Here is a 143196-nt window from a genome sequence, read left to right on the forward strand (position 1 = left end):
GTGACTCGGTTTCCTCGCCCGTACAGTGGTGCTAATTGTGGGATCTGCCTGGGAGGATTAGAAGGGTGCCTGGCGCATGGTGAGCCCCTGATTAGTGGTAGCTTTCCTTTTTTTAAATATACTTTTATGGATGTCAGAGAGGAAGGGAGAGGGAGAGAGATGGAAACATCAATGATGAGAGGGAATCATTGATCGGCCGCTTCCTGCACACCCCCCACTGGGGATCGTGCCCTCAACCCGGGCCTGTGCCCTGACCGGGAACCCAAACCCTGGCCTCCTGGTTCATAGATCGATGCTCAAGCCCTGAGCCACGCCGGCTGGGCTAGTGTAGCCTTTCTAAGTGATGACCCGCCTTCGGGAAATGGTGCCCTGCACCCAATCACCTCAGGAAGTCACGTGATGGGGTGCCTGACGCAGGAAGCGTGAAGTTCGTCAGCGGGTTGTACATTTTGCCTTCCTTCTGCCAGGCTGCGTGCTTTCTGTCTGACAATTGCCAGTCTTTGTTATGCATTTTATCTCGTAATTTTAACATTTATTGGTGCAATTATTCAATGTTTACTTTATATGAAACATATGGATCAAATTTTGATCATTTCTTACCGCAATTAATTCAACTGTTGGGCCCTTTTGTGCTGCCTGTTTTAATTTAAGTGCTATTGCATGAGCCTCTGTTGGCACCCTGACACAGCAGTACAATTTGGATAACGTTCCATGGTCAAGCGCGTTTGGGAGAACCACCTGAGGCCACACTTTAGCTTGTACATGTCCTCCCGGAGCAGGACCGCTGGGCACACTCAGGTCCGGCACCGGCCAGCCTGGCCCTTCCTCCTGTAGGCTCTCCATGATGGCAATTTGATCCACAGAAGCTGTGGGCGTTATTACCATGGGCGACAGTTCTGCTCCCCACACCAGCTTGAAAACAGGGCCTGTGCGTTTGCCATTCATTCCTTCCCTATTGATTTCCTGAGCCCCTCCCCTGTGCAGGCACCATGTGGGCATTGGTGGCATGAGCTCTACCTTCTGTGCTCCAGGACGGAGCCGACCAGTACGGCAGCCATGAGCCACGTGTGGCTGCTGAGCTCTTTGAACGTTGCTCGTCCGACGTGAGGGGGGTGCGTGCTCTAAACGCACTCCCAGATTCAACGATGTAGTGCGAATAGAATGTAAATATCTTTTAAATTTCTATTATGTGTCAGAAATATATAGTAACATCATTTAAATAATCACTATTGGCTACCTGTTAAAATACGAATATTTTAGATATATTAAAGAAAATTCATCATTAGAATTAATTTCACCTGCTCCTCTTTTCCTTTTTTTAGTGTGGCTCTTAAAGACTATTAAATCACATCTGGGAAGCCCAATCTGTCTCTGTTGGAAAGTGCTGGTCTGGAAGGTCCACAGACGTGCAATCGGTTAGTTATCACACAAAAACGGGATTGCTGCAATTTCCCAGACCCCCCAGAACTGAAGCCTGACATGGAGAAGTCCCCTCCAAAGGCAGGATGGGGAGGTCAGCTAAGGCTCCAGCTGTGTGGGGAGGCTCCAGGCCCTGCATGAAGATCGGGGCAGGATGCTGGCGTCGGCATCCAGGGAACATGTTAGGATCCCATGATCACGTGGGAATGGATGTGGCAGCCTTCGCTGTGTAACAGACAACTACAGAACCACAGAGGCACGGAACCATAGCCTTTGTTTTTCCCTTCGACCTCGAAAGACGGGCCGGGATCCAGCGGCTCTAGGCTGGGGTTGGCTTCTCCCTGCGGATTCGGCCCACGTCGACACCAACAGCATTCACTTCGGGGCCCAGGCTCTCAGGGGAGCAATGGCCTGGGAGGGGCTCTCACAGGACGCTGCAGGCGCAAGACGCAAAGCCAGTGTGAAAGCGCTTTTCCACCCTCGGCGGTCTCATGAGCCAACATCCCGTGAGCATGGCTAAGGCCAAGTTCAGCAGCAGAGGCACATTCTGCCCGTGTCTACAGCAGGACGGAGCGAGCCACAATGGCCAAGCCCTGCACGTAACTGCGCACGCTCTGTCTTCCCCTCACCTGCCGCCGGATGCAGATGAGATAGAGGGGGTGGGGAGGTGAGCCAGACGGAATGGCTGCCTGGAGCAGGGTGCCCCACAAGCCCTGTTGGGCTGCGTTGTGTGTAGAATACACCTTATTGTGGGAAGCTACTGAGTTTGGGAGTTTGTAACAGTTTGTCTACTCTGACCGGAACACACCCCTGCTGCTAGGGCCGGGTCCCCTGCAGACAAGTGAACTGAATTAGACAAGGTCTGTGGGAGGGCCAGGGCCAGGGGGAGGCGGGCTCATGTGGCTCAGTGCCCCGCTCCTGCCCACTCGGGTCAGGCACTGGCCTGCTAAGCGCAGGCCCCCAGGCACCAGCGAGGCAGGGCATCTGCTAAGGAGGTTCGAAGTGGGAAGGCTGGAGGGGCAGGACCGGGAGGTTGGGAATCCCAGCACGAGGCCTTGATTGGGGTCCCGGACCCTCAGGAGCCAGAGGGAGAAGCTGACCCAGAAGGGAGAGCAAGGGCAAAGGGTGGAGGCCAAGGTCAGGAGCTGAGCATGGATGGGGTGCCGGATAGGAGCCCGAGAAGGTGTCAGGGCTGTGAGTGGAAACCAACCCCATGGGAGGTCCTGCTCACTGCTGGTGAGGGGGGGTGTGAGATAGGAGGGTGTGCCAGGCTGTCCTAACAAGGCTGGACTTGCCATCCACCCATTCATTCATTCATTCACTCATTCATGTATTCATTCCACACACATTTCCTCAGCCCCCACTGTGAGCCCGGCCCTGAGCACACAAGACACCTGGGTTCCGGGTGCCTCCCTTCCACGGGGAGGCTCACAGGCCGATGGACCTGCACTGACAGAGTGTGCCCCGTGCCCTGACCGAGGAGGCGCGAGGAGCCCGGGGTCCTGAGCGCATCTTCCAGGACCGAGGCGGGTGGCAGTGATCACAGCACAGCGGCCTCCTGAAGCACAGCCTCCCGCACCCCCAGATGGCTCTGAGGGTGCCCCCCGGCCACAGCACCGCACTGTGGCCATGGGCCAGTGACTGCCTCCTTTGTCCCTCCTCCTGGGGAAGGACCACGTCCTGACCTGGCCCCTTTGCGCTCGGGGCCAGCAGGCTCTTGGTGGATATTAACTGCAATGATACCCACTTGTTTTAGCGGCCTCTGCCTCGGTGCCCACTGGTAGCTGGAGGAGACACACACATGTGCACATGTGCGGGTGCGCACACACACACACACACACATGCACACACACACACAGCCCATGGGGTCTGGCAGATGCAATTAGCCTCTGGGTCCCTCAGAATTAGATGCAGGTGGCTAATTGTCCATGCCAGGAGGCAACTGTGGCCCAATTCGTCATGTCTCTTTCCCCACTCGGGGCTAACCATGGGTGTGGGATCTGACGGGGGAAGAATGGGACCCAGTGTCTCCCTTAGCCCTGGCTATGATGGGCAGCATTGGGGAGGGCTGAGGGGACAGGCAAGGGGGAGGGGGCAGCTCTTCCTCTTCCCCTCCCCCGCCCCATCTACACCCTGGAGCTGGTGCATCCCAGCCTGTCAGGGATGCCAACCCCTTGCTTTCATGCAGCTTGTTCGCGGTTTTCAAAGCCCCTTTGCACACATCATTGCCTCCCACAGCCACGCCCCGGGAGGAGGCTGGTTATGACATCCCATTTGACAGATGAGAAAATGGAGGGCCCCTGGCAGTTGGCAGAGCCGATGTGAGAGCCCAGGCCTGGGATGCCGAGCGCTCTCGCCACGCTGCCTTTTGTCCGTCCTCACCTTCCTCTCCTGTGGGGGCAGAGGGATGGCTCCCCAGGGGCCAGGCAGCAGGTTAGGGCAGAGCAGGCCAGAAAATTCCGGTATAACATTTGCCTCAGTAAATTTTAAACAACTGCTTGTTTAAGCCTGGAAGATCTTCCCTGTCTGAGACCTTTTCAAGGAGGCACGGGGGATATGGAGATGGAGCAGGCACCGTCTCTGCTTCTTGGGAGCTTATGGTCCAGAAGAGAGCATGAGGCATGCATATAACATGCATAAAACATGCATATAACATGCATACAACAACAGCCATCAGACCAGGGAGAGCGTGATGGGGCTATGACACTCCCCTAATTCGTCCCCTGATCTGCAGAGTGATTTCGGTTGCTTCTCGTTGCCTCTGGGCCTCAGTTTCCCTGGCTCAGTGGGATGTTGAACCTCAGTGAGGTCTCAGGTCCTGTCCAGCTCTCCCAACTGATACCCAACAGTGCAGTGGCATCAAGGAGGAAGTGGCGACTTCTGGTAAGGGAGGAGACATGGGGGGAGCAGAAGTTGGGGGAGGGGTGTACCAAGAAGGGCATATGATGTGGGCTTGACAGGTAGGATTTCAACAGGGAAGAGGTCAGAGGTCAGAGCAGGCCTGCATCCTAATCCAGGCTCTGCTCACACTTGCTGTTGGTTGCATTGAATGGAAACCCAGCTCTGAGGGCACTGAAGGGTATTGGCACATGGAGGTAGCCAGTGCCTAAGAATGGCCTCCCAAGGAGTCATGCCCCTCGGTTATTCATGCCTTGAATAGGCTCCTCCCCTTGAACCTGGATTGACCTCCAAACTCCCTTATAACCAATGCAAGGGGCAGAAATGACGCTGCCTGGCTTGGGAGGCAGAAGGGTTGCGGCTTCCAGCTTCTTCTCTTGGAGCACTCGCTCCAGGGAAAGCCAGACACTGCGGGATGGGGCCTCCATACTATGAGGAAGTACGAGTGAGCCGTGTGGGCGGCTGCATGGGGAGAGGTGCCCGGCCAGCCCCGCGCTGGTCCAGCTGCACCAACCTAGCCAGCAGTCACGCTAGTGAAGATGCCATCTTGCCCAGGAAGGGTGGGTGACATCGGAATACAACGGCATGCAAGACCCCAAGTGAGAACCTCCCTGCTGAGCCCATCGACCCACAGAACCATGAAGATAACGAATTCCTGGCTTAAGCCACTAGGTTTTGAGATGGTTTGTGATGCAGCAATAAAGAACTAGGGTCTGTATGGGATTCAGAGGTCCAGGGAGGCCTGGTTTCAGGGATGGCTGGATCCCGGGGCTCCAATATGTGGCTGGGGCTTGTTTTCCTCTCCTTGTCCTTGCTGTTTGCTGTGCCAGCTGTTTCCTGACCACCTCTCTCCCCTGATCTTCCCCTGCACTTCCCCACTCATTTCCCTCCTGCTCCCAGCAATACCAGGAGACAGACCTGCACTTCCTCAGCATTACAACAAAATTCCTAAAAACACCTCTTATTGGCCTAGGGCAGCCGTGGGCAAACTACGGCCCATTTGAAATGAATAAAACTAAAAAAAAAAAAAGACCGTACCCTTTTATGTAATGATGTTTACTTTGAATTTATATTAGTTCACACAAACACTCCATCCATGCTTTTGTTCTGGCCCTCCGGTCCAGTTTAAGAATCCATTGTGGCCCTCGAGTCAAAAAGTTTGCCCACCCCTGGCCTAGGGCCATGGTCGGCAAACCACGGCTCGAGCCACATGCGGCTCTTTGGCCCCTTGAGTGTGGCTCTTCGATAAAATACCACGTGCGGGCGCGCACGTACAGTGCGATTGAAACTTCGTGGCCCATGCACAGAAGTCGGTATTTTGTGGAAGAGCCACACTCAAGGGGCCAAAGAGCCGCATGTGGCTCGCGAGCCGAGGTTTGCCGAGATGCAGTTTGCCGACCACTGGTGTAGGGACATGATCAGAATGCAGCTGGAGGGGAGGGCCGGGAGGGAACATTCTCTACACCCAGGAGTGGGAATACGTGACATGAGAGGGGTGACTTCCTGTCCAAACCATGGCCCGAGCATGGTGGACGACACTTCCTAACAGGATAGTCAAGGGGGAGATTACCAAAGAAGGGAAAATGGGCCCTGGATAGACACACACAGATGTCCGTTCCCGGGACCTTACGTAAGGAAGTTACCTTTCCTAAATTTTGGCTTCCTCTTATTTTAGAAAAGTCAGGAAATCATCTTGTCCTGCCCAATAGATTGTGAGGCTCGGCTTGAGAAGGTCCCAGCAGGAAGCCCAGGAAAGCCGGCCATAGTATCTACCTGAGTGAGGTGACTGTCGACCCACTGACAGCGTAAAACCGAGCAGAGTGGGGCCAGCTGTGGCTCCCCCAAACCCAGATCCGCCCATAGTGAGGGAAGGAACCCACACGCAAGGTTTCCAGGTCAGCAGGAAGAAGGGGTGTCCCACGTGCCCCACCCTGCCGGAGACCTTTATCCTCCTTCCCTCGCCGTGCCTTTCTGTGCATTAGCAGAGGTTGGATCACCTGTGGGTTCCCTGAAATCCAGGCCTCCGCTCAAGCAAGGGGCAAGGCAGGTACCTGTGCTGGAAGCAGGAGGCTTGCCTTTGAACACTGCACAGGAGGCCCAATCTGGGATGACACACTTTACCTGAGGGCATATATATTATGTTCTGTCTGGCCATTGCTCTTTTTTTTTAAAAAAAAATTATTTTTTACAGAGAGGAAGGGAGAGGGATAGAGTTAGAAACATCAATGACAAAGAAACATCGATTAGCTGCCTCCTTGAACACCCCCTACTGGAGATGTGCCTGCAACCAAGGTACATGCCCTTGACCAGAATCGAACCTGGGACCCTTCAGTCCTCAGGCCGACACTCTATCCACTGAGCCAAACTGGTTAGGGCTGGCCATTGCTCTTAAAAGGCCCTGCCATATCAAAAGAAAGAACCTTTTACATAAGTCAAGGGCACAGGGCAAAAGCACAAGGCAATAGGAAAAAAGTCTTAATGCTAGAAGTCAGGAAACCATCCTTTCCAATATGAAAGCAACTCACTTCTTGAGCTTCTAATTCTTAAAATCTGGTGTTCATTAAAATGGTATGCACCTATCCATCCGCCCACCTGGCAATCCATCCATCCATCAATCCACTTGGACATCCATCCATCTACCCATCCACTTATCCACCTGGACATCCAACCATTCATCCATCCATCCAGCCATCCAGCCATCCATCCATCCACTTGGACATCCATCCATCTATGTACCCATCCACCCATGCACCTGGACATCCAACCATTCATCCATCTGTCCATCCATCCATCCATCCATCCATCCATCCATCCATCCATCCACCTGACCATCCATCCATCCACTTGGACATCCATCCACCCACCCACCCACCCACCCATCCACCTGATCATCCATTCATCAACTGGACATCCATCCAGTCATCCATCCAGTCATCCATCCAGTCATCCATCCACCCACCCACCCATCCATCCATCCACCTGGAGATCCATCCATATGTCCATCTAACCATTCATATACCTGGCCATCCATTCATTCATCTTTCCACCTGGAGATCCATCTATCTGTCCATCCAGTCATCCATACACCTGGCCAGCCACCCATTGTTCCACTTGCATAATCAACTATCCACCTTGTTACAGCCAAAGTAACCTCAGTCAGAGAAAAGCTCCCTTGCCTGGGAGAGGCCTAGAGAGAAACTCTCAGAGCATGGAAATGGTTAAAATAAATAAAAATAAAATCGGAGCTGGCTGTGGCGCTTATTCTTAATGACACACAGGAAACGATAAACCAGCCATGCTACATAATTGACCACTGAGGATTTTTCGTTCTCCGTCAGTTTGAGATGTACCGAATCCAATATCATATCAGTGATTTGATTTGTTAATAATCAAATTGCAAATACCTTTTCATTTGGCTTCAAAAAGCAAACAGCCATTCAGAATAATTTTTATGGGCCTTGGAATGTAATATAAACTTAAAATATTGTGTTTGCAAGTCCCATTGGCATGACCGTATTATAATTTATATTGCCCTATTTTGATGTACAGTGGCATAATGAAACTTTAAAAAATATATTCCGCAAAGCTGCATCTAAGCCTAAGACGGCAGCACAGATTAATGTAGAACATCATGGGGATTCTTTGAATATTTTCTTAAGGAGATTTCTAGAGAATGGCTGTTCTACTCACCAAAATTTTAACTTAAAATTGCAACGTCTTTCAGAGTTTTTCCTCTTGTCGCTTTTCTAGACCTCCTGTCTGACACTCCTCCTCCCGCCTCTCTCCCCTCCCTCCCATGCATCCTCACCTCTGCCCTATTTCTTTCGGTTTTCTGAACATATTGTGTGTGTATGTTTCTGTGTTCCGTTTTCTGTTTGCCCTGTCTGTAAAGCTCCTCCTCTCTTCTCTGCTTGGGGAATATCTCTTAGACATTCTTCAACTCCTGGCCAAAATGCCATCCCTGCTGACACTCCAGAAGTTACTATCGCCATTCTCCCGTGGCAGTGCAAAGGGGACTCTGTATGGCACTTGTCACAATGTGTGATTGTTATTCCTTTATGCACGCCAGACTCTGAGTTCCTTGAAAGCCTGACTGTGATATGTTCAGTTCTAAAGCCCCTGTGTCAACCACTACGCCTGGTACATAGTACTTGCTCAGTAAGGGTTTGTGCAATGGCGCTGTGGATGGATGGGTAGGTGGATGGAAGGCAGGATGGGTGTGTGGGTAGATGGGTGGGTGGGTGGATAGACTGTAGGAGGATAATGCTCTCTCTGACCCTGGAGGCCTTCAAACACAGGCTGGGTTGTCAGGCGAATGAATCTGTAAGGCATTGTGCTATGACGGTAGGACAGCTGTGATGTCCCTAGGCAATAGGAATTTTTCAGCTCTGTTATGATCTTACAGGAGCACCATCGTGTGTGTGGCCTATCGTTGACGGAGATGTCAGTATGTGGTGCATAGTCAAGCCAATTATTGAAATCTCTTATTATTTGTAGCACTTTTCCAGTAGGAAAGCAGATAATAATAGCCTACCCATAATGCAAATTTAAATTTCTTCCTAATATTTATTCTCTTATTTTCACCTAATTGCTTTGGGTAGGACATCCAGTGAGATGCTGAGTAATAAAGAAGATAGCAGGTATTCTTTTCCTGCTCCAGACTTTAATGAGACCATTTTGATGATTCCTCACTGGAAATTGGTTGTGGTGATTTCTGGTAACTATAATATCAGTGTGCTAATTAGGACATAGGCTGAATGGTACGGCAAAGATACTCCAAAATGCAATGGCTTGGGTAACATAGAAGCGAATTTCTCGTTTACGTAAGAATTCACAGTGATAGCCCAGGGTAAGCAGTCCAAAGCTGGGCCTGCCTTTCTCCACCAACCCACTCTACTCTTGCATATTCCAGCCAGCAGGAAGGGGGAAAGGGATGTCCTAGGGTAAACAGCTTCCTCTTTAGAGCAATGACCAGGCAATGGTAGGTATCATTTCTGCTCGTATCCCATTGGCTTAAACATAATCACCTGATCACAACCAACTGCAAGGAAGGCTGGGAAATGTAGTATCTGGCTCAGTGGCCAGACTGCCAGGAAAAGCTGGGGTTAGCTACAATTGAAAAAAAGGGGAGAGAATATATCATGGGGACTGAAAGCATATGTGCATTTCTAGGATTTGACTACCTGGATCAAGTTGCACTATTCCCTTAACAGACTGTTAATCATGTTTTATTTAGGATTTGCTTCTGTATTTATAAATGAAATGGACCTGTAGTTTTTATGTGTGCACCTGTCTTGTTTTTATTATTAGGGCCATGTCAACCTGAAAGGATGAGCCAGGAAGCTGCCTGCCTTTTTCCATGCTCTAGAAAAGTTGATATATTATGAAACTATCTTTGTTTTTGAAGACTTGGGAGAATTTGTTCTTAAAACCATCTGGCATGGTGATTTCTTAGAGACAGATCTTTAGCTCCTTTGGAAGAAACAGCTAATGGTCCACAATATCTGCTCTCTCCTTTTTCTAAGAAAAGAGGAGCCTTGATTTGTAGCTGGGCATACATGCCTGCAATGCGAAGTTTCCCTAGCTTCTCTCGTGGCTAGATATGACCGAGTTCCAAAGTTCAGGCTGGAAAGAGTTCAGAATTCAGGTGGCAAGGCAGGGATGTTTGTGTGCCACTTCTGGCACATGCTTTTACATGTGAGTGTCCCCCTTCTTCCCTCCATGTGCTGGCAGGAAAGGGGGCCCAGAGGGGAGTCCGCTGGCAGCAAGCGGGGATGGTGGGTCAACAGAGCAGATGGAGCCCGAGTCCTCAGGGCTGTGAGGCCGCCACGCTAGCTTCTGAACAGTTGTGCAGAGGAAACGTTGACTTCTGTTTTGTTTAAGCCACTTATTGTGGGTTCTTTTTTTATTTTTATTTTTTTTTTATTGCTTAAAGTAATACAAAGGGTATTACATATGTGTCCATTTCCCCCCCCCCCCCCCTGCCCTAGACAGTCCCCTAGCCTCCCCTATCCCCCGGTGTCTTATGTCCATTGGTTATGCTTATATGCATGCATACAAGTCCTTTGGTTGATCTCTTACCCCCCTACCTCCTGTCCCCCAACCCTCCCCGGCCTTCCCGCTGCAGTTTGACAATCTGTTTGAGGCAGCTCTGCCTCTGTATCTATTATTGTTCAAAAGTTTATAATGGTCTCTATTATCCATGAATGAGTGAGATCATGTGGTATTTTTCCTTCATTGACTGGCTTATTTCACTTAGCATAATGCTCTCCAAAAGTTTATATATATATATTTTTATTGATTTCAGAGAGGAGGGGGGAGGGAGAGAGAGATAGAAACATTTGTGATGACAGAGAATCATTGATCGGCTGCCTCCTACACTTCACACTGGCGATCGAGCCCGCAACCTGGGCATGTGCCCTTGACCGGGAATCAAACCACTGTCTCCTGGTTCATAGGTTGATGCTCAACCACTGAACCACGCCGGCCGGGGTACTGTGGGTTCTTGCTACACCCACAGACTCCACATCTAATTAATATAAGCTGCCATTTTAATGAATTACATTTTGAAAAACTCCTCTGTCTGTAGTTCTGCCTCTTTCCCATTTCTATTATTTATTTGTTCTCCCCGAGGCGCCTGTATGAAATGATGTAAGACAACTCTTTCAGCCTAAACAGGTCAGCCTTGACTGACCAGGAGTGGAGGGGCAGTCAGAGACGAAGGTTCTGGTTAATTCAGTGATCTGCCTGACTGGGCCCATCAGTCAGTCCAGGTTTTCATCACGAACTGCGAGGCTTCCACAGTAGGACTGCATGGCCTCCCAGGCCAGAGGCCACAAGCGCGAGGCCAAGGGATTGGGTACCAGAGGCGGTTTGCAGGTGCCCTGCCTCGCTGAGAAGGGTGTGATTCCCAGGGCGGGCGTTCAATGCCGTGCAAAGCCGTTTGAGGTTGTAGCCACTTCCAAGTCACAGTGCTGACTCACCTGAGCCTCCGTCCTACAGCCCGGGGGACTTGCTTTTGAGCTAGTTCATGTCCACTTTTGTTAGTCAGACATGCCCAACACTGTCCGTATTAAGGGATGCTTCTAGAAACAAGGTTTGAGTAAGTACATGTTTCTCCTGAAAGAACAGAATCCTGTATGCAAAACCCCACATCATTCATTGAACAGTTAGCCTGGGATCTGTCTGGGGCATAGGCTCACCGCTGGGAATAAAAGCTCAGCTCTACCTCCACACGAAAAGACAAAAAGTTGTGGGTGATGGCGAGGGTGGTCGTGGCCGACCTGCCTGGGAAAGTGGGAAGTCCAAATTCCGTCGTTTCTCCTTTTGAGAGCAATGGACGGGAATACACTGGTGGACAGCAAGGGACGAAGGAGGCAAATGAGGAACACGCACACACAAGAGCCATTCACAACAGGCGTCCATGTCACACTATGTCTACGCACAACGCCCCGGCTTGGAGCATGCATCTTGAATGTGTGACTCGATGAGGAGAACAGCTAGGAGGCTTGGATCATTGAAAAGCCCCCATTACGGTTCCAACCAGTGGGGCTCTCCAGCCTCTGCTGAGTGACAGGCCAGACAGTCGCCCGGCACCCAGTCACAACAGGGGAGGGAGATCCACCCGCCCCTCCTGCTCCCTCCGAACAAAAGCCCCCAAGGCGCTGTCAGGTCCCATTCGGAAACACAATATCAGTCTTGCCTTATCCATATTATTGATGGGGTGTGGGTATTCGACTGTAATTATGTCAAAAATGAAATATTTCAAAATGTGATTGGCAGGCTGATTACAGGAATGCGTGGGACTAACCCAGCGCTTGCCTGTGCGCCGAAAGGAAGCCTGTCGGTGGCAATTACTCTATTTTCTTTCAAGTTTGCCAAGATTTCTCTTGTTTTCCATTGTGTCTTTGTAAAATAACCCGCCTGGCACCTGTGGGGGCGCCCTTCCTGTTCTTCCCCAGGGGAGCCCGTGGATTGGGGTTGGGGGCAGAAATGAAAGGAATCTTTGACTCCTGTGAGCTTTGCCAGCCTCAGGAAGTAGCTAGAACTAAGGACAAAGACTGTCCAAACTCTCTCTCTCTCTCTCTCTCTCTCTCTCTCTCTCTCTCTCTCTCTCTGTCTTACTCTCTGTCTGGGGCTCTCCTGGGTCCGTCTGTCTCTCTTTCGTCATCTCTTTGCCCCATCTCTTCAATTCCAAATCCTTGAAGGAAGGGACTCATTGGCTCCGTTTGGACCCCGTGCCCAATTGGCTGCCATTTTGTATGATGCCAACTCCTCCCCCAGCACCTCTGACCCATGGCATAGGCCACAGATGGGTAGACCTGGTGGGTAGGTCCATGGCCAGATGTGAAGGAGCAGGTGTTCAAGCTGTCTCCATGCCCCAGGAATGGGCTGGGCTGGGGTTCAATTTTGCTCTCATTTCAATTCAGTGGACATTTTCAGAGAACCTACAGGGCGCCAGGCTCTGATCTGGACCCTGCTGGGCGTAGAGTCCAAGAAACGACATCCCCTGTCTGCTCCCTGGGCTCCTAGGGAGCGGCCAGGGCACAGGAGGGCCTCGCTGACCTTCTCCGGCCGCTCTTCCGCTCACTAGAACCCCTCGTGGAGAAGGATTCTCATCTTGAGATGGGCCACGTGTTGAATGGAGAGCCCTCCAGGGACCCGTGGCGGCCGGCGGCACTCAGCACAGGAGGAGCGTGTCCCCCACGGCCCTGGAAGTCACCCAGACCTACAGCCACTCTCAGAGCCTCCCGGGCCCAGGGCTGTCGGGAGCCTCTTTCCTGCCTTTACTGTGAACCCAGCGCAATGATCAGTAGGAGCTTTTCCCCCCCCAGAAGGCCCCCGAGTGTGAGGAAGGACCAGGTCGTATTGGTCTGGGTCTGAGGCCCAGCACATGTATGTTAGACCCGTGGTCGGCAAACCGCGGCTCGCGAGCCACATGCGGCTCTTTGGCCCCTTGAGTGTGGCTCTTCCACAATATACCATGTGCGGGCGCGCACGTACAGTGCGATTGAAACTTCGTACGTAGCCCATGCGCAGAAGTCGGTATTTTATGGAAGAGCCGGTATTTTGTGGAAGAGCCACACTTAAGGGGCCAAAGAGCTGCATGTGGCTTGCGAGCCAAGGTTTGCCAAGCCACAGTTTGCCAGCCACTGTGTTAGGCAAATGACCCCGTGTGTTTTCCTGGGGCCACTAACTCAGGACTGTGTTCTTTCCCAGCTCTGGGGTGCAGGTCAGAGGTCAAGGTGTCACAGGGCCCGCACCCTCTGAAAGCCCCGGGAAGGTCTGTCCCAGCATGCCTCCCGGCTGCTGGTCGTTCCTCAGCTGTGACAGCCTCGCCCCGCTCTTCGCGTGCCTGTGCCCAGGCGTCCCTCTCTATTTATTTATTTAGTTAGTTAATCCTCACCCGAGGATATTTTTCCATTGGTGGTTAGAGAGGGTGGGCGGGAGACGGAGAGACAGAGAGAAACATCGATGTGAAAGAGACGCATCAATTGGCTGCCTCCTGCACGCATTCCGACCAGGACCGGGGAGCCTGCAACCAAGGTATGTGTCCTTGACCAGAATCCAACCCGGGACCCTTCAGTCCGCGGGCAGATGCTCTATTCACTGAGCCAAACCAGCCAGGGCCCAGATGTCCCTCTTTTATAAGGACACTGGTCACACTGGATCAGGGGTCCACCCCACTCCAGTATGACCTCCCTTGACAAGTGACACCTACGATGATCCTATTACTAAAAAGGCCACCTTTCGGGGTACAGTGGGAGTTAGGACTTTAACACATGAATTTCGGGGACACACAACTAAACTCCTCTCACCCCTTCGGCTGGTCTCCTGGCTCCTTCCCCAGAGCGTGCAGTCACTGCCTCTCTGTGGCCTCACAATACCCCTGAGACAGAAGCAGCGCTGCTGCTGCAGACTCCCAGCTGCACAGAGCTGGCATGTGAGCGGGTCTCCGCTCCAGCGCAGGCCGGGCCTCCCAGTGGCCTCGCCAGCGCACTCCGGGGCCTCCCGGAATGTCCTTGTCTCCCCTGCAGCATGGCCTCCCCGCCCCAAGGCGTGTGTCAGCCCGAACCCTCGACTCCGGAGACCCAGGTAAGGCTGAGCTTTGCCTTGGGCTGTTCTGGGTGGAGGGTGAGCCGTGGGTGGAGGGGAACGGCTTCGAATCACCCCACATGCCTTCGAATCACCCCACACGCCTTCGAATCACCCCACACGCCTTCCTGGGGGGAAGGGTTTGCTGGCGAGGGAGCGCCGTCTCGGATGTGGCCCAGGAACACGAGCAGTGGTGGTAGCGATGGCTTTGCAGTGGGAACGAAACACCGACTGACATGGCGCTATTGCTTGGCGCCTGGAATGGCGTTAGATTCTTGTTCGTTAATGAAACCCACCCACTAATGATGTTCCCCATACTTAGGCCGTGTTCTTTCCCACAGGGGCCCTGGGCCCTATGTTGTCAGGACTGTGGCTGGGACGTGACACACGCTGGGGCAGGAGACGGGGTGGGAATGAATGATGCAATCGATGTGCCTAAGAAGTGTGTGTGCATGTGTGTGTGTGCGTGTGCGTGGTATGTGCACGTGTGCGTGTGTGTGTGCGTCCGCGTGCACCCTCGTGCACTACTTCTTATCTTCACGGGACATTTGTTACTAGAGTTGATGCTTTGAGATTGTCCACTGTTCTGTTCATGTCTTGCTGTGTCCAAAACCCCTTAGTGACGTATGGCAGCAGCATTTAACTCCGTGCACGGTTTTGCGGGGTGGGCATGGGGCAGAGGAAGCTTGGATGGTTTGACCTGGAGGTGGCCGAGCAGCCCAGCCGCGGCTGCGTTGCAGGGGCCTGGGTCCGGCTGCTGGCCCTGGTCCTCGCTTCTTCCCCACGCTGTTTGCCGAGCTGGATTGTGCATGATGGCGTTTGTATTCACGTGTCTGATGACTGGGCCAGGCGACTGAACAGCTGGGGCCGTGGGGTCTGGCTCTCCGTACACACTCCCCGCGTGGCCAGCTCGGGCTTCCGCACAGCGAGGTGCTCCGGGGGACCTGGGCAGGTGGCTCCCCTCCGGAGGCCGGGTTCCAAGGCTGGGCGGCAACTCCAGTGTCCCTTCTCCCCATGCTATTGGCCAAGCCGTCAAGAGGCAAGTCCTGGACCCGAGTGGGGGGTGGGGGGAGAGAAGGGAGTGCCACCTCTTGATCAAGAGTTTGACAATGTGCTGCCATCTTTAACCTTTATGGCTCATTCAAAGCCTCCTCACAGGAAGTGCGGATACCACACTTCCCACACTGATTTCATCGGGGAACTCTGGCGGGGCCGTTGGGAAACGTTATGTTTTATTTTACTTGTCATTGCTGCTCTGCCCACTACCCTTTTCAGGGGACACGCCTGCTCTTAGCCCCCGATGACTAGGCAGACAGGGGGCCAAATAGCCTTGCTCCTTAGCTATTGGCAAAGGGCGGGCCAATGACCAAGAGGGGCCAATCATACCCTCTCCTCCGTAGCAGGTGACTGAGCTGGAAGGTCCCAGGGAACTGAGGTGGAGGCAGGGGTGGTCCACCCACAGCACGAGTGACCAGGACCACTCGGTGGCATTTTCAGTGGCAAATGGCCTTCACAGTGAGGAGGAGGAGGTTAGAGAGGTGAATGGCTGGCCCGGGGTAGAACGAGAGTCAGTGGGCTGAGCTGTAAGTGGGGTTCTACCCACGACCCCACTTCCCTCAGTGGGACCTGAATAGGTGAAGTGACCGAACCGAGGGTCGCACTGCAGTAATGAGGGGTCAGAATTCAGCCCCATTTCTGGTGGCTCGGCTGTCTTTCTGCCTTAAAAATACAGCCAACTCTTTCGTTTTGATTTTAATATATTTTTATTGATTTCAGAGAGGAAGAGAGAGGGAGAGAGAATAATATCGATGTGAGAGGCCTCCTCCCGCACGAGCCCTGACCAGGGCCAGGGATCGGGCCTGCAACTTCCTTGATGGGAATCGAACCCGGGACCCTTCAGTCCGCAGGCTGACACTCTATCCACTGAGCCAAACTGGCTAGGGCCTGGCTGTCTTTCTTGAGCAAAGTGCCTTGCAGCCCAGCCAGGATGGTTTTGGTCTCTGCCAATGGGCACAGGGGAAGCGCAGGCCTGTGAAATGTGTCTGACTCGCTGGCTGGAGGTCCAGCCTGGCCCCGGGGTTTGCCGCTGTGCCGGCTGCTCCCAGAGCAGCCTTCTGGGGAAAAGGATCAATGGCGGAGTGGGTAGATCCAGCAAGGCTTCTGCAGTAAAAGCTTTTTATGCCTCTTGTTCAAAGCATTTAAGTGCCTTTTAGATCACAGATTGAACCATCGACATTCTAAAGTGGAACCTTTTAATGCCAAAATACACTTCCAGAGTGAAATTCCATTATGGGGAAAAGCATTTCACGGCACCGGGCTAGATAATAATTCTCGCACGTGTAATAGGATGTATGAAATGTTTGATGATAAATAGAGTTTCTCAGCATTGTAATAAGGCGACTGATACTGCAAGGTGTGTGTGTGTGCGTGTGTGTGTGTGTGTGTGTGTGTATTGTATACACATAACAAGTTCCATCTTATTCTGGACACCAGTCTCTTTATCTGTAAATAGTGGGAATTGAACTTGATGGGCTCTGAAGTGCTTTCTGCTGTCAGATTATATGAAAAGGCTATTTTTCCACTCTGGGTTTCCATTTCCTCATCTTTAAAATGAGGGCTTTTGAATCAACCAGGGAATGTTTAGTTGCAAGTGAGAACTGAAAGTGACTTAAGCAAAAGGAAAGAGGGGAATGGGGAAGGAAGGACTATCATGTCTCGTGTAACTAAAAATTTCAGAAGCGTTCCGGGTTCAGGTAAGGGTGCACCCAGGGGCTCGGCAGTGTTACCGCCTCTTGATATCGTGGTCAGCCAGGCTCCCCCTTCATGCTTCCCGCCCTTTGGCCCAGGTTCCCATTTTCATGGCTCAGCAACTCCAGCATAAGAACGTTGTTCTCCCAGAACTTTTCACAAAAGCCCCCGGATTGAATCCCATTGGCTCCGATCAGATGACAAGCCTCTCCCTGAACCAATCACCATTTTCAGGGTGCAAACCACACCGATTGGCCAGGCCTGGGTCACATGCCCCTTCTAGGGCAGAGGTGGGAGTAGGGTGAGCCCAGCCAACTGTAGAGTGAAAGTTGGGGGACGGTTCCCATGGAAAAGTGGGAGCTGCTGATAGAGGAGGGGGAAGGGTGCGGGCAGAGGAAGCCACAGGGATCCTTTGGGTTTGAACGGGCTCTAGCTGGCCCTGCGGCTGCCCAAACGGCAGGAGTTTCTGAATAATAAATGCTTAGAGCTACAGGCACTTTTCAGATTATAAAGTACAACTCTTTTTTTTTTTTTTTTTGCTTCAAAAGTTAAAGGAGCCCTGGACAGGTGTGGTCCAGTGGTTAGAGTATCGTCCCATGTACTGAAGGGTCTAGGGTTCAATTCCAGTCAGGGCACATACCCAGGTTTCCGGTTCGATCCCTGGTCTGGGCGTGTTTGTGAGGCAACCAATCGATGTTTCTCACATCGATGTTTTATCTTACATTGAGGTTTCTCTCTCTAGAGTCAGTGAAGAAACATTCCCTCCGGTGAAGATTTAAAAAGGAAAAGTGAAAGGAGGCTGAGGTTCAGAGGGGGAAGGGACTTACTCAAGGTCACTTGAGTCTTTCGTGGCAGGCCTACTGCCAAAGCTTGGCCTCTTTCCCTCCGCCCCTGAACTCTCTTCTTAGAACTGCGCAGAGAGGGAGGCCTCCTGGGAGGGACTGACGCAGGGGAGCCCCTTGGCCGTGCCTGACGAATTAGCGGGGACCTTGCTATTTCGACTTGCTTCTGCTGACAGCAGCCCTTTGCACAGCCAGTTTGGGATAGTTCAGGTTGGCTGATGCCTTCCAAGTTTCCCTCTGCAGATTTCTGATTAGATGCACCCGATTTGCTGTGCACTCTTGGCCAAGTCACTTAACCTCTCTGGGCATCAGTTTCTCAATTTGTAAATCTGCCCTCGTATCAAAGCTCCCCTTTATTGCCTCTCTCCCCACCGGCACCCCCCTGTGCCCCGCCCCCTCCCCCCCATCCCTTATGTCGAGAAGAAGGTGATCTAATACCCAGGTCTATGAAGTGGGTTTCCTTGGAAACCTCAGGAAGCATCGTCTGTATTTCAACAAATGAGTCTAAAGAACACAGTGTGGGCTCTCCAACAGCGGGAGTGTTTCCGGCATGTGGGACGGCCTGGGCTCCCACCTGGGTCAGCCTCGACTCCTCCCCGCGTGTGACCTTGTGCAGCCGATGCCATCTTTTCATGTCCTTCTCTGGAGAGCGGGGACCTGGCAGGAAGGCGGGGCTTGGGCCAGCGCGGGCTCCAGGTTAAGAAGGCCATGCAGCAGCAGGAGACATGCCGGGCAACACCTGGGAACAGTGCGAGGTTGGCAGCGCGGCCTCCTCTTTTAGTTCCATTAAAGGGGACTATGGCAGCCACACGGGCCATGGCTGCTGGTACGTTGTGTCTCCGAAAAGATATGACCAAGGCCTAGGCCCTGCACCTGGGACCGTGACCTTCTTTGGAAATAAGGTCTCTTCGTAGGTGGAATCAAGTTAAGGATTTTGAGATGAGACCCTTCTGGATGTAGGGTGGGCCTTAAATCCGGTAATGGGTGCCCTTAAAAAAGGCAAGAGGGGGAGATACTTTTTTTTTTTTTTGAGAGAGAGAGAGAGAGTGGAAGGGAGAGAGAGAGAGACTGAGAAACATCGATGTGAGAGAGGCATACTAGCATTTATTGGTTGCCTCCCACACATGCCCCAACCAGGGCCCAGGATCGAACCTACAAACCCAACCAAGGCCAGGGATCGAGCCTGCAACTGGGTTATGTGCCCTTGACCAGAATGGAACCCGGAACCCTTCAGCCTGAGGGTTGTTGCTCTATCCACGGAGCCAAACCGGTTAGGGCGAGAGAAGGAGATCGATGCACGCAGGAAGGAGGCCCGGTGGAGGGGGAGGTGGAGGTGGAGGCGGAGGCTGGAGAGAGGCAGCCACAAGCTGGACCCCAGGAGCTGGGAGAGGCCGGGAAGGATCCCCCTGGAGCCTCTGCAGGGAGCGAGACCTGCTGACACTCTGATCTCGGACTCTGGCCTTCAGATCTGTGAGAGAAGACATTTCTGTGCTTTTAAGTCACCACGTTCGCCGTAATTTGTCCTGGCAGCCACGGGAAACTAAAACAGCTGCCAGCCCACGTTTATGATAAAGCAGAAACTCTGTAAGTTCCGTAGTGTGGACGCCAACTGCCTTTCTGACTACAAAAAGGTCTTATCTCTGTCTCCCTCTCCCCCTCGTTCCCCTCCTCCCCATTCGTTCTCAGCGTGAGCCCTATCTTTCTGTCCGGTCTGATTACCCGTGGAAATGTTCCCTACTGAGCTGATTCATCAAAATACTGAGTCATTCTCCTTGCACTTAGAAATTCCTGTTCCCGCTTAAAAATAGTAACAGCCCTAGCCCGTTTGGCTCAGTGGATAGAGCGTCGGCCTGCGGACCGAAGGGTCCCGGGTTCAATTCTGATCAAGGGTACGTGCCTCGGTTGCAAGCTCCTCCCCAGCTTGGGCCCTGGTGGGCCTTGGACATGTGCAGGAAGCAACCAATCGATGTGTTTCTCTCACGTCGATGTTTCTCTCTGTCTTTCCTTCTCTCTAAAAATCAATGGAAAAATATCCTTGAGTGAGGATTAAAAAAAAAAAAAATCAGTAACAGATACACACAAATAAACCCAGCCACAAACCAGAGTGCTTATTGGTGATTTAATTCACCAGTAAGTGAATCCAGGTCATAAAGTGTGGGTGGGGGGGGGGGGGTGGAGGTGAAATTGTATGGCAGGACTGCATGTTTAATCATGTCTTTACTAATAAAAATGTATTAATGTATCATTATACATGCATAGGCTTTGGTGAGTTAGCCATCCCAAACCATTCATTTCTTTATTCAACAAATGTTATTGGACTGTGTGCCCGCCCCGGGTCAAGCCCCCGCTGTTATGGATCTTCCGTGCAGGAGGCCGGCAGCTGAATGGGCGATGACACTGGATGTTGAACTGGGGGATGAGCGCTTTAAACAGGGAAAGGCGGTGCGGAGAGAGCTGCGTGGATGCGATGGCGGAGAGCATGGGCTCTGGGGCCAGAGCCCTTAGGGCTGGTCCCAGGCCTGCCGCTCACTAGCTGTGCACCTAAGACCCGCTCCTGCTATGGGCGTGCCTCAGTTTCCCAGTTCCCTAGGCCTTGGACATAGGCTTTCCTCCTAAGTCTTGGTCTTTTGGGGGGTCTCAGGGGGCAGCCCACAATGTTGATGAAGCTCCGCTAGGTTGGTAGGGCTCAGGCTCCAACCCTGTCTCCCCTGCGGGGGGGGCGAGGGGGACGGGGGGGGGGGAGGGGGGACGAGGTGGGCAGCTGCGAGCTCCGCCTGCCCCTTTGGCCCTCCTGCTGTCAGGTCTTGGGCTGCTTGAGGTCTTGCTCACGCAGGTGCAACTCATTCATCGGCCACGGCTTTCAGGGGTCTTCGATGGAGGTGTTAGGGCTGCCCCTGTCGCCCCCTTTCTGGGGTCCCACCTCCCCAAGTTCCAATCGCTCTGGCTGTTCACACTCATCCTGTGGATCCTCAGGCTGAGATTGCAACGTTCTGCTTGAGTCCGAGCCCCCGTGCGGCACGTGGTCCCAGGAGCGGCCTCAGCGGGACAGCCAGAAGGATGTGGGTCTCCCTCAGGGCGGCTCCTTCTTAGGGCCAAGCCCCCTGGGTCCCTGCCCGCCCGCGGCTGCTGTCCGGCGGGAGGTTAGTATGATGTGAGCTACTCCGCCGTCACCACGGACACCCCGCTTCTTTTCTGAATCCACACTCGCTCCTTGGGGGAGTTTGTCTGTTCTCCTGGGTGATCCGTTCTCGTTTCTCACAAGCCAACCCTACGCAGCGGTCCCCACATTTTCCTCCCCGCCCCCCGCAATGTGTAGATGTGAACATAAGGGCAGAGAACAGGGCCTGGAAGACTCAGAGGTTGGAACCGAGATGAAGTGCCCGCGGAAGGCCCTGCAGAAGAGCTTTCAGAGGAGGGAAGGAAGGCGGGCAGCGCGGTCACAGGGCCCAGAGGGAGGGTGCTGGGAGGGAAGGGAATGGGCAACGGGGGTGAAGAGGCCGGCAGGGTAAGAGCAGTGGTCATGCCCGGCTGGCATGGCTCAGTGATTGAGCATCGACCTAGGAACCAGGAGGTCACGGTTCAATTCCCGGTCAGGGTACATGCTCGGGTTGCGGGCTCGATCCCCAGTGTGGGGCGAGCAGGAGGCAGCCGATCCATGATTCCTTCTCATCATTGACGTTCCTATCTCTCTCTTCCTCTCCCTTCCTCTCTGCAATCAATTTTTTGAAAAACAGCAGTGGTCACTGGAATCAGTAGCACGTGGTCCCTGCGGGCAGGGCAAGCATGCTCTCGGTGGCCTGAGGAAGGCAGATGGCACAGTGGAGAGGTCGAAGAGAGGGTTGAAGAGGAACTGAAGAAGCAAAGGCGTAGACGGAGACAAGGAGGTGAGGCAGGGGCCTCAGCTAGAGAAGGTGCCAGCCACGAGATGGGGGAGCTCCTCCCAGTTTCTCAAGAGCACAAGCTGCTGTCATACTCCGCGCCTCCGCGGGTGCCTTTCCCCGCCGGGAACGCCCTTCCCACCCTTGTCTGCTTGGCTCGCGTCCTTTCACCTTCAGAGCTCCACTCGGGGCCCAGCCTTGCCCGCCAGCCCGTTAGGTGAGGCCGCTCTCCCCCTTTTAGCTCCTTCATCTCCTCCGACGTCCCTCTGTCACAGCTCATGGGGTTTAGGGAACTAACACTTCATCTCCTTCCCTTTGAGTTTTGAAATAAATCGAAATACAGACATAGAATCAAGTAGATGAATATCCACATGCCAGCTTGATCATCGCTAGAGCTGGATCGGGGACTGTGGCTTGCCCTGTGGCCCAATGGGCTTCCTTAGACTGCGGTCCCAGATCTGGACTTGACTCCCCTGAGCAAGTCACCTACAGCCAGGTGCAGGGGGGCTCTGCCCACACCTGTGAGTCAGGAGGCAGGACTGTCCCAGCTTTCTTACCCTGGGAGGCAGAAACAGGTGAGAGGGGGGGGGCGGGGAGAGAAAGGCACTGGCCCCATTCTGAGTTCTGTTTCCCAGTGCTCCAATCAGACAAGCCACTTATTCGGGAGGAGTGGGTGGGGGAAGAGCTGGAATTCATGTCTAATAACCCTCCCCGGGGCGTGGAAAGGACTTTTCCCATGGGAACTTGAGGGTGGAGACCGCCATCCTCTCCCGTAACTCAGCCAGCCATCTCTGTCCTGTAATGGTCGCTTTGGCTTTGTGTCCACCTGCCCCAGCAGAGCGTGGCCTCCGGAGAGACGGCAATCCTGGCAGGTTCATCCCCACCCTGAGAACCCAGCACCGCGCCTGGGGCAAATGGGTGCTCAGCAAACCATTGTTCAGCAGCAAACGGATAAACTCCAAGTCACACCAGGGGGTACGTCGAAGGGCGGTGCCACGTGTCCCAACTCCTCTTACAGCTGCTCGGCAGATGCGAAGACAGCCGAGGCCTTATCGCAGAGGCCAGTGAGAGCCGGGAGAAAGAATGATCGGGTTCACAAATCGGCCTTCGGTTTACATTTAATTCCCGAAGACACACGGTACCTCCGTTCAGTCGCGCCTCACGCCACCGTCGCAGGTGTTCGCTTATCGAAACATTGGCTGAGCTCAGCTCCCTGGTGTGAGGTGCAAGCCCTGAGGAATCCCAACGCGCAGGCAGACTGCAGCCCGGGCTTCTTTTATTAATGGTCACTGAGGTTCTGCCAGCAAGCCTCACCTGTGAGGGGCCACCCACGTGGCCTGTTTGCCCGAATTGGGCATGATTTACCAACTTGCTGATTATTCATTCATTCTCTCTCAAGGTGTTAGACAGAGAGAGCCAGGCAGAAAAAGACAGGGGGTGGGGCCGGGGATGTCCACTTGTCGAGTGTCACAGGCAGGCGGCGTTGTCATGGCTCCGGGCCAGACAGCCCTGGGCAGGAAGCCTGTCCTGTCGCGGACTGGCCGTGAGCGCAGGTGCAGACCTGTTCCTCATCCTTAGGTCATGACCACGCCTGCCTGTCAGGGCTGATGGTGAGGGTGACACAAGTCAGTCGCCTCGCAAGGCCTCCATTCACAGAAGGGCCACACATTTGCATTCCCATCCCCTTTGCTGCTTTCTAGGAATTCTGTCCATCCAGTTAACATGTGAAGCCCTAGCTGGTTTGGCTGAGTGGATAGAGCGTTGGCCTGCAGACTGAAGGGTCCCGGGTTCGATTCCCAGTCAGGGCATATGCCCGGTTGCGAGCTCACTCCCTAGTGGGGGTATGCAGGAGGCAGCCGATCCATGATTCTCTCTCATCATTGATGTTTCTCTCTCTCTCTCTCTCTCTCTCCGTCCCCCTTCCTCTTTGAAATCAATCAATCCATCAATCAATAAAATTTAAAACCAATAACATGTTAAGGCACATTTGCGCCAACGTCTCTCCCTCGGTTCACACTTGTGGCCTCATGGGAGGTGCCTTCTGAACTGAGTGACAGAAGAAAGGGCCCGGGCCTGGTGCCCAGCCAGGTGGCAGCGAAATGCTGGTGCCCAGCAGAGATGGGTGGAGAGGAGCGCCCAGCTCTCTGCAGGGTGGGGGCAGACTCGGGGCCTAGAGCCATCCCGCTCGGTGGCTCCACACTCTGGTCACCATGTGTGTTCCCGTGCTGGGGCTGCCACAGCAAAACACCACGGACTGGGCGGCTTAGTGTGCAGATATTCCCTTTCTCTGAACGTCCAAGGTCGAGGCGTTGGAAGACTGGTTTCTTCCGAGGCCCGCCTTCCTGCATCCTCATCCGTCTTCCCTCTGCGTGCGTCTGTGTCCTAGTGTCCTTTTGGCGGGAGGACGCCAGCCCCACTGGGTTCAGGTCCACCCCACAGCCTCGTTCTGACGTAATCCCCTCCGTGATGACCCTGTCTGCAATACAGTCACATTCTGAGACACTGGGAGTCACGACTTCAACACATGAACTTTGAACTTGGTGTGGTGGGGACACAATTCAGCCCATGGCTCCTGGGAGCAGAGCAAGGAGCCCAGAGCCTGGGGGACAAGGTGGGTCCCGTACGGGGCTCGATCACCACCACTGCCTGGGGTTGGGGGGGAGGGGCAGGATGCACACAGGGCCTCTCAGACACACCTGGGCGCCTTCCCCCTTTGCTTCCTCTTCCTTCTCCCTCCCTGTCTCAGATGGAGTGCAGTCCTCTGGAACTTCTGCTTTTCCTTCCAGACCTTGGCTTTCCATGCTCAGAAGCCCAGGTTTCTGAGTCACAAATCTTCTGTGAATTATATTCCTACTGCCCTGACTTGCAAAGGCATATTTTAAAGTTTGAAAACGGAGACTTTCCATCCTTGCTCTCTGCTTCACACCCTTGGGGCACCCCTCCTCTGAGGCTTAGAGCTGGAGTCGTCTTTGTGGCCTGAACTGGGGAGAAGCTCCAGGCCACAGAGAAATTGATGGGGAGAAGGAGAGGGGTATACAGTACTTTACAAGCAAAACATGGCCCCTGCACACTGTCTCCTCAGCCTCTGCCTCACTGCGCCTGAGCGCAACACTGGTCTCAGTGACCAGATCCCAGGTTTCTGAAGATCAGGGTCCGTGTGCAACTTTCCGTTGTTTAATCCCATATTCCTGTTGACATAGAGGCGGAGCATAATCGCTGGAATAGTACAGCTGAGTTCAATCCCTGCTCCACCACGTGTTAGCTTATGACTTTGGGCAGGTTGCCGAAGTTCTCCGAGACTCAATGTCCTCTCCTGTAACATGGGCTAACAATGGTGCATACCTCGAGGAAATGCTGGGAAAACCAAGTGAGATACTAGATAGAAAGTGGTTCCCACTGTGCCTGGCACATGGTAACTGATGAAATATGTCTATTATTATTATTATTATCTCCTATAATAATAAAAGTGTAATATGCTAATTAGACCAGACGTCCTTCCAGAGAACCTTCCAGACAACTTTCTGGACGAAGCAGGGGCTGCGAGGGAAGCCCGGGTCCTGGGTGCCAGAGGGAAGCTGGTGCTGGCAGCTGGGGGAAGGAAGGCCTACTCTTGCACGAATTTTGTGCATTGGGCATCTAGGCTACATAATAAAAGGCTAATATGCAAATTGACCAAACAGTGGAATGACTGGTTGCTATGATGTATACTGACCACCAGGGGGCAGACGCTCAACACAAGAGCTGCCTCTGGTGGTCAGTGTGCTCCCACAGGGCTCACTGCTGGTCAGCACAGCAGTAGTGGCGGGAGCCCCTCCCACCTCCATGGCAGCACTAAGGATGTCTGACTGACAGCTTAGGCCTGCTTCCTGCTTAGACCGGGCTAAGGGAACCCCCTCCCACCCAAGTGCATGAATTTCATGCACCAGGCCTCTAGTTTAAAAATATTTTTCCTATAGATTGATAGGCGATGAGTTTCGTTAAAGCAGGTGGTGGTGATGGGGATGATGTGTGAAAAAAAGGAAAAATGCGTTTTCCATGCGGTGACTATATTTGGCAACAAGTCTCTCCGATTCTCTTGTGATGAAAGGATTTTGTTTTGCTCAGAGCCCCTTTGAGTCTCACAATAATGCTTATATATAGTGCCTTTTGTCCCGGCGTCTTGGAGCAGCCCCGGAATCAAAACATAACAAGAGTTGGATGGTGGCAAAAATAACAGCAACAATTTGCTTTTGTTTTTGGAAAAGCTTGCCTTCCTTTCCTCATTTGCAACTTGGCAGCTGCATGTGAACACGTACGTGTATTTGACCCGAGTCTGTGGCTGCCGCTGACAGTGAATGATGACAGCTGTCTGCAGCTTGGCTCCTGGAGCCCGAGTGACGTGAGGGGTGGGCCTCAGGGTGTTTAGAGGGAGGGACATGGGTTAGGGGCGAGCAGAAGCGGGAGGAGGAAACAACCACCCCAGGTGTCTACTCGGGGCCAAGAACTCTTCCCATGCGGTTGCATTGAATCCCCAAATATACAAACTCGACCAGCTGAGGAGGGAGGCTCAGAGAGGCTGATCGTTTCTGTAAAGTTGCACAGCAATGAAGTGGCAGATGGAGGTTTCAGCCTCAGGTCAGTCTCATTCGTAAAACCCAAGCTCCCGTCCCATTGCCACCCGTGTGGAGGGGGAGGAGGAGGGAAGGTCTAGGCCCCTGGGAGTTTGGGAGTCGGAGCCATTGCACAATGTGGGGTGTGGGGCGCACAGGAGAGGTGGCCCAGAGAGAAGTTCTCACGCAGCAAGCGCCAGGTGTCCTGGAATTTCATCAGATCTGAGTCCGTCATTGTAAGAGGCCCCCTTATCTTATGTGTTATTAATAAAGAAGAAATCAAAACACTGCTAATTCCAGCCGGCATTGATTGCAAGACATCTCTGAATTTTAGAGACATTAACATGTGAAAAGCTTGCGTGTTAGGATTGCTGAGAGATGCCATTTATCAGGGACAGTGCCTCTTCGGTGTTGGTGAGTTGAACACAGGACACAAGAACCGTTCTAGGGGTGTTGAGCACCGAGGGATTTAATACTATTACAGGGAATCAAATACTCACAACATGGCCACAGGGCTGGGCTGGGCTGGGCTGGGCTGGCGGGGAGCCGCCGGGGCACTGCAGAACCTCCTTGCTAAGGAAGCCACCAGCTGTGCCACCACGAGAAAGGGCAAGAAAGCCCGGCTGCGTGGCTCAGTGGTTGAGCATCCGCCTATGAACCACCTATGAACAGTTCGATTCCCGGTCAGGGCACATGCCCGGGGTGCAGGGCTCAGGCCCCAGTGTGGGGCGTGCAGGAGGCAGCCAATCAATGATTCTCTCTCATCATTGATGTTTCTCTCCCTCTCCCTCTCCCTCTCCCTCTCCCTCTCCCTCTCCCTCTCCCTCTCCCTCTCCCTCTCCCTCTCCCTCTCCCTCTCCCTCTCCCTCTCCCTCTCCCTTCCTCTCTAAAATCAATAAAAATATTTTAAAAATATTTAAAAATAAAGAAAGAAAAAGGACGAGAAGGAGGAGGCTGCCACTGGGACTAGCGAGTGTAGGGACACGGTGGGAGTTCCAGTGAACTGTGCAGAGGGAGGGAACACAGACCATCGATCTCACTCTGACACCAATCGTGAGTTTGGGGGAGGCCCCTGAGCCCCCCTCAGTTTTGATCGTTCACGAGAAAGACTCACAGAACTCACTGAAAGCTGTCACACACATGGGTGTGGTTTCTCGTGGGGAAAGGACACAGCTTAAAACGGGCCACGAGCAGACGCGGCGGAGGCCCGGGGAGTCCAGGCGCGGAGCCTCCGTTGTCCCCTCCCCGTGGAGTTTCGGCGGCATCGGGCTCCCAGCACCCACATGTGCCATACGCGGGAGGAGTGCCAGCCGGCACCTAAGCCTCGGGGTCCCGAGTGTTTCCTGGGGCTTCGTCACCAGGGTGTGACCGAGTGCCAGGGGGCCGACCTCAGCCTCTAGGCCCTGCCGGGGCTGACTGCTGCTGCGCGACGCCAAGCGCCCAGCACAGCTGGCACGACCAGCCCCTGCCCCGCATCCTATCGGGGACTGGAGGCTCCCAGGCCAAAAGATACTCCGATTAGGGTGGCATTCCGAGGTCTGAGGGATCACCTCCGAGAAGCTGAGGACGAAGGCCGGAGCGGTTTGGAGCGAGGTTAAATTCTGTCCTACACAAACCCCCAACTGTCCCTGCGCCCAGGGACCAGGGCGCCGCCACTGCCACCAACACAGCTGGCTTCTGGCGCTCAGAAGGCGGACGCCAGGCCCGGGAAGGCAGCCGCAGGAACGTCCCACGGCTGCCTGACCATGACCCCTCGTCCTGCCCTTCACATCTCCCTGGAGGACCTAACAGACGGAACCCAATTTGCATCCAGAGCCTTAAGCACGAGGGTGTGGGTGTCTGGGAACTGCCGGGCTTAGCCCCGTGGCCTCACTGGAGGGAGAGCGGGCGGGTAGGGTGTGTGCTGCGTGTCAGTGCCATCTGCCAATCCTCTTGACCAGTGGGAGGGAGCCGCCCATCCACAGGCAGCTCACATCCCCTCGGCTCGGACCGCCTCCAGCACCCGAGTCTGTGGGGCGACCCAGTCACTCTTGGAGGTGCACACACTACAGGTTCCCCTCCCATTCAGCTCTCAGAACTCGGGAAGACACATAACCACGGCCCCTGGAGCACCAGCTCGGGAGACGTACACACGCCGAAGGAGGAATGAACGGCGGGGCTCTGCGCGGAGAGTCGCAACGTAGACTTAAACCCAGACTATCGCTTACCCGCTGTGTGACCTTGAGCCAGGCGCTTCCCTTCTCTGAGCTTCGCTTCCCGATCGCTGCAGTGGGGAGGGGACACTATCAAGCTTCAAGGGTCATTGGGAAGATTTCTTGAAATGTTGTTTGTACACTCTTAGCGCAATTCCTGGAAAATGCTACATAAAACGTAAAAAAATAGAAGCTGTCATCGTCACCATCAATGTCATCATTATCAGGATGAAGGAAAGGAGGAGGAGGAAACGTTAACCTCCCATCTAAATGTTTCCTAAAACATTAAACCCCATTCATCCACCTCTGACCTCAGAATAATCTATAATCATCAATGATTAGGGCGTTCAATCTGAAAGAACCTATTGCTAGGACGGTGGGAGCCACTGGATTCGTTCAGCAGGTCAGCAGGTCCGAGTCCCCGTGTCTGTGAAGCCGGGCAGGACCCCATGCCCACTCCCCCGCATCCTCACTGCACAGAGCTGTGCCCACAGCTAGCTCTTACCTCCTTGCCTTTTCCAGCGTCCGCAGCTGCGGCTGGTATCAGGGTGACACGGAGTCAGCCCGCTCTGCTGGTCCCTGCAGTGTGACCTTGAGCACGTCAGTCCATTTCTCAGGGGCTGTGTCTCACTGGGACACTGAGGCCCTCAGGGTTACGTGAGATGGTTTTCCCAACACGCAGTAGGTGCTCAAGAAAAAAGCGTCGTTATAGCATCGGAGGGCACGCCTGGCTCTCCTGCTGGACTGTGAATCTGTTAAGGACACTGTGCCTGGCACACGGTAGATGCTCAAAAATGCTTCCCGAAATGGAAACAAGGGCGCTGGACACTTGGGATGAGATGAGGCATCCAAAGGGGATGGAGGAGCGGGAACCAGGGCAGGGTCCTCAGAAGACCCCTGGAACGTTCTGCTCCTCATCCCCCTCCCTCTCCCCTCCTCCCAGGAGCTCGTATTTTCCTGGGTCGTTGTTCGGTTGCCAGCACTGAGTAATGAGGCCCTGGCAGCTTTGTTCCAGGAAGATCAAAGTTCTTCTCGCATATTGTCTCGCCTACCTCCCGCCGCCTGGGCAGGCAGAGAACTGGTTGGGTCAGGATGATTGCTCCCATTCTACAGATGAAAGCAACAAGGCCAAGGGCTCGTGGACTGACTCCCGGTGGAGCCAGCATCCGCTGGGCAGCCTGCCAGGGCAGTGTTGTTTGCTAGTGGCTCTCACGTTTGTTTGAACTTCACAGACTTAGTTTCTGCCATGGTCCAGTCTATACCAACCTCGTCTCCCTTTCCCAAACTTCCCTGTACTATTGAGACCTTTCTGTGCCTCTGTGATAGGGTTATGAGGGTCGGAGGGGCTTCTGGAAATAAGGGCAAGTCAATACTGATCACATGTGTAGACTTAGCTGGTCTGCCCTTGCTCGGCGGCTGGAAACCTTTATTCCTTGGGTTGAACCCACTCATGGGTCACCCTGTTTTATCCACGATGATCTGCTGGCCAGGAAACCCATGACCTGACTATGCCAGTATTTCCAAATCTCTATCACAGCACTGAAATTATTATTATTTTTAATATATATTGTTATTGATTTCAGAGAGAAAGGGAGAGGGAGAGAGATAGAAACATCCATGATGAGAGAGAATCATGGATCGGCTGCCTCCTGCACGCCCCACACTGGGGACTGAGCCCGCAACCTGGGCATGTGCCCTGACTGGGAATCGAACCATGACCTCCTGGTTCATAGGGGGATGCTCAACCACTGAGCCATGCCGGCCAGGCTGAAATTATTTCTTTATAAGAAGTTTCCTCATTTACTGAACCTGTGCATAAAGGGGCAGTACAAACAAGACTTGGAAGTAGATTCAGGGGCCTGGGATCATTGAAACCCTTTGAGATTTTTTTCTCTTTAAGACTTGAGGTATTATATGCAAAAAAGCACAGTACCTAACACATATTAGGGCCTCCTTACAGTAAACGTTAGGTTAACCAGAATCCCAGAGTCCACAGCAGTTAGCCCAATCCCTGGCCCATAGTAGGCGCTCAGTGAGCCTTTGGGTGGAATGTAGAGGTGGTTTTGAATACATGGCAGGACTATATTCATGAACTTGCCCTTCCTAGTTCCATTCTGAACGTCTAAGGCCCAGCCACAGCAAGTTCTCACTGGTCAACCTTCTGCACGACACTGATCTTGACACCAAGCTATCAACTCATCAAAATTCACTGAGGCTCTCCCATGTCCCCGAGCTGTACCCTCACAGCTTGCACTGGTGTCCTGCCGTGCTCTGCACTCTAAGACACGTGTGGGTGGTGCTGGAGGTGTTGGCAGCTGCCTTGGAACCTGGGTGCATTTAGGCAGCGTTTAACAGTGAGTCATCCGACTGAGGGTGAGGGAGCTGTGAGCTCCAGATGAAATACATTCCCCTCTCACCTTGGAATACTTCATGCACTGCTGCTGATTTAATTGTGCTGTGAGGCCAGCCAACTGGCAACCCAGTGTGGAAGCTAGGACAGTTTTCTGCCCGTGTGTGGTGAGGTTAAGGGAACATGGTCACATGTGCCAGATAACTTCTGTTCCAAGGCTTCTGAGCATGTGTGTGTGAGTGTGCATGTGTGTGTGAGTGTGCATGTGTGTGTGAGTGTGCATGTGTGTTTGAGTGTGCATGTGGGCCCGCATATGTGTACGGTGGAATGTCCTCCTCTCAATGGATTCTGGTCACAGAGTCTTGCTGGGCAAGTCCACGCCGATCAGATGTGCGAATCTCAAGTCCCCTTTGCCGACAGATGTTCATCAAGGGCTCACCTTGTGCATGTGTTTCCGTCAGGGTCTCAACAGGAAGCAGATGACACATTTGAAAGAGGGTGATTTCAGGAGGTTTATGTGCAGTGAGATTACTCGCAAAGGTGTGGGGGTGGAAACCGCAGGAATGGAACAGGAACAGGAACTGGAGTGTCAGCAGCAGCCTGTGGTTTTTTGTCTGAAGATCTGAGGTACCAATGGAGGGCGGGGCTGTCGGTGCAAGCCCCAGGGAGGGCCAGGAGCAGAGGCCTTCAGCCAAGGGACCCAGCCAAGTGGAGGCGACCTTCCCGAGGACCCAGGGGACTATCTCCCCCCAGGAGCCTCTCTCTTTCTGTCCAATCCTCTGGAGGGGGGTGGGTCCCCACTGGCCGAATCCAACAGAAGCCAGGGGTCATCGGAACCTTGCAGAGGTTTGTCCAGCTCACCTCCTGGGGCGGAGGGCAGGCTGGAGAAGTGTCTGGAGCAGGTGAGGGGATCTGGAGGGGCAAATGTACGACATCATGCACAATGCTGCACTGTGCAATGGACAGCGTGTTTCAGGTTCTGTGGGGACTGAGCTCACATAATTTTGGAGGTCTTCTTTAAGAAAAGCATACAAAAATATCTTACATGGCAAATACAAAAGCTAACCATCCAATTAACCAAACCACCCCAACAACATCTAACCACATTGTTAAGGCTTAGAAGGACCCAGTGCCTTAGAAGGACCTGTATCAATGAGGCTCTGGGCTTTGTGCTTCATTAGCTTCATTGTACACCTCCCTCTGCCTATGGCTTTGGTGGTTTTGACCTATACAGAGTCCCAGTCCACAATCAGCTTACAGTCTTATGATGGAGCAGGCTTAGATGACTGATTCGAAGTACAAAGCTAATCGTGGCATAAGAGAATTACAGATACAATACTAGAAAAGTTTAGGTGCACACGGAGGCTTTGAAAGACAGGTAGCATTTAGACACATGGCAATGGCTGGGCAGAATAATATAATACTATCTGCTACTGGTCACCTACTATGTACGAAGCACTGTCTATAGATTATTTTATTCAATCCTAACAGAAACAGGAAACTGAGACTCCTAAGGGTTAAGTAGCTTTAGGTGACAAAGCTACAGAGTGGAAGAGCTAGGATCTGAACCACTGGCTCCGCTGTTTGCTTCCAGAGGCAGGCCCTTGTACACTGAAGCAAGCGGCTGTGGCACAAGCACCCCCGAAAGGTGCACCAGAGGTGGGAAAGCTCCAGTTCCAACAGGCAGAGGAGACACTCGGCCCATGGAAACATAGGACTGCTTTTACCTCTAACCCTTTATCAACACTTATTGAATGAATCAAAGCCACCGCGAATATTGGCAATCCTTATTTCGGTTCCTAAGGCACTGAGCAGGACTGACTCAAAGCTTGTAAACTACATTTCCCAGAAACCCATGGGGGCAGATGGACTGAGATCCAGCTCCGGCTGTGAAAGACTCCATTTCCCAGCATGCAGTGGGAACGCGGGCCCACGGTTTCCAGCATCAGCGGAGGCCGCGGGGCCAGCGCAGACTCCGCCCCACTCCGCGACGTCCCCGCTCGCCCCGCCTCCCCCGCTCGGCGCCGAGCCAATAGGAAGGTCCCATACTGCAGAGTGCGCCGGGGCTGGCGCCGCAGCGGAGTTGCGAGTAGTCGAAAGCGGCGGGAAGTTCATACTGGGAAGGAGGAGACGTTTCTGCGGCTCGGGGTAGGGGTGCTGCGGCCGGCGCGGTCCGAGTTCGGGGCGACGAGGCGGGGTCACGCAGGGGGCTGCCGGGGGCTGGGCAGGCGCGGGGTGGCCGTGACCTCGGGCGGCGCCGGGGGCTGCGGGCGGCGCGACGCGGGAAACCCCTTCAGCCTGGTCTCCCTCAGGCCCCGCGGCGGCCCGGGCTCCCTGCACTGGCCCGGCCGGCCCCCGCCCTGGCCCCCAGGCTTAGTTGCACGTTCTGGACGGCGTGTTGGCGCGGCCGGGCCGGACCTGAGAGATGGGGTCCGTGCCCGTCCGGCCCGACGAGGTCCCTGTGCTGTCTCGGAGCTGACATTCTGGAGGGTAAACGGGATAGACGCAAACCCGGTCCTTTGCAGGCGCCGAAAAGCTCCTTTAAAGCGAGGGCAGGCGATGGTGCGGCCCGGGCGACGGGGGGAGGTGGGGCAGCCCGGGGGCCGTGACGCTGGGCTGGAGACCTGAGCCGGGACCAGGAGTCCGGGCCCTGAGGACAGCGTCCGCCCCTCGCCTGCCCGCCTGCCCCTGACTGCTGCGAGCTCGCCCTGCAGGGCCGCTGCCAGGCCCTGGAGCCCCGGATGTGTGTGTGGATGTGTGTGTGGGTGGTTCTCGAGGGGTTTGCGTAACCCTCGGGCAGCTCTCCGGCCTCTGTCTCCCGAGCCGGCGGGGGCACCCTTTACGGTGTTCAAGGGCGACAGGCAGTGTTTCCTACCGTCGGAATAGGTTCTGGCCCTGGTCTCAAAGCTCCTAGGACCTAGGTGACCTAGTTAATTAGCTCCGACAAACAGCACCCGAGTTGCTGGGGAGGGGGAGAGAAGGAAGGAGGGAGGGGGAGGGGGGCGGCGGAGGGACACTGGGTTCCTGTTGAGGCCACCCATTTTTCTGACTTCTCCTTCAAGCCAACCATTTTTGTCTGACTGTACTCCCCTCCCCACCTGCCTTGTTTGGGGGAACAGCTTGGAAAGACAGACCAGTTTTGCTGGGGCGGGGGGTGCTTTTAGGGAGCCGCCGCGGAAGAGCATCTCTCATTATTTCCCTTTCTCCTTTTTAAAAACTTGGACTTGCCCATCTGTTGAGTCTGGAATGTGTAAGCGTAAAAAAAAAATAAATAGCTTGTAGAGCAGCACTCGTTAAGAGTTCTGAAAACAGGCGCCTTCCTTTTATGACATGCGGAGCACGGTCGTTTTGGGGGAGGATTCAGCCTACCATTTTCAAGCGGTTTCAGAGGGAAGCAAGGGTTCTTTGTAGGATCCTTTTGTGCAGATTGTGCCTGTGCTGTTTGGCCGGGAGGAACTGGAATTAAATTTCTGGGTAGATGAGGTTGTGTTCACCTGCTGCCTAAGAAGGGGATGTCCCCGACGCGGTCAGTCGTGGCTGGCGCTGCCCAGGCTCCTGCTGCCCAGGCTCCCACAGATGGCATCCTCTCTGCAGCTCAGCGTTGCTGACCACATTGCATCAATACGGGAAGCAACTCGAATTTCCTAACAGTAAACCTGTGCTAAGCATTACTGTCAATTTAGTGCTGGTGTCTAGTACTAGTCATACCATGTGTATAGTGTAATGGCTTCTTACGTTCAGTGCTGCAAAAATGAAGAGAGGGTATTGGTTAAACACATGAGATAATGGAGTAATGTGTCAAGCAGAGAACCTGGCATAGAGTAAGGTAGTAAGTGCCCAGGAAACGGTTATGGTTATATGAAAAGCTTATGCTCGGTTTTATTCCTGGGTGCAAGTGTATATTTTAAAAATAACAGTAATGCATCCAAAATGTTGACAGCTCCTAAAATTAAATTTCTTGAAGAGGCCAGCTTGTATTTTTTTTTAAAAGAACTAATGTGAAATAATAATATATAAGTGAATGTCCCAGATGTCTAGAAAAGAGAAAAGCTTTTTATTTCGACAACTATATTTTTTTCCTTAAAGCCATCCCTACTAAGATATAATTTACTATGAATAGAATTTTGACTTTAAGAATAAAACTTATTGAAAGTGAGGCAGAGCTTTACAGTGTACCTTATATCAAATGAAGGATGACTCCTGAATTTATTCAAAAGTTCAAATGATGATACCTCCATATATCAGGTGGTAAACTTAATAGGAATTAAATTGTGTGTGTGTGTGTGTGTGTGTGTGTGTGTGTGTGTGTGTGTGGCTTTCAGGAAAATTAATCTGGATGGGTTTTGAGATTGGATTGGTAACTGAAGAGGACTGGAAAATATTGTTCAAACTGGTCAGATATTTTACTTGCTGAGGTTATTCTTCAGAGTGAGTGGAAATGGACTCATTTGCTCACCAAATATCACGTGCCTACTGTGTCAGGAATTGCTAGGTGCAGTCTATTCTTGCTATTGTAGTGTTTTGTCAAAGCAAGTATTCTTTGTTTTAAATAAATAGACGTCATTCTTTTTTGCTTAAGTTATTTAGCATTCAGCCCACAAGAAGTCAATAAATGTGTAGGACACACTTGAAAAACTACACTATTGATAAAGTATAGCAACTATGGACTTTTTAATAAGGATGTAAGATTAATCTAGAAAGGTGATAGGATCCCAACAAAGCACCTAGCTAGGTGGTGTAACAAAGATGTGTTTTGATGTTTTGAAGTGACTTCATGCACTTTCCCAGTTACTCCTGTCCATCTCTCCCAATGTTGTTGTGAATCTTTGCACTCAAACATAAGCACGTCCTATTCTTGTTCTGGGTGACATGGGCAACACTCTAAAAAAACACCTCTCTAGAGAGAGATGAGGTGTGCCTTTCTCCCTAATAGGAGTTAGAGTTTTTTTTTTTTTTATATTTTATTAATTTTTTACAGAGAGGAAGAGAGAGAGATAGAGAGTTAGAAACATCGATGAGAGAGAAACATCGATCAGCTGCTTCCTGCACATCCCCCACTGGGGAAGTGCCCACAACCCAGGTACATGCCCTTGACTGGAATCGAATCCGGGACCTTTCAGTCCGCAGGCCTACGCTCTATCCACTGAGCCAAACCGGTTTCGGCGGAGTTAGAGTTTTAATACTCACCAATAAACAAATGCTAATGACAAACGACTTTGGTAATATTCTTCAGTAAACTTACTAAGAGTTTTACTAGCCACAGCATCAGCGTTGTCAGCTGGGAAAAATGCACTGTGAGTCATATTATTTATGTAGTCTTCATGTAAGTACTTGGGTTTTGATGATTCTTTGCAGTAACTCCCATCTGTCCATGGGTCTTTGGCCCATAGGAAGGGAACCAGTACTCTAGGATTGGAAAATTAAGACACTGCACATTCGCAAATATTTAGGATGAATATTAAACCCATACTAAAATTCTTATCAGTAAGCCATGTACATTAAGTGGAAAGATACACTAGATGGAAGTCATATAATTGCAAGGTTATTACTTTGAGATTTGGGAGTGTTCTGTCATATACTTTCAAGGCAAATTATACATTATTGGAAGGAAACATTTATCTTGTGGAGCTCAATATCTGGAACAATGTAGTTGGTCCCACAGGGACTAAATGAGAACTGGAAAGTTACTAGGAACGAGGGTGGCACCATCCCACTCTGTTATAATTTCTTCCCGTGTACTTATTTTATTTTCTCGTTGCAGACTGGCGGGCTTGCTGCTGTTTGCATGTGGGGTAGATAAGTTTGCTCTAGACCTATCTCCTGGTTTCAAGAACCCAAAAGATACCCTCTTATCGATCTAATTGACAGTTATGTCTAAAATTTAAAAAAAAATCATGAAGGTAGAAATCTAAGATAACTCTAGCTTTATTTCAGGTTAATTACTTTTCTCAAATTGTTTTTCCAAGTGACAGCTAAACAAATGTCATTGTTTGATGGTACTATGTATAAATGCATTGTGACCACATTTCACAGTGCTAAGGGTTAGAGACTGCTATTAGACTTTTAGTCTTCATAGACTGTCTGGAAGACATAGGTGTATGCTTAACTTATTAAGAAACTACCAGACTTTCCCAGAGTAGTTGTACCATTTTACAGTCCTATTATCACTGTATGAGACACAAGGTTTTCTTGAATCTTTGTCAGCATTTGGTGTTGGCGATGTTTTTTGTTAACCATTATAACAGGTGTGTTGTGGTAGCTCATCATGGCTTGAATTTTATTTCCTTAATGGCTAATGATGTTGAATATCTCTTCATGTGCTTATTTGCCATCAATATCTTATGTGGTGACTTGTCTATTCATATCTTTTGCCTGTTTTGTATCTGGATTGTTTGTTTCCGTATTGTTGCATTTAGAGCGTCCTTCATGTTTCTGAATACAAGGCCTTTGCCAGATGTATGATTTGTAAATATATTCTCATAGTCTATGGCTTTTCTTCATTCTTTTACAGTGTCTTTTGCAGCACAAAAGTATATGTGGATTGTGTTGTTGGTGTCGTGCATGTCTCAGAGCTCTTTGCCTAACCCTAATGATGGATACTGAGGACTCTGCTGAACTTTCAAACTCCTTCATATTAATTCTACTTTTAGTAAGTTGTACATGTGGGAAGAAAGGAAGTTTTTTTTTTTTTTTTTTTTTTTTGGCTTGTTGACGTGGGTGACATTTCTTATCAGGCCTAATACGGGTCGAAGAGGTGAGCAACTGAAAACAGGTTGATAAATTGCTCCAAAGAGGAAATGTTAATGGAATCACTCTTATTTATGCTGGCAAAGAGGAGACTTGGGGGTTATTTAATCAGTGTGTTCTGATACTGGCGATGAAGAACTATGCAGAGAATGATGATGGCCAGCTGTTCCTCAGAACCACTGAGGACTGAGTAAGGACAAATGGCTCAAACAGCGCCCTCAGTTTCAGTCTTAGGGAGGCATTTGCAGGCACTGGGGCGTTAGACACTTCATCCAGCGATCCAAACAGTCTCCAAAGGCAGAGAGGGAACCTAGCTGTAGGTTAGGAGCATTACAGCAGGGGATGTGACAGGCGACAGCCTCAGTTCTAATCCATGGTGACTGAAAAGACTCAGTTTCTTATTCTTAGCACCCATGTCACTGCTTGATTCTTTCCCCAAACAAATTATACTCTTTTTCTATTTATCTGTGGGAATTTCATTTGGTTTCTGCTTTCTTTTGTGTATTTAAACGACTGTTGTGGATATAGATTAGACTTCTGTTATTTAAAAAATAGAACTTATTTAATGTCAGACAGACTACTAAATATCGGTACATTTCTACTTTTAATGTAGAGCATGGAAAAGTGTATTATTCCATTTAAAAATTAATGATGACTTGTTGAGCAAAGGATTTTATTGCATAAGAGATTACTGCGACATGTATTTTCTGTTTGATTTAATTTTCCTTCATCTGATTCTTTTCTACCAGTCTAGATCTTTTTTCCACTGAAATGTTAAGATTGACCAAGAATATTTCACTTATGATTGTAACCCTTCAGTATTACCACAGAGAATTTTTTTTTTCCTGTAGAAGAGCAGGCTCTTACAGTGCAATGCAGGCTGCCCATTTAAAACTATCATTGCTTGGCACCTATGCCCTAGTGACAGTTTGACCAACATGTGAGCAGGCACAGTGCCATCCTGACAGATGGGCGTGAGTGTAGGCAGCCAAGAAACCATGTATCTGCATCTCGTGTATTTGTTAAGGGCAGGATTCCCAGTCGGGGCTGTTCAAACGTCTGTCCATCCTGAGCTTTTACGCCTGTGGATACAGGGATGTCATCATTAATCTCAGCTTCTGACTGAGAGTCCATGGTGTATAAGAGCTTCGTGGCTCTCACAGAAGTAGGCAGTTGGGGACAGTCATGATAATTTCTCTCTCCTTCATCTCAGGACTACTTCAAATAATCTTCTCCCCTTTCTCCTAGCCAACTAGGTTTGCCGTGAGTACAGACCTGTTCAGACATTGTCCCCCTACGTCTAGAACATGTGTGGCTTTGTTTGTTGTCTAGAGTGCACAGCTTTGTCAGTCATTTAATATTTATGGTTTGGACAGTGATGTATATAATTGGAGTTAGGCAGCTCTGAGTTCAGATATTGACTGATATGTGACATTAGGGCAACCTAATTTTACCATCAAATCAAGGCAAAACAATACCTGTTTCATAGGGTAGTTGTGAGAATTAACTGAAGTATGTACACTAGTCACTTGATATAATGTCTGGCCCACAGTCAGTGTTCAATAAATGTTTATCATCATCACTTTAACATCCCTGTTTTTCTCTGGAGAGTTACCTGAAACATAATCTTTTAAAAAAATATGTTTTTATTGATTTCAAAGAGAGGAAGAGAGAGGGAGAGGGAGAGGGAGAGTGAGAGTGAGAGAGAGTGAGAGTTAGAAACATCAGTGATGAGAGAGAATCATTGATCCACTGCCTCCTGCACACCCCCCTACTGGGAATTGAGCCTGCAATCTGGGCATGTGTCCTGACCGGGAATTGAACTGGTGACCTCCTGGTGTATGGGATGATGCTCAACCAACTGAGCAACACTGCTTGGGCCAGGGAATCTTTTTCAAAAAACCCATTTTCCATCATTCTTGAAATCCACACATTAGATATTCTCACATGATCTCGTCTGCAATGGAATATCTCCAATGACAGGGAACTCCACCTCTGGAGTTTTTCAGCCATGGACTAGTGACATTTTAGACACCGTGTCAGTGGAGACAGAACTTCCACTTGAAACTTGCTTTGTTTCTTTACAACTTTTGAGTCCTCTGTGGACTGTTTAGTGTTCAGATATTGCTACTGAAAAGGTTATCATGGGGTTGATGATCGTACATGACCAGAGGAAGGTCATGTCAGTGTCTAGAGGCAGAGCTTCCCTTGAGGGGAGGAGGAGAGGACTTTTAAGAAATGCCAGGCGAGCACAGTCTCTCTGTATTGGGTGAAGTCACAGCAATTGGAGATGAGCTCCTGCATTTTCACTCTGGGCCCTTGTAATTGAGACACCGAGCTTAAACTGGACATTGCATGTGTAGGGGCTTAAATTGGTGGTATAATTTCATCAGTGCATTTGCTTTCTCTTCTGTTTTGGGAATAAGACTCACCTCTTATCACCAGCTGTTGTTGCTTTAAAGGTGGCTCTGCCCTGGTTGCAGATTCTGCATGAGGCCTGGGCTTTTCACAGCATGTTGGCTGGGACCCCAGAGGAAGCTTCCTGAGATGAGAGTGACGTATTCTCAGAAGTCACTTCACATCACTCCCACTAGACTCTCTTGGTTGGAATAGACACAAGCCTGCCTGGTTTCAAGGGTAGGAAGCATAGACCTCATGTCTTCATGGGAGGTGTGTCAAAAAAGTTCTGGCCATTAAAAAAATCACCACAAATTATATGCCACAATGTATTTATCCATTCTGTTGTAGTGAATGAATAGTTTCTAATTTGTAGCACTTATGAATAATGCTGCTGGAATCATTCTTGTTCATATCTTTGGGTTCACGTGTGTTCATTTTAGTATCTAAGAGTACAATTGCTGGCCTGTATGTGTATCTTTAGCTTTAATAGAGAGATACTGCCAGTTTTCCAGAGTGGTCATACCAGCTATGACCAGCAAAGTGTCCGAGTCCCAGCTCTTCTGCATCCGTGCCTCCACTTGGTACTGTTGGTTAAACCTTAAATATTTTACAACTTTTCATTCTGTGATTGTGTGGAAGATCTCAGTGTGGCTTTAATTGGGATTTTGCTGATAACTAGTGATTTGTGCATCTTTTCATATACTGGTTAGCCATTTGGATATCCTGTGTTATGAAGTGCTTGTCAAATCTTCCCTCCCCCCTTTAAAAAATCCTCACCCAATGACATGCTTTAATTGATTTTAGAGTGAGAGGAAGTGGCGGGGAGAGAGAAACACCCATTGGCTGCCTCTGTACGCACAGAATGGACCATATGCACCCCCCCCCAGGGATGGAACCCACAACCTAGGCATGTGCCCTGACTGGAAATCAACCCACGACTTTTTGGTCCGTAGATGATGCCCAGCCAGCTGAGCCGCACCCACACAGGCCACGGCTTCCCATTTGCTAACAAATTGGGTTATCTCTTTCCTTATTGAAATGTTGGTTTTTTTATACATATGTATAATAGGTCTCTTTATTTTATACTAGAGGCCCTGTGCACAAAATTCATGCATGGGTAGGGTCCCTAGTGGCTACTGGCTGCCGGCTAGGCACTCCCTCCCTTCCCCTGGCCGGCCCCGCCCCCTGGTCGAACTCCCAGACAACTCCCAGTCGAGGGGACAATTTGCATACTATGCTTTTATTATATAGGATAGATACAAATGTTTTACCACATGGTTCTTCCCTTGCACTTTTTCATTTAACTATATCTTGGAGGCCATTCCGTATGCATATAAGGGACCTGGAATATCTTGTGCTAGAAAGCAAGGAAAATACCTGAGACTGTTGGGATCATGTACAAGGACACAGTGGCCAACTTGAAGGACTTCTGTTGCCTAGTGCAAAGGAAGAGAGAAAGGAGCAGCCCTGGTGTTCAGACGCTGGCATGGCCATGATAGACCATGTTGTTCTCCAGTTGAGTGTAAACAGCCTCAGCTACTGCAAACAAGGTTCCTCCGAGTGCATGATAAAGTGAGACCAAGCTCGAGTAAAACCAAGGTCGCTGGGCCACCCACCAGATACTTGGCTAAAATGAGTGACTGCTGCTTCCTTACCAATTACAGCTTCATCTTCCTTCTAGTGTCCCTCCCCTTAGAAAAGGTTTCTTGAGATACCCAAACATAAAATAACCCCCCTTTCTGACAGCATCCAACTTAGAGAAAGCCCTCCTTCCCTAGATCCTCCCCACATTACCCAGCTGGCCCAAATTCTATAGTCGATTCTCTTACTGAGCTGTACCACTGGTCCTTATGGTGTTTGTTCTCCTAAATTGTGTAAGTACAGATGTGTTCTCGGTGGTCTTTGGTTGAAGGGCTTTGCCACCAGAGATAGGACAATTTGAGCAACAACAACAAATTACAGGGGAACAGATTAAGTGACAATATAGGGACACAGCAAAATTCAAAATGTAGGAAATTTTACAGAACAGATGACTAGGGGAGGAAAAAAAATAAGAGAGATGGGTGGCATTTGTTGATTTAAAAGATTCAAAGTGCCCAGTCGGCATGGCTCGGGTTGAGGGTTGACCTATGAACCAGGAGGTTATGGTTCAATTCCCGGTCAGGGCTCATGCCTGGGTTGCTGGCTCCATCCCCAGTGTGGGGCATGCAGGAGGCAGCTGATCAATGATTCTCTCATCATTGATGTTTCTATTTCTCCCTCTTTCATCCTTTCTGAAATCAATAAAAATATTTTAAAAATATATTTAAAAAAATAGAAAGATTCAAAGGCACATCAGCCAGATGCAGTGACTAAAAATCAACTATAAGAAGACATTTTTTGAGACAATTAAGATTTGAACATATTTTATTAGATATTAAGGAATTATTATTAATTTTGTTAGGGGTGACAGTAATATATGGTGGTTACATTTTTTAAAAGTACCTGTTAGAAGTGTTTACATACATATGAAATGATGTGATATCTGGGGTTTGGTGGTAGGCTGGGGTTTACAGAAGAAACAGATGGCCATGTGTTGATTGCTAATTGTTGAAACTAGGTGATGCGTACATGGGAGTTTATTATATCATTTATTATATATTTAAAAACTCCTCTAATAAGAATTTTTTAAAAGCAATTTGTATTTCTTTTTCTGTGAGTTTCATTTTTCTTTTATCTTTTTCCTCATAATGAAGGATTTTTAAGTAGTAAGAAAATTAGCCTCTTGTCATATTTTGTAGATTTTTTTTATTTTATTTTTGAGTTTGTTCATAGTATTTTTTATCTGGAGAATTTTTATTTTGTCAAATTTAGCAATTTTCCTAATGTCTTGAGTGTTTTATTTTGTGTGTTGCTTAGAAAAACCTTGTCTCAGATTCTGAAAAGTTTTTATGTTTTCATCAAGGATTTTTTAATGACTGCAGTACACTTCTGATAATACTTTGGTTACTTGGTAATCCTAATTTCCTTTTAAGTAGTTAGAAATATTCTCCCTTTGAGCCTGCTGTAAGAATATATAAGGAGAAACGTTTCTCAGTAGTTATCTCATATAGACTTAATAGTGAACACCAAGGGAAATAATTGCAAAAAAAGTTTGGTAGGTAATTTTGCCCCCAAATGGGAGAACTAATGGGAAATCTATCATTTACAAAACTGTCAAACTATGCTAAATGTTATGTAAGAATATTAACAATATAGTGCACAATTTGTAATTTTAGGAAGTGTTTGCTCTACATAAAGAAGCGCCACTTCCCTTTGAATTCTGCATGTGTCTCTGTCTGTCTGTCTCTCTCTTTCTTTTGTAGATGCGTTTTATTTCTTCTTTCGCAGTGTATAGCTTCCTCCAAAACATCAACCATCAGGGTATCTGATGAGAAAAGAGTGAGGATTGCAGTAATTTTTTAGGATGCAGGTTGGTTGGTCCCCCAGAATCTGTAAGAAGAAGAAATGTTTGAGTGTTTTCACAATCTCAAGTCAAAGGATAATGTGGTGATGATCTCGTCTTGGTTAGGTAATGCTTTCAGACGCAGGTAGGCTGCTCTCCTGAGCCTGTGGGAAAACATGATTAACTGCACAGAGAGTGGGGGAAGGGCGTTTTAATGAGGCTTTTCCACATCACGGAGGGAGTGCACGATGGCTCAGGAGCTGCCTGCTGAAGTCCACTTCGTTAGACTGCTCCCCTCTTGCCGTACATGTATGATCCCTCTTGCCGTACATGTATGATGCTTTGCATAGGCAGAGCAGGAAATTCCTAGTTTTTAAAATCGGAGGGGGGGGGGGGTGGAGGGGAGCCGGGGCGGGGGGCAGGGATCAATGAAGCAGTGTCTGCTTCATTGTTGGTTCCTGGAGACTTGTTAGGACTCCAGGGATGGATCAGCCACTCAGTGCATCAAAACTCAGAAAGAGAAGTGAACGGACCCTTCCATTTGGGGAAGTGGTGGCAGTGAGCAACCTGGGCTTGTGTTTGAAATGGTGCCACAGTCCGTGTTCTCCCTTAGAAACTAATTCTGCGGTTAGTGATCCTCTTTCAGATATCACTTAAAGGAATGAGAGTTGAGGATGTATATTTGATACTGTATTTTAAAATTTTATTCACTATACCAAAAATTTAATGTAACATTAATCACTTTCCTAATACAAGTGAAAATAATCATGGCTACGAAGAAATGTTTCTTCTCTGAAGATACTTCCTTTTTCAGAGTTAGAAGTGAGTGTCTTCACCTAGTTCCTTCCCTCTTAGGTGTGAAAATAACTCATGTGGCAGTTGCTACAAAAATTGTGTCATAGTTTGAGTTTAGCTTAATGTTTTTCCAGAATAAATTTATGGATTTATGGGGTCTTATTTCAGGAGGTTCACTTCTATATTCTTATGGTTTGTTGTGTTACTCTTATTTTAAAGTTACTCAAGGTATCATAAAACATGAATGTCTTTCATACTTTTATTCATTGGCATGGTTCTCGGAGTGAAACCAGAGGTCTGGTTGGATGCCCCTAACAGGAACTCACAGTTCATCTTCCAGTGTCTCAGGTTTTATGTTAAACTAGAGGCCCGGTGCACGAATTTGTGCATGGGTGGGATCCCTTGGCGTGGCCTGCAGAGATTGGGCCCCAGGCCCCCAGTCCCACAGTCCCTCAGCCCCGCAGCCCTGCCTGACACCCTGCCTTGGCCTGGTGCCGCCCCCTTACCTGCTCCACCATCCCACCTGTGGGCACGATCCATCAGGGCCACGCTCCCCACCCGGCTGCTTCTGTGTCTGGGAGCTAGGTGGCGACCCTGGACCCCACCACCATTGTTGGTTGCACCTGCCTTGACCTGGTGCTGCCTGCTCACCTACTCCACCATCCCAACACAGTCGTGCTCTCACTGGGGCCCATAGGGGCCCATAGGGGCCAGCGGTGCCTCCACTGCCGCCTGCTGCCAGTGCCTCATTGCCGATGCCTGCCATGTTCTGCTCTGCTCCCTGGTGGTCAGCACATGTCATAGCGAGTGGTCGAACTTCCGGTCTCCCTGTCGAATGACTGCCTGAGGGGACAATTTGCATATTAGGCTTTTATTATGTAGGAGGATGGTGTTGGTAATAAGTATATTTTTTATTCTTGTGGCTATCCTTATTGTTCTGTCTCAACTGTAGGATTTGTGTGGACAGAATTAAGTAAATATGTGAAGACCCTTTATATTATTGGGAAGTGGCTATGATTCAGTATTTTATTTTTCAGATGATCTCTTAGCACTAATCAAATGCATTGATTAACTTCTGATTAGCTGGCTCATTTGTAAGAGAATTGTCTTTAGATGTATTGCTTTCAAATTGTTCCAGATGTAATTTAGCAAAATTGGTGCTGAGGTTCTTTGTTGACTGATTGTCTCCTGTTTGATTTTATTCTTTAACTTACTGTAGTTTGGCAGGAAGCCATTTACACCAAACTATGTAATTACTTCTTAATCCCAGATAAGTTTGAAATACAAATGAGGATTTGGGCTTGGGCTGCAGTAGGATGAGAAAAGGGCAATTTTTTTTTTTTAACTTCTCTTGTGTCACTCATTCACTAATTTATATATTTTCCCAACTTCTAAAATGAACTGGAGGTGGCTTTTATTAAAATTATCTAATCCAGTAGAGTTGTAGGTAATAGAGCCGTTATTTTGGAGTGAAGGACTTAATGAAGAAAGGCAGATGCACCAGAACCTAGATCAGTGGTCCAGTCCGCGCCTCAGCCCCTGTGCAGCACTGAAGCATCCAGACACGGGCCCTTGGGGAGTAGGGCCTTATTTCACGTTCCGCTGGGGATTATGATGGACAGCCATGGCCGAGAAGCACTGCCGCAGATGATGGGTAGGCACGTAAGAGAGTTTATTCGTTTGCTCTGCACTTTGTGGCACTGATTGAAAAAGAGAAAAGAGGAGTTTCATAGCTCTTAATATCTTAAAAATTTACATCACTGGAAGAGGCACTTTTTCCCCACCATGAAACTAACAGAGTTTGATGTTGTAGATGTCTGCAACTGCTCACTGTCTTTAACAAATAGTTTTATCAAGGACTCGGAAACATCCTTTACCTGAAGGGCTTTTTATCGATTCTTGTGTGAGGTTGACAGTGTAATATGAAATCATAACTGTGTGATGGCGTTTCTGTATGAAGCTAGTGCAGCTTCCTGAGTCCAAATGTTGCATTTCATTCATGTTTGTATTTCCAGCCCCTCACACAGTTTTGGCACATATTTCAGAGGTGTTTTATACATGCTTTTGGAATAAAAGAGTTTAAATGTTTAGTTTCCTGGTGAACTACATTGCCATAAAGATAGAGCTGAGGAAATCTAGAGTAAAAATGATTAGCATGTTTCCTGGACCATCTGTCACTAATATCAATTGTTTCTACTTGGCACTGAAGACTTGTTGTTTGTTTGTTTGTTTTTTTTTTGGTGGGGTGGGGGGAGCGTAGCTTGTGTAAAGTTAAAAGAATAAAAGAAAAGCTCGTAAGTTTATTCTGTAACTCTCTGTTTAGTGGTTAAAAGGAGTGGCTATATCCAAAGTTACACTTCAGGTACTCAAAGAAAAAAAAGTAACTTTTTGCTGTTTATTTTTACACAGTTTTTGAATTTCTACCAAGTGCAATGTATTGTAAGATAGTTCTCTTTTCAGGTAGCTTATAAATTTATAGGGTACATTTTATCAAATGCAATAAGAAGTAAGAACACTGCTGAAACCAGAGGTCCTATCTGACTGAGAAAGAGAGATATTTGGGTGCGGAAAAGATTTCAGTAAATGTAGACGTTGGAGGGCAAGAAATAGCTTTATACTCTGAAGAGTGGAGATAAGACTATGTTGGTACCATGTTAACCGAATGGCGAATAGTCCAATGGTGCAAAAGTGTCCTTGAATCAGTGTGGCTACATAGTTTAAAGGCATCAGAGAAGCTTATGACTTTCAAGAAAACTTCATGAAAATCTATGACCCACTCAGAGGAACTTATGTGCATACCTATCGTAGGGAAAATGCATGACTAGACATCCAGTGTGTAATAAGCTTTATACGGCATTGCCATCTTCCAGTTTGGTTGTGAGGATTTCATAGAGCTCATTAAGTGTCAGTAGAATTGTTTGAATCATTCAAACATTTATCTTCAGCAGAGATTAAAAAAGAAATTGTTTCAAATTTGAATCCAGGACTTGAAAAATGCCAGTTGTCTAAATACAGTACCGTATTGTGATAAATATAGCTATGGAATATTTTAAAAATCTCTTCACAAAACTTTATTTTAATATTCATAGCAGAATATTTTTGGAAATGTTATCTGAAAAAGAACCATTTTATTATCAGAGCTGACTATTAATTAGGGTATTGTTTCGGATATAAAAGTTGATCTGCCACTGAATTTCTATTTGAATATGTATAGTTCCAAGCTTGCTTTGTGTATTTAATAACTTTACCACCATAATTACTCTGTTTACAATTAGATTTTGGTGAATATGCTAATATGGACTATACCAGTGAGTGGTTCCAGCAAAGGGCGGTATTGATTTGCATTTGGATGTGCTTTTCACTTGCATTTGAATTTCATTTCAGTGGGAAAAGAGGTGGTCGGATTATGTAGTGGATTATATGTGATGGTAAACTTTTTCTTTGCAACATTTCTGTTGAATTGGCTATCATAATAGTGGATTTTTTTTGCTCCAAGTGGGCAGAAATTATGCGGAAAGATTTAATTTGGTTGAGGTTTGTGCTCTCCGATGTATTGTTTAATAGAAATCTTAAAGCAGGTCATTGGTTCATTATTAGAAGAAGCCTATAATGTACTAATGCAGTTGTTTAATTCAAATTAATATTTTTAAAAAAATATATTTTATTGATTTTTTTACAGAGAGGAAGGGAGAGGGATAGAGAGCTAGAAACATCGATGAGAAAGAAACATCGATCAGCTGCCTCCTGCACACCCCCTACTGGGGATGTGCCCACAACCAAGGTACATGCCCTTGACTGGAATCGAACCTGGGACCTTTCAGTCCACAGGCCAACGCTCTATCCACTGAGCCAAACCAGTTATGGCTCAAATTAATATTTTAAGCTCTTTAGAGAATTCACTGACTTACTGAAGCAAATGCTATGGTTCTGTTATATATCATAGTTTTTGAGCAGGAACTTTGGTTTTAAATAATTCTACTTTCTTCTTTTCACAAATCACCTGAAAAGGGATAAGTAGATTGAGAAACACAGATTTCCTGTTCTCGAAAACTAGGAGACTTCTGTCACCCTGAACCAGAAACAGAAAATAAGAGGGGCTGCCAAATACAGTGAAGGTCAGAGAGGGGCATGGGAGGCTGATGCAAAGGGACATTAGGGCTGAGACGCAGATCTCAGACAAAGCTGGCAGAGTAGTGTTGTCCAAAGTCAGTGGCACAACTTGAGTGGCCTCGCCAATCACCTGAAAGAAGAGGAATGAATGGGTGTTGGCAGGAGAGGGGCTGGAGGGGCTGGTGTGATGAAAATGTTCTCGGAGTCCTGATCCCAGGTAGTTGTTGCTCAGGTGTATATACATGTGTAAAATTTACCAGTCTTGTACACACTTTCAGTTTATTGCCTCTCAACTGCAAATTCACCTTTCTTTGCTCTGTTTGGGATACTTGCGTTAGATACTATAAACATTTTTTCTTTCTTTTCCAGCAGTGTTAGGTTTTGTCACTAGAGGATGAGGGAGGGACACTTGCAAGGCATAGTGAGAAAGGGACTTCCCTTTAACATTCCTTGCAGTGCTGTTTTGGTGGTAATGTACTCCTTGAGTTTTTTTTTTTTTTTTGGTCTGGGAAGCTCATTATTTTGCCTTCAATTTTAAATGATAGCCTTGCTGGATAGAGTAGTCCTGGATTCAGGTCCTTGCTTTTCATTACTTTGAATACTTCATGCCTGTCCCTTCTGGCCTGAAGTGTTTCTATTCAGAAATCAGCTGACAGTCTCATGGGAAGTCCCTGTGGATAACGTTCTGTCTCTCTGTTGCTGCCTTTCTTTGTCTTTAATGTTTGCCGTTTTAATTATGAAGTGTCTTAGTTTGGGTCTCTTTGGGTTCATCTTGATTGGGACTCTCGGTGCTTCCTGAACTTGTGTGACTTTTTCAACTTCACCAGGTTAGGAAAGTTTTGTCATTATTTTTTAAAACAGGTTCTTCATTTCTTGCTCACTTTCTTCTTTCTGGTTCCCTATGATGCAGATGTTGTTATGTGTCATGTTGTCCCAAAGTTTCCTTAAGGTATCCTCATTATTTTCAAGTGTTTTTGCTGTTCTAATTGTTCCCCCCACCCCTTGTCTTCTAAATTACTGATTTGAAACTCTGCTTCATCCAGTCTACTTTTAATTCCTTCCAGTATATTCTTGACTAGAAGCCTTGTGCACAAAATTCGTGCAAGAGTAGGCCTTCCTTCCCCCAGCTGCCAGTACCGGCTTCCCTCTGGCAGCCGGGACCCAGGCTTCCCTCGCAGCCCTGGCTTCGTCCAGAAGGTTGTCTGGAAGGACATTCGGTCTAATTAACATATTATGTTTTTATTATTATAGATGTTATGGTATTCTTCAATATTCTTATTCATGGTTTCTATTTCCTTGTACATGCTGTTGTGTTCCTAAGTTTCTTGTAATTCTTACTCCGTTCCAAACCATAATTTTGAACTCGTTATCTGATAAATTGCTTGCCTCCATTTCATTTAGCTCTTTTTCTGGCGATTCCTCCTGAGTTTCATTTGGGGCCTGTTTCTTTGTTTCCCTATTTTGGGTGCCTCTTTCTGTTTGCTTCTGTGTATTAGATAGCTCTGCTATGATTCCTATTCTTCGTTTGGTGGCCTTATGTAGTAGGTGCCCTGTGGGCCCAGTGCTGCAGTCTTCTTGATCTCCAGAGCCGGATGCTCTAGGAATGTCCCTTGTGTGGGTTATGCGGACCCTCCTGTTGTAATTGGGTCTTGATTGCTGTTGGCCTGTTCATGTGTCGGATTGACCCTCAGGGTGGCTGACCGTGAGGCTCAACCTTGACCACGTCGAATAAGTTGTTGTACAGGTGCCAACAGAACAAAACAAGACAAAGTAAAACGAAAAACAAAACAAAAAATGATCACCATCACCACCAACAACAAAAAGAATAAGGAAAAGAAAGAAAGAAATAATAAAAGACAAAAGAAAAAAGAATAAAAGAAGAAAAAAATATGAAAGGAAAGAAGAAGAAAAAAGATTAGGAAAAGAAAACCAAGAAAAAAAGTATAAAAACAGAAAAAAGAAAGGAAATAGGATTAGAAAGGGAAGAGAAATACGAAATATTAACAAAAAAAGAAGGGAAAAAAAGAAAACAATAGCAAAAAAGAATTTTAACAATAAAAGTAAAAAAATAAAAAGAAAAGAAAAAAGTGAAGCTTGTTGAATCCTGTTCCGATGCTGTTGAAAGTTGCCATTTGGTTTAAAGGTTCCTGGCCTCCCGGCTACCTGTCTGCACCTATAAGTTACCCACAGTATGTGGCTGCCTCTGCTCAGCTTGCTGCACTGGGAAAAACCTCAATGACTTCTTCACATTCATGTGGAATGGACCAAATTGTCAGGGAGGTTTTCACCGAGGCAGCAAGTTAGTTTCAAATACTCATTAATAAATATATTTTTCTTCTTTTTTGTTTGCAGAGAAGCTGGTAATTTAGGACCTACATTGAACAACTTCATATGAACTTTGTACTTAGTTTACTTGCACTGGTATAAGGTCTTGAACACTGTGGGTCTCTTGAAGGGGGCGGGTGGCTGGATAATCTGGAAAAAGGTGGAATCCTACTTTATATCTTAAAGCAGTGGTTCTCAACCTTCCTAATGCCGCGACCTTTTAATGCAGTTCCTCATGTTCTGGAAATAAAATTCATAAAATTATTTTCGTTGCTACTTCATAACTGTAATGTTGCTACTGTTGTGAATCGTGATGTAAATATCTGATATGCAGGATGTATTTTCGTTGTTACAAATTGAACATAATTAAAGCATAGTGATTAATCACAAAACCAATATGTAATTATATATGTGTTTTCCGATGGTCTTAGGAGACCCCTGTGAAAGGGTCGTTCGACCCACAAAGGGGTCGCGACCCACAGGTTGAGAACCACTATCTTAAACTCTTGTAAGTGTAGACAGATCAGAATTTTACCAGCAAAATATCCTATCTAATCCTATCTAATAAAAGAGAAAAATGGTAATTGGCGTACGACGATACCCTTTTCATTGGCTAATCAGGGCTATATGCAAATTAACTGCCAACTAAGATTGGCAGTTAACTGCCAACAAGATGGCGGCTAATTTGCATATGTAGGCACAATGCAGGGAGGCGAAAGGGAAAGCAGGAAGAAGCCCCCTGCCACTGACAGTGATCAGAAACCCAGGGGGGAGCTAAGAGCTGGGGGGCAGGGCAAAGGCGGCCCTGGGGCCGCCTTTGCCCTGCCCCCCAGCCATGATCGGAGAATCAGGTGCCTTTTCCGCCCTGGCCAGTGATAGCAGGAAGTAGGGGTGGAGCCAGCGATGGGAGCTGGGCATGGTCGAAGCTGGCAGTCCCAGGAGCTAGGGGTCCCTTGCCTGGGCCTAAAGCGAAGCCCACGATCGCGGGGCCGCTACAGCTGCGGGTCCCCACTGCCCGAGCCGGACGCCTAGGCCAGAGGCATTAGGCCTGGGCAGGGGCGGAGCCTGCAACCGCGGGGAGCTGGGGGTCCCCTGCCCAGGCCTGACACCTCTGCCGGAGGCCTCAGGCCTGGTCAAGGGGCTGATCCGGTGATTGGTGATCAGAGGGTGATGAGGGTCAACTCCTCTGGCCGAGGCACCAGGCCTGGGCGGGGGGCTGAGCCGGGGATTGGGGGGATATGATGGTCCCCTTGCCCAGGCCTGAAGCCTGGGTCAGAGGCCTCAGGCTTGGGCGGGAGGTGGAGCAAGCGATCAGAGGGAGATGGGGGTCCCCTGCCCAGGCATGATTCCTGGGCCAGAGGCCTCAGGCCTGGGCGGGGGCCAGAGCCAGTGATTGGGGGGAGATGGGGGTCCCCTGTCCAAGCCTGACACCTCTGGTGGAGGCGTCAGGCCTGGGCAAGGGGCCGATCCTGCGATTGGAGGGTGATGGGGGTCAACGCCTGAGGGCTCCCAGTATGTGAGAGGGGGCAGACTGGGCTGAGGGACACTCCCCCCCCCCCCCACACACACACCCAGTGCATGAATTTCGTGCACCGGGCCCCTAATGAAACTATAAGACAACTAAAAGAAAACATGGGAGATACTTGAAAAAAGTAATTTGACTGGGTGAGGTCTAAGGATGATGTATAATCCAAAAGCTCAAAATTAGCAATATCGAAAGACAATTAATTTGGGAAGGATATTTGCAATACAGAGTGGTAATTTTAAAAATATATTGAAAACAAAATGCTACCCGTAGTTCACAGGAAATGAATTACAGCTTTTACTTGGGGGTGGTGTGGGGGTGGGAGGGTGTTTTCTTTCTTCCTTTTTTTGTTTGTGTGATTGGACAAGCTCATGGAATATGAAAAGATTTCTAGTTTTGATCCCTTGATGATTGTTAATTATAAGAACAGTAATTTTTTAATGTTATAGCCATAAACTACCAATACAGAAAACCTTATCAAACAAATATAGACTTAATGAATTATAAGGTACTTTTATAATTACCACCCACATCAAGAAATAGAACTTTGCCAGCTATGTCCCTCATCCTACTCACAACTTTCTTATGCTTTTCCAGTGTAACTTCTATCTTTTATGGTAGTCGTTTCCTTTTCTTTATAGTCTTATCACTCAAATGTGTATCCCTAAACACTGTAGCTTAGATTTGCCTGATTTAATTTTGTTTTGCATGTTATTTTTAAGCCTTTTAAAATGTAGGGTTTTTTTTTTTCCTGCATCTCTTCTCTTTTTCCTTTAGTGAAGAAATGGGATTCTGTGTATTGTAAGATTTCCACAGTTAGGGTTGTGCAGATTGCTTTTCTGTGTTACAGTTTATCATGTTATTCTGTTCTCTTCATAGCTTGTGAATTGGTAGGCTTGATCAGATTCAGGGTTTATTTTTTATTTATTTTTAATTTATTTTTTGGCAAGATTGCTTCATGGGTAGCGTTGTGTTCTTTTATCAGGAGGCATATAATGCCTGGATATCTTATATTTTGATGCTTGTGGCTGTCAAGGCTCAATGTGTAGATCCATTAATTCATTAGGAGGGAGGAATGGTGTTAACTTAAACCATTCTTGGTCATTTATTAGCAGAAATTTTTCTGTAAAAAGAAATTTCTCATCTTCTGTGGGTTACCCAGTGGTACAATTTATATTTATCACTTTTCAAAATTGAGTGGTTTTCCATTATCCTTTAGAGGTGACCGCTTAGGGTTTCTTACTGTTATAAACTCCTGGATTTACCCATTTTATATGTCTTCAGCCATTGTGTTATCTTTACTGACGCAGATTGGCCCATCTTTGGTCAGTGGGAACATCTTTCCAGCTGACTCCTTAGACGTATTTGACGTAGCGCTAGTAGTTTTTGATAGCTTCCTTGACGTCTAGAAACTACAGGTGTTCTAAGTCTATCTTGTGCATGTACAGCTTCAGACCTGGAGTCAGTCCTTTCTTCAGTCTGGTTTCTTTGAATAAGAATTGGTATTCCAAGAATACAATTTATGTACCAGGGATGCTCATTGCTACTGGGTTTGTTTCCAAGCTTTTTTGTGAATGGGGTTAGGAAATACAAAGGGGTGTGTATGGTTTTTGTAAAAGATAAGATACCTTCTGAATTAAGAATATTTCCAAATACACAGCATTTCAACCTTACTTTTTGGTCTTTCATCTGTATTCTTTCTTCCATTTTTGAATCCTGATTTTTAAGGATCCAAAGGGATGATAGAATTCAAATATCACATAATTACTCATTTGCATTATTCCACATTTGTGCATACAATAGCCTTAGTTAACAAAAGCAAGTATCACCACAATATGATTACTGGATAATTACTTTTTTGCATATGTTCTCTTGATTTTTCATAGTTGTACTATATCTGAATTGTCAGACATATAGTCATTATGTATTCTATTCGTTCCTTTATTGCCTTTGTTGGTTCTACAAGTAAATATCTATTTACTGCTCACTGTCAGTTCTTACGTTAGTCATTTTGGATATGTGATGCTTGTTCTCTAGTAAGTTCTGACTCCCTTTTTCCATTTTGATAACACTTTGAAGTCTTTATAGTTGAAATTTAACTGAGTATAAAATCTTTGGCTTATGTTTTCTATCTTCAAGTCTTAAATACGTTACTTTTTTTCCCCCTGGCATAAAGTGTTGCTGTCAGTGATGACAATCTGATTTTATTTTTCACATAAAATATCCTTTTTTTTGGCCTGGGTGCTCAGAGAATATTTTCCTTTACTATTAAATTCAGTAATGTTATTAAGTTGTGTTTTAGTGTTGGTTATCCTGGATTGAATTTTGTTAAGTGTGTGGTGTGACCTTTCATTTTGATCTTTATTTTTTTTTAAGTACAGAAAAATCGTTCCCTTTCCCCTTGTGTTAATTGTCTTGTGTTTTCAATCTCTGTACTGTGCTCTTACCACATTGGTATTGACCTTTATAAACTTACTGCATTATGATAAAGTGTGCATACTAATTGGATGCACCTTTCCCCTCAACTTCATAGAGCATATTTTTGTGTGTTAAATAGCATTTTTAGTTATAGATATTAGATCACTGGAACTTTAAACTAAATATTTTCTTGAAAGTAATTGCATAGGTTTTTTTTTTGTTGTTGTTGTTGTTAATCCTCACCTGAGGATATTTTCCCATTGTTTTTAGGGACAGTGGAAGGGAGAGGGAAAGACAGAGAGAAACATGGATGTGAGAGAAATACATCGATTGGTTGCCTCCTGCACGAGCCCTGTGCAGGGCCAGGGCTGGGGAGGAGTCTGCAACCCTTGACTAGAATTGAACCCTGGAATCTTTGGTCTGCAGGCTGACACTCCATCCACTGAGCCAAACCGGCCAGGGTGCATAGCTCATTTTATTTATTGTTTTCTCTCCAAAATTAAGAGATAATCCAAGAGGATTATAAATTAGAACAGATGTCCTTTAAATTTTAGGGTTATTAAGAATTTGAATAGTACCTGTATTGCACAGAAGCTTTCCTTAGTGGGAAATGTTTTGAACACTTCTGGGATTATAATTCTCAGTGTTGCTTTGTTTTATATTTTAGTGAAAATGCCTCGTGTAAAAGCAGCTCAAGCTGGAAGACAGGGCCCCGCAAAGAGACGTCTTGCAGAACAATTTGCAGCTGGGGAGGTAATCACCGACTTGGCAAAAAAGGAATGGAAACTAGGATTACCCATTGGCCAAGGTGGCTTTGGTTGTATATATCTTGGTAGGTGTATGACCGCTTCTAATGAGTTGTCAAGTCAAAGATTTATGTGCTTCATATCAAAATAGTTTCTCAATTTGAGCTGTTACAGGATATTTCTAATAAACTACAGTCAATATTTGATTAGGCAAAAATACATCTCTGTCAGGAGTGGAAGAGAAGATGGTTGATTTAGTCACAGTAGAAAGATTATAAAGTATCTGTAATATTGTCATTAGTGAGCACCATGGCTTTGGATTTTTAAGGTATTCCATATAATCTTTTTTGAGATGCAAAGAAATTGATGTACATTTTTCCCCCTACTTCCACCCAATTAGGATTTACTCCCTCTGTTTTGGTTTAATTTGGCAATTTTCAGATCTTAACCATTATAGGTATTTATTTTCTTCCTATACAACCCTAATAAGTTGTAATTGTGGAATTAGGAGAATAATCTAGAAATTCATGTTAGTCCTGATTTAATGTACTATTTTTAGCATACTTACCTTGAAATTTGGGGGGACCTACTGTGGAACCCTGAGATTCTGTAGGTTAACTAAATTGTTGATTTAAAAAATATTTTACCTGACTACTTCTAAAGTTGTCTGCTTCACCAAGAATATTATAGTGATACAACGCACTTCATGTTTGCTTTTGATATTTCTCTCTAACGTTTCTGTGTTCTTATTCCACCTCTAATCTCGATTCATCTAGTCCATCATTTAATTATTTAATTTCTGCCTGGAGGTTTATAAAATTTTGCTCTTAGTAGTGGAACCCCTTTTCTCTTTGAAGGAATATCTTTCTTAGATACTAATTTTGTAGTGTAGATTAGCATCACATGGAAACCTGTTTGAACTGCCAGTTCTCAGGTTCCACCCAGACTTGCCAATCAGAAACTAGAGGGCCCATGCATGCTGAAGCTCGAGAGCCCCTGACAGAGATAAACGAGCAGCTGTATCTCCTCCAGGACCCACGGGCTGCAGTGGGTTAGCCGGTCTCTAGGGGTATGGTCATAAACAGCTTAAAAGCCACTGCTTTTAATCATCTATACTAATAAAAGGATAATATGCTTAATAGGGTGGACATCTGGACATCTGTTCGGACAAAGCCACAGCGGCTGCGAGGCCCAGGGCTCATGGTAGCCATGGGCTCAGGCAGCCAGGGGCTCAGGCAGCTGCGAGGCCCAGGGCTCAGGCAGCTGCCGCGGCCAGCAGTGGCAGCAGCAGCGGGGTTATGGGGACAGCGCCTTCCCCTGATCAGCCTGGTTGCCTCCTACAGAGCAGGAGTGGGGAGTGGGCCTAAGCCATTAGTAGGACATCCCCTGAGGGCTCCCGGTCTGTGAGAGGGGGCAGGCCTGGCTGAGGGACCTCCCCCTCCTCCCAGTTTACAAATTTTCATGCACCGGGCCTCTAGTATTTTATAAATATGATTCCTCTAGATCAGTGGGAAATAGGTGTTGATTCTTTAGTTTTGTTCAGAGCCAAACCCATTACAGTGAACTAGGTTATCTCTGATTTAACGTGAAAATCCTTGTAAACCATGAAAGGTTAGAAGTTTTTTTAGTCAGGTATATATTGTTTGACCTTGAAACTTAGAGATGGTAGATTATTAGGCCGTCTCTTGGCAGAATGTGTGGGTTAGGACATCCCATAGTAGGAATGGGAACTTGTCTTTAACAAGCTGGTTCTTAATTTTGCATTAGTTACTTTACTTTTGTAACCTTTGGCAAATAGGGAATTTGCTTTTGCATGTGTGCTAGCTATTTTGTTTGTATTTGTATTTATCACCAGAAATTGCCATTTAATAGTATTTTTCGTATTTGATGGTTTGAAAGATTTCTGTGACAAAACTTCACTGCTATAAGCCTGGATTGATCACTCTGGAGAAGGGTTTGCCTTAATGCTGCCTCCAGCTTACCTCTCCATAACTGCCCTACCGAAGATCATCAGCAGTTTCTGCTCATGAGTTAAACAAGTTGCTTTTGCATTTTCTTTGGGTGTTTTCTGCAGGACTTGATACTGTTTATCTTTTACAAATAGAAATTGCTTCCATCGTCTTCATGACAAGTACCTTCCCCTCTGGCCTTCCTCCTCCCTCTCAATGTGCTTAGTCATCTTCCAGCTTTCCTTCTTCGGCTCACCTTTCTTTTTTTAATGTTTTTTTCTTTTTCTTTTTATTGATTTCAGAGAGGAAGGGAGAGGGGGAGAGAGAGCAACATCAATGATGAGAGGAAATCATTGATCGGCTGCCTCCTGCACACTCCCTACTGGGGATAGAGCCCGCAACCCAAGCATGTGCCCTTGGCTGGAATTGAACTCGGGCTCTTCAGTCCGCAAGCCAACGCTCTATCCACTGAGCCAAAGCGGCTAGGGCTGTGGCTCACCTTTCTTCTGCATATTCTGTCTGAGGGATGTCCTCCAGTCTCCCGGCTTCTCTGACTGTCTCTTTACTGTTGATTACCAAATCAGAGTCTGATCTTGCCAGTCCTCTTCTCAAAAGCTTTTCTCTATAGCCTAGGACTTGACCCTGACAGTGCAGGCCCATCGCCAGTGGCCTACAAAGGGACCTGATGTCCCACAGGAGAGGATTATCCACATGAATAGCATTGAGGCAGACATTCTCAAGTGTTCCTTCACTAACACCCCTAGTACCTCATCTAGTTCTGTCGCTTTACCTGAGTGACTCCTCAGATCCCTTCATTTCTCTCTACCTTTGCTGCCACTACTTTATTAGTGGAGGTCATTTCCATGTCTCGTCTGGATTCTCACTGTAGCAATGAATCCTCTGCTCAGTCTTGTCCCCTTGCATCTACTTGTTCACATTGGGGCTTAAGTGACCCAGACCGCTAATCAGATCATAGGACCTTCCATTTAAACGTTTTTTAATGTCTCCCTGGTGCCCTTAGGATAAATGACAAAGTTTTGGAGTGGCATACAAGACCCTTCATACAGTCTGGTTCTAAAGTAACTTTCTTCATCCCTTTTATCCCCAAAAGCTATGCTTCAGCTATAATGTTGCCTTTTGCCTCTTGGTTTTTGTATGTGATGCGTCTTTTGTTTAGATTTTCCAAAGCTGAGCTCAGGGTAAGCGCTGTCTTTTTATGGTCCCCCTGTGTCCTGTGTTCATCCTCTCATAGTACATCCATGCTGTGTTGAAATTACTTTTCCTCCTTCCCAGAATAAACATAAGCTTTCTGTTGTTTTGTTAATCCTCACCTGAGGATATTTTTTTCTTTTTTTTTTTAGAGAGAGAGAGTCGTGGGGTCGGGGGGAAGAGATATCAATGTGAGAGAGACACATGGATTGGTGGGGATCAAACCTGCAACCCAGGTACATGCCCTTGACCCAGGAATTGCACCCACAATTCTTTTGTGCGTGGGATGGTGCTCTAACCACGTAGCACACCACCCAGGGTTAAACATGTGCTTCTTGACGATGGACAGCTCTTATGGTGTTCTCAGTGCCTGGCTGCCTGGCATATTTTGCAGTACATATTGTTGGAATGAATTATTGAGCTTTTTTTTTTTAAGATATTTTTATTGATTTCAGAGAGGAAGGGAGAGGGATAGAGAGAGAGAAACATCAATGATAAGAGAGAATCACCAATTGGCTGCCTCCTGCACGCCCCCTACTGGGGACCGAGCTCACAACCCAGGCATGTGTCCCTGACTGGAATCGAACCTAGGACCCTTCAGTCCGCAGGCTGATGCTCTATCCACTGAGCCAAAGCAGCCAGGGCTTACTGAGCCTCTTTTCCCCTTTTTCTTCATTTGAATTGTACGGTATTATTAGTATACTAGCTTCATTTTAATATTTTGTATATTAACTGCTAAAATCTGACTGTGCTTTATTACTAATCCAGTATTTAAGTGACGTTCCTTGTCTATTCCTTCTACTCATTAGCCAATTTTATGACTTTGTGTTTCTTCTTTAGACTGAAGTATTCTTGCTGCTTCCCAGCTGGTTGGAGTTTCTTGGTTTCACCTTGCCTGTCCCTCCTATCTCTTCACCTGCTGATGTGAGAATGCCTTAGGGTTCAGTCCTAGGATTTCTTCTTTCCTCTCTACACTCATTTCCTGGGGAGCTCTTCCAGCTTCATGGGCTTGGAGTGAGTAGATTGATGACTTAGGTTGATGACTCATTTATTTTTAACTTGCATCACTCTTCTGAAACTAAGACTTGTACAGGGTGGAGCCAAAGTAGGTTTATAATGAGTATGTGAAACAGTTTATTCTTGTATTATCATTTATTAATTATTGTATTATTTTCCATACAAGCAGGGTAAACCTACTGGTACCCTACCCCGTATACCCACTACCTGTTTAACATCCGACCTTGGATATTTAATAAGCATCTCAAACTGAGACACCCCACCGCACCAGCTCTCCTGCGGTCTTCTCCGTCTTAGGAAGTAGCAGCTTCCTCTTCCCAGTTGCTCAGGCCAAAGCCAGGAGTTATCCTTCCTCCTTTCTCCCACTGAACTCCATATCTAGTTCACCCACAAAGCCCGTGGCTCTTCTTTGAAAATATGTCCACAATCTGACTGCTTCTCACCACCTTGTCTGCTGCCACTCAGGTTCAGGCACCGCCATCCCTCACCCGAGTACTGAGCTCCGTGCCCTCTACTCTCCATTCTCCACAAGCATCCTGAAGGATTCTTTATAAGGCAGAGTCTGACCTTGCCAGTCCTCTTCCCCAAACTCCCAGTGGCTTTCCAGCTCATTCATAGAGGGACAGCTTTATGTCACCAATGAAGCTCATTGTGTGTGTTCTGCTGCTTTCCACTCAGTCACTCTTCTCCGGCTACTTTGGCCTCTCTACTTTCCTTCGACATGTCAAGGGCTCCCACATCAAGGCCAGGTGCTGGCTGGCCTGGAATGGTTTCACCCTGACATTTCCATGGCTCATTCCCTCACTGTGTTCAGACCACTGCTCCAGTGACACCCTGTCGGTGAGGTTTCTCTTACTATCTTGCAGCACTGCCTGCCTTGCTTTCCTGCTTAATTATAGCACTTATCACCATCAAACATAATTTATATGTATATACATTTATTTTTGTTGTTGTGTGAAGCCTCACCAAGGATATTCTTTCCATTGATTTTTAGAGAGATGGTAGGGAAGGAGGGAAAGCAGGGGGAGGAGAGAGAGAGGAACATCGATTGGTTGCCTCCTGCACATGCCCCAACCCGGGCCGGGGATCGAACCTGCAACCCAGGTACATGCCTTTGACCAGGAATTGAACATGCAACCTACCCTTCGGTGCACAGGCTGACACTCTAACCACTTGCTTTATTAAATGTAAGAAATTGCATCAGTTATTATCTTGGGAATTCTCAACGTATGTTAGCATATCAAAGACCATGCATACTTTCAAGTTAAAAGTTTAACTTAGAGTTTTTCATACTTAGTAGATGATCATATTGAAGATACCAGCCATTATAAGATACATTCCAGTTTGACATGTTAAAACATTAAAAAAAATAGTCTTAAAGTTGATGATATACACTGTATTGATAAGCTGAAACACTGTGTATTTGGAAACTGAAATTTATTCTATCAAAGGATTATAGATAATACAGACCTAGCTGTTAATAAAAAGTAATAGGCTATGTATCACGATGCTACTTCTTGTTTTGATATTACATATATCACTTTTTTCAAACAGCTGATAAGAATTCTTCAAAATCGGTGGGCAGTGATGCATCCTATGTTGTAAAAGTGGTAAGAAAATATTTTTTCTTTTTTGTTGATTTAGTGTAGGACTGTGTTTATTTTGCAAAACATCCTCTTTGATAACTAGAATTAATTAAACCATAAGGTATTACATTTTTAATAATGTTAATAAATATTTAATGAGACCCAAAGTAGTTTTATAGTTTTAAATAATTTGAATTCAAAAAGTCGGTTTCCTGTCTTGAATTAGAGTGGTACTAGTATTTGGGGGAAAATGAGTGAAAGCATAGAGGCATGCAGATGTGGACTGAAAATATTCAGTTCATTCTTTTTAGTTTAGCTATATTTACAGTAGATGAGATGCTTTTTTATACTTATGTCCTATAAGACTATACTACCTTAATGAAATTTTATTGTATTTTATCTTGCATTTGCTTCTGAAGTACTTGGTCAATTACTTCTGTGTATTTCCAATTTTCTTCCTTTCCCCTTCTATTTTAGTAAATTAAATTATTTAATTGTGATCACTTTGAACCTTCTTTTGGTTATGAGAACATTGAAATTATTTTGTAACTAGAGGCCTGATGTATGAAATTTGTGCAAGGATAGGCCTTCCTTCCCCTGGCTGCCGGCTTCGCAGCCCTGGCTTTGTAGCCCTGGCTTTGTAGCCCCGGCCCCCACCTGCACCTGCCTTGGCCTGGCGCTGCCCGTGTCCACTGCCACACACCCCTGGTTCCCTGGTTCCGTGGAGCCCCCCGATCGATTGCCATGCAGAGGGTGGCCTGGGCCTCCCTCTTTGGGACAGTCGTGGAGCCCCCTGATTGATCGCCCTGCTGGCCGGTGGCCTGGCCTCCCTCTGCAGAGCCATCATGGGGCAATGGCGGGGCCCCCCCGGACCAATCGCATTGCACCCGCCTTGGCTGGCCTGGTGCCAGTGCATGTCATAGTGTGGTCATTCTGCTATTCGGCTGTTCAGTCGATTTGCATATTACACTTTTGTTATATAGACGAGGGACCCAGTGTATGAATTCATGCACCTTGAAAGGAACTGGGCCGTGAGGCTGCGGTGGGCACAGGGGTGGGTCTCGGCCCATCCTCCACACCCCCGCCTGGCCCCTTCTGCCACGGCCCTCGGTCCCCTTCTGCTGGCAGCCCCGCTCCTGCCGTTGCCACTCCCACGCGCACTTGCTGACGTTGCAGAGTGATTGGGGCCTGCACCAGCAGCGGGTTCGAGCGGGGCTGGCGCTGTCAGTGGGTGCCAGTGGTGGCTGCTGCCCCAATCGCCCATCAGGAGCAGGGGGAGGTGGAGAAGCCCTCAGGGACGTTTGGGGCGGGTGCCGGGCGCCGGCAGCAGGTGTGAGCGGCGGCTCCAGTGTCAGGAGCAGGTGTGAGCGCCAGGCGGGACTGCGGTGCGTGGGAGCAAAGGATTTTCAGTAACCACTAGAGGCTCACCCTGATGACAACAGCTGGTGCCCCACCTTGGTCTGGCGCCCTCTCTCACCTGCTCCTCCATCCCGCTGTGGCTAATGCCGGCCACGGGTGTTCAGCTCACGTCATATCGACTGGTTGTTCGGTTGTTACGCCATCTGGTCTATTTGCATATTAGGGTTTTATATAAATAGATGAGTAAAGGTCGACAACCTTTCATCTGACATAGCATTCTTGAGTATCCAGGCCAATTTATAAACTGGTGCACTAAAAGACATTTTAACTGCTCTTTATTTGTTATCAATATATTATGCTTTTTTTTTTTCTTACCAGCATTTGTAACTCCCTTCTCTCAGAGTTCTTTCAGACATTATACGACATGTTTTTGTTACATAGAGGAGATAACAGTATCTGTTATTTGAGCAAATTACCACAGATGTCTCCCACCCCTCCTTTCTTTTGCTAAAGGTTACAGAATTCTGGAATTAGAATTACCCCATGTTTTTTGTTTGTTTGTTTGTTTGTTTTGATTTGTTTTATTTTACTCTCTTTTCAAAAGGAATATACATGATTCCTTATGAATGAACTATTTTGGACCTAATTGTTTTGAAAATATTTTAATTCAGGTATAGTTCTTACAAGGAAATACGTAGATATTAAATGAACAATTTGAATACTGTTGACAAGTATACATACCTTTGTAATTCCCACCCCTGTTAAAATATAGACTATTTCCATCACCCCAAAAAGATTCCTTGTTTCCTTTCTGGTTGAACCCCTTCTTCCTGCATCTTTGGAGTTTCCACTGTGGATTAGTTGTTCCTGTTCTAGAACATCATATATATGGTAGTGTGCAGTGTGTCCTATTTTGTCTCTGACTTAGTGCAGGTTGCACAGGTTCATCCATGTTGTTGGTGTATCAGTTGCTTGTCCAGTCTTACTGCGCAGTTGTGTTGTATCGTATGGACATAGTTTGCTTTCCGTTTCCTGTTGATAGACTTTGGGATTGTTTCCGGTGTTTGTTACGAATAAATGTCTATAAATGTCCCTGTACAGACGTTTTTATGGGTGTAGGTTTTTACCTACATGTGGACTTGGCTGGTTATAGGGAAGGTGCATATTTAAATTTACAAGAAAGTGCCAGATTTCCAGAGTGGCTGTGTCACTTTACACAACCACAGTCATATATGCGCGTCCCGGGTGCCCCACGTCCTTTCAACACTTACAGCCCTCGGGTTGGTTGCTTGGTTGGGTGTGCAGTAGTGTCTCAGTTTCAGCTTGAGCACTTTTTTTTGGTGACTGATTTTGAGTACTTTTTCATTGTGCATATTAGCCAATCATACATTTTCCTTTTGACACCTCTCATCAATCTTTTGACACCTCTCTATCCCCACTTTTTTTTTTTTTTTTAAATAACAAGGTTGGTTTGCTTTTTAAAATTGAGTAGTAAGAGAAGTGTTTTGGATACAAGTCCTTTTTCAGATATATGTGTTGTAAACATTTTCTCCCACTCTGTAGTTTGGCTGATTACTTTCTTAATGCTTTCTCTGCATCTACTGAGATGGGTCATAGGATTTTTCTCCTTTATTCTGATAATGTGGTAATTACATTGATTGATAGTGTTGAACTAACTTAGTATTTTTAACATACACTCCACTTAGGTATGGTGTATTGTGCTTTTTAATAATGCTAGAATTGACTTGCTAATAGTTTAAGGATTTTTATATCTTTGTTCATGAGGGATACTGGTTTTTAGTTTTTTCCTGATATTTCTAAGTTAAAAAACGTTCCAATCTCCTTTATGGCTTTGGTGTCAGTGTTGCTGGAACAATGTATTTGGTTTCCCCACTTTCCCTGCTGTGTCTTCAGTCTCTGCCTTTTCCTCCGGGTGCCTCTGGAGAAAGCTGGGCTGTCGTGGCTCACTTTCATTTCCAGCTGTTACAGGTCACTGTCTGGACTGCCTGTTCTGTCTTAGGTATGAAAAGAGTAGTTTCCTGTATTTGCCCAATTTTTATGTTTGCTTACAGTGGAGGGCTAATTGGATCCAGCTACTTCGTGAGGTTTGTAAGCGGAAGTAAAGTTGGTAACTTTGGTGTGTTTCCCCCGCCATTCACTTTTCTTCATGCCTTTTCAATTTGGATTTTTCTTCTTCCTCATTTGCAGAATAATATTCCTTTTGAAATAATCGGTTTGCTGCTGTATCAGTGGAACAAACGTTCTTACTGTTAAATTGGGTCATTTGCATGGAATTGCAGAATATTAACTGCATTTGTCTTTGGTACAACTAATTAAAATATTGAAATCTATGGGAAAGATTAGTTTCTCCTTAGGATCTTTAAAAAGTTTCCATTGTGAGAAGAAAGCAAGGTAAAAACCGTGGTTGCCTGCCTGCTTCGCAGTTGGCTAATCTGCACAGCCATCTCTGGGTCTTGGTAGGGAGGTGTGACAGCGCCATAGCTTATGGGGAACGTGTGGAGTCATGTCTTCCTTCTCTAGTACCCGGGCTTCCTTAAATTGCATTTTATGTTAGAATTATGATACTCTTCTTCATTATGGGTGATTCTAAGTATTTTAGTTGAGATTCAGTGTAACTTTACTTTTACTACCATTTTTACCTAGAGTTATGAAAAATGTGTAGTAACAAGTATTTCCTAACAGCTTAAGGTAGCAAATTACCTTACATTTCTAAGTTTAAAGCCATTTGTTATTAAACCTGGTTCTGTGCTTTGCCTCTCCAGTCTCCTAATGTAGTTCTGGTTCCTTTTGCCTGTATTACTCTTCTTTGTAATTAGGACAGCGATAAATATTTCTCCTTTGCAGTTAATATTTCAGTAACATTTTCAGTGTCGGAGTTTGACTGTGATCCTGAAAGAATGCCATAAACAAAATGATATTACTGACTTTCTTTTTCTTCTCCAAGGGAGAGTTTAGTAACTGCTGTTTGCTTGTTTGTTCCTGGATACTTATCTTTTTTGAACTCCTTTAAACTCCTGTACCACTTATTCTGTTTCCATTTATCTTACAATTTCACATGCTAATATCTTTTTCATGCCACTAATTGTTTTTAGTTCTCCCTAACTAGATTTTCAGTTATTTCATGGGTAGGGCCTTGTTTTCAACTTTGTTTTCTCTAAACTGCCCTTAAATGCCTATTTTATATTCTTTTGAAAACTTTTGTAGCCATGATTCTTACCACCTTTTAACGTCTTCATGCCACCCACTTTCGTTTCCTGTCTGTGCCTTTAGAGTAGGCTCATTTATAATATGCCTTTATGTGTTGACATGCTATGCCAGAACTCTATCCATCACTATTCTGTAATTCTTTTGTTCTCAGAACTTTATATCAAAAGTTCAAATGGTTCATCAAATATAAGCATATAAAATGAGTATTAAATCTTTTCAGTATTAGAATCTGAACTACTTATGAACATTTACCATATAAAACATTAAGGACTATTAAAAATCATGTTTTCAAAGAATAAATGTTATTCTTTGGGGGAAATTTTATGATTAATCTATTATAATAAAAGCATAATATGCTAATTAGACCGGACAGCCGAACGACCTTCCGGACAAAGCCACGGTGGTGAGGGCCAAGGCAGAGGCGGTTAGGGGCGATCAGGCAGGCAGGCAGGCGAGTGGTTAGGGGCAACCAGGCAGGCAGGCAGACAGAGCAGTCAAGGGTGATCAGGCAGGCAGGCAAGTAGTTAGGGGCGATCAGGCAGGCAGGCGAGCAGTTAGGAGCCAGCGGTCCCGGATTGCAAGAGGGTGCAGGCTGGGCCGAGTGACCCCCACCCCCATGCACGAATTCTGTGACCTGGGCCTCTAGTTACTAAATAAAAGGCAAGATACAAAATTATAGTATAGAAGGAGTTTTATAAAATAGCTATGTATGTGAAGAAAACATATCAAAATATTTTCAGATTTTCTAAAATTTTAGTTTTAGAGAAAAAAGTCAAAGGGAGGTAAAATAACCAAAGGCAAATTGCTCTTTAATGTGACACTAGACTGAATAGCATATCAGACCGTGGCTCTCAGCTCCGCTGGTGCAGTGCCATCGAGTCTCTGGATGCAGGCCTGGCGAGTAAAGCTCCCAGAGGAGGCTTTTGTGCATCAAGGTTGAGAACCATGGTAGAGTCTGGTGCACAAAGCGCCTAATTATGTCCCGTGGAACCATGTGCATGCTCATGTTTATCTGTGCTTGGGGATCCTTTTTCTTTAATTGTCACCCAAGGACACGCTTAGAAGGAGGGAGGGAAAGGGGGGGGAGGGAGGGAGGGAGGGACACATAGACATCAATTGTTTGCCTTCTGTATGTGCACTGACCAGGGATCGAAGCCGCCACCTTTTGATGCACAGGACAATGCTCAACCCACTGAGCTACTGTGGCTATGCGGGATCCGTTTATTCAGTGGGGGCATGCAGGCACCCGTGCTTCTGGTAGGGCTTCCACCTTCACGTGGGGACTTGTCCAAAATCTGATTGCTGCTAACATGCATGTCTGCTCTATGAAAGAACTCTAGATAGATAACCCACAAATTGTTTACAGTTAACTTTGAAATGAGGTTAAGAAGCACATGTTCGCGATAGATGTTTAGGTAAATGCTAAATCGATTCTTTCTTCCACAAATGAGTGTGTATGGTTCAGAGCCTTAATCCTATTGACCTGTGGGAGCAGCCGTGGATCCTGGTGCTGGGTCAGAGGTGGAGGTGGCAGACTTGTGTTTCCTCTGAAGATAAGGGAGAGACACTCTCTCTTTATTTCAGGAAAGTAAATGGAAAGATTGATAATAAGTTGGATAACCAAGGGGGAAAGTTCTCTCTTGTGATTTCTTGTTACCAGATTTAGTAATAATTAGTTCTTTCAGTTACACTTCCCTTTGCAAGAGAGGACTGGTGGGGAAGGGCAGGCTTTTGGGCCTGGGATCCTAACAGTTCTTTATGTCATGGCCACTTCCCAGTATGAACTGATGGAAACCTGCATTTTGAAGTTCCATGGAAAGCATTTTGCAAACTGATGTTTAAGTTCCTCACTGATGTTAGGAGGAGTGACCTGAATTTCCAATTCATATATCAGAATTCTCTGGTAGGAAGGAGAAACTTTATGCAGCTTCATTTTTAAATGGCAGCCAGTTGCTTTTAGATGGTGCCATTGAAATATATCACATTTTAATTTTTTTCAGTTGTCATCTTCATTTTGACACTTTAAAAGTCTTAAAGAAACGTTTAGTGATATTCTAGTTAAAATGTCAGCCCCAATTTTTTCCCTAAATCTTGGCTATTATAGAGTTGGCAAAGCATTTTAGATTTGAAATATGTTAATAAAATTTTAGTTGTGAGTTAAGGTAGTTTCTTCAACAGCAACAGTGAGCTTTGGCTAGAGTGCAGTGCAAGAAAGTAGCTCCTTTATTTTGTTGTTATGGAATCTTGCTGGATTAGAAAGATCTGAGCTGAGCTCAGAGAGCCTTCGTTGTAGTGAGGCTTTTATTATAATAGCCTGATTTTATAGGCTGATTCTCATTATTATAAGTTTAATAAATTATTGCCTGAAGGAAAGGCTGAAATTAAAGTTAGTATGACACAGGCTGAAGTTGAATAAATTAGAATTTTATACTGATGAATAATAAGCTTGGATTTGTGTTAGGAAAACCCCTTTCAAACCTGAATTATATTAATGAGCTATTCTAAAAGTTAGCCTTTGGAGAGTAACTTTACCAAAATTCTTCCCCTTGAATTTCCATTTCTTTGTTTCTTACACTGAGTCTCTTACTCCTGCTGAAGGCCTGTGTTCAGTCGTGAGCTCTAAACATGCACGTGTCTGTCCAGCTTCCCTTGCTGCTAGGAAATGAGCCACAGGTTCCGGTGACACCTGAGGTACTGAGACTGAAAATTAGTGATTTGGCATTCCCCCCATGGTATATGGTTAGATTCAGCTTCTGAGAGGTGATCATATTCTCCCAAGGCTGGGCTGAGAAAGTATTTGCTGGTCCTGATCCAAGTGTCCTGTGTGTCGCCTATTTGCTGCTGAATGCTCAGTCTTAGCTAGGTCCTGCCTGACTCTGCAGGTTGGCTTAGTTTTTCTGTAAGTACTTTAACTTGGATTCCTGTTTTTCTGAATTACAAGAAATCTGAGATATTAGAACTACGTGTCTAGAGTGGTTTTATTTATTATTTTTTTAAACCCTCACCTGAGGATATTTTTCCCCCATTGACTTCTAGAGAAAGTGGAAGGGAGGGAGGAGTGGGAGAGAAACAGAGAGAAACTGACTGGTTATCTCCAGCACATGCCCCTACTGGGGCTGGGGAACCTGCAACCAAGGTACATGCATGCCCTTGACCGGGAATTGAACTCGAGACCCTTCAGTCTGAGGGCCAACACTCTAACCACTAAGCCAAACCAGCTAGTGCCAAATTTTTTTTTTAATCCTCGAGGATATGTTTTTATTGATTTTAGAGAGGGGGTGGAGAGAGAGAGAGAGAGAGAGAGAGAGAGAGAGAGAGAGAGAGAGAGAGAGAGAGAGAAGAAAGAAAGAAAGAAAGAAAGAAAGAAAGAAAGAAAGAAAGAAAGAAAGAAAGAGAGAGAGAAACATTGACCAGTTGCCTCCTGAATGCTCCACCACCAGGGATCAAACCACAACTGACCAGGAATTGAACTCCGAACCTTCTGGTGCACGGGAGGACGCTCCAACCACCTGAGCCACGCGGCCAGAGCTCCTCTTGACTTTAAATTGTCACGTGGGAAGTAAATTGTAGGGCCCTTTAGTTTGCTACAGGGGAATCAGGGTCCGAAAGGAGAGGCTGCAGTTAAATGGCCAGTACTTGCTCTCTGCAGTTCCAGAATATTCTTCATGGGAAGGCCAGCTTCTGTCAGTCCCGATAAACTATGTATAATTGTCAGGAGAAACACAAAAGGAATGGGATTTTTGCCACTAATTAGTTAAGTCAGTTGTTGACATTTTATTGAATTTCAGAAATATCTTGTAGCCGCTGGGTGAAACAATTAACATGGTTGCTCATCTTTTCTTAAAAGAAAGCTAAATAAAGATAAAAATAAATTTAAATATTTTTCTTAAACTTTTGCAAAGACTGAGTCATATGTCTAATATTGTATAATTTATCACTTGAAGAGTTGGAACTGGAGAAAAATAAAATATAGACTATTCTGAGAATATCTGAAACATTTCTAAAGAGCTTGATTTAATCTTAAATATAGTTATAAACTTAAGTATCAAAACTACATTGTTTGATAAGAAAAGTTGATTTGTTAGTCTTTTTTGAAAGTTTGCTGAAAATAACAGTAATTTTGACAACTGCTCGTACTAACTGATGCCTGTGTTTCAAGGAGCCCAGTGACAATGGACCTCTTTTTACTGAACTAAAGTTCTACCAGCGAGCTGCCAAACCAGAGCAAAGTAAGAAACACAGCGCCTGCGTTTGCACCTTAACGTCACCACCGCTTGTTTCTTTTTGCTTAAGCTAAGACTAGGGCATTGCATCTCATATTATGATTCTTTGTTACTTTATAAGTATGTTCTATTTACATGAGGTTTGTATGAAAGAATTCTGACCTCTCAATGAGCCTATTATAAGATTTTACCTGTATTGATATACAGACTAAAAGTAGTAATGATGTATAATTTAGAAAATGTTAAACATGGAAAAAACTCCTAATCCATGAGTATGGCCCAAGGATCTCTGAATCTTTCTGGGTATATTTTTTGAATTCTGGGGAACATAACCAGGGGTGGGGTTGGGGTGTCATAATTGATCAAACAGAGCAGACTATCAAGGTAAAGAGCAGGGCCTCTTCTAGCTACTCTAGAGTCTAGAGTCTAGACCAGGGGTGGGCAAACTTTTTGACTCGAGGGCCACAATGGGTTCTTAAACTGGACCGGAGCGCCGGAACAAAAGCATGGATGGAGTGTTTGTGTGAACTAATATAAATTCAAAGTAAACATCATTACATAAAAGGGTACGGTCTTTTTTTTTTTTTTTTTTAGTTTTATTCATTTCAAACGGGCCGGAGTTTGCCGACGGCTGGTCTAGACCCTTTCCTCTCTTCCCTACTCTGTCCTCCCTCCTTTCTCTTCTCCTCCCCTCCCCTCTGATTCCACCCCCTCCGCTCCCACCTAAAACCCCAGGCAGCCTCCTGGGTGGAATAGGCCTGGCAATCTCAAGGAAGCCTCTCATCTCTCCCCAGAGCTTTATTTCCTGGTTGAGGGCTTTGAGGATGAGGTAGTAAGCCTGTAGATTGGGGTAAAAGAGAAGCCTTGCTGTGGAAGGAAGTAAACACTTGTGTACTTAGGGATATGACTGCAACCACAGTTCTGTGGTTTGATTTTTTTAAAAATGTTTTCTGCAAATTTTTCATTGTAAAGACAGTGTTTAGGGCAGAATAACAAGATATTGTGGGTTAATAAAAATGTTTCGAATTACTTTTTACGCATGGGTCATAAAATACTGTTTCCTTTCATGAATAAATAAAAGTGAAATTTTATTATGCATCTAAGTACATTTTTCTCCTGATTTAAAAGATTATTTATGTCTAACAGAATTGAAATCACAAGCATCTGTTTTAATTTTCAGTTCGGAAATGGATTCATACCCATAAACTGAAGTACCTGGGTGTTCCTAAGTATTGGGGGTCTGGTCTACATGATAAAAATGGAAAAAGGTAAAAATACACGTTTTGTTTTTCTCTTCTATTTTTTGAGCATTCACTGTGTAGTTGGTTTAGCCAAGAATTGTACTTTGAGCACTTACAGTACCTGCTCGGCCTCTCTCTGGGCTGTGGAGTGTGCGCGACAGAGGCCTGCCCTCTGCTTCCCATAGCAGCAGGTTGCCATGCCCTGTTAGAGGGCGCCCTGCTCGTCCAGGGCGCGTGTACAGTGTGGGAACAGCTGCCTGGAACCCAGATGACAAGTAGGAACAGATCCAAATGTGCCTGGCATCTTTTTGTCTTTAAAAATAAACAAGCAAACAAAAACTTCATGTCCTTTATGTAAAGTGGATTCCTTTTAATTTAGTATTTCATGTTAGATCTGTAAGCTGCCCACAGAGGCTTGCTTTTTATGAGGTTTCAGTCTGGCTGGTGAGAAAAACGAAATGAAACATGTATGAAACAGTGGGAACAGTTAAGTGCTAAATTCTGTGATTCTGACTCTTATGGGTCTTAGGAGTTCAGAGAATGTAGAGAATATTGTTGGCATAGTAGCGTTGGAGAAAATCTCCAATAGTTTGATGCATAAACAATACTTTTTAAATATTTGAATGGCACTTCATGGAAGAAGGCTAGAAGCTGAGATCTGAAGAATGGATTTAGTTTGGAAGGGGTTTGAATGTCTTTATCTACAAATAAAGGAAACTGACTCAGCTCTCTTACGTAATTACCAAGGGCACAGGTTCCTTTTTGTTCCTTTTTCTTGCCCTTTTGTCCTTCTCATCCTTGCTTTGCTCGCTGTCATATGGTCTCAGGTGGCGGCCACATTTCTAGGCTTTGTATATAGACAGTAGCCACAGCAGAAACTGGTATTGCTTCCGTGAGCTTCAGTTTCCTGGTCAGGAAAACCCTTGGGGGTCTGGTGGCAGTCTTCCTGTCCTGTTTTCTTTTCTTTTTTTTAAAGGGGAGAATGATGATTTTTATTTTTATTTTAATATGTTTTATTAATTTTTTACAGAGAGGGATAGAGAGAAACATCGATGAAAGAGAAACATCAATCAACTGCCTCCTGCACACTCCCTACTGGGGATATGCCCACAACCAAGGTACATGCCCTTGACTGGAATCGAACCTGGGACCCTTGAGTCCACAGGCTGACGCTCTATCCACTGAGCCAAACCGGTTAGGGCCTGTCCTGTTTTCTTGGTCAGAGTTTCATCAGGTCCTTCTGAAACCAGTTTCGGGCATGCAAGGGGGCCACTGATTGGCGTGGGGAGGCACTTGGCTGTGTGGGAGGGGATGGAATGCCGAGCCAGACCTGGGCTCGGGTAGAAAAGGTCGAGTGGAGGTCAGTGTTGGGTGGGAGCCAGAGGTCTCCTTGAAGGTTCTCATTCTGGAACCATGCACCTCTTAGGATTTCCCCAAAATATGATAGATTATATTTTGTTATGTATGGTTTTGCTGGAACAAGAGTCTATATTTTTATGGAATTTTCTGGAGAAATAGTATAGATCAAGGATTGATTAAGTAAGTTAGGATGGGATAATAGGACTTTATGGAGTTACTGTGAAGATGAAATTGAAACGTAATTCGTAAGGGGGTTGTTCTGGCACAGAGTATGGGCTCAGTAAATGTTAGTTGTGCCCTAGCTGGTTTGGCTCAGTGGATAGAGCGTCGGCCTGCGGACTGAAGGGTCCCAGGTTTGATTGCAGTCAAGGGCACATGCCCGAGTTGCGGGATCGATCCCCAGTAGGGGGCGTGCAGGAAGCAGCCGATCAATGGTTCTCTCCCATCATTGGTGTTTCTCTTTCTCCCTTCCTCTCTCTGAAGTCAATAAAAATATATTAAAAAAATGTTAGTTGCAATCATCATATCATTTCCCTCCCTTCCTCCCTCCCTTGTGCCCTCCTTTTCTCTTTTCTTCTCTCCCGTTCTTCTTTTGGTTTGGGAATGGTGCTTTTTCTTAAAGTTGCCCACACTATCATAGCACATTTTGCCTATACAGTTTTATCACTTATTGTGTGATAAAGCAGAGAGCCAGTTAAACAGGGCTTGTTGTGTGGCTCCTGTGAAGTGATCATGCCTGGGGAGGTGGTGGGGGTCTCCGGTTGGCCCTAAGGTAGCTGACAGGAGCTGCAGGAGAGAACTCCTGGCATGGACTGGAGGGTGCTGTGGAGCACAGGAACTCTGGAACCAGACATGCAGGTTTAGTCCTTAGAGCACCATTTACTAGTAGTTCTCTTGCCTCCCAGCCTCTTCCTTCTATCACATAAAGTGGCTGCAAGTGTCTCCTAAAATGGAGCATTAATCACCTCTAAGGTATTGATTTGCTTTTTAGGTTGAATCTCTTAAAAACAATCATTTTGGTTCTTATAAAAGTACAGATACAAAAATACTTTTTTGTGTGCCAGAAATTTTTACTTTTCCCTGTAACTGATTTAAATTAATATGTATATAGTGCTTAGAACAGTATCAGGATTGTATAAAAAGGTTATCTGTTATCATTATTAAATTATTTATACTGATTTATATTTTCCCATTATTTGCATTGTTTATCCAAGTTTCCAGGAATTAAGCAATTGTGGTTCAGCCCTCTTTCAAACTGTCAGTAGAGGCTGTGTTATTGTTACCCAAATATTATCCTATATAATAAAAAGTTAATATGCAAAATGACTGAATGGCAGAACAACCGGTTGCTATGACACGCACTGACCACCAGGGGGAAGACGCTCAATGCAAGAGCTGCCCCCTGGTGGTCAGTGCGTTTCCACAGGGGGAGTGCTGCTCAGCCAGAAGCTGGGCTCATGGCTGGCAAGCACAGCAGCGGTGGTGGGAGCCTCTCCCGTCTCCGTGGCAGTGCTAAGGATGTCTGACTTCTGGCTTAGGCCCAAGGGCTCCCGGTCTGCAATAGGGCTCAGGCCAGGCTGAGGGACCCCTGTCCCCTGAGTGCATGAATTTCGTGCACTGGGCCTCTAGTTTTATAATAATTGTATACATATCACTTATTTGTAACATGTACATGTGTCCTTGGTCACCCCTCAGTCTTTGAAAACCTGCTGTACAAAGGGAATTAGGCAGTCAAATTTATTGTTCTCTTTTTATTATCTCAGAGTTTAAGGCACTGGAAACTCTTACATTTGCCACTGGCGAATTGTATGACTTTGGGCAAATAACTTTACTTCCATAGACATTAATTACTTATTAAAGATGTTCACAAAAGATGATTTCTAATTCTCTTCTAGTATAAAAATGGGTAGAATTCTAAATTTATTATTTGACTTGTTTTTTTTTTTGTTGTTGTTAATCCTCACCTGAGATATTTTCCCATTGAGTTTTAGAAAGAGTGGAAGGGAGGGGGAGAAACAGAGAGAAACATTGATGTGAGAGAGACACTTCTATTGGTTGCCTCCTGCTTGCATGCTGACTGGGGCAGGGGATTGAATCTGCAACCTAGGTACATGCCCTTGACAGGGAATCAAACCTGTGGCCCCTCTTTCCCAAGGCTGACACTTTAAACCACTGAGCAACACTGGCCAGGACAAAACCAAAAATCTTCACATTGTTTCAGAATATTTTTTTCTTCTCCAAGTCTTGTCTGTTGAGTATTTAATATATAGTTCTTTTGAATGATTTAAACAATTTTATTAAATTTATCTAAAAAATTTTTTAAAAAATGTTTTTATTGACTTCAGAGAGAGGAAGGGAGAAGGAGAGAGATAGAAACAACAATTGGCTGCCTTCTGTGCATCCCCCACTGGGGATTGAGCTCACAACCTGGGCATGTGCCCTGACCGGGAATGGAACGAGCTGCCTCTTGGTGCCTGGGTCAACACTCAGCCATTGAGCCACACCGGCCGGGCTGAATTTAGCTGTTGTTACAGCATCTCTTGACTGTCTTGATTTAAACAGAATGGTACTAATATTGCTAAAATGTGCCTTACAAATTGAGAAAAGCTGTCACAGGAAGGAAACTAATATCCAGAAACATATATTAACTTAAACTGTCAGAAAAAAACAGTGATATTCTCCCTCAGATTGTTTTGTCCTTACTGTGAATGAATCTGTTGGATTCTCTGTGGGCGTTATCTTACATGGCATATGGTCTCCTCTTACTAGATGAGACCAAGAGGAGGCTCTTGAGAATTATAGTCAGAAAAAACTGTTTCAAATGTTTATCTTTCTTTCCTTTTCTTTCTTCTTTCTTCCTAAACATTGCCTTGAAAAATCACTCTGACAGGAGAACTCACTACAGTCAGTTTTCCAGAGGTCTGTTTTGTCCATTGACTTTTCTTGTTTGTCTCCAGTTACAGATTTATGATCATGGATCGCTTTGGGAGTGACCTTCAGAAAATATATGAAGCAAATTCCAAAAGGTTTTCTCGGAAAACTGTCTTGCAGCTAAGCTTAAGAATTGTATGTGAGCTACATGTTCCTTGTTTTTAACCCAGTGAAGCTGTTGTGTTGAAGCTTGGTCCTCTGCTGGTTGGTATTGGGTACTGCATTAACTTACTCTGTGTGATGCTTTCAGCTGGATATTCTGGAATATATTCACGAGCATGAGTATGTGCACGGAGATATCAAGGCCTCAAATCTTCTTCTGAGCTGCAAGGATCCTGACCAGGTAGTTTTATAACTTTAACTTCTACAATTTGAAACCTGTTGTTTGAAAACAAATATGGCTGCTTTGAACTTTCAAACCCATGCAGAAGTTTTACTTTTTGAAGTAGATATGGTAATAATAATATTTTTTCTTGACACTTCTCTCTAGTTAACATTTTACATTGTTGATGCTATTTGTTGGCACTTTATCAAGTTGGCTATTTTGCCCTAAATAATACTCAGAAGAAGTGCTTGTGATACAAAATGAATTTCAAATAGCTATTTGGGGGTGGAAGCTTAAAATTATATAGTGCACCAATGAATTATGTTTGCCTGTCTGCTTTGTCATGTTTTTATTTCCTTTGTTCAAGAAATCCATCAAATGTAAGTGTTCTGTTGAGAAATTTGGTCTTTAACATGTTGATTATTCAAATCAGTTGGTTTACAGAAATAACGTAGCTGTCTAAATTTGTATGCCCTTAGTGTTTGAAGTTTAAATTTGCATTTTTTTTTTTTTTAGTTTATTACATTTCCTTTGTAATTTTTACTTTTTAAGGAAAGGAGAAAAGCTAATGTTACTTTACCTTTATTTGAGTTAGTTTAGTTGGAGTCAATGGATCTATACAATTTTCTTATAACTGTTTCTATGATTTTGGTAAGTAAGGTTTAGTTGACATTTCACTGTTGGACTACTGTACTTATTCCATTCTGTATGTTCTCTACTAACTTGATCTTGTATGAGAAAAGATTATTTAAACATTTTAAATGTGTTTATGGCAGTAGTCCGTACTTCATTTTTCTTTCCCTCAAACCTGTCTTTAACTTCTTGCTTATTTTTTCCTTTTAACTTAGGCTCCTCTTTCTTTTTCTATCACTCATATATTTGCTTCCCCTCCCATCTCCTTTATGGTGGCCATAGAGATCTATATGCATATGTGGAAGAAAGCTGCTATACTAAAGCGTGCTCATGCAGAAAGCTTAAAGGCAGTCACAGAATTGTGAGCCATCTTGTTTTAGATTAGAAACAAACAAAACAAACCTAAGACCCAAACGGTAAGGATTCTGTTAATTGAAGTAGACTGGACTTATGCAATATCATAAGTAATAGTACAGCCTATTTCAGTTTGCAGTTGGCTAAAACCTGCTGCCTTTTGTTTCTAGGGAAGTATTTTTGCAGCTCTCTTATTCTTTGGGCATATGCTTTGGATGGGATTATTTTTCTAGTATTAGATGTATGTGCTAGATCCATCCCCATATTTTTACTTCACTTCCCTCTTGTGACCAGCTGCATACATTTGTGAGACAGTTCCCAGAACTAGGAATGTAATAGAGGCTCTGGCATAGAGAAAGCCCAGGTTATTAGATTTGTATGCTAATCAGACCCACATGTATATGTCCACAGATGTGTGTGTATGTAACATTAAAATGTAGCTTTAATTTTGAAGACTTGACTTTAATATATAATATTTAAATGTAGATAAGAACCTCATCTAAAAGTTTTTTAAATCATAATCTGAAACACTTTTATGAAGTGAATTGATATTTGATTATTTTAGAAGTGAAGAAGCAGAGGAATGAAGGTTAGCAGGATTATACTAGAGCAGCCGTGGGCAAACTACGGCCCGCGGGCGGATCCAGCCCGTTTGAAATGAATAAAACTAAAAAAAATAAAAGACCGTACCCTTTTATGTAATGATGTTTACTTTGAATTTATATTAGTTCACACAAACACTCCATCCATGCTTTTGTTCCGGCCCTCCGGTCCAGTTTAAGAACCCATTGTGGCCCTCGAGTCAAAAAGTTTGCTCACCCCTGTACTAGAGTGTGGCAGTTGTATCTCAGCAAGTACGATGGTTTGCTTTGTGCTTAGTTTTATTGTTATTTTTTTCAGACTGTAAGGAGAAGTATGGGGTTTATAATCCTTGTTCAGTAGAAGATTAAGGAGAAGTATAACATACTTATCCAGAAAGTAATCAAAGTCAGGTGATACTGTCTATACCAGGGGTGGGCAAACTTTTTGACTCGAGGGCCACAATGGGTTCTTAAACTGGACCGGAGGGCCGGAACAAAAGCATGGATGGAGTGTTTGTGTGAACTAATATAAATTCAAAGTAAACATCATTACATAAAAGGGTATGGTCTTTTTTTTTTTTTTTTTTTTTTTTTTAGTTTTATTCATTTCAAACGGGCAGGATGCGGCCCGTGGGCCGTAGTTCGCCCACGGCTGCTTTAAGTAAAGAGCCTTTCAGAAGTAAGCCTTTGCTGTTGTTTGCATACAGGACCTACCTTGTCTGGGTGCTATGCTGTGGTTTTGTAGGAGGGTATGTGCAGACTCCTAGCTTAAATTTGCGCTTACAAATTTATAGGTGTACCTGGTAGATTATGGCCTTGCTTATCGCTACTGCCCAGACGGAAGTCATAAAGAATATAAGGAAGACCCCAAAAGATGTCATGATGGCACTATTGAGTTCACCAGCATCGACGCACACAATGGCGTGGGTATGTCACAGCTAACATTTCACCTGGATTTCATACGGTTCTTAGCTCTGCATACGTAACTAAGGAGAGAAGATTGAAGAGGCGAAGTGGGACGGGAGGGAGGGGAGGCGGATGCCTGCAGCAGCCTCTGCTCTCTCTGAGCCCGAGCGCCAGTGTCTCAGCAGCGAAGTGGCTCAGTCACTGCAGCGAGTGTTTCTTTTCGGTTGCTTTTAACTTAATCAGAATGTTGGTTGTTTTTCCCCTTAAAAATCTAAGTTTTCATGCAGCTACAGCTTTATAACAGGTAAACTTGTATTTCGTCACCTGTTAATAAGTTGGTCTCTTTCTTCAGCTGTTGTTTCTTTTTTCTGTGCCCACTTCTGTGGGGGAGCTAAAACCCCCAGTTCTCTGGGCCTCTTAATAGCTTGTAGCATTTTTAATATCTTAAATATTAAATGTGGCATTATTTTATATTTTATTTCCTAGATTAATAGTCTCGGTTTGGAACTCTGGAGTTTGCCAATTTGGCTTTTAAAATAAATTATTAGCCGGGGGGTAAATTATTTCTTTGTATTATCCAATATTCAATACTTTCTTTAAATGCAGGCAGAATTTATGAAAAACAAGACTGTAGAGTTGACTGCTTTACCTTATTGCTTTATATATAATTGAAATTGCACCTTAAAAATGATTTCAGTGTGCTTCATCTACTTCTTTTGTGTTCACAGCCCCATCAAGACGTGGCGACCTGGAAATACTCGGTTACTGCATGGTCCAGTGGCTCAGCGGCCACCTGCCCTGGGAGGATAATTTGAAAGATCCTAACTATGTTAGAGATTCCAAAATTAGGTAAAGGAGACTCAAAAATTATTTTGGGAAGCTCATGATAAGGCAAATGTTTCCCAGTTAGAATTTCTTTACTGGAACTGTAGCTTTAACTGATATTAAAATAGAAATAACAAAGTACTTGTTAAATAGTAAGGTTTCTTGTGTGTGTGTTTTTTTATACGTTTTTATTGATTTCAGAGAAGAAGGGGGAGAGAGAGAGAGAGATAGAAACATCAGTGATGAGAAAGAATCATTGATCGACTGCCTCCTGCATGCCTCCTACTGGGGATCGAGCCCCCAACCCCGGGCATGTGCCCTTGACCAGAATCAAACCTGGGAGCCTTCAGTCCACAGACCAATCCTCTATCTACTATGCCAGACTGGCTAGGGTGGTTTCTTGGTCTTGTGTTCAATTTATTTTAGAATAATGTCTATAAGGATATTTAGGATATAGCACAGTGCTGCTTAGTGTGCTATTTACTGTTATTAAATATTAATAACTTTCTATGGCATCAAGCTTCAAACAGTGACTCATTCTTTAATTTTTAACAGATACAGAGAAAATATTGCAGGTTTGATGGACAAATGTTTTCCTGAGAAAAATAAGCCAGGTAGGAAAAGACTTCTTATATATTCACATGGGTTTTGTTTTCTGAGAGAAAGTCATGATGTCCATTGGATATTCCTTAATGTGAGAGTTCAGGTGAAATTGTAATGGGGCCTGTTCCCATCAAAAAAGAAGTGGCTACAGGGATACTTGAGCTTCATTCAGTTACTTACTGCTTTCAGGAGGGGAACCAAATTTCATTCATTCATGCAGCTGTTTCTTTATTGAGGCTTCATTGTGTGCCAGGGGCCCTTCTAGGCACCAGAGATACACCGGTGAACAAGACATACAAGTCCCTGTCCTCATGAAGCTCACGCTCGGGTTGGAAGAGACACACAGTGAAGAAACGAGTGCATTGCAGTATCTTATGTGGTTGGTGCAATGGAAAAGAAGAAAGCCCAGAGTAGAACTAGGGAGTAAAGTAGGGAGGAGGGCTGGGGTTTGAAATGGGTGGGCAGGGATGGCCTCACTGACCAGGTGCCATTAGCATTGTAGGAAGGAGCTAGGGAGTAAGCTCTGGAAGCCGGGAAAAGCCTCTTCTTGGGCCATACTGCCTCAGTTATTGTAGCTTTATCTTAAGTCTTGGTATCTGGAAGGTTAAGTTGTCCAGCACTGTTCTTTAAACTTGCCCTTGCTATTTTGCTATTCTTGGTCTTTAACATATCTATGTAAATTTAAGAATCACCTTGTCATGTTCACACACACCCCTCCATCCCCAGTCTGCTGGAACTCTGAGTGCAGTTGCATTGACTGTGGACTGACTGTGGACTGATTAGTATTGTTACAGCATTGAGGGTGCCAGTCTACCAGTATGGTATATCCTCCATTCGATTTCATCTCTGTTTCTCTCATCTGTGTTTTATACTTTACTCTGCAAAAAATCTTGCCCATTTTTCATTGTGTTTCATGCTTTTGATGCAATGTTATGGGACATATATTTTAAAATATTTTCCAATTGCTTGCTGCTAGTATACAGAAATAGAATAGATTTTTATATACTTACCTTGCTTTTGTGACCTTGTTATGTTTACTATTCTAGTATTTTTTAAATAGATTCCTTAGGATATTATATACACTATCATGTTTGTGAATAAATTGTTCTCTAGCTGGCATTCAACTCTGTGCCTTTTATTTCTTGCCTTACTGTATTGGCTAAAAGCACACACGACTATTGTGCTGAACACATTGCTGAAAGAGGACATCCCGGACTCCTCTCCGACGGAATTTTCAGTAGTTGACCAAGCTCAGTGATGATGCTTCAGGTTTATAGATCCCCTCGATCATATAGAAGTTGAAAAGAGGGTTTTGGTTTCTCTCTTTTAAACTGATTTATGCCAAGTATCTAGAACAGGGGTGGACTTGAGGGCCTAATGGGTTCTTAAACTGGACCGGAGGGCTGGAACAAAAGCATGGATGGAGTGTTTGTGTGAACTAATATAAATTCAAAGTAAACATCATTACATAAAAGGGTACGGTCTTTTTTTTTTTTTTAGTTTTATTCATTTCAAACGGGCCGGATCCAGCCCGCGGGCCGTAGTTTGCCCACGGCTGATCTAGAATCTTACCTGATCCGTAATGGATGCTTAGTATGTATTTGAGTGAGTGAATGTGTTCCGTGTGCATGTAGCACTGGCAGGAGCCCTTGATTGGTTGGGTGTGGGTGTGGGAAGAAGAGTGCCGGCTTGAGGAGCCGGAAGATGGAGGTCTCAGTCACTCAGACTGGGAAACTACAGGGGGCAGGCGTAGGGGCAGGTCAGGGCTTTAGGTTTAGATTTGTTGGGATTTGAGATGACAGTTACACATCCAAGAGCTACTGTGTGAGGCAGTGTGTGCACCAGTCTGCAGGTCAGGGCAAGGGCGAGGCTGGGGCTACGTAGGCGTGAGTCAGTCACCTAGAGGTGGATTCTTGGTGCTGAGAGGTGGTGATCTGGACTAGTAAGGTTTCTCTTTATGGCTGTGGTTCTGCCTCTGTACAGTTAACCTGTCACTCAGAAGGTGATTTTTCTCTTTCATGGGAAAACCAGGCCTTGCCTCTTTCTTCAGCTTGTTTTTGGTTTGTTTTATTTCTCATTTACATGAAGAACCCAAATTTTAAAAGTTGGCTATGATATTCATTGTACTTAAGCACATTTTACTTCATAATCTATATTCTAGGTTCCTATGTGTTTTTGATAGCTTTAAAACTATGGCAGTTATTTTTGTGAATGTTTAAATTTTAAGTATATATTTTTCCTTATTGTCTCACAATTTCAAAAATATTTTTTACATCATACCTCAAAATATATTTTTTATTCTGACATTTTCTGAGTTCAGAAGCACAATTTTCAATGAAGAAGTAATTGAAAAAAGATCGTTTAACAAAATATCCATTTTAATTCTAATTTTACTATAATACAAGTTATTTTTTTCGAAGTAAGGGATAAATATATTGTATTTGGATTTTAAAATTATAGAATAATTGTGTTATTTTTTTAGATGAAATTGCTAAATACCTGGAAACAGTGAAATTGCTGGACTATGATGAGAAACCCCTTTATCAGAATTTACAAGACATTCTTTTGCAAGGACTAAAGTCTATAGGAAGCAAGGATGATGGCAAACTGGAACTTGGGGCTTTGGAGAACGGAGCTCCGAAAGCAAGAACGACAACCAAGGTGAATTCTGTGAATTTCCTTTGGACTTCCTGAGATTATGATTGCAACAAATAGTGATTTCAGTAGAGTAACTCAGTGAGTAGTTCAGGAAAGAAAATAATAACAGATTGCTGGCAATTAAATATTTATCTTCATTATCTAAGGGTAGGCTAAGCTCTTTATGATAAAGAAAAATATGTAGAGGGTTGAAAAAAATGAACATTTGTTTATTTACTAGTGGCCCAGTGCACAGATTTGTGCACATTGAAAGGAAATTAATTTGAAAAAGTATTTTAATATTGCAGCAAGCTAACTGATGGCCGATTCTGTGAGGAATCAGGCTCCCTCCTCCCTCCTCTCTGGGTCCAGGATGCAGGTGAACCAGATTCGGGGCCAATAGGCCCCAGCAGCAAGCTAACCCATGGCCAGCAACCTAACCTACCAGTCGGAGCATCTGCCCCCTGGTGGTCAGTGCGCGTCATAGCTACTGGTCGAACGGTCACTTAGGCTTTTATATATATAGATAGACTAGAGGCCTGGTGCATGAATTCGTGCACAGGTTGGGTCCCTCAGCCTGGCTGGCGATTGGGACCATCTCGCCCAGTCCCTATCGGGGCCAGTTGGGGCCGGCCGGCTGCGGGGAGGGACTGTGGGAGCTTGGCCAGCCGCGGTAGGTTGGCTGTGGGAGCACAATGACCACCAGGGGGCAGCTCCTGCATCTGCGCCTTGGTGGTTAGTGCGTGTCATAGCAACCAGTTCACTGGTCAGTTGGTCGTAACAGTTGCTTAGGCTTTTATATATATAGATTATGTACAGTAGCAATTGATTAAGTTTTTTCAAGAGATTCTAGCTTGGGATAGTGGTACCTGGCAGAGGGATTTTGGTAGGGGCACTCAGCTCACAGTTTGTATTGTTTATTCCCCCTCAAGTCAGCCCCTAGGGTTGATCTTGTCTTCGTTGGCGTGGTCAAAGAATTTATTATTTGAAAGTTGGTATTTGAAAAGTTACAATTTGAAAGTTTATTGTTTATTAATTTGTTTATCATTTGAATATGATTTTGCTCTTTACCAAAATGCCATTGTATAAAGCAGTGTATATGCATATAAGGGGCTTACTTTTTAAGAGAGAAATGTTAAATAGTGAACTTTATGGGGAAGTATTATGTGGCCATGTAAATAACTCCTGATATTACTTTAATATTTAGATTTTACAGGTATGCATTAACTTTTTGGTTTATTGATTATTTCTAGTAATTGTTGACATTGATTTCCTTTGTAATTTGAAATCATTTAATAAAATGTATCATCTGCTTTTATATGGAAAAGGAAAACTACTTTCAGAAGAAATATATTTTTTACATTAGTGACCAGTCTTACTGTCGTTAATTCTGAAAGCTCCAGCAGCTTCCTTTGGGAATTGGTATTCCAAACTATGAGGAAAAGGGTTAAAACAAATTATCTCTTTAAAACAAGAAACAGCAAATTAAAAGATTTTTATAATTCTCCCTAGATTGAAATTTTGAAATTGGATCATGAATTTGACTTTTTGGCAAATAGTAGGTCTCTAATTTCATCACGGAATCGAAAATTATACATTTCATCTACATAGGCATTTTCCCCCTGCAAGTTTTGTGTTAATTGCATCAGCTCAGTTTTGTGGTCAACAAGTGTGCTAACAGCTACATTCGGCTTTGAAATGAAGGGACGGACTGGAAGCCTGATGGAATTTTCAGTGAGGCAATAACTTACAGTTTGCATACATGGGTAAACACACAGCGTGCATCCTCGTGTGCCGGACAGATTTCTTTACATTATATTTATAGCTCGCTTCTAGAGTGTTTTTCCTAAAATTTAGCTGATTGAGAACTAAAGATCTCTGCTGCAGTGAGAACTTGTTCAGTGCCATCCCCCTTCTTTGCAAATCGCTGTTTGGACCTGTGTGCTGGAGAAATTTGGTTTCTGCAGGTTGGCTGACTTTACAGCTGAGTAGGTCAGTCTGCTGCAGAGCTAACATCTGCGCCTGATCCCCTGTGTCCTTGGGTAGTTCAGAAGGCTGGACAAGTCCTGTCGGATCATGCCCTACACGCCTGAAGCTTCACGTAGGGGGAATACATGAATACCAAGTTGAACTGTTAGGTTTCCTTTATTAGTTTACTGCTTCATTTTATATTTTATTTTATTCTTGTCTTCATGGCTGACACAGGGCTATTCTTGGTATTAAAAAGAAGTTACTAAAAGCTAGGATTGTGTAAGATCATGAAGCTGCCTGGTAGCCATGTAACTGTATAGGTGAGTTATTCAACGTGTTGGCCCTTTGTCTTTTTGTTTATAAAAGTGAAAAAATTGGACCAGACCAGTTTTTTTTTAAAACTTTTTCTTTTTATTTTTTAAGCCCTAGAACAGTTTTCCCAAGTAAGTTGTAAATGCCACATGTCTAAAACTGGCAAAAGCAGCACTGTACTGGCTGAGAAGTGGGGGCTCTCTAGAAGGAAAAGCTTCTCTTTTGAGAAATTAGAATTCCCTTGCTTCCTTAGCAAGGGGTATGCAATCAGGATGGCGTTCTCTGCTCTGGTTACCAGGAAGCTCACAGCTAAATAGGATTCTCTGATTACGGAAACTATAGTGTTAATCTTTATAATTAGCGGATTTTCTCACTACTCTTTTTGTCATAATTTTTAGGTTTTTTTCAGATTATTATTCAGATAATCCATGTCTAACTGTAGTTTTGCTTTGGAACTTATTCATTTCTTGAAAATCCATTTTTAGATTTCTAAGGGCCTTAGAGGTCATGTGACTTACGCAGTGAAGCTTTAGAACTGAAGTGTCTTGACTCTTTTCATTACACACTGCTTCCTGCAACTCAGCTGATTTTGTCTGACAGCATTTACGTTTATAGAAATCTTTGCTCATGCCTTATTTTTTATTTTTAGTCTTTCCAGTCTTATTGAGATATAATTGGCATTCAGCACTGTATAAGTTTAAGGGGTACAGCATAATGCTTTGACTTAAATATATTGTGAAATGACTACCGCAGTAAGTTTAGGGAAAAAATGAGAAAAAATGTATATGTTCTTTTTACTTCTCAGACTCAAATCTCTTTTGGAAAGGGGCAGGTGTAATAAGTTCAGTACATGTTTCTCTGTGTTCCTAGCAGATCTCCGTTATGGTAACACCTATAAGAATTGATCAACAATGGCAGGAAGCAAGGTTCCTATCCAGTTTTTATCTGACACCGTGCACACTGGGAGACACTGCATAGCATTGGCTTTCTTCCCCATGCTGCACTTTACATCCTGTGGCTGTTTTTGTAACTGGCAGTTCGTACTTAGATACTATTAAACTTGAAGATTTTTTTGTTTTTGTTTTTGGGGAAAAAAAAAAAAAAGATCATAGTCTGTAGACCATTGGTTCTTGGTTCTTCCTATCCAGATGGCATGCATTGTCAGGAAAGTTGGGCAGGAGACACCAGCTGAAGGCGGGTGAATGGAAGTCAGGGCCTAACCTGGTGCCCCTGCTGAAATCACAGGTGTTTCTCTTGTCGGTTGAATACTGTCTGATTTTCATTCCTGCGTCATTTACCTGCCCAGAGATGAAGGAAGCTCCTTTTTATTAAATAAGCTTGAAACAAGATGAATGCATTGGGCTCTTGGGTAGAATGTATTGGATGGCTCCCTGTATGATGAGCATGTAGAAATCTGCCCTCCTACACCTGCAGAAAGCATTTTCTCCTGTGTGGAAAGCAATATAGTACTGAAATATTCCTCCTTAATTTTGGCCCGGACGAACAAAAGTGTCTGTGTTTATTCCTGCCTAATGCATCACGAATCTGCTGACAGGCTAACCTTGGAGCCTCGGCCGGCGTTAATCAGGCCTGCGCGCCGGAGGGAGGAGGCACCTAATGCACTCCATCAGGGCCGTTTGCATATGGAAGCCCTCACAGGGGAGCTGCCCGTGCCAGCTGAGGGTTACCTGCCCACTGCAGTTATTGTATGTAATTATCGAACCAATCTGTTCAGCCCAGCAGGGCTGGGATGGCAATCACGGAGCGGCACTTTGGAAAGGGAGGATGGGAGGCACTGCCCCTTCTCTCATCCGTTGTAGGAAGTCGCAGCCTCTCGGGCAGCTCTCTTTGAGAAGGGGTCCCTCCTTCCTCAAAGCTGCTCAGCAGATGCTGCTTCTGACGTTTCCTAAGCTCAGTGCAGTCCTCAGGTTTGTATTTGTGGAGCCTTTTCTTTAGGAGCCTGGTGTCCCTGAGTCCTCATCTTTCACAGCTGCCTTAAGCATCGTTGGAAACAGTGGGATTAATTGTTACACAGAGATAATAGCAGTTCTGACCGTTTGGAGGGTTAAGATAATGTGGTCTGAGCGGAGCTGGGCCTCCCTGCGCAGCTCTCTTCGGAACAGAGCCATGGTTGCCATTAGGAGGAAGAACAATGTACTGTCAGCAGGTATTACACTCTTATAGCCACACGCACAATGGCCCGAAGCAAGGAAGGTTCTCAGATGAGGTTCAACTTAATGTTAATTGTTAGGAAATATAAATGAGGACATTCTGATGCGATGTGAATCTGTGAAACTTGCGAAGTATCAGATGATTCCCTACATGACACACACTTATTTTAGGCAACCTAGAGAAGCTTTGACTTTTAATTTGCATTTTAACACATTTAAATTTGAGACTACATGGGATAAAGTTACATGCAAAATGCAAAGTTTTAAATTATCTCTAAGGTCCTTCTATAGTTATAGTTACATGTAGAGATGTTAGGTGATTTAAAAACTTTACACAGGAATGAACTAGGTAGGAAATAGTATAGTATTGGAAAATAATAATAAGGAATTAAATGAACAGTTGGGGAGAATGGATGGTGACAGAATATAAGCATTAACTCTCCTAAGTCACACTCAACTGGAAAAATAAGTAGAAAATAGGAAAGGCCTGAGAGAATGGTGGGAAAACCAACCGTTTCTGAGATTTTAGCAGACCTGTGTACTTTTAAGAGCCTTCCTTACAGCAAGGTTTTTGGCCCTGTTAAACTTTTAATAAATAAAACATTCCAGAAGGAAATATACCCCCACAGATACACACTGTAAAATTGGAGAATAAGTATCATTGGCCTCAGAGAGGGGTGATGCCAAGTTTATAAAACACTGCGCTTTAAGAGAGTTTTTGTATCACCAGTCCTGAGGGTTAAAACGCAGCTTTCCATAATGAACTATGTGAGGCATAAAAAGTTAGAGGCGGGTAACAGCAAACAGACCCACCTTTCAGGCACACTGAGTAGTTGAAGGCTCTCTAATCCCATTGTCTTTGCCCCCCTTCCCTTAGGCCCCCACTACCTTGAAGTTGTGTATTGTAGCCCCCATCCATATTTCTCTTTCCTTGGTTCAGTTACCTGCAGTCAGCCATGGCCTGAAAATATTAAATGGGAAAATTCAGAAATTCTTAAGCTTTAACTTGCCCTCTGCTCTGAGTAGCATGAACTATTGCCATCCTGCCCAAAGCGTGAGCCATCCATCGGCCAGCCTTTCCACCACACGTTAGCCACCCCGTGGCCGTCTGGGTTGTCAGACCAGCTGTCGCAGTATCACAGTGCTCACTCAGGTCACAGTTATTTTACTAATGGCCCCAAAACGCAAGAGCGGTGGTGCCAGCAATTCGGATGTGCCAAGGAGAAGCCGTCAGGTGCTCCCTTTAAGTGGAAAGGTGTGTATTTGTGGGGAAACGTAGCGCACTGTATATAGGATTTGGAACATAAGCCCTCAGAGAAGGGGGGCTACTGTGATGCGTTTTGTGTATTTTGACAGCACACCTACATAGGTTCATGTGTATACTAATATACAGTGAGTGTGAGTATTTACTTCTGTGACCATCAGACCACAGCTTTCTCTCTTTACGTTTTCACATCTCAGAAGCGGAAGAAGGAGGCTGAGAAGAGCACAGAAGCAGGTGTGGAAGACATGGAGTGCTCGGACGCGCACACGGAGGAAGCCATGCAGACGCGTAAGTGGACGGTCTCGCTGCGACCTCTCTCCACGCGTAAATGAGGTTTCCTTTCCTTCCGCGAATAGGACTCCGCTGTTCAGGTCGTCACATTTCGACTTCATAATACAATATCGTAGGGGAAGGCCTTCCATCTGTGCAGTGTGGATCACAGGGGCTTTGTACACGCAGAGTGTTATTACTGTTGACAGTGACCATGAAGTTGGCGCCGGGAGCTTCTCTCGTTTTTCAGATATGGAGCCCAAGACCCCAGCGTTCAGGTGGCAGAGTTGTTGCGCCCTGGCCGGATGGCTCTGTTGGTTGGAGCGTCGTCCCGTACACCTAAATGTTGCGGGTCCAATTCCCAGTCATGGCACATACCTAGGTTGTGGGTTTGATCCTCGGTGGGGGCACAAACGGGAGGCAAACACCCGATGTTTCTCTCTTTCCCTTCCTCTCTCTAAAAAATCAAACATCTCCTCAGGTGAGGGAGGATTAAACAAAAGTGACTGCGTCGTTGAGAAGGGGGTGGCCTTAGAGACCAGCACTCCTGATTCCCACGCGTGGGATGGAGAGGAGCGCGTGTCCAGCACCAGGGGTCAGTCCTTAGTTCCTGTACTTCCCTCAGCTGCCCTGCTCTGCTTGCCTGGTCATTCCCACAAAGTGCCAGCCTTTCTCTCTCTGCACTTAGGGTGCAAGGGTTAAAGCCTTGCATCGTCATTTTCCAAAAAGCAGGGTGTAAAGTCACCGGGTGCCTCACAGGCTGTGCTGCCGGCGGAGCGGGTCCAGAGCTAACCTGAGCGAGGCCACAGGCTGGGCGGTGGGCTTCCTCTGGGGCAGGCAGGCCCCGGGTGACCAGGGAAGGGAAACATGTCCCAGGTTCCTTTGACTCCACGCTGGCTACGCACCCTTGCTCTCCTGGCCCTTGGGCTGGTATTGCGTTGCCCTTGGTTTCCAATGGGAAGGCTTATTTTAGGTCACGTCTCACTGAGGCGTGAGGCTCTGTTGGGCCAGGTCCGGGGCGTGCTGCACCTCCCCTCTGCCCTGGCCCAGGGCGTGCTGCGGAGGCAGCCATTTGCCTTGCCAGGAGGGCCATCTCTGCCCCTTCCATCCACCTCTTCTTCACCGCGTGTTCTGGGTAGAGCATCCTGCGGTCCACCTGCATTTACTCGAGAACACGGGGGTGTCTGGAGAGTGAGTGTCCCTTCGCTCTGGGTCCCCGGGTCTGAATAGCCGTCTCCCCTCTGCTGCCGCCTCCGCTCTCCACGGTTCCCTCCTTCCGCCGTGTTCGTGTTGTTAGGAAGTGAGGAGCCCTGAGGAGCAGTACAGCCAGGCCTGTCTCAGCCAGAGGCGAGCAGCAGCCGGCAGTGAGTGGGAGTAAAATTAAACAGCGTTTATAAAGATAGAGCAAGAGTCTTACTTTAAAACCCCCCTAGGTTCTAAACCTGGCGGTTTTCATTTAGGAGACGTCCTGCGGTGTCAGTAAGGTCGACACCCATTTAGAAATGTCCGGGCCTCGGGCCTCTCCCCTGCCTGGCGTCATCGTTACCTGGGCTCTGCTGGCTGGGCACCAGAGGGGTTTGTTTCGAAACCTAAATGATTTTAAATTGGGGTGTAATTATAAATGAGTTTTTTATACCTAAAATTTTAATCAGAGGTCCTTATACTGATACTTTTTACTGTGAGAAAATATATTAGTTTTTTTGTTTTATTTAATAATGACAAAAGAAGAGAGTAAATCCCATTGCTAATTTAAGGAGAGCAATCCAGCTATCTTTTTGGTATAAAAAAGCAGATGAAGAATAATCAGATTCTGTCTTATTCACATAAACTTGGAATTGCTTTACTTAAATGCTGTCTACTTTCCCATTGTAATTCATTTTCTCCCTAAAGTAAAAGGCTTGTTAAGGTATTTTACAATCTAAATATTCAAAAATGAGAGAAATATCACCTGTGATGGTGAAATATTACTGCTTCTAGCCAAAAAAAACCCCCCAAAAACCAACCCCCCCCCCCCGCCCCACACGCACACACACAAACTAAGGGCACAGGAAAATGTATATATATTTGTATTCATCAGTTTAAAGAAACTTGAAGAAGGCACATTATTACATTTGATTTAAAGAAAAAAGTAATCCAATTCACTGAATACTGTTTTAGAGCTTTAAGATTTTGTGTCATAAATGTGTTTGAAGAATGGTTACCTCCAACAGCAGCTTTAGAAATGTCAGTTTCTTCATTAACAATTTTATTTTCAAACACAATTTATGGTTTACAATATGGTGAGAGATTTTTCTCACTGTGTGATCTTTCAGAATGCTGTGCCTAGCAAAATGGGAGCAGCTTTCCTTTAATATCTATTTAGACCATTTTAAAACGTGTATAATTTTCTTGATACACCTAAACTCATTTAGACTAGTTGGGGGTCTATTGTGTACGAACACATTCTGAAAGCTTTCAAAGTGTGTATTGTGTGGGTTTTCTCAAAGACGGAGAGGGGGTGACGGGCGATTTTCAAGAAGAACAGAGGCCCTAATCCTTTTATTTTTATGCAAGGCATAATTTTTACCAATTGAGAAAATTTGGTTATTTGCTGCAAGTAATTTCTTTCCTGCACAAAATGATAAGCCTTATAAAAACCATGTGTATTCTGGCATTTCAAAACCATGCCAGGATTTCAGAATTGGACTAAAAATTAGTTAATGTCACCATGATATTTGTGGCTAGTGTCCTTTGTCCCTACTGTTCATAGAATGGTCAGTACACAACAGAAGTCTTGTGGGTGCTTTTTAGTTTTAGGTTTGAAGTGCCTTGCATTTTGGATCATTCTTGAGGATTCTTTGATGAAAACATGGTTTTTATTTACCTCTTGAATATCTATATTCTAGTAAAAGAGGTATTTTTAAAGGCACCCTACATACATGGACATTTCCCACTTGTTTTTTCCTTCATTATTAAAATCATAGGAGGGTATCTCAAACTTGTATATTTTATTTTTCAAATATTAAATCTCACACATACTTGTTTTGTGATTAGAACTTTACCACTAGTAGTGTATTATGAAAATGAGTATATTTTTTAAAGAGATGAGAAATCGACTTTTCTCTGCAGCAATCAGAATTGATTATTAGGAAACTATGGAATTGATACGTGCAGCAAAGTATCTAAGTTGCATATACTGATTATCTAGTAAATTCCAGGTGGTGGTGGCATTGAACTTTAAATCTAGATGGACGAGGGTGAGCAGCAATGGTGTTTCAGAGTGACCTGTCACACTAGGACGGCAGTGGGACAGTGCTGCTGGAACACGGCTGTAACCATGTGAGCTTCGGCGTGCTTAGTGTGTGGCTGCATTCAGGGCATGGACAGGCTGCTGTGCCCAGTGCTGACTCTGGTCTGGATCTTGGGATCGCCCGTTTCACCAGTCCCAGAGTCACAGCACTCTCGGTTTTCTATGCCAAATTAATTTTGAAATTCTCAAACTATAAACCTAAAAATCTACCACAGGATACTTTTAAAAGAAGGCTATATCACAATCATTGAAGAAAAAACTCAGTTTAAACTAACCATAGTTACAGGCTATGTATTTGAGTGGCAGGAAAAAAAAAAAGATATTCATATCCCTTTGAAATTTGCTTTAATTTAGTGTAGCAATTTTCCACCTTTTTCATCTCACAGCACACATAAACTGATTACTGAAGTTCAGCAGCACACCAGAAAATACATTTTTGATGATCTGACCAAGAAATAGGTATAATTTTGGTTTATTCACACCAGATGGCTATTGTGGGGTTGGCTGTTGTCCTTTTTTTATTTGACATTCTAAGGCAGCGGTATTCAACCTGTGGGTCGCGACCCCTTTGGTGGTTGAACGACCCTTTCACAGGGGTTGCCTAAGACCATCCTGCATATCAGATATTTACATGACGATTTATAACAGTAGCAACATTACAGTTATGAAGTAGCAACGAAAATAATTTTATGGTTGGGTCACAACATGAGGAACTGTATTTAAAGGGCCAGAAGGTTGAGAACCACTGATCTAAGGGAAAAGTCAGTGCCCCTAACTAGTCAGGTGCTACATGTTTTAAAAATTCTTGCGGCCCACCAGTTGGAAGTCGCTGATTTAGTGTATGGCAATTGACTAGAAGCTAGAATTTGGAAAAATAAAAAAAAACACACTGATTTTTAAATTGCTGATCTTCCAGTTAAGGGACTAAATAAATCTGTAATCAGAAAACCTTTAGGCACTATTCATTATTAGACATGTGTGATAGACACTTTGTCCTAGGTTCACAGTGTTTGTCCATGTCAGAAAGGAAGTATTGATCTCTTCATTGCTCGTTGCCGGCATAGATTGATCGTGAGCCACCCGCTGCCCTCACAGGGGCCATTGCTGCTTCCTGGCAGAGCGCAACATTAGGCGTCCTAGGCATCGAGATCAGCCTTAGCCACGTCCCTCTGACTGCCGTGCTCGCGTCGGGGTGGTGTGGGGTGGCTGGGAACAAAGTCCTTGGGGAACAGCACTCCCTGCCCTCGATAAAGAATTGCTGGTTTATGCCACCAGGAGCGGTCGGGGCGAAGCTGTCAGAAGTCCCTTAGCCCAGTGTCAGGTGTGATGCTTTCCTCGAGGCTGCTCAGTGGCCCCTGTGTCATTCCTGGTGGAAAGCTGTTGAGGAGTCTGGGCTCGCCTGCCTGAGAGCACAGGTGGCAGGTGTCAAAGGCAACACCTTTAGAATAAGCCTTCCTGCTTCCCTTAGTGTGCCTAACCCATCAGCGCCCACGGAGACAGTCCTTACGTTCTGCTCTGCCGTATGTGAGCTTAATGTTCCTGCTGCACATACACTTTGGGAGACGTACTTCAGGAAATCACTGTTTTGCCAGTGGGAGAGCCGATGGAACTTGGAGAGAGACTTTGTTAGCATATTTTTGCCATTTTCGGGGCATTAACAGTTACACTTTGTGTATGAATTTCATCTCCACTAATCATCATGGTTAATAAAATTTAAAATATTAGTAACAATGTGTGGAAATACTTACATTTCTGTTCTTTTGCTTTTGTAAGTTAATGATTACTGCTTGAAATGTCTTTGTTTTCTCTTCAAGGTTCAAAAAGGAGAAAGAGAGTCCAGAAGTAAACCACATGCTGTGAGCCAGTTTTTCTTTTCTTCCTGTCATTCGGCTTTTTCTTCATTTTCTGTTTTGCGTGTTTTCATGTGGGTCTTGTGGGTGGGGGTAACAGGGAAATACCTATGTCTTTGAAAAACAAATTTTTTATTGGAATAAATGCTTTGTACAGTTTATTAAAGGCTAACTTATAAAATTTCAGACTGTTTAGGTTGCATGTACTCTTTAAGCTGCCCGGCTGTGGGAAAGGTCTGGGTACTTAGAAGAACTGCTGTGAGGTGCACTTTCCAGTTGTGTGTATTTCCCAGAGGGTCAAATGTTTGGCCGAGTCCTTCCTCTTAAGGAAATGCGAAACTTCAAATAAAGGGGTCTTTTTGCTTGATACAAGTTCAGTTTGCTGTGGCCATGTTTGTTTTTTATTGATTTTGTTCAGTCCCACAAGCATGTAAGCACCTGCTGTATGAGGCAGGAGATACAGAGAAGGGGAAGGAAGTGAAAGAAAAGGTGGGTAATGAGCATGTGGGGCTGGTCGAATACACATGCTTGAAAGCGAGGTTATGTAAGAATTATGTAAGTGGGCAGGCTCTGTGGGAAGAAGATGGGGTAATTGCCAAGTGATGGCACGGTCACAGAGTTTATATATAGACACTTCCATAAGGAAAGGCTGTGAAATAAATCTCTATAGCTTTCTGTCTGTCTGTCTGTCTGTTTAATGGGTCTATCTCTATGTCTAATTGTTCATTCACAGATTATTTTTCTTAAAAGTTTCATTTTTTGTAGCATATCATATTTGTACAGTAAAGCAAGCAGTTGAGAGTTTTGGTGATTAGAAATTTTAAGATGTGGACTTTTTATAGTTGCCCTGGAAACCAACACTTGGAATTTAAACGTTTATGAACAGTTTCAAGATTTGCTTTGTTAGAGAACCTGGGGCTGGATTGGCGTTGCTAAATGTTGGCATACCTTACCAGCTGTGTCATGTCCAGGGTTTTCAGATGGTGTAGAGACACACTTGTATTAAAGTCTTTAAGCATTTATTTCTAATACATATTCAAAATCTGAGTAGCATGTTAAACTGGTGATTCTCTGTACTGCTTAGGACAAGCCTCATTTAGGGACTTTAGTTTTTTAAAAGGGCCTTGATTGGAAGAGAATATTAAGTGCGGTGGGATGTCTTCAGCTAAAAATGGTCCAGGTTGTACCAAGTGTGAGCAGCTCTGGACCAACACAAAGACAGGAACTTGCACTCTCTGATGCGGACATTCCGCTGTCCCTGCAGCAGGTGCCTCTGAAGCAGGTGCCCCTGACGTGGTCAGACACGGACGAGTGTGGAACAGACGGCAGACTTTCCTGTGAGGTTAGTCTCAAAAGCCTCGCGAAGTTGTCGGGCCCTGTGTCTTTCCAGAAGAGAGAACTCAGCTCTGGGCAGAGACTTCTGCTTTCTGGAGAATGTTGGATTTAGTCCTCGCCAGTGCTATGGTCCCAAGTTTATTTGTAACACTTAAATCAACTCTCAAGTTCTGTTTCAAACACATTGACGCCTAAAATAGGATCAAATGTGTGTGGTGTGTTTTTGTGTATATGCCTTAGCCTTTTTTGTTTTTCAAAACAAAAAAACATAGCAAAACCTGTTGGTTAAATATTAAGAAAACAAATATTTCCTCACATATTGTTTTTACAAGTGCTGGCATTTTCTCGAATGTTCCTCTGTTGGCAGGACTGCAGAAATGGAGAGCTAGTAGCCATAGTAGCCAGTCTGATTCTGCTGCTGGTTTTCTTTCCCCGCCTTGGGCTGGTTTTTCTTACTCCCTGTGTTAAAAAAATAAATAAATAAAGGGTGAATAATCTCCCTGCCATCAGAGTTATGCTTTCGTGTTTTTTGCCTTTTCCAGTTCTGCGCTAACTCTGTGCGTCTGGTGTTGTTTCTGTTTTCTTTCCAGTCCCCGCATTCAGTGGGGCTCACCATTCTTTGTTCCCCCGTCACAGTTGGGTTTCCATATCTGACGTGTGCTCCTCGCACATTTTGTCGCCTGCTTGGCCATTCTCTCAGGTCTGTGGAGGACCAACACCTGTGCCGCTCCTGGCCTTCACGCACTGGAGCCGTGCGCCCTGGTCCCGGCAGCAGCCAGGCAGCCTGTGCAGCTGCCGAACCCTGCAGGAAGGGAGCGTCTGGTGCTCTCAGGGGTCACCTCTGAGACAGACCAGCCCGCTGCTTCCTCTGAGTTACTAGGTTCACTGCCTGTAGAGACCTGAGCCGCAGTGATACAGCAGTGGCGGGAATAGAAGTAAATTAATGCATTTGGTGTGTGTCTGTATATACAGTTGAGCATTGTACGCTCGTTTATCCTTTCAACTTCTATTTTTAGTGGCCTTTATTAGTTTGGTTATCAAGAAGTATTAATAACACATGGTCATTGTAGAAAATTGAGAACATACAGAAAGAAACTGTGCAAAGACAAATGGGCCATGCCACTACCGTACCACCCCCGACAACCACTGTGGACGTGAATTTTTTCTAGTCTGTTCAGGCACTTTTATCTTGAAATAATTACCAGACTTGATAGACAGCTTTATATTCTGCTTTTTAAAGCGAATTTTAATATTTTCTATGTTATTACAGATAAGTTTAATAAGTGTAATTTTTTTTTCTTATGAATTTATGATACCTTCAAGGCCATTTCCCTAATATTGGACATTTAAGTTGTTTTCAGTATGGAATAGTATAAGCAATACTCTTTAATGAAAGTGGGCAGAAACCTTTACCCACATGTACAAGTATTTCTTTAGATTTTCTGAAGGGAACTGCTTTGCCAAGGACTAGAAGAATGGAAGAAGGTTGCTGATGCCTGTTACCCAATTGCCTTGTAAAGTCTGTCCCCCGACCCTTACGTGCCTGGTACATCAGCGTGCTCCTCACGTTCCTGTCTCCCGAGTAGTACTAGTTTTCATAATTCGATAACAAATTCTCTTAATGGCGGGTAAACCTGAGCAGTTCTTATGTGTAATCTGCTCATTCTCTTCTCTCTTTGGAGTGGCTGTACTGTTTGTATAGTAATCATCTTAACCCTTTGTCATGTTCGTTGCTAACTTTTTCTGTGTTATTGTTTTATTATATTTTCTTATGAAGCTTGATTTTTATGGCTTAATCTATTGATCTTTTTCATGGTAAATTCTGCCACTGTTTTAAAATTTTCCCATCTTGGAATCAGAAATATGTACCATAACTTTTTCTAGGTTTTTTGTTTTAATACTTCCAAATTTTTAATCCGTGTGAAATTTACTTTGGTGTGTGTATGCCATGAGGTAAGACTCACAACGGATTTTTTTCCCAATAGCTAACCAGTGGTTTCAGTTCGTTTGTGAAATAGATTCTCTTCCCCGCCCTGGTTTGGGATGTCGCTGTGTTACATATTACGTTCTTACGCCGGGGTCTGTTTCTGGACTGAGTGTTCAGTTTCGTTGATCTGTCTGTTCTTATGCCACCACCCTGATTTATTAATGCCATTTAACTTACTAATTCTTATTTATTGCCCAATGTACATTAACACATCAAAATGAAAGAAAAGTTTACATATAATCTCGTCAAAAGTAAAAAGTCGAACTCTGGTCCTGTGGCTGTGCTGTTTGGAGTCCTGCTTCATGCCGACTTACATTTCACAGTTCAGGCGGCTGCGTGGGTGAAGTTTTGTGGGTTTTGTGTTTTCCTTCAGTGCACAGGCTGCTCTGTGCCCTCGTTTGTGAAGCTCTGCACACAGCGTGGTGAGCAGAGGGGAGAGGGCCGGTCACTTGAACTTTCCTGGATGGAGAAATGCGCGTTCCAGACCCTTAAGAAAGGACCGTTGTGTTTTGGGCATTTTAGCTCCCCTCTCCTCCCCCCTGCTCGCCCCAAATAAAAGCTCTGCCTTCTTTATGTGATGAACTCCCCCGAACACATTGGTGCTCATGCGCCAGTCACCCCTGGAGAAGGACTGTGTGTCCTTCCTGGGCAGCACCTGCAGAGGTGGGACCTGCTCCCTCCCAACAGCCCTCCTCCCGCAGCCCCACGGGGCTCTAGTCCAGCAGCCTTGGCGGGTATGTAAAGGGTTAGGATAAAAATATGTCATTTATCCCACCATTTGTAATTTAAAGAAGGATCATGCAGACATTTTGAAAGATAGGCATATAGTTCCAGTGGTCTCACCCCCCTTTTAAAGTTTCTAACCAGGTTTTTGGCAGAAGTTGTCTGTTCGAGGTGCTGCAGTTGCGGGTAAGCCTTTGAGATGTCATGCCAAGTGCTCAGGAGGCAGAGGTGGCCACAGTTCCATCACGTGGTTTCCCGGGCCCTGTCCTGTGGGGGTCAGAGAAGCCATAGCCAGGAGAGCCCAGGGCGAGGCCAGGGATCCCAGGGCCCTGCTGCGAGCTGCACCCAGAAATGTGTGCAGGGGGGTCAGGCTAAGCGAGCAGCCGCCCTAATACCCGGTTGGTCTTTTAGCAGCAAAATTGGGGGGAATAGGAAACTTAAAAAATGGTGTTTTTTCCCGGTGTTACTGTTGCTCTCCCCATTTGAATGAAGAGTCCCTAACAAAAGAAGCGCTGCCTGGAGACTGCATTTGCCGCTCTCGACTCCAGTTGTGTGTAAATATTAGAAAACAGCGGGGCCCCGCATTCCAAGAACCACTTGAGCAGTGCCACGAAGACAAGTGTCCTTCCTGGTGTTGTCGCCGCACTCCCCGCTCTCCTGCTGTTTCTAATCTGTGCGCGCAGCCGTGCAAGAACCGGACTGACATTTACAGGCGCAGCAGGGAGCACTTGACGAGGGGATGTTAAAGACTCCAGTGCCTCCGCTGCCTGGCCACCGCACGGCACGTGCTCCCAGGCGCGGGGCAAGGAGGGCGTCTGTGCTGAGGCCCCGAGTGGAGCGGCCCCTCCACCGCAGCTTTCCCGCAGGCGTCACTGGTCCTCAGGCCGCCTGCCTAAGGAGCATCTACTTCTGTGCACAGGATTGTGGAGGGTCTGTGCCTCCCTCCTCCCGCCCGACCCCACTAGAATCTCCAGGAGTGTTCCTTGTGCAGGAATAACTGCGTGAAGACACAGCCCCGGGACCCGATCCGCCGCAGCAGGTACAGGGAGAGGGGCAGTTGCTTTGTTCCGAGCCTGACACTCCTCCGTCGCCCGCCCGGCCAGATCCATGCGGACCGCAGTGCAGTTAGGCCCGCGCAAGTGTCTGGTTGGCTTCTCCTCCGCGAGGCGCTCCCGTGGGAGTAAGGCGAGACAGACTGTCATTTGCTATTACTAATTCTGTTAGCATTATCGCTGGCGCTTTTTTTCGTAATTAGCTATCTTAGTTGGCTCTTAAATTTTAATAGCCAATTGAAGCTACGTTTTAGCCAAGTTCCATATCTAAATTGCATTCAGTCCATTAACAAAGTTGGTTAAAAGGCTATTAAGACAAAAGCCAATATATGGCGGCTTGCACTTCCCTCTCTGCGTTGGCCACTCAGCCTCCCCCTCGCTCTGAAGGGACTTCCTCTCTGCGAGCAAAGTGGCAGGTGAGCCGGACGCAACTTCCAGGGGCAAGAAACTAAATTCGACAAGATTTTATTGAAAAATGCCACTGCTGCCCAGCTGGCATGGCTGAGTGGTTGAGTGTCAACCTATGGACCAGGAGGTCACAGTTTGATTCCAGGTCGGGGCACATGCCTGGGTTGTGGGCTTGATCCCCAGTGTGGGGTGTGCATGAGGCAGCCAATCCATGATTCCCTGTCATCACTGATGTTTCTCTCTCTCTCTCCCTCTCCCTTCCTCTCTCTGAAATCGATAAAAATGTCACTGCCCACCCCTGCCCCCTTTTCCTTTTTGTGAAGGTTCTTTGGGGTTGGGTTTTGTCTGGTCGATGGTGACGGAGGGTGGAAGAAAGGGGCATTTAATATTCCTCCTTAACACTGACGGGTTCTGAAAAGTGAATCATTGAAATGATGTTTTTCTCCATTTCGGTGGATCAAAATTATTAGCTAAGCCATCTGAGGCACCTTCTGGTAGGATTGTAGTCTTGCTGGGTTTTGTGTGTAAAACGTTTGCCAGACAGTAAAAAAGAACTGCAGACAAGCCAGCACATGGCCCCTGGTACGTGCGGCCTAGCGACAGTGCTGAAAGGTCACAGACAGAGCCCAGCGCTGGTGGCTTCAGCGGAGGACCGAAGGGGAGCGGAGGGGACCCGCCACTGTGATGGTAAAGAAACAATTAAGAACCTTTCCTTTTCCCTCACCGGCACCATCTTCACAACCATTTAAAATGGGTGCATAGAGTTTCACCCAGTATATTAGCAAAACACCCCCTCGTAGTGTGTGTGTGTGTGTGTGGCCCACGAGCCATCCAGGCTCCCCCAGTAATTGTGTGTGTATGCGCACGCGCCTATGGACACATGCGTGCCCACGGGGAGACGGGAGTGCAGGGCCCAGCCCCTCGTGGTGGCTGATGGCATTTACCACCTTTCCTGTGATGGTCAGAGAGTCACTCCCTGCGGCCTCTGAGCCCTGGGTCACCGGGCCTCTTCCAGCACCTCAGGGCCCCTTGGCTTCATTCCCACCCATCTCCCTAGAAACCTCTGGAGCTCTGACTGTGTACTGTCTCTCCTATTGGCTATTTTCTAAAAATGGTGCAGGCTTAGGACTCTGAGTCACGATCCTACCCCGAGGGCAACAGGAAGGAAGGCTCAGGAAGGTGCTCTAGACACTGCAAACCCAGAGTCTTGAGTAACCCACTCAGCGCCTGCGGCTTAAGGAGCTCAGACTGGGTCTGATGGAGGCGACTTACATCCGTATCCCAGTGTACCCAGTCTTCCCAGCGAGCGGCTCCACGGGAAGAAGCTCTTTATAGCTCAGAGCGCTGAGCAGGGAGGTAGAGGGACCGGCCCAAGGTCACACAGTGGGCGCTAGGGAGCCAGGGTGCGAGCCAGTCGACTCCCAGGTCCATGTTCCTCTCCAGTGGTTCCCTAAGTTGGTCTTGGGGCCAAGGCTCCGAGTGTCATCGGCCCCCCCATCCTCCCCCACCCACCCCTCCCCCTCCCATTGAGAGGCTCTCTGTCCACAGTTTGGGCGGCTTGCCCTCACTTTAAAGTCCCTTTCTCTGTCTTGGAGAGAGGGCAGACGGAGCCGGCCACCAGCCAGCCATCTGGAGGGGCCAGGCATAAAGGCATTATTGTCTCCTGGTAAGAGCCGAGGATTTGTATGTCAAGGCCAAGCGGGGGGAGATTAGATCTGCCCCCCGAGGTCCCCTGCGGGCCGGGCCCAGGACAGATGGCTCACTAGGGTCACTGGAGACGGAGTCAGGCCAAGTGGAAGTCCAGGTGAGAGGCCGTGGTTTGGGCTCCCATCAGCTGTCAGGAAAGTGAGCCCAGGGACTGCCTCCCGGCACTCGGGTCCCCTTTTCATTCTGAAAACAGCTTCAGTGACTGTTCAGATGGGTGATGTATGGGGTTCTGGTTGCACATACACACAGCGCCTTTTATCAGGGTGCTGGTGTGGGGTGCAGGAGACAGCTTCACAGTGCAGCGGCTGGAGCCATGATCTCGTCTCCACCACTTGGTGCCTCAGTCTCCCCATCTGTGCATTGGGGATGACATACAAACCCCAAGCGTGTTCCCGACGATGAGACACTGTCCTGTGATGGTCCCATCAGGCACCTGCTCGCTCATGCCCATCCCTCTCCCCTTCTGCCTTCACTGCTGCACTGGCTTATTCAGCAGGTGCTCACCCAGTGCCCGCTGCTGCCTGGCCCTCTGTGGGTGCTATGGTTGGAGGGACTCTGAGCAAAGACAAAAGGTGGTCCCCTTCCAGCAAGGAAGGGAGGTGCGCTGTGCACATGAGCAGTGCGGGTGCTGTCAGAGGTGGTGGGCACCCAGAGGAAGTGACGGTCAGAGGCTGGGTGCTCTCCCTCCTCCCTGCCTGCACTCTCCCTCCTCCCTGCCTGCACTCTCTCTCCTCCCTGCCTGAGCTCTCTCTCCTCCCTCCCTGAGCACTCCCTCCTCCCGCCCTGAGCTCTCCCTCCTCCCTGCCTGAGCTCTTCTTCCTCCCTGCAGGAGCTCTCCCTCCCCCCTGCCTGAGCTCTCCCTCCTCCCTCCCTGAGCTCTCCCTCCTCCCTGCCTGAGCTCGCTCTCCTCCCTGCCTGAGCTCTCCCTCCTCCCTGCCTGAGCTCTCCCTCCTCCCTGCCTGAGCTCTCCCTCCTCCTGCCTGAGCTCTCTCCTCCCTCCCTGAGCTCTCCCTCCTCCCTACCTGAGCTCTCTCCTCCCTCCCTCAGCTCTCCCTCCTCCCTGCCTGAGCTTGCTCTCCTCCCTGCCTGAGCTCTCCCTCCTCCCTGCCTGAGTTCTCTCCTCCCTCCCTGAGCTCTCCCTCCTCCCTGCAGGAGCTCGCTCTCCTCCCTGCCTGAGCTCTCCCTCCTCCCTGCCTGAGCTCTCTCCTCCCTCCCTGAGCTCTCCCTCCTCCCTGCAGGAGCTCGCTCTCCTCCCTGCCTGAGCTCTCCCTCCTCCCTGCCTGAGCTCTCTCCTCCCTCCCTGAGCTCTCCCTCCTCCCTGCAGGAGCTCTCTCTCCTCCCTGCCTGAGCTCTCTCTCCTCCCTGCCTGAGCTCTCCTTCCTCCCTGCCTGAGTTCTCCCTCCTCCCTGCCTGAGCTCTCCCTCCTCCCTCCCTGAGCTCTCCCTCCTCCCTGCCTGAGTACTCCCTCCTCCCTGCCTGAGCTCTCCCTCCTCCCTGCCTGAGCTCTCCCTCCTCCCTGCCTGAGCTCTCCCTCCTCTCTGCCTGAGCTCTCCCTCCTCCTGCCTGAGCTCTCTCCTCCCTCCCTGAGCTCTCCCTCCTCCCTGCCTGAGCTCGCTCTCCTCCCTGCCTGAGCTCTCCCTCCTCCCTGCCTGAGTTCTCTCCTCCCTCCCTGAGCTCTCCCTCCTCCCTGCAGGAGCTCGCTCTCCTCCCTGCCTGAGCTCTCCCTCCTCCCTGCCTGAGCTCTCTCCTCCCTCCCTGAGCTCTCCCTCCTCCCTGCAGGAGCTCTCTCTCCTCCCTGCCTGAGCTCTCTCTCCTCCCTCCCTGAGCTCTCCCTCCTCCCTGCCTGAGCTCTCCCTCCTCCCTGCCTGAGCTCTCCCTCCTCCCTGCAGGAGCTCTCCTTCCTCCCTGCCTGAGTTCTCCCTCCTCCCTCCCTGAGCTCTCCCTTCTCCCTCCCTGAGCTCTCCCTCCTCCCTGCAGGAGCTCTCTCTCCTCCCTGCCTGAGCTCTCCCTCCTCCCTGCCTGAGCACTCCCTCCTCCCTGCCTGAGCACTCCCTCCTCCCTGCCTGAACTCTCCCTCCTCCCTGCCTGAGCTCTCCCTCCTCCCTGCCTGAGCTCTCCCTCCTCCCTGCCTGAGCTCTCCCTCCTCCCTCCCTGAGCTCTCCCTCCTCCCTGCAGGAGCTCTCCCTCCTCCCTGCCTGAGCTCTCCCTCCTCCCTGCAGGTGCACTCCCTCCTCCCTGCATGTGCTCTCCCTCCTCCCTCCCTGAGCTCTCTTTCTGCCCTGTAGGTGCTCTCCCTCCTCCCTGAAGGTGCTCTCTCCTGCCTGAAGGAGCCCTTCCACAGTCGGGCCCAGCCAGGCTTTCCAGTTCTAACCAGGAGCGCATGGCCATTTCCTTCTCCTCTGAGGACGGCTCTGCTCCTTCCTGCTCCTGCTCCAGCTTCAGCCCCACACAGATATCTGAGCTCACAGTTGGGCCTGGTTCCCAGGAGCAGGGGACGGTGCTGTGTGTTCATAGTGAGCCTGCGTACGGGACAATCACACGGAACTGCTCTCCCTCCTAAACACGCAGAAAACACTTACCAGTCCCACAGCGGCCCGCCCCACACTGCCTTCTCCTGCAGAGCACGACGCGCAAGGACCGGGCGGGCTCCCCAGCTCCCCATCAGCGAGGGTGGTGAGTGGTCATTTCTGAGCCGGTAAAAAGGGGTTCGTGTGGATATAGTCTGGGACTCTCCCACTCACCCTGATGCATGGATTAAGCAGCTACCATGTGCAAGACCGTGGGGGCGCAGGCACAGTCACTGTCAAGGGCGTCTTTCATGCAGTCATTGGCTGGGCCTCTCTGATGCACCCCCTCCTTCAATCCTCACAGCCCCCCTGCGACGGGCACTGGGGCTTGGAGGGGCTCAGGAAATGGACCAAGTCCCCTGAGTTAGTAAAGAGCGAAGCTGGGGTCTCAGGCCCAGGCCGCGAGGCCACATGCTTGACCCCTCACCACCGTGACCCTGACCCTCGACTCCTCTGTCCCCTCTCACCTCCTCAGCGACCCGGTGAGCGGCTTCCGGAGGGACCCAGGCTTCCCGGGGGGTGGGACGTGAGAAGCTGCAGCAGCGCCTCCTGCTGTTGTTCCCATGTGATGAGTGAATCGTGTCCCCCACAGACACACTCTCTAGTCCCGGAAAATCTGCACTTGGAGCGGGTCTTACACAATAACCAGGTCAACATGAGGCCATTAGGGTGGCCCTGTCCTTCAGGAAGGGAGAGTGGACACCGGTTCCACAGGGCGAGACGGCAGGGTCCTCCCCCTGCCCCATGGGCCTCCCCACCTCTCTGAGCACTTGCTCGCTGGGGCCTCTCCCCTCTGCTCACACTGTCCCGGGCACTCTGGTTTTCCCAGTTTCTGGAGCACCCCGCTCATTTTCATCTGTGGCTCCCCCCCACCCCGCATACATGCTCCCCTTCCCTCTCCTTCTCCCCTGGATTCGCTCCCCTCGCCCTCGATGCCTGAACAGCTCTGGCCCGTGATCCCCCACTGTCCCTCGAGTGACCCCAGGGTCCTGTGCCTCATCATTTGTCATCGTTCTCTCTGTCGGTCTTTCGTGTTTGCCCTCCGTGGCGTGCCTCCTCGGCCGGCTCTGAACAAGGGCATGCTGTGTCTGGCACTCGCTTCCCCTGGTGCCCAGACAGCACTCAGCTGGTTGCCAGGTCTCACCTGGGCCCTGGAAGGGCCCCCCTCAGTGGGACCTCTGCAGTCACACGGGGCCTCAGCCTCCAGGCCGGTGCGCCCATCTTGCAGCCAGTCCCACACCTGAATGCACCAGCCCCTTGGCCCCGGGGAGCAAGGGCCCCTGAGGGAGGAGATGGGCTGGAGGGGACGCGCTTGCAGGAGAACTAGACTGGGGGGTTAGGGGGCACTCAGCAGGGGGGGCGAGGAGGAGGAGCCTCATCCAAGTGCAGGGCGAGATTTGTCTTCAGCAAACTTTCTCCGATTTCCCCAAATGCTGGGAATTCATCAGGGGTCAGGCCCTGGGAGCCCCTTTGCAGTGAGCTCCCTGCCAGGAGACTCGGGGAGGTCACGGACAGTCCCAGGGGTCTCACGCTGCCCAGGTCTGTCTTGCGCATCCGTCTGTCTGCTCGCCACACCTGCCGCTGGGAGCGCCTCCTGGGTGAGACCGTGGATGCACACAGATGCCCTGAGTGCAGCTGCCAATGGCTCCGGGCTTCTGTGCAGCTGGGCCGGAGGGTGAGGCCCGGCCATGGCCACCTGCCCCGCAGACAGTCGCACCTTGGAGAGGGAGTGAGGGCCGGGCTGGGCTGAGTGGCCAAGGCTTGCAGGAGGGAGCAGCAGGGCTGTGGCCCCCAGGCCCCCCAGTAGCAGATGCTCAGTTCTCTGTTCTGTCCGAGGCTTCCAGGAATCTGCTGCCTCAGAGGGAACCCAGGCAGCAGCCCCTCCCCCAGGCCAGAGGGCGCTGGGAGCTGCTGCGGAGAGCCGGCCTGGGGGCAGTGACCTCCGCAGGGCTGTTGGCAGCCACAGCTGTGATGTGGTGGCTGTACAAGAGGCAGGACAGCAGGCTGAGCTCCAATTTGGCCAAAAATACAGCCTTTGATCACATTCCTTCCACTCCTGCAGCTTCAGTCACCACCGCGCTGAGGCTCCTGAATCCTGGCTCCTTGCTAAGATTTCGCCTCTGCCAGGAGGTGGTCTGTGCTCTCTCTAACCTTGCTTTCAAACTCCTGCTGCTCTGCCCAGTGGCTCCGTTGTTCTCCCAGAAACCGGGAATCACCCGGGATTTCTATCTCCACCTCAGAAATCCAACTGGTTAGCCAGTGCCTGTGGGCTGTTTCTCCCTGCACCCCTTCCATCCGTCCACTCTTGTCATCTCTCTTGGCCTTTTAGCTTGGGGGTTCCTATTTCACACCCAAAGACTGTAGCAGCCACCTCCTGGGCACCCTGCCCCACTCCCACCTACCCCCTGACTGCACACGGAAGCCAGAGTTATCTCTCCACCATGCAGGCCTGTTCACGTCACTCCAATCCCAATAGTCCTTCATCACATCGGACAGTCCAAGCTCCTATAGGACATGTGATTCCCCCAAGGAGCTGCCCCAGCCATGCCCGTGGACTCCTCCCTTCCTGTCTTACCTCTGTGCCCTTCCACCCATCCATTTATCCACCCACCCATCCATCCATTATCCATCCATCCTCCACCCATCCACCCATCTACCCATCCACCCATCCATCTACCCATCCACCCATCCACCTACCCATCCATCCATCCATCCATCCATCCATCCATCCATCCATCCATCCATCCATCTGCCCATCCACCCATCCATCCATCTGCCCATCCACCCATGCACCCATCCATGCATCCATCTGCCCATCCACCCATCCATCCATCCATCCACCCACCCATCCACCCATCCATCCATCCATCCATCCATCCATCCATCCATCTGCCCATCCATCCATCCATCCATCCACCCACCCAATAAAATCCAATAGCACATCTCTATGTATCCCTGTGACTCATGCATAAAAACGTTGCTGTTTATTGGGACAAACAATTCCAGAAATCCCATATGGGAAATTAAGGATAACAAAACAAAACAAGGCTCCATCTCCCTTTCTTAATGCTTTCTATTTCTGTGGCCTCTTGAGTTAATTTTTCACAATGTTTCCTCTTACTTTCTCCCCCCCCCCCCCCCCCCGCCCCGCCATTTGCATTTTGCTTGGAGTGAAAAATGGTCATTTGCACCAAGGCCAATACGAGACCCAGTCTTTGGGTGCGTTTGTGAAATGGCCATGCGACAGCCTCCGCTCGGTGAAATGGACCGTCTCTCGCGGAGCGCACGGGAATAGCTGCACACACACACGGGGAGCGTCACTCCATTCCGGGGGAAGCGCCCTGGAAGGCGGTGAGGCTGAGGGAGGCGAGGAAGGCACACACCGTGCAGGTGCAGGAAGAGCTCAGCAGAACCGCCTGGTCGTGTTTTGCAGCCTCGGGGACAGCCCCCGACATGGGGATTATTTAAAAAACAAAACCGGACACAGAGGGGCTTGGCCCGTGTGTTGTTCATTTCGGAGTGTCTTTATTATTTATTTATTTATTTATGTTAATGGTGGAAACCCCTTGCTCGGTGGCTTGCAGCCCTAATGAGAACCCGGGGCACCGGGCGCTCCCAGCATTCCGCCCCCAGCCGCGCGGGTCCCCGGGCTCCTGGCATGCAGATGCCTCATTACGGACACATGCCCTGTCATGTGCTATTCCTCACTTAGTGACAATTTGTCACTGTCACCCTTGACATGTCACTCCCCGGCAGACGGATCTGACTCCGGTGCCAAGCCTGACACTTGGATGAGAGGCGGTCGTAATCGGAATTGAAATACCGGGTCGAGAGTGGCTGGTTTCACTCGACACAATTCTGATACCACGCAGAACGAGAGAAGTGCTGTATTTAAAGGGGGAGGGCTTCTGTTTTAAAAGCTCGCCCCCGCCCCCTGCTCCTGCTCTCTCTTGCTCTGAGTCTGAGTATTCAATTATTCTTTAGGATAATGCTTTTATTTTTGAAGGATTAAGTCTTGCGTTTTAATAACATGCATTTTCAATTAAGTGCACCCAGACCCAAGATCCATGGATATAACTATTACTTAAACTATAAGTAATGGCTGCATGCAAAAATTAGGAAACATTGTGCTTTAGATAAATTACATTCAAATTAGTCCTTGTTATAAGTGGGATAGAAAATGGGTTTTTAGCTCGGGCTGGCCGAAGCGCCAACATTTGTATCTACTTCATTTGTTTAAATAAATTTCAAGCCAGATTGAAACCCACACGGCCTGACATTAATTGAACGCCGCCACATGACACACTCAGTTCCACACACCACTGAAGAATGAGTTCTTACTGGCTTGAACTAGAAATATTCCAACCTTTCTACTACTAAAATAGTACGACTTAGATAGTGATTCTGTAAGCCATCCTTAAGCGGTGTAAATCTTAATAAAATGCATTTACAAAGACTGTATGCAGGGGTGTTTAAGAAACAGTATTTTTTTTCCCCTGAAGAGATGTTTGCATTTTTTTTCCTGTGGGAAGAGATACTTTTGCACAATGTTTTCCGGTCCACACGGCTTTCCTTTGGCAAAGCAATGAGAACTGAGGCCAGGCGAGTGCAGATTTCTCTGCCTCCCAGCTCGCCTGCCCTTCCTGGGGCTGGGAAAGGACAAAGGGAGCATCCTCGCACCATCTGTCCTGGGAGAGAGGACGGGTGGGGTGCGGACACGCTTTGAGATGCCCTCCTGTAGGGAATCCCCTGGGACCTGGTTCTGTTTTCAGGCACCCAGAGTCCAGTGTGCCAGTTGACAGCGAGGATTGTAAATGCCGCATGAGTCAGGGTGCTCGAGTCACGACCGAGGGGTCCTCTCCCCCTGGGCAGCCCATCAGCAGCGGGTTGGGTGTCCAGTGGCACAGAGGAACCCCAGCCTGAACGTGTGCCCCTTTGCAAGATGCGTTTCCCGAGCACCTGTACCTGTGCTCCGGGGAGCTGGGGCAGCAGGGACAGAGCTGGGAACGAGGGTGGCCGCCATCCACCGTGTGCAGAAGAAGGAGACAGGTGCCGGGAGCCTCGCAGATGTGAGGGAGGAGGGTCCATCCAGGAGCCCATGGGGGGTTGGGGGGGAGATGTGCAGCACAGGTGTTTGGAGGAAGCCGGAGCAGTAGGAGGCAGGCTTGGGGCTCAGAGTACACGGGGTCGTGCGGGAGTTGGAGGAAGTCGGGGGGACTGAGCGTTGGGCGAAGCTCCCCGCACCCACGGACCGGATGGGCCCTGGGATGGCTGTCCCAGGGACTTGAGCGCTGGCAGGCCTCTGGCTGAGCCTGGGCCCCTCCTGGGTCCTCTGTGTCGATGGGCTGGAGCCACACTTGTGAAAACGCAGGCCCCATAGCATCTCTGGGGACTGTCCCCGCTCTGTGGGACGTTGTGTTTGCTAGAAGGGGAAGCACTGGGAGACCCCTGCAGAGGAAAAGACCACCCGCGAACGGAGGATTCTCCCCGGCCCGGGCGCCAGGGTCCTGGTTGGAGGTCAGTCCCATCAGCTCTTCACCACTTTCTGTTGGCCGCGTGCTCACGCGTTAGTTCACTCCGTGAGCGGTGCGTGCCGATGTCTCAGGACAAAGCAGGGGGCAGTCCCGCACTCAGCCCCCGGGCTCTGTGTCAGCGGGAGGGGGGACAGCGTCATAGTGACACTCACAGGGGCCGCGGCCGAGGCTGGGGCTGGACAGGGCTCACCCGACAGGGCGGATGGAGCTGGGCCGGAGCACTCCTGCCAGGCCCTGGAGAGGAGACAGGCCCAACCATCTCGGAGCCCGAAGACGGGGCTCCAGTCTGAGCTCCAAGGTGACCACTTAGATCCCGGGCGAGTCAGCTGGCGTTGGGCCCGTTTCCTGGTCCAGAGGATAGAGACAGTCATAATGGTGAGAGCCGAACGGGACAGCGCACGGGAAAAAGAACCCGGCAGGGCTCCGTGGTGGCTAGGGGACGGACGGACAGACACCACCTTTCCTAGGCATTTAGCGTAGGACAGCCAGCCAATGGGAAGCGATGGGCATCGACTGCCAACTCCAACCACTGCAGCAAGCAAGTCAGAGCAGCTGTGGCAGCGGCACACTGCTGTCCCCATTTCACAGGCGAGGAAACTGAGGCTCGGGAGGGAAGCAGCTAGCGTGGGGGCACTCAGCTGGTGAGGAGGGTGGCGAGGGTCTTGCCTCTGGCCCTGTGCTCTTCTCCCCACACTGGGCGCAGCCGCTAGAGCTGACAGTCTAGCCCAGGGGCGCTTCACTGGGGGCCTAATGCCCCTGGGGCGTCTGGCAGCATGAGGGGGCACTGTGGTTGGCGTGACACATGCACAGGAAGTCCCCTCACAACAGGTAATCAAGTGCCCAAATGCCGATGGAGTCAAGGTTGAGAAACCCTGCTCTATTTTTTAATTTCTTAGAGGAAGGGAGAGGGAGAAAGAGAGAGAAACATCAATGAGGAGAGAGCATCACTGATCGGCTGCCTCCTGCACACCCCACACCGGGGATTGAACCCACAACCCGGGCCTGTGCCCTGACCAGGAACTGAACCGTGACCTCCTGGTTTATAGGCTGATGCTCAACCACTGAGCTACACTGGCCGTGGAAACCCTGCTCTTTGGACAGAGACACCGAAATAGACAGTGTGGGTCTCCGTCACGGGTTTATAGATGCTGTGGTGGGAACAGGGCAAATGCACTTCCGCCTCAGCCTGGGCTGAGCCGGGGGAGCAGAGGGCTCGAGGGAGGTCTTCCCATGGGGGTGGTGGTGGTGGTGTGTGTGAACTGCAGAGACCTGGGCTATGGGAAGGAGCGAACGCAGAAACGTGCAGGGAGGCGCAGCTGAGCGAGGCCAGGGTGGGAGGGCACGTGACGACAATAGGTATTTCCTGAGATGGAGCCCGAGGAGGCACGTGGGGGGCACGTGGGGGCGGTGAGCCGGAGGCTTTGCTTTCTCCCTGAGGAGCTTGGATTTTCCGTGAGGGCCGTGGGGAGCCGTGCGGGCCAGTGGGCAGGGGTGTGAGCAGCTTTGCATTTTAGCTGGACAAAGAGGAGCATTCATCTCGGCGGCTGCGCAGGTAAAACAGGAGGTTCTGGGAGGCCCCGCACCCCAGCTGAACTGGGAGGTGCTCACTTATTTGCCTCTGCCCCTGGGTGTCCCTGGTGACGGGCCTTTCTCCCTCATCTCCACTCTCATCATGGACCCATTTTCTGGGCAGCGGGGAGCGGTGTGGACGCCGGCCCGCGAGCCCCGCCCTCCTGGTGACTGCCAGGGCCTGAGCGACGCGGCACGCACAGGTGGCACCTGGGAACGGACGCTGATTCTTGGCCACCGAGGGGCCGGGCGTCCACTGCCCAGATGGTGGCCACGCTGGCCTTTTCCAGGAGGGAGAGCAATTACCTCCCAGCAATTTAGCCCTGGTCCCAGCAGTGGCCGGGGAGCCGCGTCGCCGCTGTTTCTCTAACCTGGGGTTAATTGGGGACTGCTGTGTACTCAATGGGGGCTCGAGACAGAGCTGTGCGGGCGCTCCGGCGTTCAATAGTCCATTAGGCAGCACTTCAGCGTCGAAGGGGTCAGCCGAATCTCCGGAGAGAGAACTCATTAAGGGGACAGTACGTTTCAATTAGAGGCACGGCCCAGAAGGACAAGGTGCAGAAACCCCGTCCCCGGCGTCTCCCAGAGCAGCTCCCTTCCCGCTGCCTGCTCCGCGCTGCACAGCCACGGTCACAGCCCGCACGGACGTTTGCTCCCAAGATCCATCCTTGTCATCCATCTTGCCAACTATCGGGGGGAAAACCCCACCATTTAGAGGAGATACTAGCAAGAAGGCCACCTGTTTGCACAAGGCAATTGCTGCTCTGGACAAGGAGGGGAAAGCCCGCTGGCGCGGCCCGAGCGGATGCCTTCCTGTCGGCGTGTGAGGCGGGGCCCCAGGTGTGGAAGAAGAGCGTTGTCTACCCGTCTGCACGGCTGCGGCTCCTGGTCTCTGTCCCGCCCCAGCACCAAGGGCGCCCCCAGGGGCACCTGGGAAGCCTCGTGACTCCTCCCTCCGGCCCAGGCAGAGGCGGCAGGAGGGAGCTCGCTTTGACTGAGGATGGGACATTTCTCCCAAGTTCACGGCTCACAGTGGCGTCTGCCCACTGTCAGTGCTCAATGATGAGCCGTCTGGCGATTGGGTGAATGAACCGCACCTGCCTGCATGGTCTCCACCAACCAAGCACCAAGCGTCTCTGACTTCCCTCCTCCGGGCCTGTGCCTGTGGACGCTCCACCCCCTGCGCTCGGCCAGGCCCGGGGATGAGGTCGGGATTCCAGACTGAAAGCTGTGGTTGCGGCCTTGGCTTGGCTGTGTGGCCTCCTCTGTAAGCCTTGTTCGCCCTGCTTTTCTAACACAGAGACTGGACTCCTGATCTCTCTGGTCTCCTCCCAGGCCCGACCATCTCTCTGTCCCGTCGGAGAACACTAGCGTTCAGGTGCAAACTGGGTGATGTGGCCCGGCCGGCGTGGCTCAGTGGTTGAGTGTCGACCTATGAACCAGGAGGTCACGGTTCCATTCCCGGTCAGGGCTCATGCCTGGGCTGTGGGCTCCATCCCCAGTGTGGGGCGTGCAGGAGGCAGCCGATCCATGATTCTCTCTCATCATGGATGTTTCTTTCCCTCTCCCTTCTTCTCTGGAATCAATAAAAACATATTTAAAAAAACATACACATAAGAATATAAAAAACTGGGCAATGTGTTAAAATCCATTTTCTCACACTCCAAGGGCAGAGGTCTCAGTCGCAAATGGGGCAGATTCTGAGGCCCGGAACAAACGCCTGGCTCGGGGCGGGCAGTTGGGGGGGAGGGGTGCGTGTGCTCTGTGCCTTAGATGCCAACACAGCCATCTCTCTCCATAGTTTAACTTCACTCTCCCTCCACCGCTCGGCCACGAGAATGGACGGTGAATATTATGACCATGACATTCTGAAATGATGCTTAATGATGCAGCAGAAAAAGAGAATTAATTTCACTCGTTGACAAGCTTGTCAATTTGCTCATAGTGACTTGCTGATGCCTGCGCCGCAGACGGCAAAGTTCAGGCGCATAAAATGCTTCGTCACTAACACTGTCTGGGCCCTTGTGCTCCTCTGGGAGCTGAGAGACGGGCTGTTTCTCCAAATCAGATCAGCACTAAAGACTGTAAGATGTTGCGTGTTTATGTTTATGTTTATATCAAGTAGACCAAAGGCATCTTGAATAAGTCACCTTTGACATCCCTCACCTCCTCCCTCACGCCGCCCGGTCAGCTGCCGAGCCCTGCCGATTCTGCAGAGTTTCTCAGTTCCACCTGCGGCCTGGCCCTGTCACTGCTTGATGCCTGGACGGTGGCAACAGGTCCTCAGGAGGTCTTGTAGTCTCCTGTTGCTCCCCTCCCCAAACCCATGTGCCCCCCCCCCCCGGCCCCGCTCACAGCATTGATCCCGCCATTCCCTCCCTCGAGAGCAGTGGTTCCCAGCCTGGGGCACACGCCCCACAGGGGGGCAATTTGATTTTTAAGGGGGGCAAATTCAAGAACGAGTTATTAAGTGATTTTTTTTTGCATTTCTTATGGTTCTAGGGGCCTCCTATGCAGTATATAAATATATATTGTGACATATTTATGCATTTCAGTTCTCTATTACGTGTGTTGAAACTTTATTTGCTAATTTTTCATATCACTTCCTATTATTATCTTTTAAACGATTTCTTAGAGATTTCTCCAACTGTCCTTTCATTTTTTTATTTTTCTCTTTCATGGATGCCATGTTCTTTGGAGCTTGTTTAGACCAAAAGAATGGCCTTTTGGGCTTCCTTTACATGAATAGGAGTTCACTTTTTGAATAATAAGAACTATATGTCATGGGGGCATCAGGGTTTTAGAGATGCTTAGGTGGGACGTGGCCAAGAAAAGGTTGGGAACCACTGCTCTAGAGCCTGCTGTGGCTCCCTGGTGCCATCACATGAGCGTTCAGTGTTGGTCTGTCTTCGGCCGGTCACCCCACGCTGCATCCCTTTATGAACGAGTGGGTCCCTCCCGAGGCCCAGCTTTGCATCTGCATCTGAATCCTGGGTAGGAATCGGTTAAATAAAGACCCTGGACCCCTGCCTTGTAGATGCTGGTTCTGGAGGGGCCTGGGAAGCTGCAGGTGAAAGAGAACCAGTGTCCCCTGAGCTGGGGGACCCATGGACCTGCTGGCCTGTCATGATCCCAATGCCCACGTCCTCAGGTGGCCCCTGGGGTGAGGGTGGGTGACAGGAAGGTGAGCACCAGGGCCTCTGACTTCCAGACCCGTGGCTGCCCCGTGGGGTCGCGGCCTCTGACCTGGGAGGCTCAGCTGAGCAGCTCTGGGACCTCCGCCCCCTGGGCCCCCTCCGAGCTCTGCCCCAGCAACAGTCGACTTTGAGGGTTTCTGCAGCATCGGATCGGCCGCTCTGGGTGCCTCTCCGGCTGGTGGTCCTTGGAGGCAGCCCTGCTTACAAGCAGGGGCTCAGGGCTTCCGGCGGAACCCGGGCTCAGCGCCCAGCCCCACCGTTTCCTGCTGGTTTATCCTGAGAGAGACGCGTGTACCCAGTGTCTGATTCGGGGAGACTGGTGTGGTGTGTCAGGGTGTCAGCCTCACGCCCTCACTTCCTCGGGCTGACCTTGAGTTTGCAGCAGTGACCTTGACCTCCTCCATGGAATTACCTTCGGCATGGCCCTCGCTCAGGGCCTTCTCTGCAGCCGCCCCACTCTTCCTGCGGGAGAGGCGGTCCCCAGGGGCAGAGAGGCGCCGGGCCGACCGAGCAGGGCCCCTGGGGCTTCTGTCCTCTAATGGGGGATTACAGGCAGCATCGGCCTGGGACTCGAGGCCCCGGGGGAGCCCCGGGCTCCTTGCTGTCGATTAAACATCCCCCCTCGTCTCCCCTTGGCCCTGAGACCAGGGTCCTGGTGGGCTCCACCTCCTGCTCCCACACTCACCGAGGGGGTCACAATCCCCTTTCCTCGGCGGAGCTTCTGCCAACCTGGATCAGAATGGCGCCGGGAAAAGTCTCGGAGAGCGGTCCTGCACATGGGAATGGGCTGCAGCAAAGTGCGGCGCCTGGCCTGCACGTGGCTGTAAGCAAGCGGCTCTGTGCAGTTCACAGAGGCCCACGTGGGCGTGGAGGAAAGAGGGGTGCAGGCAGCTCAGAGGGCCCCCCCATCCCAGGAACCCGTGTCTCTGTCCGTGGTGCTGAGCCACCCCCCCCCCCCCCCCCCGCCCCCACCAGGTTCCCTTGCTTCTGTTGATGCTGGTGACTCTTTACCCAACTTCCTGGGAGTTTCCCGGCTGGTGGAGAAGGCGGGAGAGTGTGAGGACGGGGAGAAGGCTGGGCAAAGGCGGTGGCAGCAGTCCAGCCACGAAGGACTGGGAGGCAGAGAAATCGCCTCCCCACATACCCGCTGTTGCCCAGAAAGATTTTTCTCTCTAGGACAGTGGTTCTCAACCTTCTGGCCCTTTAAATACAGTTCCTCATGCTGTGACCCAACCCGAAAATCATTTTCGTTGCTACTTCATAATTCTAATGTTGCTACTGTGATGAATCGTCATGTAAATATCTGATATGCAGGATGGTCTTAGGCGACCCCTGTGAAAGGGTCGTTCCACCGCCAAAGGGGTCGCGACCCACAGGTTGAGAACCGCTGCTCTAGGAGTGAGTGGAAATGTGGCGTCTGGGACCACCCACATGCGACTCATGGTAGAGAGGAGTGTTTATCTCCACCCCAGCCTGGGGCTGGGCCCCAGGGTCCGGGCTCCGGATTCATCCTTCCAAGCCCAGCCGGATCTCTGCAGGAAGCGCCCCCGTCCAGGCAGAGCTGGTCATCCGTCCCCCGCTCCTTGCAAATCTCACTTACGTTGCCTTTCACTTTAAATGACCACAATGTGCCTGGCAGGGGCTGGGCGTCGCTGATCTCTGTACCCCAAGCTTGAGCTGGGACCCAAGCAGACCAGAGGTGTCGCGCGGACAAGCACTCTCCGTGCTGTCCGCCGGCCCAGCCCTGGGATCACCTGCCTGTCCACCCTACCTCCTGTCTTTTCAATTTTTTAAAATACTTTTAAATTGATTTCAGAGAGGAAGGAAGAGGGAGGAAGAGGGAGAGAAACATCAGTGATGAGAATCATTGATTGACTGCCTGCTGCACGTCGCCCACTGGGGATGGAGCCTGCAACCCGGGCCTGTGCCCTGACCGGGAATGGAACCGTGACCTCCTGGCTCATAGGTCGACGCTCAACCACCGAGCCACCTGTCTTGAAGAGAACGGCCCACGGGGACCCACCTGCTGGCCCCACACTGGTCACCCTGCTGCATTCGGCCTGTGGCTGGACCCCTGCCACCTGCCTGCCTGCAGATCTCTATTCCCAGGGCTGCCAGAGAGGTGGGGCCGGTCCACCCGGGCACACGGAAGCCGAGGCACATGGAGGGGACGGCTTCCCCCAGGCAACGCGCTCTGCCTCGGCGGCCCGCCATCCAGTCTCCCCAGCCTCGGTCCAGCCGGGGTTCCTTTTTGTTCCTCCCGTGTTTTGAGGCATTTCCGAAACAGCCACTGCTGTCTGAACCTCTGAAGAGGCCCGTGCCCCTTCGCTGGGGGGAGAGGCCTCACTGCTCCGGCCTGGCCTCGGCCATGCTCTGGCTTCTTTTTATGTTGATATTTTTATTGATTTCTGAAAGGAAGGGAGAGGGAGAGAGGTAGAAACATCAATGATGAGAGAGAATCATGGATCGGCTGCCTCCTGCACGCCCACTGCCGGGGGCCGATGCCCACAACCATGGCATGTGCCCTGACTGACCGGGAATCGAACTGTGACCTCCTGGTTCATAGGTCGATGCTCAACGACTGAGCCACACCAGCCAGGCATGTTCTGGTTTCTGATGCTTCCACACGGAACCTCCCCTCTCCCGTGACCTGGACCCAGACCTGATTGCACATCTGCTGTGCGCCAGGCACTCACAGCAGCCTCCCTGCTCAGGGGACATCCTGGCCCCACGTTAGAGAAGATCCGAGAGCTGCCAGGGTGAGGGGCTCGCTCCGGGTCGGACAGGGCCACTGCAGAACGAAGCCGACCCGGGTGAGCTCCACCGCTGCCTCACGCTCCTTCGGCCTGGAGCCTCTCATTACCGAGGCCTGGGGACCATCTGGCCGGGCGGCTAGAGCAGCCGATCTGTGGGAGGAGCCGCCCTGTGATTTCTTCTCTCGGAGGTTCCCAGGGTTATTTTTTTCCTCCTTCCCAAACGCCCAGGCTGCCGTGTTCCCACCTGAGGTCATTAGCCTCAGCTCAGGTTCAAAAACACAGTGTTTGTGTCCATTCGTCTAATTGCCAGGAACCATCAAGCCCTCATTACCAGCCGCCTAATTATTCTGAAAACCAGCATATTATCCTGTGGAACAATTAGAAGCATTTGCCACACCTGCCGGGGGACAGGAGGGAACCCTGGCTCGAGGCAGGTGGAGGGGAGGGGGCCGGGCTGCTCTGGGAAAAAGCAAGCTGTCTGCAGGCGCCGGCCTGAGACAAGGGAACCAGGAGGTGCCCACCCACCTGCTCTGATTATCTTCCGTCTCCCCCCCCCCCCCCCCACTTGCAAAGCCACTAACAAGTGTTTCCCCTTAATGAGCAGGGCGGATGGGACCCCACCGGCCGGCCGGAGGGGACGTCCGTCGTTACAGAGCGATCCTAATTGTCACCACTCGGCCTGAGTAAAAGCCTTACCTGGTTGGTAAACAGAGCGGCCTGGGCGGTTTCTGAGAAGAGCTTTTTTTTTTTTTTTTTTTTTTTTTTTTTTTTTTTTTTTTTTTTTTTTTTTTTTTATTTTTTTTTTTTTTTTTTTTATTGCTTAAAGTATTACAAAGGGTATTACATATGTATCCATTTTATCCCCCCGCCCTAGACAGTCCCCTAGCCTCCCCTATCACCCAGTGTCTTATGTCCATTGGTTATGCTTATATGCATGCATACAAGTCCTTTAGTTGATCTCTTACCCGCCTACCTCCTGCCCCCCAACCCTCCCCGGCCTTCCCACTGCAGTTTGACAATCTGTTTGAGGCATGGAAGACAGTATGGAGTTTCCTTAAAAAACTGAAAATGGAACTCCCATTTGACCCTGTGATCCCACTTCTAGGAATATATCCCAAGAAACCAGAAACACCAATCAGAAAGGATATATGCACCCCTATGTTCATAGCAGCACAATTCACCATAGCTGAGAAGAGCTTTGAACCTGAGCCAAGTGCCTGTGCTTGTTCGTGCCGGAAGCATCCTGCACTGTGACCCCTGACCCTGACCCCTCATGCTGGGGGCTCCTTCTGGGGTGCGGGAAGTGACTCAGGGGCGGCCCTGCGGGGGGGGGAGGGCTTTGTCCACATGGCAGTCTGACATGCACCCCAGAACTGGAAGGTCTGGAGTGGAAGAGGCTTGCTAGTTGGCTCCTGCAACCCCCTGATTATTGATAAGGGGGCTCGTCCGCAGAGGTGGGATCATTCTCGGTGAGCACCAGGCATGCAGGGCGGGGAGGGGCGAGGGAGGGACGGCCGGTGGCAGGGGCAGCCGCCGTCCACCAGGCCCCTGACCTGTTCCCAGTGCTTCAGTGGGTTGAGCCACATGGTGCTCCTTTGAGTCACTTACTCTGCTTCTCCCCCATTTTACAGGTGAGGAAACTGAGGCACAGAGCATTGAAGCAGCATACCCACGGTTCTACGTAGCTCGTAAGTAGCAGAGCTGAGAGTGGAACGCAGGTGGTCCGGCCCCATGGCCAATGCCTCAGTGATTCTGCACCACCTCCATGCACTGCCCAACCTCACCCAGCACCAAGCACAGCCCCCACCCTGCGAGACTGTCCCCTGGGTCACTGTGACACCAGCAGGAAGTGGAAGCCTCGGGGCCCTCCGTGCCGCAGCCCCCAGCAGCATGGCACCAGAGGGGAATGGGCAGCGGATGTGCAGGGCCTCTAGGCACCAGCCTGGCTGCACCAGGTAGCTGGGGTCCAGGAGGTCTTGGTGGGGGTTAGGGTTAGGGTTATGGTTAGGGTTTAGGATGAGTGTTAGTGTTAGGGTTAGTGTTAGGGTTAGGGTTAGTGTTAGGGTTAGGGTTAGTATTAGGGTTAGGGTTAGTGTTAGGGTTAGGGTTAGTGTTAGGGTTAGGGTTAGGGTTTAGGATGAGTGTTAGGGTTAGGGTTAGTGTTAGGGTTAGGGTTAGTGTTAGGGTTAGGGTTTATGATGAGTGTTAGTATTAGGGTTAGGGTTAGCTGTTTTTTTTTTTGTTTGTTTTTTGTTTTTATTGCTTAAAGTATTACAAAGGGTATTACATATGTATTCATTTTATCCCCCCGCCCTAGCCAGTCCCCTAGCCTCCCCTATCACCCAGTGTCTTATGTCCATTGGTTATGCTTATATGCATGCATACAAGTCCTTTAGTTGATCTCTTACCCCCCTACCTCCTGCCCCCCAACCCTCCCCGGCCTTCCCGCTGCAGCTCGACAATCTGTTTGAGGCAGCTCTGCCTCTGTATCTATTATTGTTCAAAAGTTTATAATGGTCTCTATTGTCCACGAATGAGTGAGATCATGTGGTATTTTTCCTTTATTGACTGGCTTATTTCACTTAGCATAATGCTCTCCAGTTCCATCCATGACGTTGCAAATGGTAAGAGTTCCTTCCTTTTTACAGCAGCATAGTATTCCATCGTGTAGATGTACCACAGTTTTCTAATCCATTCATCTACTGATGGGCACTTAGGCTGTTTCCAGATCTTAGCTATGGTGAATTGTGCTGCTATGAACATAGGGGTGCATATATCCTTTCTGATTGGTGTTTCTGGTTTAGGGTTAGCTGTTAAGTTCGTGTTTAGGGTTAGGTTCATGGTTAGGGTTAGTGTTTGGGAGACTCCAACTGCCTTTCCCTTTCCCCTCACTCCCTCTCTCTCATCCTGTTTCCAGGATGAAGCACAGGACACAGGGTGAATGTAAGGGTTTGGAGCGCTGAGCTTTAGTGTGAAATGGGAGCTCTCACCTCACCTGCTCAGGACCCTCGGGGACTTCAGCACTTTGGCTGGTGGGGTGACAACCATGCAACAGCGGAGTGGGAGGAGGCAGAAACGCGTGTGGACAGCGTGGGAGTGGGTCCCGCCCAGGGTGGAGGCTCTCACACAGCTGCTGTTGCTTTAAACAAGACGTGATGCGGACCGCGGTTCGCCCCTTATTGCGGAGGCCTTGCTGGCTTCGTGTGATGGTTGAGATGGCGACTCTGGCATCTGGTCGGTTCTCTACTCTGTGAACTTGGGAAAGGATTGTCGGAGGGTCTCTAAGGAGCGGACACGTCTCTGCCCGGGGTCCAGGCAGCCTGCTGGCCCGTTTCTAGACGAGAACATGGAGGCCCCAGGCGCCAAGGAGCTTGGCCCTGTGGTGCGGAGAGAATTCGAAGGAAGATAAGCTGGTGACAGTCCCGTGGACCATCCTTTTGTGGCACTTTTTTTACCTTATTGTTATTCTTGGCTACATGTGAGCCCTTTAGATCAACCTGCTCTTTATGGGCCACAGTGACAACCATCTGTCCCTGACCCAGCCTCTAACTCCAATTCCTGTGCCCAGCGGCGGTCACTGTCCACTGTCTAAGGTCCTCCTGACACTCACCTTTCTCTGAAACATTACACAGACATGTAATAGACATATTAAGTATATGTAATAAATCTCCTCTATATAATGTCTTTCTGTATACATTTTCTTTTAGGGACTGTATGGAAATAGTGGGCCTACCTCACTACCCATCCCTCTCTCTGCTTATCCAAGCTTCTAGCCCTCATCGGACTGGCTCTACTGCTCAGGAGAACGCCGACACATGCCCTAGCGTGTGACTCCGTGTAGCCGACCTGGTCACCGGGGGCTTTAGTTTTTTCATTGGTGAAGTGGCCCTTAGCATGCATTTCAGAGAATTGTTTTAAGGATGAGAGTAGATTGTGCCCATTGAATACTCAGCACACGCCTGGCCCATGGAAAGTACTAAATAAAGAACAATGGATAGCCGTGACCACATGTCCTCCTCCCTGAGGCATCGCTCATGTGTTAGCGCTGCCGCTTGTTTCAGGAGCCACTGAGAAAGGGACAAAGCAGGGCCGCCTTGCTGGGAGCACACCCCCACGGGGACGCGCTCTGAGTCCCAGCGGCTCTCAGTACGCAGGCACTGCGAAGGCAGCGTGGCTCACTCTGCTCCCTCCGCGTGTGCTGCACCGCCTCGCTCCCCCTGCGCGGTCGCCTGCAGGACAGGGTCGACGTGGTTTGGTTGGGCTGAAGTGAGATGGTGCGTGGTTTGTAGATGTTGGTCCTTAGTTACCCCTCCATGCGTAACTGCGGTCCTTGGTACAAAGGCTGAGAGGGAGCAGGGCCAGCGCTCACCGCTCCTTCTGGGGGGACTAATATAAGCCCATTTTACAGATGGGGGAACAGGAAGTGGGGGACGTGCCGGTGGTGGGGATGCAGCTTAATTTAGAGAAGGGCCTAAGCCAGGGGCGGGCAAACTTTTTGACTCGAGGGCCTAATGGGTTCTTAAACTGGACCGGAGGGCCGGAACAAAAGCATGGATGGAGTGTTTGTGTGAAAGAATATAAATTCAAAGTAAACATCATTACATAAAAGGGTACGGTCTTTTTTGTTTTTTAGTTTTATTCATTTTAAACGGGCCGGATCCGGCCCGCGGGCCGTAGTTTGCCCACGGCTGGCCTAAGCAGACCTCTCTGAGGAGGAGACCCTCAAGAGACCAGCAGGATGAGATGGGGCCCTGGGGGAAAGAGGGAAGAGCATTGCCACCAGAGGGAAGGGCATGTGGGGATGCTCAGAGGCAGGGGAGAGCACTGACAGAAAGCTGGAGAGGCCTGCGTGGTCGATGAGGGGGAGACAGGCACAGGCTGAGGCCAGATCACACAGGCCTCAACATCACTGCAAAGTGACTCGGCTTTGGACAGTGCAGAGCCCCCGAGATTGGGGAAAAAACCGCCAGTAATTGAGAAGAAGAAAACAGGAGTAATGAAGTGCTCATTCGCAGGCGCTGTGATGGGGATAATGGATGGTGGCCAGGCAGACCATATGCACTTGGCTAACAGAATTAATCATGTTCGGTGCAGCACAACACGAGAACGACAAGCACAATAAAACATTTAAAGGCGGGAGTGGGTTTTAATTTCAGGAGGAGTCTAAAACAATACGATAACGATGATAGCCAAGTTGGCCCCGTGAATGTAAAATCTAAATAGGACCCAAATTAAAGTCATAAATAATATTTAATTTGCTATACCAGTGCATTCTCAAAAGTCATATTGATGAAAAAACTTATTAGAATGAATCAAATGAGGAGCCTCGTACGTCTGGAATACTTAGTGGCCTGGAGAAATGCTGGCGGAAAAAAAAACTCCATACCACGACGTCTGGGCTGGAAATGGGAATGAGAGCATTATGCTTTCGGCTTGCGTCGCCGAGCAAACCGCGGGCTGGCTTTGCAGGGCTGTTGAGCGAGATTGGAACAAACAGGAGAAGACGGGTTTTTAAGAACGCGTGATTAACGGCATGCGAGTGCTTCCACGCGGTTTTGTAAAAACTGTCCGCGGGTGCTCTGCGCGCTCATCTGTTACTGAGTCGCCAGCGACGGGGTTGAGGGACCTTGTTCTGCTGTCGCCCACAGTTCCTCCCGGGCATCGGACTTTTATGAACTTGGACTTAAAACAATTCGGGGAGGGTCTGTCTGTTGTCTGCGCAGAGCTGGGAGAGGCAGGGGAGGTGCGGGAGAGAGAGGCTGGCTGTGAAAGGCCAGCTACCCACCTGCAGAAGGTGAGGCCTGATGGGCAGACGAGGGGAGGGAACTCAAGTGCAAAGTGATTGCCGATGTGCATGCAAAACACAACAAAAGGAACGTCGGTGCCGGGGAGGGGGGCAGTCTGGGTGCACGGGCCCACCTGACAAGGCCACGCCCACCTCGACTTTAAAACCAGAAACCAACACGGGGTCTTCACAGGCCCGTGTTCTGTTCTGTTTCTCCGACTGCAGCCAAGGTGCGTAAATCCTGCTGGGACTGTCAGGCCCAAGGGGCCCCTGCGTGAGCGGGTCCCCACCCCACACACAGGTTTCCAAGGCGCTGTGTACCCTGAGCTGCGCCGTTGGAGGTGTGGGGACAGGCGGTCGAGAATTAAGCACCCGTCTCCAGCCCGGCCGGCGTGGCTCAGGGGTTGAGCCTTGATCTATGAACCAGGAGTTTATGGTTTAATTCCTGGTCAGGGCACATGCCCAGGTTGCGGGATTGATCCTCAGTGGGGGGTGCAGAAGGCAGCCGATCCATGATTCTCTCTCATCATTAATGTCTCTCTCTCTCTCTCTCTCTCTCTCCCTCTCCCTTCCTCTCTGAAATCAATAATAATAATAATAATAATAATAATAATAATAAAAAACAGTTTCCAAAGAAAAACAGGGTCACGGTGCCTCCGATGATCATGTGACCTTCCAGAGGTCGTGACCTTCCACCAGACTCTCCGGAGAGGGCCCGCTTCCCGCCCCCTCGTCCCTTCCCTCTGCTTCCTCGTGCACGCGCACACGAGTGCTGGTCTGGCTCTCCACGGACACTGCACAGGAGCGACGAGTCCACCTCCATCCTCCCCGGAGGCCCATCAGTCACCAGCGCCGCTGAGTTCCCTGCCCGACGCCTCCGTGGGGCGCACCTGCCACGCGGCCTCCATCGCTTTCACCCACTGACTGATGCCGCCTCCTGGCGCCTGCCTCCAGCTGCTCTCCTCCCATCCATCTCCCGCCAGGCCGCCCAGGGGTCTTTCCAAAGTGCAGACCGGATCCCCTCCCAGTCTTCCCTAAAACCCTCTTACTAGCTCCGAGGGCAGCGTTTCTTCAACCTTCACAGAAACCCCGGGTGCCGGTTTGATAAATAACGATAATCGCTGCTATTTATCAGCGGCGATGATTCCCTGTACCCATCACTCCCTGTGCGCGGGGCCCTGTGCTCGCGTTCATCCGTGTAACCCGCCCGCGTTACAGGCGAGGCAGCGTCTCGCCGGAGGTGACGTCACACAGCGGGCCCCAGTCCAGGTCTGACTGGGACCGGCCAGCCTGGCAGGAGGCAGCGTCTCTGCTGCCCACTCTGGCCCTCCCCTTCCTGTGCCGACTCCGCTCCATGACCCCATGTAGCATTTCCTTGGGGACTCCTTGCCCTGGGCCTGGAGGATGGACCCCAGCATTCCTTCCCTGGCCCCACTGTGGGCCTGCCACCCACCCACCCTCTTGTCCTGCTCCTTGCCTTTCTGCTTGGGCTTCCCTCTGCTTCTTGCTCCTCCTTGAGACTCAGCATGAGCATCACCTCTTCCAGGCAGCCCTCCCTCACACCCCAGGCTGGATCTGGGGCCCCACCTGAGGGTTCCCGCTGCACCAAGCACCTCCACCCTCTGTCACCCGCTCCAATCAGGCATTGCCTTGTCTTTCTCCCCCTTCAACTGTGAGTTCTCAGAGGGGGTAGGCCGTGTCCCCTCCCTCCCTCCCTCCCTCCCTCCCTCCTTCCCTCCCTCCCTTCCTTCCCTCCCTCCCTCCCTCCCTCCCTCCCTCCCTCCCTCCCTCCTTCCTTCCTTCCTTCCTTCCTTCCTTCCTTCCTTCCTTCCTCCCTCCCTCCCTCCCTCCCTCCCTCCCTCCCTCCCTCCCTCCTTCCTTCCTTCCTTCCTTCCTTCCTTCCTTCCTTCCTTCCACAAACATCAACTGAACGCCTTCTGCGTGACAGGCACTGTGCGAGGCACAGCCGATGCGATAGTGACAAGACCAGAGGAGACCACACTCTCATGGGAATCTGGTTTGTACCAAGATGTTGAAATAGAAATTTCGGTCGAATTTATTTGGAAATAAATGCCACATCCCAAAGAGGCCAGCCACGAAGACCTTGTTCCCACCGCGGAGTGTGGGCCACCTTGCGGTGTGCGTGCCTGGCCTTGGGGTCAGGGGGCCTGGCCCCCAAGATCAGCCCTGGTGGGTAGCTTGCTGTGTGCCGCTGGGCAGGTGGCACAGCTCCTCTGAGCTGTGAGACGAGGTGAATGACTCAGACTGCAGCGGGGATCCAATCAGAGTGGCCCCCTGGCACTTGGCTGGGCTTCCACTGATGAAACATCCTTTAATGTCTGCCCCTCATGCCCCTGCCCCCCTTTAGAGCTCCGTCGCTCACCTAGTCTCACGTCTCCAGTTTGGTGTTAGGCAGCAGGTGCTCATGCGGTATTCCTGATCCCCGCCTCCTGGGACGACATCTTCCCTACCGCCGCCCCCCCCACCCCCGGGTCCCAGTCACACCCCTGAGGCCAGTGCAGCAATTCACACACCTGCCATCGCTGTATTAGATTGCCTACCATTTCTCTACTTTTCAAAAACTGTGCTTTATTATTCTGCTAAATTACTAATAGGGGGAGAAGGGAAGAATCCAGTCTTAAGAAATCCATTAAACACTCGCGCACGCGCACACACACACACACACACATACAAAACCCTTTAATAGGCGAATAGATAAACTATGGTTCATGGGATACAACTCAGTGATAAAAAGTAATGACCCATCAAAGCCACAAAGACACGGGGAAGCTTTAAACTCCTCCGCTAAGTGGCAGAAGCCCGTCTGAAAGGCCACAGACGGCAGGATTCTGGAAAAGACAAAACTGCGGAGACAGTAAGGGTGAGAGGGCTCCCGGGACGGGGGCGGGGGAGGCTGAGCAGATGGAGCACAGGGGTGCTTAGGGCAGTGACACCCCGTGTGATACCATCGCGGTGGACACGTGTCATCATACATCCATCCCAGCCCACGGAACAGAACACGCACCGCCGAGCGTGAACCCCCATGTAAACCGCGGGCTTCAGTGACCGGGGTGCGCCCGCCCCGGCTCGGCGGTTAGAGCGATGCCGCTGCAGCACCGAGGCAAAGGGTTAGGATCGGGAACCCCGAGTGTCGGGGCGCGTCCATGGGGACCCTCTGTACTGTGTACGTCGTTCTGCAAACCTAAAACACACCTAAGAAAGTCTATTCCAATTTTTTACTTATTTTTATTTTTTTTTACATATGTTTTTCACGGATTTCAGAGAGGAAGGGAGAGGGAGAGAGAGAAACATCAATGAGGAGAGAGAATCATGGATCGGCTACCTCCTGCACGCCCCACACTGGGGATCGAGCCCGCAACCCGGGCCTGTGCCCTGACCTGGAATCCAACTGTGACCTCCTGGTTCATAGGTCGATGCTCAACCACTGAGCCACGCCAGCCGGGCAAATCTATTCTAATTTTTAGAAGAAAACAGAGGGATTCCCCTGGAATAAGACAAATCTCACCCGATGAGACACCAAGGGCCCTGTGTGGACTTCAGGTTGGGGTTCTCCAGTGTGGAGGGAGGACGGCGGGGGCAGGGATTGGGGGCGGGGCCAGGCCTCCCTCCTCAGCATGTGTGTGGCCCCGGTCCGTCACCTGCAGGGGTGCAGAGCAGCATCGCCCGCAGACACACACAGCAGCCTCTGTACCCGCGTGTCCTCGTGGCCACATTCAGTAAAGAGGAAGGCACGTTAGTGCATTTTATTTAAGCGAATTGTCTAAACCATTATCATTTCAACCTGCAATCCATATGAACAGATTAATGGGATGTTTTACATGCTTTTGTCTCGACTAAGTCTTCCAAACCAGGTGAGTGTGCGACACTCACATCTGGACTCGGACTGGCCACGTGTCAAGGGCTCAGGGGCCTCGCGTGGCCGTGGCTGCCGGAGCGGACAGCGCGGCTCAGAGGTCACGGACCCTCGGGGGCAGCAGGCCGAGTCCGGGAGGTGAGGTGCCTTCGTCCCAGCAGCTCCTTCCTTCTTTCTTCCTGGCCGAGCCCAGGGCGAGCCAATTAAAAATTAATTTTTAGAGTTGCTCCTGCCTCTGCCACTCCTCGGGCAAGCGTCTGTGCCCAAGGCTGTGTCTGCACCGGCGGCCGGCCTGTCAGGGAGCTGCTGCCGGCGCTCTGCCCGTGGCGGCCCCCCCTTGCTTCGCTGTGCTTGCTGGGGAGGAAGGAGGGGGGGAGGACGGGCTGTCCTAGCTGTGGCCGACCTCAGCCCCTCGGAAACCTGGCAACACCCGGGATGCCATGGGACTCCTCCGCTTGCTGTCCCTGCTAAGACAGCACACGTTGCCCGGGGGCCGCCGGCCTCCCTCCCGTGCCCACGGCAGGCATCGCTAACCCTTCTCCGCTCCTCCCGGGTCTCCCCTCACGTGCTCCAGGCAGACCGTCCTGGGCGGGCCAGCCCCAGGGAGCCGGCTTGCTGTCCCGCTCCGGGAACCCCAGCGGGCCTGTCCACCTTGACCCTCATTGTTCCCGTCTCCCCCTGGGCTTCAAACTCCAGCAGCATCAAGTGACTCATCATTTTCTTTCCTTTTTATTTCTGTTATTATTTTTAAAATAGAATTTGTATGTTACGTGTGCTTTGGCACAATTAAAGATAAAGGGGTGGCAGCTGCTAAGAGAGGGGTTCCTGGTCCTTGGACAGAGCACACGGGGGTACATGGGGCCAGGAAGCAACGCCTCCAGGACCGGGGAGCGGGGAGGGGGGTTACTAGCACCAAGAAGGCAGAGAGGCAGGTGCTGTGGGTGCTGGCATCTCTGAGGCGGGAGGCCACCAACCACCCCGTTTGCCCAGCATTGAGGGGCCCTGGGAGGCAGAACTTCCTGCGCTAAAACCTGGTCTCCGACCCGGGCACAGGCAGCTGGCTTGGCAAGTGGCAAGAAGTGCCAAGTGGATTCAGCTGCTGCCAGAGGAAGACACTGTATCGGGGAGGAGAGGGACACACCGGGGTGACACTCAGGGGCCAGGAAGCCGGCAGGAAGCACAAGTCCCTCCCCCTCCCAGCCAGGCCGCCGGTAGCGACCTGTGGGTAGCAGGTTAGCAGGGTTCTGGCCCCTCGTCACAGAGCAGAGAGGACAAACCAGGGCTGGGGTGAGACCCTTGCTCGCTGTCCATCAGCCCTCTGGGTGACCCCGATCCCCACTGACCACCGAGGCAGGGGCTCCCCAGCCTGGCTCATGATCCGTTGCTAACCATGTAACACAGTGGTTCTCAACCTTCCTACTGCCGCGACCCTTTAATACAGTTCCTCATTGGGGTGACCCCCAATTTCATTGTTACAAATGGAACATAATTAAAGCATAGGGATTCATATAAAAACAATATGTAATTACATATGTGTTTTCCGATGGTCTTAGGCGACCCCTGTGAGAGGGTCGTTCGACCCCCAAAGGGGTCGCGGCCCACAGGTTGAGAACCGCTGATGTAACATCTCACACGTTTGGGTCTTGGCCCCTGTCCCACCCCAGTTGGACTCTGCCCTCCCCCGGGGTTCGGCGGGATGATGCCTCGTTCATGGTTTCAGCTGAGAATGGAAGTACACGTTGCCCCTCCTGCTTGGCGCCTCCAGGAGGCTTTCCTGCTCACGTCCGTGAATTTCGGCCACAGCGAGGTCCCCATTTTGCAGGTGAGGAGACTGAGCTCAGAGACCGGCGGCGACGTGCTCAGGGCCGCACAGCTTTGCAGGGCGCGGGGTCTGAAAGGAAGCCGGGCGCCTCTCTGCCGCCCAGCGCATCCCGCTGTGTCCCTCCGGCGCTTCGCGGCTGCTCAGTGTCCGGCCTTGGTTCTGTGTCCGCCGGGAGGACGGAGGCCGCGGCCGCTCTGGGACGGGTGAGGATTCCAGAAACTTCCCTCGGGGGTCGGCCTCTGGCTGAAGCCGGGGTTGCTGAGTTGGGTTCATTTCACGACGTTGAGCGCAGTGTCTTCTCGCCCTCACAATCCCATCGCAGCCCCGCGGTGAGAATTAATCTCGGAGAAGGTGAGAGCATGCGAGACAAGCTGCTCTGAGTTCCGCATAAAAATCAACCCGGGATGCGTGATGTCGGGGACACATCACTCCTGTGCGACCTGCAGAGGCCTCTGCTTTTTGTGTGAGTACAATGCGGGGTACACCAGCCTGTCCTGGTGGGTGGGGTGCTGGGCCCCAGGGGTTCGCATGAAACTGGGGCAGAGAAAGAAAGAGAGAGAGAGAGAGAGAGAGAGAGAGAGAGAGAGGAAGGGAGGAAGAGGGGGGAGGCAGCGAGCAGGGAGAGGCAGCCGTGGGTATAGAAGTGACAGATGCGGGTGTTAAGGGGACTGCCGCACAGCGAAGGGCTCGGTGGAGGCTCAGGGAACTTGGGGACTGGAATTCCGAGAGGAGGCGTTTGGCAGCGCAGGCTGCCCGAGCGCCTTCAGTGGCCTCAGAGCGCAGAAGTGATGTTTTGTCATCTGGCCTTATGATCTGTGAGGGTTTATCATGGCGCTAATCGGCCTAAGGGTGCGGGGAACTCAGTCATCCACTCAGATGCCAGGCTTAAGTCATCATCGGTGCAGGCAGCGCGGCTGGCGGTGCGCGGGGAGGACCTGGGGCGAGGGCCCTGCCGCTGGCCAAGGAGCCGGGCTCCCGGCTCCCGGGGGGCACCGTGGCCGCTCCAGCTTCAGAAACGGCCCCCACGGCCGCCCGGCCCCTCTGCCTTGGGGTCTCAGACTGGAAGAAGGCCCCCCCCACCCAGGTCCAGCCGCCGCGCTCGGGCCCTGGGCCTTGCGGACAGTGGAGGCTGCCCGGGCGGGTGGCTGCCCAGTCCTGTTCCTCGCAGTTGCCATTCTTAACGGGGAATGTAAAACCCGTGTTGGCGATAACGCCCTTGTTCCCATGGACACCGGCGAGCGGCACAACCAAGATTAATGGAGAACCGTGGAGACCAGTCCTAAAAGAGGGTCCCTCGCGTGGATCCCGGCCTGTCACGCGGCATCCATTAGCGCGGAGCGCAGGTCCACGGCGCGGGGTGTCGCTGGGGCCGCGCTTCTGCAAGATGGCATTTCCCCGCACGTCAACAGATCATTTCCCCACCGCTCAAGGCGCCGTAAATTGGACTTATAGCTCAGCTGCTGGCATAAATAAGTCCCTTTGATAGTTAGTGGGAGACGTTATGACACTCCAGGGTACAGGAGGGGACATTGGCACTGTCATTTTTTCTCTCCAGCCCTGGCACCCCGGTGCCTGTGATCTTTCTGGAGATTCAGGGCACGCGCTCTTCATTACGGCGTGGGCACCAGGGACTTGTTTTTTTTGCAAGATTAATGAGTGCTACGGAAATTCTCCAGCGCATCTCGATAATTAAGTCTTTGTTTATCAAAAAACAAGTTATATTAGGAGCAGAAAATTCGCAGTAATTATTCATAATTCTAACAATTCAAGTATAGCTACCTCATTTGCCTGGGTAATTCTGCTTTTTAATTTCTTGCATACATTTGCATATTAATTTTGCCCGTCGGCTGCAGCCGGCTTGACAGTTTGCTGCTATGTGATGGTTTTCACAGGGGTGCGACTCAGTTGGGTGGCATTTCGACTGGGTGCAATGATAAATTATGAATTTTCTAATTTGCTGCATAATGAAGTAACCCCTTCCAACCCAATTAAAAAAAGAATCGCCAGGATCACTCTTTTTTTTTTTTTTTTTTTGGTAAATACTTTTTTCCAGGTATTTTGTCTCCTTTTCTTTACTGTTCACAGGCAAGGCATACGTATTTTTTCCCCCCTAAAAAGAAGAAAAACCACACCAGTGCTGGCATTTGCAGCCTTTCCAAATGATGGCGATGTTCTCTGCACCCACGGGGACTCAGGACATTTCCAGGAGGCACATGGGCCTCTGGGGGGCGGGGGGAGGGCACCCCTCAGCCTGCCGGGCCCACAGGGGATCCAGTCCACTGGAGAAGTTCTGCTCCTTTTTTTTTTTTTTTAAGATACATTTTTATTGATTTCAGAGAGGAAAGGAGAGAGAGCGAGAGATAGAAACATCAATGATGAGAATCAATGATCAGCTGCCTCCTGCACACCCCCCACTGGGGATCGAGCCCGCAACCCCGGGCACGTGCCCTGGACTGGGAATCGAACCCTGACCTCCTGGTTCCTAGGTCGACGCTCAACCCCTGAGCCACGCCGGCCAGGCCATTTCTGTTCTTCGTGTGGAGGTGACGCCTGGGTGACTGGGGGAGGCGGGAGCGGGTGGTGGCAGCAGCTGATGTGGAAAGGGAGAAAGGGCTGCGTTTTCCCACCCACAATTCAGTGCCAAGGCTCTGCAAGCTTCTGACTTCTTAAAAACAATAGCAAAAGCCAATAAAGAGCCCTGGCGAACCTGCCCAGGCGAGATGGCAACACGTCTCCTGCAGACGCAGCTGTGCGAGCCCGCGAGGGGGCCGGAGCGTGCGGAAGTGTCTGCCGGGTTGGTGTCCGCGGTGGCGTCGGAGCGAAGCGCAGGCTTCGGGGACCGACAGTGGCCGAGGTGAGGGCTGTGGCGGCCCAGTTCCCTCGCCAGGCCTGCCGAGCTGAGCTGAGCCGAGCCGAGCCAAGGATGCAGGCAGCGGGCCCTGTGCCTTCCTGCCCTCCCAGATGGCTCTGGCGTCATGCACATAACATCTTCTAATGGTGCGAGCTTTGTACTATCTTGTTACCTGATGTAAAACAATTCCTAGGCGCTGGGGTTTGCAGGCAGCTGAGCTTTGCCCGGAGCGCCCCTTAGCACGCGGCGGGGGACCCGTGGCCTTTCAACGGGCATGAACATCTCTGCTCCCCACGGACCCCCTCATCGCAGGTACAGGAAGTGCGGCTCACCTGAGCTCAGCCCGCACCTGCTGAGGATCCCTGCTCTGGCTGCCAAGCAGCCATCACATCTCAGATTCAGGCCTGATCTGCAGGCAGCAGGGGGGACCCCATGTTGGGGGATGCAGTTCAGTTGATCGCATCGGATACCGCAGCGTCTGATGTCAGGTGCAGACTCACGGAGCCTCTGGATTGGCAGGAACCACAGAGACCAGCTGGCCCAGTGTCTGCAGGATCCCTTTGTCCAGTATTCCCATGGAAGAATGTCCAGGCTTCCCTTGTACACCCCCAGGGACGGGGGGCTCACTGCTTCCCTGTGCTGTCCACTCTGTCTCCAGATAGTTCCACGAACTCAAAATCACTATCACACGTGTCTCCTCACAATCTCCCCATGGGTCCTCTTTCCCTCCCCATTCAATGTTACATCTGGCTCTTGCTTTCTGGAGGATTCTAGTACTTATCTTTGTAGCCTGACCACGTGGCCCTTGAGGTCACATACTGGCTTACGGTCTTCTGAATCACCCGTGCCTTGCACAGGGCCAACTTCACAGGAGATGCTGAAACAATTGCTGGCTGTTACTTAAGCACTTAAATGAATTCATTGTGAAAAATCAACAGGACAGGACGGTGGGAACGAGCAGGATCAGGACGCAACCTCACAGAATGAGGCCGGATCGGCTCCAAACAGAACAGCCCCGTTCCTAAAGGCCCCAGGAGGACTAGATGATTTGGGACTCTCTTATGCGTCCTCTCTTGATTTTGGAGGCTTACAGCACTTCTCCTTTTAGCATCTACAAGCACATTAAGACCTCAACACCGTCTTTAGCACACACTTGTTGGCCAATGGCAGCATCCGGCCGGCCACGAGTGACAGTCTTCTTCTATTTTGGCTTTTTAAAAATCATCATCAACTGGCCGGTGTGGCTCAGTTGGTTGAGCGTCATCCCCTGCATCCAGGGTCACTGGTTCTATTCCTAGTCAGGACACATGCCCGGGTTGCAGGCTCGATCCCCAGTAGGGGGTGTGCAGGAGGCAGCCGATCGATATTTCTCTCTCACTTCAATGATTCTTTTTCTCTCTCTCCCCGCCTTCCCCTCTCTCTAGAGTTAATTAAAAAAACACATGTAAAGTCATCAAGATGGTCTTTTAATGTTTAGTGAATAGTATTAATGGGGCTTGAATGGTGTGTAGGCTCCGTGCCTTGCTGGGTGAGGAGAACAGGCCTGGCCCTCTCCTCAGGAAGCTTTATTCCTGTCCCCCTGCAAGTTGGGCTGGGTTGCACCCTTGAGATGCCCATGAATCAGAAAAGCTGGGTCTAAACGTCATTTCCAGAGACCTGTATGATGCAGAGGTATAGCAACGGCATCTGGAATTTGAAGGACCTGGACCCCTAATGTGTTTTAGCTTTGGGCAATTGGAGGTCTGGGCTGTAACATTCATGAAACCAATGGACAGAGAAGGCCTCATGGAAAAACTTCTCTGCAATTTTAAATTTTAAATAAAAGTGAAAAAGCACATGAAGAAACTCAGTGCAACAAGAGACAGTCAGTATACCCATCACACGGAAGAATTCAAACCTGAGGAAATAGAAATCATGACAATAACTAACATGTCTTGAAGGCTGAGTGTATGCTAGGCACGGTTCCAAATGATTTATATGGATCAACTCATTTAAACTCCATAAAAACTCTGTGGAGCATGCATTATCATCATCTTTATTAAGCAGAAAGACATAGAGATACAGCAAATGACAGAGTTGGAATTGACCTAGACAGACTGCCTCTGCATCCCTCACACTTCACTGCCACATTACTATGCAGCTTCAGATAAGTCTGAAAAGATTTAAAATAAGTGTGCTTATAATTCTCAAGGTTGAAATATCACCCTCAAAATAAATAAAAGCTTGTTAAATGCAAGAAGTAATTATAGAAAATTGGAAACGAGAGTTTTTCTTTAATGTTGAATAGAGTAAACACGAGATCAGAAAGAGCTAGAGAGAGAATTAGTGAAGTGGAAGCTACAAGCAAGTAACATCTCCCCTCACCCCTGTGTGTGTGTGGCCTTAGAGAAATAGAGATAGCTAACATGAAAGAGATGTCGAGCCACGAGGAGTAGATTGAAAACTTCAAGCAGTGTAAAAAATGTAGTTAGACATATCATAGCGCAATTACACAACGGTGAGGATAAAGAGAAACCAGCAAGCTGACAGGGTTGGTTCTGTCAGTTTGGGGCAGTTACAAGTGCGTTTATGTGACAAAGACTGTGTGAGGAATTCTCATGCTTGTTTTTATTTAATTCGCTTCTGAACCACCTGGATTAGTTTTCCCATCTTAAAAGACGAGGAAACTGAGCCTCAGAGAACTTAAGTCATGTGTTAAGGGCTCCATAATCCTTGTCGAATGAAGGCCTGGCCCAAAGACCAGCCAATTAGGGGGTCCTGCGTGACCACCTATCGTCTGTGAGCTTCTTTGAGTTTTTCCTCAATTTTAAGGAACATGATAACGCCAGTCCTTCTTACTTCCTGGGGCTGTTTACGTTGGCATCTTTAGGAGTAAGAACGAGAGTGGAAAAGAAACACACACCCTGGTCATGTTGACCTCTTCTCAGTCTGTGAACCTGTGACCATTTGCTTTATAGCACCCTGACGTCTTCATCTTTTATTATCGTGTTTTTTTTTAATGGAAAGTTTACTATTTGGGGTAACATAGCAGGCAATATCCGAGAATAGGTAAGATTTAAACAGGAAGGAAAATAAATTTTAAGAAGATGAAAATCCCTCTTTACCTCCTTCTTTCCCTGGAACCTCACCCTGGCTCACTCCATCACTGCTGACGGTGTTTCTTTCAGAGCTATTTGCATCCACGTACACACGCATATTCACACCGTTCTTCACATAGATCGTAAGCCCCTGTACATTACACCATCCAAGTGTTCTCATTAATATGTTCAAGGAGTCTCTCCATAGCAGGACACATATATCCAGCTCATTCTCTATAACCACTGCATGCTATTTCATGGCATACATAGGACTCAGGCCATTTAGTTACGCTATATCAGAGATATTTATGTGGGTCCTAGATTTTCTGTTATAAATAACTCTAATGTGCACATCCTTATATATGCTCCCAGGATGTATACCCTACTATTTCTGCAGGATCCTGTTTAAGGAGGGGAAGCTGGGGGTCAAAGTAGTTTTGAATTTACAGTCCAGTTGGCTGCCCCTGAATTCTCTTTCCCCCAAAAGCTATCGTAAGAGATCCTTCAGCGACTCGATGGAGTTTATTTTCCTTCTAAATGTGTGTCCTTATCACTCCCTGGAGTATTGATTACAATAGGTTATGGAATCAGAAGTAAGGGGACATTAAGAGGCAACCAACAAAGGGAAAAATCTATAAAAATCCGAGTAAATAAGAAGAAACGTGTATTTCAATCACTCACCCACTCATCATGATGCGGAACATGCCAGGGGGAGGGTGTCTGTCCACTTGGTTCTGACGGGGAGGGGTCCAGAAGGCAGTTGGGTCATCAGAGAGTGACCACAGGAGGAGGTGTGGCTGGAACAGGAAAGCCAGGCGCTGTGGGTGCTCACAGCTTGGCACCCAGGGGTTGGGGAAAGGGAGGTTTTCCCAGAGGAAGTGATGTGCAAGCTGAGACCTGCAAGACAGGGAGGAATTAGTGGGGCAGAAGGTGCAAAAGGCAAAAGGAGTGTTTGGATGAAATTCAGTGAATCTGAGACTTAGAGGAGGCACGTTTATTTAAAACTAGAGGCCTGGTGCACGGACTCGTGCACATTGAAGGAAATTAGTTAGAAGGTGGCTGGCGGGATGGGACTGGGCAAGACAGGCGGACACAACCTGGAGCCAACCTCCCACAGACCCTCCCCCAGCCAGCTGCACCTGGAGTGGCATCAGGGCTCCCAGGGTGTCTGCAGAGTGAGCGGGGTCCCTCTGGCAGGTGGGGTCCCTTGGCCTGCCCTGCAGGGATTGAGCTGAAACCGGTAGTCTGACATCCCCTGAGGGGTCCCGGAGTGCGAGAGGGCACCCTGCAAAGTTGCTTGGCAGCGTCTGCGTTGAACGTCTGCCCCCTGGTGGTCAGTGTGCATCATAGCTGCTGGCCGGCTGGTTACTTAGCCTTTTGTATATATAGATACTCACAGTTATTGAGCTTTGTTTTGTGATTTTCCAGATGAATCTTACTTGGAAATCTACAGTCTCTCACGGAAAATGGAAAGGCTGGAAACTAGGGACCTTATGTCATTCAAATTGCAAACAATAGAGGCCAGATCATGGTGGTTGGAACCAATAAGGTTTTAATTTTTGTCATTTAGTGAGAAATGTCGGGAGGCGGCTGCTAGCATGGGCTCAGCATCAAGAGGTCAGAGGCAGGCGTTTGTGCACTTTTCCTCCTGGTGCCAAGATGGCTGCGGCGTCTCCAGCTCTTAGGTGTGTGTCCAGGGCAAGGCTTAACGCACATACCTCCCAGCAGAGCAAGCTTCCTTTAGAGAATGTTCCAGAAAACCCACTCAACATTTCCCACCTCCATGTCATGGGCTGCCCCATGGCAAGGGAAAGTGGGAGGTATGCCTTTTTTTTTTTTTTTTTTTTTTTTTTTGTAAGTTGGAAAATTGCTACCTGCCAAAATAGAGGGGGTTTGCGAGTGAGGCGGGAGGGAAATGGGTTTTGAATATTTATCAGCAGCCTCTGCCACAGACTCCACGACCCTTTTCTCTTGCTCCAGTGAGGCGGAATTAAACGGCAAACCCAACCCTATGTTCGTTTCTTGCTAATTGTTTTTATAACAGGCCCTTTTCCTTCTGAGCCCACGGCAGCCCCTCTCAGAATGTCCAGAAAAAGAAAAAAAAAAATACAGAAAGAAACCTGGAAAATTCTGAGTCAAGAAACATTTCCTAAATTACAGAAAAAAAAGGGGGGGGGGGCTTTTCTAAAATAATGGTGCTGGAAAGATCTTGAGTCTTCCCTCATTTGCTACGGTTTTGAGTTGGTAAAAGTCACTTTTAACCCTTAAAATACTAGAAGGCCATTGTACGCAACCTCATCCTGAGAGAGTTGATTTCGAGGTGGGATTGCCTCTTCTTTTTGTAAATACCGCAGAGCCTGAGCGTTTGCTCTGTTCTGGGTTAGTTTATTTGTTTATTCTAGGGTTCCATTCGACAGCCAGACAGCTGGGTTATGGGAACGCCAGTTATGAATTCCGCACAGATCTACCTGAGCACTGAATTTTCCCCAAAATGGTTGGATTTTTCTTGCTTGTTTGTTTTTAAGTAAGGCAAACTAACTAATTTTTGAGCAAACTTTAGACAAAGAAAATAATATCTCTGGCCATGATGTGTTATGGAAAGCAGGAGAGAATGTCGGTGTCCATGAGAAATCATATTTTTGAATCAGAAGCTGTAAGATCAAGAGGCAGTAGGAGTTTTATCCACGTGCTTAGCCGATGCAGCGACTCTCACCGAAGCCCAGGAGAGCACCTCACAGTCTACAAAGACTATTTGTAAGCCTGATGCCATGCTGGCTGTCAGGGCGGAAGTCACTGGAGAGAGGGCTGATATGCAGACCACGCGTGGCTGTTCCGTCTACGTGGCGGTGCACCCTGACATTCATGGCGGCTCCCCACGCCCCACCCTAAGGCCAATACTTTGATAAAATGGCCCGTCATTTCAGCGTCATGTGAGTTTCCTCGATATGGAAGCCTGGGAATTTCCTTTACAAGCTCTTCCCAGCAAGGAGTTGTTGGAAGACATATCCATGCAAGAGATACCCACAGAGCGCTCACTGCCTTGCGCTTAGTACTGTGAATGCACACGCTCATTTGGCCACTCAACAGTCTCATTTCCAAAGGACACTGTGGGTTAGAGGCTGTCGTCACCCCGGTGTTACAGCTGGGGAACCTGAGGACCAGCGAGATGAGGAGTAGCAGGTGACAAGCGCCCAAGCCCTACTCTCCGGGGTTGGCCCCCAATTGTGAAGAGCGATGCGTCAGTGAAACCAAAGTTTGTGGGGTCCCTACACTTCCCTCGGCTTCAGCTCAGAATCATGTGGGTTCTGATGGTGGCCTGCCCTGGACGGTGACCGCCAGGAAGGCAGGAGGAGGCGTGGACCCCTGTGCCTGCCCTCTGCCCCTTACCCCTGCCCCTGCCCCTCGTAGGAGGAAGGCTGAGCTTTGTTTATAACAGCGGCTGAAAGCACGCGGGTGTAGCTGATAGTAACACTAACCAATCGGTGGCTGTGGAGGGGATAATGACGGGAAGCGTGGATGGCTGGGGAGAACGATGCAGAAAAAGCCCCGGATGTCATGTGAGGAATGCAGGGAGGAAAGGCGACGCGCATGTGAAGGAGGGGGACACCTGTTTGTGTTGGCAATGGCGCCAAATTCATCCTGACAGCAGGTATTCTTTTCTTTTTCTTTTTTTAAAAATATTTTATTGATTTTTTACAGAGAGGGAGGGAGAGGGATAGAGAGCCAGAAACATCGATGAGAGAGAAACATCGATCAGCTGCCTCCTGCACACCCCCTACTGGGGATGTTCCTGCAACTGAGGTACATGCCCTTGACCGGAATCGAACCCGGGACCCTTCAGTCCGCAGGCATTGGCTCTATCTACTAAGCCAAAAGGGTTAGGGCGCAGGTATTCTAAGTAGAGGGACATTCAGAGATGAAGTTTCCAGGAACGGGGTTGAGTGAAAAGATGATGGTGATGTTTCACGACGATTGACCTGGTCCAGCCGACAGGAGTGAGGACGCCGGTGTGGATGGCGAGGGGCTGGAGGGGGTCACGTTCTCCAACCCTTGATGGGCGGCGCAGAGCTAGGTAACAACCAAAGAAATCACAAATTGGGGAAAAATAAACTTTAATGGCTCAGCGGTATTAATAAGTCAATACAAATTAATTCCAGGCTTTAATTTGATAATATTTTAACTCTCTCAGATGTGAGAAGCCCCAGATGTTGGGTTTCATTAATATGGAATTAGGCGTGCAATTGCATGTTTTTAAAAATAGTTATTTTCTGCGCTTCAAATTAAAAATTTTAGAGAAATTAGTTTGGAGGCGCAAAGCGCCGTTATGTGCCATTTTCTCGGGCTGATTACGAGGCAGCCCATTTTCTTCTCATGAAGCCATTTCTGGTTCTTTTGTTTGCAGAGGATGGGCCAAACCGAGTTCTTATTCGGTTATTGACCGAGGTTGGAAATGCGGGCGATGTGAGAGCTGGGGCATGGGAACCCCGCCCACATTCCCAGCCAATCCTGCCCAAGGTGGGATTCAGGGTGGAGTGGGGGGGGGGGTTTGGGCTGGGAACCTGGGGTCTCACTCCGGGGTGTTCTCTGCCCAGGCCTGGAACCCAAGCAGAGCCAGGCAAAGGGAACCTCCAGAACAGGAAGAGCCACTTCGCCCTGCAGCGTTACTTTGCCAACAAGAGAGACGCTTGGAGAATCCCCGGACCGGCCTGAGCCACCCACCTGCTCATGGAAGAGCCCAGAAGCAAACCCTCCCACGTGTCCCTGCGCTTGCAAAGCAAGGCCGCGTCCTGCAGGAGGCCTGCGAGGCTCTGCGGCCAGCCCCTGGCGTCTGGCCACTCCGCATGACCCACCACCTGGGAGTGGAGGTCTCTAGCCCAGGCGATGAATAAGCGAAGCTGGGCCCACTGGCCCCGAACCCCGAGGAGGTCAAGGTCCCCATTCCCAGCACTCCACCTCATGACGCCCTCTCCGTCTTGCACGCGATGTGGACACCCCTCGGAAGTCTGTCAGCGCCCAGGCTCGGGGGAGATAGCGCCGGACCTCCCTCTCTCCCTGCCCCCTGGCTCGGCTGGCTCGCCCCCAGGACGCGGACCCGGGCCACATCTGTCAGCCTCAAATCCACGGGTCTCTTTGGAAGCAAAAGCAAGGAAACCAAAACTGATTAGGGACAGATCTGCTTTCAGAAAACCTATTTCTGTCACAGGGGGATGGATAAATACAATAATGTTTCAATAATTTATGCGGGCTGCGCGTGGGGACGGCGCAGACGTGGAACGGGGACGCCGGCGAAGAACAACTGGAGTCGATCGCGGCTTTAATCAGCGCGGCTGATAATTCCAAAATAAATTGGAAAAATCAGTCTTGCTCTCAGCCTTTGAATGATGATGGGATGGTGGGGAGATGTGTGTTCTTTCTCCCGGAAAACGCTTGTTCTTGCTGGTCCCCCCAAGGACGCAGTCCTCAGCCCCCCACGACCGCACCCGTGGCCACCCCGTCTTCACTGCTCCACACGCCATTTGCAGGTTTGACCCGTAGGCGTGCCTCACCGAGCTTTCTTTTTTTAACATACGTATGTTTTTATTGATTTCAGAGAGGGAGGGAGAAGGAGAGAGAGATAGAAACATCAGCGATGAGAGAGAATCATTGACCCGCTGCCTCCTCCATGCTCCCTGCTGGGGATCGAGTCTGCAACCCCAGTAGGTGCCCTCGACCGGAATGGAACTCAGGACCCTTCAGTCTGCAGGCTGTCGCTCTATCCACGGAGCCAAACCAGCCAAGGGTTTCTAGGGGCCAAGCTTGCGTTCTATGGAGCAACCCGGGGCTCCTCCGTGGTGAGACGGCCAGGTACTGAGGGAAGGGTGGGGAAGTCCCTACTTTGCAGATCACCCCACCTCCCAGGTCAGCAGCAGCGGGAAAGACATAGAATCTATTTTCATCCTGTTCAGCACACACCCACCTGGCCAGGCCGCTACGCAGGTGGTACAGGAGACTCGAGAGAGAGAGAAAAGCAGTGATGGTGGTGCCTGGGGTTTGAGGTCCCTTTTGTGAGATCCACCTCAATAGTCACTTCGTCTGACCCGCCTCGTTCTCTAAACCAGAGCCGGAGGGTCCCCGATGTGGAATGGAAAGTCCTCATTTCCCGGCCTCACTGCTCAGCTCCTCCCGCAGCAGGCCCCAGGCCAGGCACACATTCCCTCCCACCGCGCTCCAGGGCTCCAGGGGCCGGGGAAGGAGGAGGCACGGGGACTCCGAAGCTGGTGACGATGACCACAGGGCAGTCCTGTTGGGCGTGACGAGTCCTTTGCAGGGGTGCAGGGGTGCAGGGGGGAGCGCCTGATGGAAACATCTGCACTTCCGGGGTCAGAGGAGAAAGAGTTGACTCTCCTGTGAAGATGCCCAAAGCAGGACAAGGCACAGCCCCAGTCACGGAATCTAAGGTGGACAGCACCTCCAGTGGCCTGAACCCCCACGTTAGTGGCCAGAAGACAGATACCGAGGCGTGTCCGGGAGCTCAGAGCCTCGCATCGACGGTCCAACCCACAGGAACAGCAGCGTGGCCTCCACCACTGCCCCACCCCACACCGTCCCGTCCTGCCCCATCGGTCCTGCCCCATCGGTCCTGCCCCATCCAGTCCTGCCCCAGCTGGTCCTGCCCCATCGGTCCTGCCCCATCGGTCCTGCCCCATCCGGTCCCATCCGGTCCTGTTCCATCGGTCCTGCTCCATCGGTCCCGTCCGGTCCTGCTGGAAATGTGAACCCTCCCTTTGTCCCCACACTGTGCGTTCCCTGCTCGTTAGTCACTTAGCAGCTCCGTTATCAGATGGATGGACTGTCACAGACTCAGTGCTTGTGTTCAAGCCCCTCTGTCACTTCTGAATGGCCCCCAAACGCAAGGGGAGTGATGCTGGCAATCGGATGTGCCAGAGGAAAGCCGTCGGGTGCTGCTTCAATGGGAAGGTGTGTATGCACAGGGGGAAAACGTGGTACCTACAGGGTTCGGTACTGTCTGCAGTTTCAAGCATCCCCTGAAGGTCTTGGCACGGATTCCCCTCGGATAAGGGGTGGTGGGGGGGAGCGCCTGTCCATGCCTTTAGCAGCTAAATCTCGGCGCCCTCAACACCGGCCCTCGGCGAGCGCTTTAAAAACGCCCGGCTCTGCGAGCTCCAGGACGCTGCGCCATGAAGGCCGGCCAGGCTGCTGCTCTTGTCCCCTGATCTTTCCGTCTGTCCGTCTCTCCTGTCTGCCTCTCCTGTCCGTCTGTCTGCAGCGGCCGGAGCTCAGCTCTCTCCTGCTCGAGCCCTCCCTCCTCTGGCCCCTTTGTCGACACTTGATCATTTACATCAAGTTGACATTCGCAGAGTTTACTCAGGGGCCTGTAATTGTATTCTTTCCCCGGTTCTGCATTGCCAACCATGAAAATGGAATCTTATCATCCCTGACCAATTTTTAATGTACAAAATGATTTGGCTGAGGTTCAAAGGAAGGCACAATTGAAATCAGGTGAATGATACATGTAGTTTTTTCAATCCCTTCGTGCTCCGATTTGATTTTTTTCCCTGGCGTCGCATAGGGGAAGTAGATGATTTGTACACGTTCTATACGTGCGTGTGTGTGCTGCGGAGGTCCCAGAGCACAGGCATGATGCATGTGCATGTGTGTTTCTTGTATGAGCATACTCACACGTCACATGGGTGCACCCCCTTAAACATGAGCAAACACATATAATTATATTGTTTGCCATTTTATTGATGGCAATCAAATTTGCAATGATGCTTACAATGTATTCCAAACAGCCCAAGGGCTGGCTCAGCCCGCAGCCAGTGCCGGATTAATGGCTGGAATATGCAAATGAGCCCTGCACCCCTTTGTTCCTCAGGCAGGAACCTCTGGGGAGGAGGCGGGACCCCGGCCGCATCTTCCAGGTCCTGGATGCACTAAAGGGAAGTATTCCGATGTCCTTTGCAAATGTCACCCTCAAGGGAACAGGCAGAAATCAGGAACATTTTGCCAAACACGAGAGGCTGTTTGGCAGGTCTCTCTGTCCCTGGGGCCGCTTCTCTTGGGTCCCCGGGGCCTGGTTCTCTGGGGACGGTCGTGGGTGAGCCCCGGGCGGGACTCCTCAAGGGATGAAACCAAGTCTCCCAGGAGAGCCTGGCAGACAAGAGGAGGGTGTGGGAGCACAACTGAAGCAGGGGCGAGGGGCCTTTGTCAGCAACTGTGCGCAGAGGGGATCCACCGACTATCAGACCCACGGCACCACTCGAGGTGCCCGGGCTATGCCCACGGCTCTGTCTCCAGCTCAGCCAGTTGCTTGTTTTCCTTGGCAACTCGGACGAGGCATCGAAGGTTTCTTACCAGCTGGTTCGAGGTGGGGAGGAGCTGGCGACGATGTATTGGTTGCCAGTTCTGGGCTTGACATGACCCCGATTCCTAGTCTATGTCCAAGCTACCAGAGAGAGATCACACACTGTTCCCGGCTCCCTGAAAGGCTTGCCAAAATCCCAACGACCTTGCCCCTGGCCGGTGTGGCTCAGTGGGTTGGGCATGGTCCTGGGCACCAGGAGGTTGCCGGTTCGATTCCCGGTCAGGCACAGGCCTGGATTGTGGGCTGGATGCCTGGTGAGGGGGTGGGTGCAGGAGGTGGCAGATGGATGTTGAACTCTTGCATCGATGTTTCTCTCTCTTCCTGTCCCTTCCTCTTTCTCTAAAAATCAATAAACAATTCTTTAAAAAATCTCAGCAATATGGTTTAATACGCCTTTTCATGAGAGAAGGGAACTTCTGGCCAATAACAGCCATTATTTACCGAGTCCCCTTTTATGTGCCAGGCATTTTATAAACGATCGGTCCCCTTTTGCTCTCCCACTGTTCTCCAGGGTTCAGAGAGAGTAGGTCCCCCTACTCGAAGTCTCAGGAGCTTTGGAGCCACTGAACCAGGATTCGAACCCAGACATCCAGGTGCAAAGCCTGCTGTCCTTGCACTGTGTCTGGGCTCAGGACCCGAGGCCAGTCCTGTCTCCCTGCTCGGGGGCTGGACCTGAGGGGCCGGTGGGGGGGAGGACGGAGGGCGGGGTCACCGGGGCCTCGTGGCTGTCTGAAGAGGCCCACCCACCACTCGGGCCCTTACCCCCCTGACGTCGTCTGCAGGACCCCGGAGCAGGGCGTCCCTATTGCGACTGCCTGCAGGCGCGCCCGGCTCCTGCTCCTGCCTCCCGGAGGTGGGGGCCGCCGGGTCGCCTCCCCATCTCCATCACAGGGCCGCCTCTGTCTGGGGACCGGAGCGGAGCCCAGCCAGCCGCAGCCCTCCCACAGTCCCCGTCTGGGCTCCCGGCCCCGCGGCTTCTCAGGCCTGAAATTG

The 143196-nt window shown here is 48.8% G+C and overlaps 1 protein-coding gene across 2 annotated transcripts; it reads left to right on the forward strand.

The window, feature by feature from the left end:
- The first annotated feature begins 33046 nt into the window (after positions 1 to 33046).
- On the forward strand, positions 33047 to 93780 carry VRK1 (VRK serine/threonine kinase 1). 2 transcript variants are annotated; one of them, XM_059686109.1, is made up of 13 exons: positions 33047 to 33159; positions 55423 to 55587; positions 61231 to 61286; positions 70009 to 70078; positions 71253 to 71340; positions 75630 to 75738; positions 75854 to 75946; positions 78291 to 78423; positions 79131 to 79251; positions 79783 to 79841; positions 82313 to 82491; positions 88383 to 88473; positions 93559 to 93780. In XM_059686109.1, the coding sequence occupies exons 2-13, from the start codon at positions 55428 to 55430 to the stop codon at positions 93588 to 93590; spliced, it is 1191 nt and encodes a 396-aa protein (XP_059542092.1). In that variant the 5' UTR covers positions 33047 to 33159; positions 55423 to 55427; the 3' UTR covers positions 93591 to 93780. The 2 variants fall into 2 exon arrangements, with proteins under 2 accessions (XP_059542092.1, XP_059542098.1); XM_059686115.1 differs by lacking the exon at positions 33047 to 33159 and adding an exon at positions 33216 to 33501.
- Positions 93781 to 143196: the final 49416 nt, after the last annotated feature.

The sequence above is a fragment of the Myotis daubentonii genome, chromosome 1 (assembly GCF_963259705.1).
Source record: "Myotis daubentonii chromosome 1, mMyoDau2.1, whole genome shotgun sequence".
Classification (NCBI taxonomy): Eukaryota; Metazoa; Chordata; class Mammalia; order Chiroptera; family Vespertilionidae; genus Myotis; species Myotis daubentonii.

Coding starts and splice junctions, on each gene's coding strand:
- VRK1 (XM_059686109.1), top strand. CDS start 55,428: ATGCCTCGTGTAAAAGCAGCTCAAGCTGGAAGACAGGGCCCCGCAAAG. Junction 75,739..75,853: donor TGCAGCTAAGCTTAAGAATT/GTATGTGAGCTA, acceptor TGATGCTTTCAG/CTGGATATTCTGGAATATAT. Junction 75,947..78,290: donor GCTGCAAGGATCCTGACCAG/GTAGTTTTATAA, acceptor ACAAATTTATAG/GTGTACCTGGTAGATTATGG.